Source organism: Salvelinus namaycush, chromosome 7, assembly GCF_016432855.1.
Source record: "Salvelinus namaycush isolate Seneca chromosome 7, SaNama_1.0, whole genome shotgun sequence".
Classification (NCBI taxonomy): Eukaryota; Metazoa; Chordata; class Actinopteri; order Salmoniformes; family Salmonidae; genus Salvelinus; species Salvelinus namaycush.
The window spans coordinates 55,654,114-55,772,190 of record NC_052313.1 but is presented as its reverse complement, the minus strand read 5'-3'; the positions used below and the strand labels follow the sequence as shown (position 1 = coordinate 55,772,190).

The window sequence follows — 118,077 nt, the reverse complement described above, 5'->3', positions numbered from 1 at the left end:
GTCCAAATAACCATTGACGTAAAACTTAAGCCCCGGAGGAACGATTACTGCTTTAAAAAGGGACAGACCACCGCATTTGGGGCCCAGCAGACTTCCTGCAATTCTACACATTTTACCATAGGGCAGAGAGAAGAATATGCTGTGTAGAATTGCAGGAAATTAGCTTTGAAAATCTCTTCGTATCTTTTCGCTCTTCGTAATAATAATTTTTGGGGGCCCCTTAAAGGCCGGGGGCCCGGGGCTTGTGCCCGGTTGGTAATCTGGCCATGCCCATAGTATAAAGACAGATATATGTACTACTCATGTTTATGTAAGTTGCCAACAAGATGAATCACCAGATAACACCGATCCTATCCCCAATCCAAAGCTTATGTTAGTTTGGTTGCCATATTCTGGTTGCCACTACAGCACCTGTTAATCTCTCTGCTAAGGCCAGCCTATTACCATTGCTTACAGCATCACTTAGGAAACAGCCATGAGCCTGAGTGTGTATGACTAATAAAACATTTCTTTGATTCCTATTGAACGCTTCCATCTGTGTTCCACTGCTGAGGATCTTAAAGAAAAAAGGCACTTTTCCTACTAGCTAACAAACACTTAGAGGGAAAATGCACTTGATACGATTGTGATGTGTTGTCGTCTCACCTAGCTATTTTAAAGATTGACGCACTCACTGGAAGTCGCTCTGGATAAGAGCCTCTGCTAAATGACTCAAATGTAAATGTGTTGTGCCAGAGTAGGTGAGAGAAGATACATAATATACACTTGAAGTTAGCACTGCATTTCCCTCCAGGCTCACACACACACATTACACAATATAATTATCATGGGCTCTCCTAGTTGTTATGAACAGGCTGAGTAGGGTAGTACATTGAAATGCACGGGCAAGGATGTGTGGGCGTCCCTCTTCTCGCTCTCTGAATGTAATTATGCATCACACTGATTTAGAAGCATCCAGCCTGCTGCTAACCGACAGTACATGCTAAATTATTATAGAGCATTGTCCTCCATCTTCAAGCATTACCTTTGCACTTGTAGGCCTTTTAGGTGTTCAGTATCTACCAGAGCTGTCCTCACATTCCCCTTACATATTAGTCATTAACTAGCCTGGTTAAAGCCTGGTTAGCATGCTTAGGATTAAGTCTGGTTTAATCAGGATAGTAATTTACCATTTCACAGTACAGTGTTGAGAACTAAACACCAGTATTGTTAGTGTTTAGGAGAAAGAGACTAGATTATTTACAACTAGATTTGATTATTTTCTCCTAACATTGTGATAACCGTAGTTCCTATGGTGATGCTGTTGAAATACACCTGGTAATGTATGGCTTTGATGCATTTTGTGATGAATAACTGAGTTGAAGCCGAACAGATATCTGGGCGGCTAACAAACTAACGGTCTCATATTGTTCTCTTCCTCAGATGTGTTTCTCCAACACAGACATCTTATTTTACGTCTCCGCTGACATCTAGTGAAACTCCAGGGGAAGTTACTCTACAATGTGTCACGCTGCTGTTACGACCACCCTGCAGGTACATGGTTCACCCAACGAGTTGCAAACAGAGAGACTCTCTCCCCAAACTCTCTCGGGTCTCTAATCATTTCAGTGGTCGTACGGATCAAACGTCTCAGAGTAGGGGTGCTGATCTAGGATCTTCTGTCCAGTAATCTTATTAATTCCTTATCAAAAAGGCGAAACTGATCTTAGATCAGGACTCTCTACTCTGAGACGCTTTATGGATACTGGCCCAGATCTACACCAGTGCCTAGGACGGTTGTGGTTTCTGGACAGGACCTTTGATACTCAAGAACATATTGACTTGACATAGGTCTGGTAACTATACATTTTTGGATTCATAAATATAGCATCACAATTAACACACAAGACAACTTCATTTTTCAGAAATATATTTTAGAGTTTATGTCTGAGACAAAATGTCAAAAGCATATAGGTCCCAACAAGATATCATTTGTAACAATGGAATGGAAAGAAAACAAAAATAACTTTTTCATTTACATATGTAAACCGAGAATAGCTCTTTTTAAACACAGTGGTTTTAAATACAACTGGCTTAAGTGGATAAGAGTCTGCAGAAAATTCCCTTCCCAATCAACCACATATGGAGTGTTTTAAAGGTCTGATGTTTTAGCCATTGTCTACTTTGTGTGTCTGTCCCCAACACCCTAGAAACACTCTTAGGGAGAGACAAGCAGTCTAGATGGGTGTAATGCCACGTTCATGTGGTATCGGAAGTTCCTATTTCCAACTGAGAAGTTTCACTTGAGCTACTCTCCAAGTGGGAAACTGTTGTTGCCCGAGTTGGCGAGTTGTGATGTTTCACCACTGACCAAAAAATAACAAATCAGTTTGACAACTACGACCTCATCAATATGGAGAAGGTAGTTTGACCATATTGTCAATGTTAAGCAAGCTAGCTAACTTTATTATTAGAAACCTTGATAAGCTAGCTAAAATCCTATTGGTTGAAGAATTTTTCAGACTTCAAAAGCACTTAAACACAATCATGTTGGACTTAATTGTTCCACTTCCCCATTTCCCATGAGCATGTGAAGCCAGCATAAATACACTCGGAGATTAGCCTAGCTAATCCATATTCCTCTTACACAGTCAAGTCTATTGTCCATCATCTTGTTTAAGTGCTGGGTAATTTCCCTACAAAAACTGAGCATTTAATTTAAAAAAAATCTAATGTGGAATTCATTTTGACAAGTTAAGTCCTTTGTATCCTTAGTACACCAAAGAAGAAGAGACATTCACGCTGGGGTTTCTGGGATGGGATTTGGTCCTCCAGTTTTCTTCTACTGTGCAAATACAGTGTTACACAGACGTACAGCCAGACAGGCATGCGGACAGACAAACCATGCAGAAAATTAGAGGCCGTGAAAGAAAAAAAACAGAAACGTTAAAGAAATGTTCTTTAAAGGAACATTCCAAACCCTGGGGCTCTGAAACAATTCATAGGAACGGTGAGTCTGAGAGCAAACATAAAGCAAAGCAAAAATAAATACAATGTTTACTAAATCATGAAAAGGAAACATGATACTACCAAAATGAGTGTAAGAACATTATTGACAACTAAAAGGAGTTATTTACTAGGGATGAGAATAGTTTAACTACAATGAGACCAAGCCTACCCACTAATATCATGACTCCGGTTTCTTGACAACACAACTAATGTAGCTACAATAGGAAGAAGTGATGTCACAACATTTTCTGAAGTCTGAGGTATGCTAATGTACAGTAACCATGGCAGCACAGCAGTAACCATGCTATCAATCAACAACAGTGTGTTATCGTGTCAAATGTAACCTCGGTATGTCATTTTGGTTGGTCCCAATGAAGTAAAACGCGAAAGCTAAGTGTCTTTAAAATGCCCCATGCTTGTCTTTAGAGTCGAGCTAGCTACAGAGCAGCCAGGAACAATACAGTACAAAAACAAATCAGTGTGTTCCCCTTTTTGTGTTCAGAGTGATGTGTGGAAAAGAGACCAAATACAGTGCTGCTGAGTGCAGGGCCTGCTCCAACCAGGGCCTGCTCCAACCAGGGCCTGCTCCAACCAGGGCAGTCAACCTCAACCCCCCACATAAGGTTTTTAGAGTTATTTACTGGAGTGATACCATCTTTGCCATAGCTATTCTCTTTCACAACGTCATAGCTCTCATGTATATAATATATTTCTAGGTTTTCCATGTAGAACTTCTCTGTAAACAGGATCATTCTGTAAGTAAATAGACAATTGCTGGAATCCTGGTATAAAGTAGAAAGGCTGTTCTCCATCCCAATGCATGATGAGGACACTAAGAGCAAGTGGCACATCAACTGTACAGAGTAACAACGCAAAATGACAAACACGCAAATATAAAAAGTATGTTCAAAATTAGAGATTTTCATACATGCCAAAAATAGAATTGTCACACACTTGAGATCATTGATTAAGAAAAAGTTGATGATGGTATAGTCAACTGACCAGCTTGATGTGGAAATGATAGTTTCAAAGATGGCAAATTAACACTTGGCTTTACAATATGTTCAATTCAATATACATGACAAGATGTTTATAGTAACTATTAACTAAGGTAGTTGCCAAACAATAGATTGGAATTGAATAATGATTTAACAAAAGGTTGAGATATACATGTTTGAGCCGTTACCTCCAGAACAGTGTGCTTGGTATCAAAAGCCTTGTTTGAGAAAGCCAGCAGCAACACTGTGTATGTCTGCTGTTACTAGTGGTACGAAAGAGCTGGATGCAAACACATGCTTTGGCTTTTTTTTGCTTCACTACTTATTTTTGGATGACCTTCTAACCTTGCAACCGACAGGTCTTTCTGGTGAGACATGCTTTTTCCCCGTTAGCGATTCGTTATGTGATAAAGGGAAGCTACATAAGGCTAAATGCTAACCTTCAACAGTGCTTTACGAATCAACTGGAAGTTGAACGTTTTAAATGTTTGCTTGCAACTACCTTTTTGAAGCATTTTTACAGAAAAATAGATCAATCCAAAAGTATAAGAACTCCTAAAAGAGGCTGTGAGAGACAAACGCGGTCTACATCACAATCCTGGTAAACATGCTGAAAGATCATTTCCCACCATCCCGTCCTCTTTCAAACAGGAACATGTATTTCTCTCTCTCCCCTGGTCAGGAACATCATTTAAGGCAATCTTCATTTCTGACACAATCCTGTAATCCATCAGAGCTTCACAAAGGCACTCTCTCATTGGTGGACCCTCCATCACAGAACTACCAGCTGCATCAATAAGGCAAAGATCCAATAGCCTCATCATCTAATAACGGCAAACGCCGCTTGCTCAACGGCCAACCACAGTCAAGTCTACTGTCCTCAGCCAATGACAGCCCGACAATTCTCCTAAGGGCTTTTTTGTCCGCCATCGCTCATCAGTAACCACCATCTCCATCAGTAGCATGTCCTCCATTTAGGGGGACAAAAGCAGGAGAGAAAATAAATGTCCAAGCTGTGTGTGACAGCCGGACTTGTCCTGTCCTCTGTCTCCATATTTGGCCACGGGGGAGCTCTGTAAAGCACCAGATCTTTCCCTTCAGGAGTAAGACTTCAATTTTCCGCCTCCACTCTGAGTACCCACGCCCTGCCTCGGTGCTAGGGTGTCTTCTGGGGGCGTCTTCTGGGGATGCCTCAGTCTGACTGGCAGAAACAAACGTCTCTTTAGAGTCACGGTGAGCTGACCACGCTGAGCTGCCTGGCTGCAGCGCTTTGTCACTTCCGTCCTTCATATCGTATCCCCATTGACTCCCTACTCTGAAGCCCATCCCTCTCCCTCATTGGCAGAGGATCTGCCAATCAAGGTGATAGGCACGGCGCGGAGGGACTAAATGAAAGGGACAGTCGAGACTCTCCAGAAGGTAGTCTTCCGAGCTGCAGAGGCCGACAGTCACGGTGCGACGCCCTTATGCTTCCCCCCCTATAATGGTGCTTCCTCCTCCATGGGTTCCTCCTCCGACCTGCTAAGGGGAACAAGAGAAGAGAAAGGTGCGTCAGCAAAATGGGTGCATCTCAATAGAACTGGGTGGTAGTAGCTATGGTGACCTACCTCTGTTTGTTGGCCACGGAGAGAGAGGCCATGGCGCTGACGGTCTCAGCCTCCTCCGAGTCTCCTCTCTGAGCCTCCAGCACAGACAGGCCCAGCCTGGGGGATCCACGCTGCATGGAGCGCCAGTACTTACCTGGAGAAAGAGGGAGGGGAGCGAGAGGGAGGGAGCAAGAGAGAGGGAGGGAGCGAGCGAGAGAGAGAGAGAGAGGGAGAGGGAGGGAGCGAGAGCGAGGGAGCGAGAGAGAGGGAGGGAGGGAGAGAGCGAGAGAGAGAGAGAGGGAGCGAGAGAGGGAGGGAGCGAGAGGGAGGGAGCGAGAGGGAGGGAGCGAGAGAGAGAGAGAGGGAGCGAGAGAGGGAGGGAGCGAGCGAGAGGGAGGGAGGGAGGGAGGGAGAGAGAGAGAGAGAGAGAGAGAGAGAGAGAGGGAGAGAGGGAGAGAGGGAGGGAGGGAGGGAGGGAGGGAGGGAGGGAGGGAGGGAGGGAGGGAGGGAGGGAGGGAGGGAGGGAGGGAGGGAGGGAGGGAGGGAGGGAGGGAGGGAGGGAGCGAGAGAGGGAGCGAGAGAGGGAGTGAGAGAGGGAGCGAGAGGGAGGGAGGGAGCGAGAGAGAGGGAGGGAGCGAGAGAGGGGGAGGGAGCGATAGGGAGGGAGGGAGCGAGAGGGAGGGAGGGAGCGAGAGGGGGGAGGGAGGGAGCGAGAGCGAGAGAGAGGGAGGGAGCGAGAGAGAGGGAGGGAGCGAGAGAGGGAGCGAGAGAGAGAGAGAGGGAGCGGGAGCGAGAGAGAGAGAGGGAGCGAGAGCGAGGGAGCGAGAGAGAGGGAGGGAGCGAGAGGGAGGGAGCGAGAGAGAGGGAGGGAGCGAGAGAGGGAGCGAGAGAGAGAGGGAGCGAGAGGGAGGGAGGGAGCGAGAGAGAGAGGGAGCGAGAGGGAGGGAGGGAGCGAGAGAGAGGGAGGGAGCGAGAGAGAGGGAGGGAGCGAGAGAGAGGGAGGGAGCGAGAGAGAGGGAGGGAGCGAGAGAGAGAGAGGGAGCGAGAGCGAGAGGGAGGGAGCGAGAGGGAGGGAGCGAGAGCGGGAGGGAGAGCGAGAGGGAGGGAGCGAGAGCGAGCGAGAGCGAGAGGGAGGGAGCGAGAGCGAGAGGGAGCGAGAGGGAGCGAGAGCGAGAGGGAGCGAGAGAGGGAGCGAGAGAGAGGGGAGCGAGGGAGCGAGAGAGGGAGCGAGAGAGAGGGAGGGAGCGAGAGAGAGGGTGGGAGCGAGAGAGAGAGCGAGAGGGAGCGAGAGAGAGAGGGAGCGAGAGAGAGAGAGGGAGCGAGAGCGAGAGAGGGAGCGAGAGCGAGAGCGAGAGGGAGCGAGAGCGAGAGGGAGCGAGAGCGAGAGGGAGCGAGAGCGAGAGGGAGGGAGGGAGCGAGAGAGGGAGGGAGGATAGAGAGAGAACAATGTTAAAGGACCAGTAAGTTAACTTCAGAAGCTAGCAGATTCATTACTTACCAGCAACAGCTGCAAATCCCAATAAAACTACATCACGCTTTGAAGTTCACATTCCTTGATTTGTCTAGCACTATTATGTTTTGTGGGTCAGAGTGTAGTATTTATTTAGTTTCATAGCATAAACATTTCTCACACTGGCTATAGCCCAGGCCCAGGAAGGGGCAGGCCTGCCCGGGCAAGCCCGGGGGTTGCCTAGCAACACGTGCCTCAGAAGAAAGAGAATGTCTGCATAGTGCAACAAAATTCCCATGATTCAATGCTAGGTTTGACCTGAACAGCTAGCGCGATAGCTAAAATTTGATTTCAGCTAATAGGGAGCAGTATCTAACAAAATAATTAAATTACCGCATTCACTAATCATAAACTATTTACAGTACATCTAAATAGAAATATGGGAACATTTGTGGACCAAAAAAAACAAATTTACTCAACCTTTAAGACAGGAATAAGTTGAGGGAGAACTTCCTGCCTCTTCAATCTCAGATAGGAACCTGTGCTTGGTACTCACTGTGTGTTTCTATAACCTTCTCTATGGAGGACACAGCATTCTGGTTGGGTCTCTGCTCCAGAAGCGCCTGAGGGAGAGGATCCAGCTGTGGACAACACATGCACACTGTCAAACTGTGCTATCTGATAACTCTGATAACTGGACACACACCATTCCACCTTCACCCTTCATCCATTCTCTCTCCATTTCAGTTCTTCACCAGACTACTATAAATGATCTAGTCTGATCATTACCCTTCCTGATTCCTGCCCACCCCTCCTTTCTCTCTCCTTCCCTCACCTGGTTGCCCAGCAGAGCAGAGACGCAGGCCTCAGAGGCGTCACAGATGGCCATGAGGTCGTGACCTCCCTCCAATGCCAGCACCACGCGACCCTCCGCCAGGGTCATCAGCTGACGCGTCAGGTACCCAAAACCTGCAGGGGAGGGCGTGTGTGAAGGGAGGGGCAGAGAGAGGGATCATCAATACAGTGCATTTGGAAAGTATTCAGACCTCTTGACTTTTTCCACATTGTTACGTTACAGCCTTATTATAAAATTGATTAAATAAATGTTTTTCCTCGTCAACCTACACACAATACCCCATAATGACAAAGCAAAAACAGTTTTTTTTTAAATTTTGCAAATGTATTAACAATAAAAACTGAAATATCACATTTACATAAGTATTCAGACCCTTTACTCAGTACTTTGTTGAAGCATCTTTGGCAGCGATTACAGCATTAAGTCTTCTTGGGTATGACGCTACAATCTTGGCACAACTGTATTTGAGGAGTTTCTCCCATTTTTCTCTGCAGATTCTCTCAAGCTCTGTCAGGTTGGATGGGGAGTGTTGCTGCACAGCTATTTTCAGGTCTCTCCAGAGATGTTCGATCGGGTACAATTCCAGGCTCTGGCTGGTCCACTCAAGGACATTCAGTCCCAAAGCTACTCCTACGTTGTCTTGGCTGTGTGCTTAAGGTCATTGTCCTGTTGGAAGGTGAACCTTCGCCCCAGTCTGAGGTCCTGAGCACTCTGGAGCAGGTTTTCATTAAGGATCTCTCTGTACTTTGCTCCGTTCATCTTTCCCTCGATCCTGACTAGTCTCCTTGTCCCTGCCGCTGAAAATCATCCCCACAGCATGATGCTGCCACCACCATGCTTCACCGTAGGGATGGTGCCAGGTTTCCTCCAGACGTGATGCTTGGCATTCAGGCCAAAGAGTTCAATCTTGGTTTCATCAGACCAGAGAATCTTGTTTCTTATGGTCAGAGTCTTTAGGTGCCGTTTGGCAAACTCCAAGAGGGCTGTCATGTGCCTTTTACTGAGGAGTGGCTTCCGTCTGGCCACTCTACCATAAAGGCCTGATTGGTGGAGTGCTGCAGAGATAGTTGTCCTTCTGGAAAGTTCTCCCATATCCACAGAGGAACTCTGGAGCTCTGTCAGCGTGACCATCGGGTTCTTGGTCACCTCCCTGACCAAGGCCCTTCTCCCCCGATTGCTCAGTTTGGCCGGGCGGCCAGCTCTAGGAAGATTCTTGGGGGCTTGTTTTTTGCTCTGACATGCACTGTCAACTGTGGGACCTTGTATAGACAGCTGTGTGCCTTTACAAATCAAGTCCAATCAATTGAATTTACCACAGGTAAAACATCTCAAGGATGATCAATGGAAACAGGATGCACCTGAGCAAAATGTTTTGTCTAATAGCAAAGGGTCTGAATACTTATGTAAATAAGGTATTTGTTAGTTTTTGTTGTATACATTTGCAAAATGTTTTTAAAAATCTGTTTTCGCTTTGTCATTATGGGGTATTGTGTGTAGATTGACGAGGAATATTTTTAATTTAATCAATTTTAGAATAAGGCTGTAACGCAACAAAATGTGGAAAAAGTCAAGGGTCTGAATACTTTCCGAATGCACTGTATACCACAGCAGCAAAGAATACAGCGCATGACATACACTAGTATGTGGACACCCCATTAAGTTAGTGGATTCCACAGGTGTCCACATACTTTTGTGTAAAAGTAGTGTATCATCTTCAGTCTGTCATGTTGTGTGTCTGGACCTCAGGCGTCAGCTGATAAAAGATCCAGACATCATCTCACCAGTGCTACTTTACACGTACATTTAGAGGTGAGGGTGTAACCGCCTAGCGGAGGAGGGTGACCCTCGACGGCGTCGAAGCCTGATGACACCAGCACCACGTCAGGAGCAAACTCATTAGCTATGGGCATCACCACAGACCTAGGGAGAGGGAAAGAGAGTTGGTCAGTTTTGCAACTTCAGTGCATGTGTGTTTTTTGATATTTGGTATTTTATTAGAATAATTAGCTGCTGTGAAAGCAGCAGCTACTCTTCCTGGGGTCCACACAGAACATGAAACATAACATAATACAGAACATGAATAGACAAGAACAGCACAAGGACAGAACTACATACATTTAAAACTGGCACACACAGCCTACACATCAATACATACACACAAACTATCTAGGTCAAGTAGGGGGGAGGATGGTGCCGTGAGGTGTTGCTTTATCTGTTTTTTGAAACCAGGTTTGCTGCTCATTTCAACAATATGAGATGGAATGGAGTTCCATGCAATAATGGCTCTATATAATACTGTACACTTTCTTTAAATTGTTCTGGACCTGGGGACTGTGAAAAGACCCCTGGTGGCATGTCTGGTGGGGTAAGTGTTGTGTGTTACCTGAAGGCTGCCAGGTACTCTGCATCTCCCATAGGTGGCTCCAGCCCCCCGGTGAAGGCCATGTTAACGTTAAAGCCTACTCCTGGACCACTACCCACCTGACAGAGAACGGATGGGAGGAATAGCCATGAGAACACACAAACACACACACACACACACAAACACACACACACACACAAACACACGTTTCCATGAGATTTGTCACCATTACCTCGTCGGGTGCTCCGCTGCCAGGGAAGAAGTTTCCATCGTCGTATCGATGGAGAGACAGGTACAGCACGTTGGGGTCGTCGTAAAATGCCTGCTGGGTCCCGTTGCCATGGTGAACATCCTGATGGACAGCACACATGGCCAATCAGATGACCATTGTCCAATTTTTTCTTCTTCTTACATCCGATGGTAATTCTACAGTCATTTACAAAACCCACTTTCTCTTTAAAAGGTCAGGTGAAGGACCAGCACAAACTCACCCAGTCTACTATGAGGATCTTGCAGACGTTGAGTCTCTGTTGGAGCAGTCGGGCTGCGATGGCTACTGAGTTAAAGTAGCAGAAGCCCATGGGAGTGCTCGCTTCTGCATGGTGTCCAGGGGGTCGAACCACAGCAAAGCCGTTCTGGGAGCCAGACGCAACAACTACATTACCCACAACTCCATCCATGAGGGGGAGAGATTGAGTGCATTTTTTGTGAAGGGGGGAAAAAAGCGTAGAGCGACCTAACCTTAATGGAGGGATAGAGGGATGAAAAGGAGAGGAGGGTGGAGAGGACGCACCTTCAGTTCACCAGTGGCCACTTTGAACACCAGCTCCACCACAGAACCCACAGCCAGACGAACTGCAGTAGAGGAATGGACCTCGTTCCAGATGGTGTCACTGTCCACCTGCAATCATCATCATCGTCACAGTTAAAGGGACACTTTGGGATGTTGGCAATGAAGCCCTTTATCTACTTCCCCAGAGTCAGACGAACTTGTGGATACCATTTTTATGTCTGCGTGCAGTTTGAAAGGAGTTGCTAACTAGCATAAGCACAATGACTGGACGTCTGTGGTAACAGCTTGCATGTTACCATAAGCTAGCATGATAGCTGTTACCATAAGCTAGCACGATAGCTGTTACCATAAGCTAGCATGATAGCTGTTACCATAAGCTAGCATGATAGCTGTTACCATAGACGTCCAGTCATTGTGCTAACGCCAGCTAGCATTGACTTGTGAAACTACCTCTAACTTCCTTCATACTAGACACAGAGACATACACATTGTATCCACGAGCCACGTGCTCATTTGACTTTGCTGAAGTAGATAAATGGGTTCATTGCCAAAATATAAAACGGGGTTAATGATTTGACCATTGAGGAAAACGAAGATGAGGAGGAGGAGAAATAGGAGGCAGAGGAGAAAGAGGAGATGAAAGAAGAGGAGGAGGACGACGAAGAGGAGGAAGACTCACCCCCACTCCTCCACATGGTAATCTGACTAACATGGGCGTGACTGAACAGTCCAGTTTCTGTCGGAGGGGGTTGGTTCCATACAGCAGGACGTGGGCTTCAGAGTGGACTGTCTGGAGCTCCTCCAGAGTGGCCTTCCTACCACGGATACACTACACACACACACACACACACACACACACACACACACACACACACACACACACACACACACACACACACACACACACACACACACAATGGAGACATGCAACATTTCCTTTATATTCATTAGTTTTATTTTCTCTCTGTTTAAGTGAATCACAAATGACAAAGTACATGGAAAGGATAAGCAATGATGTTTTTTTATGCATCAGTTGGTAACTCCTAGCAACAGAAATTAATTAAATTCACCCTTGTTTGAAGACTACAAATACAAATGATTCTATAACAGAGAATAGCAAAGAGAAGGATGGTTGAAGGAAGGCTTGAGAATGTACCTCACACTGTCCCCTAAGTCCTGTCTCCTGCAGTCTGGACCAGATGCTCTGGACGCGCCCGGCGTGCTCCGGATGGGTGTGTGTGTTCCCGCACATACACTGGTGCTTTTGCATCAGAGAGTCATACACCAACCCTGCAGGAATAACCCAGGACATTAGCACAAACACACGCATTGTAATGAACACACGCACACACACACATCCACTCACACAAGTGGAAACAACAAACTGACAGAGCAAAATAAGGAGGGAAAAAGGAGCGACAGACAAAGAGAAATATATAGAAAGGAATCTACATGTGCATTGCTTGCTGTTTTAGGTTTTAAGCTGGGCTTCTGTATAGCACTTTGTGACATCTGCTGATGGAAAAGGGCTTTTACAGATACATTTGATGGATATAAAAGAGAAGAGCATTACTACTAACCTGTGGTGAAGCGAGGTTTGGTGAGAGGCTCAGGGGGCGGGACAGAGATGGGGAAGGAGGAAGCGGAGGCCGGAGACGATTGGGCCCTGGAGAGGGGGCGGTGACCTGGGAAGGTGATTGACAGACCGGCTGCCTCCATGGAAGCCTGATAGTTTCTCAGCTGGTGGATTCTCTGCTGCTCCAACAACATGGCCTGCTGCTCAGAGAGAGGGAGGAGGGGAGGAGGAGAGGAGAGAGAGGAGGGGAAAGAAGGAGAGAGAGAAAGAGAGAAGGGGGAGGGGAAAGAGAAAGGAGGGATAGAGAACAACATTGCATGATAGCAACAGACACACAGCCACCGATGACTATTGTGACATCACCTGCTCTTTATAATGTGTTTACAACATTTGGCCACACGGTGGCAGTCAAGCTATGTGAGGTGAACCGAAACACATGACATCTACCTGCAGGAGAGTAAGTGGATTTGAAAGATGCATGGTTTCCTCTCATTAAAGAAGGACTCTGTGTCAGAAACATAGCATCCTGGGACAGGAAATAGCATATTATTGCCCAAGTGAATCATTCAATAAACACAACTACTGATAAACGAGATAATTGTGTGTGTGTGTGTGTGTGTGTGTGTGTGTGTGTGTGTGTGTGTGTGTGTGTGTGTGTGTGTGTGTGTGTGTGTGTGATCAAGTCAATATCGATATGAAAGTGCTCGTTTTGTACACTGAGAATGAGCCTCAAATTTGCATCGTCAAAGTCATGAAAATGCAGTCATTTAAGATATATATTAAAAAGGTATACTTGTTTGCGAGTGAATTTACTTACCATATGCCGGTTTTCAACATATTTGGGGGCCAAGAAGAAGCGGAAAGTTACCACCGTTTCATGAGAACTACAAGTTCTACCAGGTGTTCACTGAGTATACACAATATTGTTCTTTCCATGACAAAGACTGAGCAGGTGAATCCAGGTGTTTGGTGTGATCCCTTATTCATGTCACTTGTTAAATCCACTTCAATGTGTAGACGAAGTGGAAGAGAATAGTTAAATAAGGATTTTTAAGCCTGGGAGACAATTGAGACATGGATTGTGTATGTGTGCAAATGAGGGTGAATGGGCAAGACAAAAGATTCAAGTGCCTTTGAACGGGGTATGGTAGTAGATGCCAGGAGCACCGATTTGTGTCAAGAACTGCAACGCTGCTGGGTTTTTCACGCTCAACAGTTTCCCATGTGTATCAAGAATGGTTCACCACTCAAAGGACATCCAGACAACATGACACAACTGTGGGAAGCATTGGAGTCAACACGGGCCAGCCTCCCTGTGGAACGCTTGACACCTTGTAGAGTCCACACCCTGACGAACAGACAGTTCTGATGGGATGATAAATTGATGATGATCTTGAAACCTATTCAAAAGACATGACCCTGGAAGTATGACGTAGGATGACATCACTAGCACATCATATTGACCTGAGGTAGCGCCCTCTCTCACACTCACTCCTCCCCTCCTACCTGTCTGAACAGTTGTTCCTGCTGCATGTCCTCCTCCTGGTTCTCTTGGGGGTCTGGGGGCTCTTGTTTGATGGCGATCCCACACGGAAAGCCTCCGTCCTGGGGAGAGAGGGCCTGGTGCTCCCTCAGCTCTTCCTCCGTCTCCTCCGGGTGACTCTGGTGCTGCCGGCCCCCCGTGGGCTCACTGGGCTTGCCCATCATCTAAGGAGAAGGTATGGGTCAATCCATCGTCTAGTCATTGATGATATGCAGTACAGTAGTAATACAGTAGTAATACAGTAGTAATACAGTAGTTACTGCAGTTGTTACAACAGTAGTAGTATAGGAGTTCTATAGTGAAAGATGTCGCTTTACTAAGACGTGGCGGTCAACATTTTAACATTGAGGTGTGTGTGTGTGTGTGTCCTTAAGACTTTCGAAGTCAGTGGAAGCTGCTGGAAGCTGTCCACAAAGCAGTGCACTGAGCTCCACATCTCCTATCCACACATACTGGCCATGAATGGGAAACTAGATCACTATGTAATAACGGCTGTGAGTGGGATCAGGGGCCCACGGAGACAGGGGTCCATTGGCCCCGATCCTCTCTGTCTCCAGAGACTCCAGTGTGTAGGTTCTCATACACTGAATGGTCAATGGGAAACCTCTGAGAGCACGAGTTGAAAAACCAAATGAAGCTTGTTAAAGGGAAAGAAAAGGAGGGATGAAAGAAAGAGAGAGGGGAGACAGTGTGTGTGCCAGGGAAATGAATCAGTCATCCCACTCTGTACAGGGGAACATCTCTTGGCAGTGTTCCTGTGTGTATACAATGGGCAGACACAGTGATTTGTATTTTAAGCATTCATCAGTGTCGGTCACTTAGTAGGCCTACTTGGAAATGTCTAGTGTGCTACTTTGTTTTCATCCATATTAATAGTGTACAATTATCTAAGTCATTCAACACAAGTGCACTGCAAAATGTCTGCACTGCAAAATGTCTGCACTGCAAAATGTCTGCACTGCAAAATGTCTGCACTGCAAAATGTCTGCACTGCAAAGTGTCTGCACTGCAAAATGTCTGCACTGCAAAGTCTTCCAGATACAACTATTCAGGTGAAATTGAAACACAGCAATGTATTTTACTGCGGTCTAATATGTCTGTGTGTGTGTGTGTGCGTGCGTGCGTGTGTGTGCGTGGATGTGTTTAACAGAAGTCCCCACAAGAATAGTAAACATTTATTGGGTTCCACACAAAGTCAAATGATATTTCTCGGGGGTTTAGGGTTAAAGTTAGAATTAGGTTTAGGAGCTCAGCTTAGTTTTTCAGGTCAGGATTAGGGATAGGGTACAGGTTAGGATTAGGGATAGGGTACAGGTTAGGGTTAGGGATAGGGTACAGGTTAGGGAAAATAGGATTTTGAATGGGACTGAATGGTGTGTCCCCACAAGGTTAGTTGTACAAGACTGTGTGTGTGTGTGTATGTGTGTGTGTGTGTTATTGGCAGGCCTGTCAGCCCTCGGGGCCTGTGGCAGGGTGCCAGAGGAACAGCGTTGACGTCAGAACCCTCGCCAGCTACCTCATCCCCGTCCTCCTCCACAAACAAGCTGCTCTTTTTCACCCCCCCCTCCCTCTACCTTATTTTTCCTTCCCTGCTGAGTGATCGCTCTCCCCTCTCTCTCGCTCTCCCCTCTCTCTCGCTCTCCCCTCTCTCTCTCTCACTATCCCCTCTCTCTCGCTCTCCCCTCTCTCTCTCTCGCTCTCCCCTCTCTCTCTATCCCCTCTCTCTCGCTCTCCCTCCCTCTCGCGCTCTCCCCTCTCTCTCTCGCTCTCCTCTCTCTCTCTCTCCCCTCTCTCTCCCCCTCTCTCCCTCTCCCCCTCCCCTGTCCTTCCCTCTCCCGCTCTCACCTCTCTCTCTCGCGCTCTCCCCTCTCTCTCTCTCGCTCTCCCCTCTCTCTCTCTCGCTCTCCCCTCTCTCTCGCTCTCCCCTCTCTCTCTCCTCTCTCTCTCTCCGCGCTCTCTCTCTCGCTCTCCCCTCTCTCTCTCTCGCTCTCCCCTCTCTCTCTCGCTCTCCCCTCTCTCTCTCGCTCTCCCCTCTCTCTCGCTCTCCCCTCTCTCTCTCGCGCTCTCCCCTCTCTCTCTCGCGCTCTCCCCTCTCTCTCTCGCGCTCTCCCCTCTCTCTCTCGCGCTCTCCCCTCTCTCTACGGGAAGTACTGAAAGTTCCAACACATGAAATGTTTTGATTTTTCACTGGAATGAATGCAAAATTAATGCAGAGCCACAAACATTTCAAAACTTTGTTATAATTATTTCCCTGTTCATATTTTGTGCTCTTTCCTACTTGTGTGGCAGCACTCGGAAACCCCCCCTGACATCACATGCGTTACTAAGGGGAACGTTCCGTTTCATTGTAAACAGAACCCGTTGTTAAGGATGTACTATACATCTTCATTCTGAAATGGCCTTTTTCAGTAGCGATGAGAGAAATATACCTGAATCACAAGGTGGGCCCACTCCCTCTCTCCCCATTGACTACGGCGGCGCCCCCAAAGTGGCTCCCTATTCCCTATATAGTACGCTGAAAGTAGTGCACTACACTACATAGTGCATAGGTGCCATTTCAGAAAAGAGCCTATGACTGTGTGCTTTCTAGGTTGTTTTATTATTGATTTGTCTCCACAATTCCGTGGTTTCCAATTGGTAGTTACAGTCTTGTCTCATCGCTGCAACTCCCATATGGACTCAGGAGAGGCGAAGGTTGAGAGCCATGCGTCCTCCGAAACACGACCCAACCAAGCCGCACTGCTTCTTGACACAATGCCCGCTTAACCCGGAAGCCAGCCACACCAACGTGTCGGAGGAATCAGCGTGCACTGCACCCGGCCCGCCACAGGAGTCGCTAGAGCGCGATGGAACAAGGACATCCCTGCCGGCCAAACGCTCACCTAACCCGGACAACGCTGGGCCAATTGTGCGCCGCCCCATGGGTCTCCCGGTCGCGGCCGGCTGCGACAGAGCCTGGACTCGAACCAGGATCTCTAGTGGCACAGCGATGCAGTGCACCACTCGGGAGGGTGTGCTTTCTGTAACAATAGATGAATAATGCACCCTGTACAGACTACACCACCTAATACCCTGTGATCAAGTCATACTGATAGACTTTTCCCATCTGGCCCTTCAAAGCCCATCTGCTCTGACAGATTACTTTCATATACAGTATTAGATCTACTCTGGTCAAAGATAAAACACTAAGGAAAACTAAGAGGAACATTTGATTGAATGTTGAGAAACGTTGTAAATTAGTTGAACGGTGATCCTCTTACTGTTTGTCAGTGGGGATGTCACCTAAGGGCATGAAAACTGATGAATACCAAAGAGAATCCCTTGTTTCATCGAGACAGAGAGAGACAGAGAGACAGAGAGACAGAGAGACAGAGACAGAGACAGAGACAGAGACAGAGACAGAGAGAGAGAGAGAGAGAGAGAGAGAGAGAGAGAGAGAGAGAGACAGAGAGAGACAGACAGACAGACAGACAGACAGACAGACAGACAGACAGACAGACAGACAGACAGACAGACAGACAGACAGACAGACAGACAGAGAGAGAGAGAGAGAGAGAGAGAGAGAGAGAGAGAGAGAGAGAGAGAGAGAGAGAGAGAGAGAGAGAACCAAACGGCGCTCAGCAAAGCACAGCTACCTAGTTCCTGAATGACCATATCTGGCAGTGGGTTCCGCTTTGTTTCCATGGCGGTGTGGAGTTAGCTACAGTCTGCCCTTAGCAACTGTCACACACATGGACATTGCTTCCTGTCCCTAATGTACCTGTGGGAGGATTATTAACAAACACACATACATACCCTCCAGCTATACCCCGTCCTCTTCCCTCCCTCCCCACCGTGCCCCCCCCCCCCCCACTGTTCCTCGCCATCCTCCCCTCACCGCTCCCTCCCCACTGTTCCTGGCCACCCCCCCCCCCCCCCCCTCACCGCTCCTCCCCACTGTTCCTCCCCCTCCCCCTCACCGCTCCTCCCCACTGTTCCTCGCCACCCCCCCTCACCGCTCCTCCCCTCTGTTCCTCGCCGCCCCCCTCCCTCACCGCTCCTCCCCCCCCCCCCCCTCACCGCTCCCTCCCCACTGTCCCCCCCCCCCCCCCCCCCCCCCTCACCCCTCTACCTTGTTGATGTGTAGCTGCTGGAACTGCTGTTTGTGTTTCTCCAGGAACTGTTGGTGTTGCTGTTGGACCACCAGCTGCTGCAGGGCCTGGGCCTGGGCGTTCTGCTGGGGCAGTGGGGCTGACTGGGTCCGACCCAGGGGACGGTGCTGCCCACGCAGCTTGTGGATGGAGGGAGACTGGAGGGCGTCCACACCTGGGTTGGGAATACACACGCGAGGGTATGGTTATAGGCATGGATACACATGCCTGAATCCACACAAACAACTGGTCCCAGGACAATAAATATCCGCAGTAGAACTGGCTCTGTTAATCACACACAGAACAGTGGAATGGAGCTTAATAGGAGCACAGTACTACAAGCCTGGCAGAAGAACCTTCTCTTGTCTGCCAAAAAAGGAGCCCCCATTCACTTCCAAGGCTGTGCGTGTCACCAGTCATTTACTCCACTGTCAGCTGAAAATAGCACTGGAAAAGTGAGTCAATGGATGTGTTCCTTCAACACCGGTGGGCACAATTTTCTGTCTCTCTCATTGACCCTGCTTAATAGAAGTTGATGAAAGGAAGTCTGTCAATAGAAGGAAGGGGGGGGTTATCTGTTAGGAAAGCACACAGTGTACTGGGACACTGTGTGTGTGTTCTCCACCAAAGTACCATTCTACCGCTGTACCCACCTGCCAGTAGGGGCCCGTGCGCGCCAGTCTGTTCCAGCAGGACCAAGTGCTGCAGTAGTGGGCCGTGCCCCCCCGCGCCCCCTCCGTCAGCCAGGTAGGTGACTAGGGGGCCACCGCCTAGGTAGGGGGGGCTGAGGGAGAGGGCCGAATGTTGACCCCCATCCTGCTGGGCTGAGGTCACCTGGAGAACGGGGTCAGTATAGAAGTGTTTTAGATAGAACTGTTGGGATACATCTATATGTTAAACTGACATTGGTTTGATGCTTCTATTGTCTTCACTGGTTTCCTACCACTAGCTTTTGGAAAACTGAGGTACTCATTACAAGCCTGTCATTGCTATTGTAAACTGATGTATTTTGGCAATATTGTGATTTGTGAATTCATCTTTAAGGGGTGGTTCCCCCCCAAAAACACAATGTCACATGAGATGAGACAGACAGGGAGAAAAAGAGAGAAATAAAGAGAGAAAGAGCATTAGATAAACAAATATCCCGTTCATACGAAGACGAAAGTACGGCAACTTTTCTTGATCTGTGTAAGGTGTTGCAGGTAAGAACACCTGTACTTATATTTCTGCCAACCGACCTAGTAATGATTGTGGTATTATGTTTAAAAGTCCCGCCACCCCCTCAGTATAAAACATCACCTTTCATTAAACCGGCTTTGGCACGCATTAAAGGATTCTATTGTTGCCTGACATCAAACTTGCCCTTGTCGATCACAAAGCTTCACAGAAATTATTGTAAAGCATTTAATTTCTCCATTAAAAAAATATGCAATTCTGTTGTTGAGCCGTCCTTCTATTGTCACAGAAGTGCTTTGGCATTTAGCCTGGGAGAACCCCCCCCCCGCCATTTAGCCCGGGAGAACACACACACACTGCTATTTAGCCTGGGAGAACACACACACCGCCATTTAGCCTGGGAGAAAACACACACTGCCATTTAGCCCGGGAGAACACACACACACACACTGCCATTTAGCCCAGAAGAACACACACACACACACCGCCATTTAGCCCAGAAGAACACACAAACACACACCGCCATTTAGCCCGGGAAAACACACACACACACTACCATTTAGCCCAGAAGAACACACACCGCCATTTAGCCCGGGAAAACACACACTGCCATTTAGCCCGGGAGAACACACACCACCATTTAGCCCGGGAGAACACACACACACACACCACCATTTAGCCCAGAAGAACACACACACACACTGCCATTTAGCCCGGGAGAACACACACACACACCACCATTTAGCCCAGAAGAACACAAACACACACTGCCATTTAGCCCGGGAGAACACACACACACACTGCCATTTAGCCCGGGAGAACACACACACACACCGCCATTTAGCCCAGAAGAACACACACACACACTGCCATTTAGCCCGGGAGAACACACACACACACCACCATTTAGCCCAGAAGAACACAAACACACACTGCCATTTAGCCCGGGAGAACACACACACACACTGCCATTTAGCCCGGGAGAACACACACACACACCGCCATTTAGCCCAGAAGAACACACACACACACACACCGCCATTTAGCCCAGAAGAACACACACACACCGCCATTTAGCCCAGAAGAACACACACACACACACCGCCATTTAGCCCGGGAAAACACACACTGCCATTTAGCCCGGGAGAACACACACACACACTACCATTTAGCCCAGAAGAACACACACCGCCATTTAGCCCGGGAGAACACACACACACACCACCATTTAGCCCGGGAGAACACACACACACACCACCATTTAGCCCGGGAGAACACACACACACACCACCATTTAGCCCAGAAGAACACACACACACACTGCCATTTAGCCCGGGAGAACACACACACACACCACCATTTAGCCCAGAAGAACACAAACACACACTGCCATTTAGCCCGGGAGAACACACACACACACTGCCATTTAGCCCGGGAGAACACACACACACACCGCCATTTAGCCCAGAAGAACACACACACACACTGCCATTTAGCCCGGGAGAACACACACACACACTGCCATTTAGCCCGTGAGAACACACACACACACTGCCATTTAGCCCGGGAGAACACACACACACACACTGCCATTTAGCCCGGGAGAACACACACACACACACTGCCATTTAGCCCGGGAGAACACACACACACTGCCATTTAGCCCGGGAGAACACACACACACACACTGCCATTTAGCCCGGGAGAACACACACACACACTGCCATTTAGCCCGGGAGAACACACACACTGCCATTTAGCCCGGGAGAACACACACACACACTGCCATTTAGCCCGGGAGAACACACACACTGCCATTTAGCCCGGGAGAACACACACACACACTGCCATTTAGCCCGGGAGAACACACACACATACACACACACACACACACACACTGCCATTTAGCCCGGGAGAACACACACACACACTGCCATTTAGCCCGGGAGAACACACACACACACTGCCATTTAGCCCGGGAGAACACACACACACACACTGCCATTTAGCCCGGGAGAACACACACACACACGCCACCATTTAGCCCGGGAGAACACACACACGCCGCCATTTAGCCCGGGAGAACACACACACGCCGCCATTTAGCCCGGGAGAACACACACACGCCGCCATTTAGCCCGGGAGAGCACACACACGCCGCCATTTAGCCCGGGAGAACATACACACACACCGCCATTTAGCCCGGGAGAACATACACACACACACTGCCATTTAGCCCGGGAGAACATACACACACACACTGCCATTTAGCCCGGGAGAACACACACACACACACACACTGCCATTTAGCCCGGGAGAACACACACACACACACTGCCATTTAGCCCGGGAGAACACACACACACGCTGCCATTTAGCCCGAGAGAACACACACACACGCCGCCATTTAGCCCGGGAAAACACACACACACGCCGCCATTTAGCCCGGGAAAACACACACACCGCCATTTAGCCCGGGAGAACACACACACACACACACACACACCGCCATTTAGCCCGGGAGAACACACACACACACACGCCGCCATTTAGCCCGGGAGAACACACACACACACCGCCATTTAGCCCGGGAGAACACACACACACACTGCCATTTAGCCCGGGAGAACATACACACACACACTGCCATTTAGCCCGGGAGAACACACACACACACTGCCATTTAGCCCGGGAGAACACACACACACACACTGCCATTTAGCCCGGGAGAACACACACACACACACTGCCATTTAGCCCGGGAGAACACACACACACGCTGCCATTTAGCCCGAGAGAACACACACACGCCGCCATTTAGCCCGGGAAAACACACACACACGCCGCCATTTAGCCCGGGAAAACACACACACCGCCATTTAGCCCGGGAGAACACACACACACACACACCGCCATTTAGCCCGGGAGAACACACACACACACCACCATTTAGCCCGGGAGAACACACACACACACCACCATTTAGCCCGGGAGAACACACACACACACACTGCCATTTAGCCCGGGAGAACACACACACACTGCCATTTAGCCCGGGAGAACACACACCGCCATTTAGCCTGGGAGAACACACACCGACATTTAGCCTGGGAGAACACACCGCCATTTAACCTGGGAGAACACACCGCCATTTAACCTGGGAGAACACACACCGACATTTAGCCTGGGAGAACACACACCGACATTTAGCCTGGGAGAACACACACCGACATTTAGCCTGGGAGAACACACACCGACATTTAGCCTGGGAGAACACACACCGACAGTTCTATTTTGACAACTGTCTGCTGCTACTATTAAAAAAGCAGTTGGCGAGGATGTTTGCTAGCAAGCTACCAATGTGCGTGATATCTAACAAAGCATTTTTTCAAATCATCCTTCAGGTCCGACTTTGTATTTCTATACACGATCGGAAAGAGCAGTTTGTAAAGCACATACAACTATTTGGACATGGTCTCTACACTACGCCGCCAGGGACTCAAATCCTATAGTGCCAGACGTGTTCCCCTGCTTAAGCCAGTACATGTCCAGGCCCGTCTGAAGTTTGCTAGAGAGCATTTGGATGATCCAGAAGAAGATTGGGAGAATGTCATATGGTCAGATGAAACCAAAATATAACTTTTTGGTAAAAACTCAACTCGTCGTGTTTGGAGGACAAAGAATGCTGAGTTGCATCCAAAGAACACCATACCTACTGTGAAGCATGGGGGTGGAAACATCATGCTTTGGGGCTGTTTTTCTGCAAAGGGATCAGGACGACTGATCCGTGTAAAGGAAAGAATGAATGGGGCCATGTATCGTGAGATTTTGAGTGAAAACCTCCTTCCATCAGCAAGGGCATTGAAGATGAAACATGGCTGGGTCTTTCAGCATGACAATGATCCCAAACACACCGCCCGGGCAATGAAGGAGTTGCTTCGTAAGAAGCATTTCAAGGTCCTGGAGTGGCCTAGCCAGTCTCCAGATCTCAACCCCATAGAAAATCTTTGGAGGGAGTTGAAAGTCTGTGTTGCCCAGCAACAGCCCCAAAACATCACTGCTCTAGAGGAGATCTGCATGGAGGAATGGGCCAAAATACCAGCAACAGTGTGTGAAAACCTTGTGAAGACTTACAGAAAACGTTTGACCTCTGTCATTGCCAACAAAGGGTATATAACAAAGTATTGAGATTATTTTCCTTATTTTCCACCATAATTTGCAAATAAATTCATTAAAAATCCTACAATGTGATTTTCTGGATTTTTTCCCCTCATTTTGTCTGTCATAGTTGAAGTGTACCTATGATGGAAATTACAGGCCTCTCTTAAGTGGGAGAACTTGCACAATTGGTGGCTGACTAAATACTTTTTTGCCCCACTGTATATATAGATAGAGTGAGAGATACAGAGAGAGAGAAGAAAAGAAACAATATATCAACAGAGAGTCTTACATTGGAAGCAGAGGTGGCCGTGGCGGGCAGACCTAGGGTGATGTTGGGGAGGGAGGGGGACGTGTACAGAGACAGCTGGCTGAGTTCACCACCACACAACCGCTGAGCCAGGGACATGTCAATGCTGTTGGAGACTGCCACAGTGACGCCGTTCTCATTGGGGATGTTGCTGATGCTGTTGTTGTTAGGAGAGCTGGGGCCGGATCCAGGAGCGCTGTTACACGCTGAATCTAGAGAATGTATTCATATCTTAACTCCGTCATGACTGTTACACACCAAGTCTACAGCTACAGTACAACATGACCCTAATACAACCAGTCAGTTAGTCATCTCTTCCATGTTAAATCTACTACACAGCTCTGTTGTGTGCGAGGTGTGAACCTCCTGGCCGTTCCTCTCCACAGCGTTGAGTGTGTGTCCTACCTGCCATATCCAGTGAGCGTTTCTTGGCGGTTGTGATCGGGCTGTCTTTACGCCTCAGTAGGGGGCTGCTCCGTCGCTCGCTCACCTTCTGCTTCAGACGAGAACGCAGCTTCAGGTTGGGCTCAGAGGCTACAAGACAGACACACACAGAAAGAGAGAGAAAGAGCACAAGAGAAGAGCACAGATACGGTTATCTGACTATGACCGGAACAACCCAGGCTTGTAACAGAGGCTAAGACTCAACAGAGGTCTATGGTTCTGATATGGCTCTGTCATACCTTATCCCTGCAACTTGAACCGCAGAAACCATGGTTTTGTTGAGGCAAACAATAGTTCTTGAGGTTAAACCTGTCGATCAAACAGGGTCCATTTTATCTAACCATCAACGACTAAGTTACACAACCTGTGCTGCTGTACACCAACATGGAGGTGGATGAGGTACGTTTCCTCCCCATTACAATGTACAGAGCGTTGAGCGTTGGGAAAATCTGCGGCAGCCACATCAACAAGGAAATGAGAGTGTAGAGGGGAATGAACTGATTTCTGGGAGCGACGTTGCCAATTACAGCGGGCTTTGTCAGTGTGCATTCAAATGGAGCGAATTTAGAAAGACAAGGACGGAGAGAGGGAATGCAATGTCATGACTACCATGTTCTGCAATGATGCTAATGTTCTGTTTACACGGCACGGACAATCAGGGCCCTCTGTAGGGACACTGCTAACCAATAGAAGTCCAGTACTAATTATCCAGCCAGGGCGCTATTTCAGGCCTTATGGAAAAACAAAGGACACAAAGCAGGAGTGGAACAACAAGAGCCTTCTCTCTCTCCACTGCTCCCTCCATCCTTGTTTTTATCCACACGTTTGTTTCTCTCCGTTTAACAAGTGACAGACTAATGATGCAGGCGCTAGTTTCATAATTCAAAGGTGGCCGCGGACTGCGCCACTACGGGAGAAAGTCTGGGGGGGTCAAACAATCATGTAAGGCACTACTGAATGGATGGCATGACACACGTTTGGTCAAATGTAATGGTCTCCCATCTGAGAACAGACAAAAGAGGAACATGGATTGATTCATACAGAACCCCCCTTTTAAACCTATTAAGCCTTTACACAGGTGGGAATTGGCCTATATGAATAGGGGCAAATTGAAATGTTTCTAACAGAAGAAATACTGCATGTGCATAACCATGGCAGCGATTGAAAGGGAATACTTTTCGCAGCATTTTTCGGGAAAGAAAATCAAAAAATCTGGATACATTCAGTAACAAGAATACTGCTGGAAAATGTGGGGTAGGTGGATAAAACAAACAAATGACAAGGGTTGAAGTGAGAGGACTAACCGGTGTCTCCAAGTGTCCACACAGCTCTCTAAAATGTGCAGTCATTTCAATGTCCTATTATGACTCAAGGAAAAAGCCTTCAGCTATTAGCTACATTTCTGAGCTCTCCTAACTGTTTTGTTTGAAACACAGCCCTGCATCCGCGGTTCTTCACCATCACACAATTATTACTGTTGTTGACGCAATCCAAAAATGCTACATTATAAATCGCAATCAGGATCAGATGAGCATCATTTGAAAGCTTTTCCCATTGCCAACATGACTAGCTAAGTTATAAAATACCATCTTACAGTGTTAGGCTTTCACAAGGCACGTCAGAGAAACAGATAGTCATTTTGGAGTTATGAGCGTGTGAAGACAACGAGCAGCGGAAACAATACGACTAACATCGGCTCATTCTTTTCAGATGTCATCGTTGGAACTGCACATCAGACAGTGATCATAAACGTTGACACAGGAAATGACATACGTTTTATGATATGGAAATGTGAAGCGGGTGTGTGGTTTGCTTGTATGACATTTAAGCGGTAATTATCTCACATCTTTCAGAACACATCAAGTCCCTTTTCATTTACAACATTGGCCCCACTCAGACAACAGAAGGAACTGTGGGGAAACGTGCAGCCTTTCTCATTGCTAGAGATGATTAAACCCCCATGTTGGCTGAATGGACATAGACAGGGATGGGGACAGGGGTTCATGTACTTGTTAACAGTGAGGTCTGTGTCCCATTGATCTCATAAATGTTCATCAATCTGGCTTCAGGCCAGGTCACAGCACAATATACAGTGGTGGTGCGGAATTATTGGCTCCTTGACAAAGATTAGCAAAAAAGACGATATAAAATAACAGAAATACAGAGCTATATTGTATGCTCCAAAAAAATTCAACAATTATATTATTTTATACTAATAAAATCTCTTTCTCTGAGCAATTGTGTTTAACAAGTAATAACAACAAATCTCTAAAAGATGGGGGTCAGAATTATTACTGGTTTCAATCCCGTTTAGCAAACCCCAGGCGGTGCTATGGTCACATGACACGAAGAGAGAGGTCTTTGGCCACGCACACCAGCCGTGAGTTTGGATTCGAAAGAACAGTGCTTATGCAGAAAATAGCTCATCATTAATGTAAAGTATGGTGGTGGATGTTGTGGGGCTATTTTGCTTTCCACTGGTCCTGTTGGCGCTTGTTAAGGTCAACGGCATCATGAACTTTAACAAGTACCCGGACATTTGTGTCGACAAGCTTTTTTTAAATAATAAAGTACTTCGTTTGAAACACAGTCCTGCATCTCCACCATTACAGTTATTTAAGCAATCAAAAAAATGGCCCATTATAAGTTACAATCTGGACCAGATGGGCATCATTTGAAAGCTCTTTCTATTGTCAAAATGACTAGCTAAGTTGTAAAATACAAATCTTAGAGACACAGATAGTAAATGTGGTGAGCATAGAATGGAGTCACGAGCGTGTTCCACAGCTAACTTCCTTCACAATACGACCAGCATCTGTTGAAAACAACCCAGGGTATGATGCCATGTCATTGTTGGAACAGCATCTGTTGAAAACAACCCAGGGTATGATGCCATGTCATTGTTGGAACAGCATCTGTTGAAAACAACCCAGGGTATGATGCCATGTCATTGTTGGAACAGCACATCAAAACATGTGATCAGAAACGTTGATACTGTAAATGACAGAACTTCTATAATATGGACATGTGAAGTGCACATTAGCATGTGGTTTGCTTGTATGACATCAAAGCGGTATTTATTAAAATCTTCCATGTCTCATCTTTCAGAACAGAGTCCCTCTCTTCATTTACAACATTCCCCTCACTCAGACAACAAAACATTAGCGAAAGAAGTTGGGGGATGGGGGCATCTTCTTGTCGCCCCTGGTACTCCCGTTTAGAAGGCAAGTCAGCTGAATCCCATACAGCGCTAGAAAGCAGAGACCCTGCGCTCTGATGTCATCTATAGCAGTTTACTGTACAGCCGCAGTGACCAAATCTGCTATTTTCATACCGTATAGGGCAGGGGTATTCAACTCTTAACCTGCGAGGTCCGGAACCTGCTGGTTTTCTGGTCAACCTGATCATTTAAAAAACGCAGTGGAACAGGCTTCGAGGTCCAGAGTTGAGTTTGAAGGGTATAGGGGCTGTGAGCTTGAAGGGTTACCTAGCAAACCACACAGTGTGAAGGGTTACCTAGCTACCATACAGTGTGAAGGGTTACCTAGCAAACCACACAGTGTGAAGGGTTACCTAGCAAACCACACAGTGTGAAGGGTTACCTAGCAAACTACACAGTGTGAAGGGTTACCTAGCTACCATACAGTGTGAAGGGTTACCTAGCAAACCACACAGTGTGAAGGGTTACCTAGCAAACTACACAGTGTGAAGGGTTACCTAGCAAACCACACAGTGTGAAGGGTTACCTAACAAACCACACAGTGTGAAGAATTACCTAGCTACCATACAGTGTGAAGGGTTACCTAGCAAACCACACAGTGTGAAGGGTTACCTAGCTACCATACAGTGTGAAGGGTTACCAACCCAACGTCATGACACTAGCTACCATGTTTGGGTCATCATGTGGGGTCCCGGCCCGCATATCAACTAGCCTCTGTATGCTTCCATGTAAAGGCTGGCCTAGATAACCGGATGAACTTACAGCCTTGCTAATTGCTAGAGATGGTTTTAAACACCATGTTGGCTGAATGGACAGGGGTTAATGTACTTGTTAACAGTGAGTGTCCCATTGATGGAATCACATTGTGATATAAAGCCTGTCTACAAACCCCTAGAAATGCCAGACAGCGGGAGACTAAGTGTTATGCATGTCAAATCTTTGGGGTGAGGGGTGTGCGGAGATGTAGGGTCATAATCAAATCTGCAATTCGCAGTTTACCGGCGTCTGAATCACACACACAAAAATTGCGTAGCTAGAATGGACACTTAGATGAACTCAACCAAACAATATTTACAATGAAAAAGAAAAAAGAAAAGCAAACACTGATTCAAAAGCTCATTATCAGCCCCCACATTTATGTAGAAGCAATGAAATAAGCAGCTCTTCTAACGGTGCCCAACCTAGAATTAACATACGTAAACCCCACAAAACGGACAATATCTCCCTGCATCGCTTCACCAACCTCCATGTTATTAAGAAAGGCATGTTCTGTGGAGAGTTGGTTCAGTTTGAGGTACACTAGCTAGAGTAAATGTTTTTTTAATCCAAAGTCTCTAATGGCGAAATTGCTAGCTACATAGCTAGCACAGCATGCATGTAGCTAACACAGCATGCATGTAGCTAACACAGCATGCATGTAGCTAACACAGCATGCATGTAGCTAACACAGCATGTATGTAGCTAACACAGCATGTATGTAGCTAACACAGCATGTATGTAGCTAACACAGCATGTATGTAGCTAACACAGCATGTATGTAGCTAACACAGCATGTATGTAGCTAACACAGCATGTATGTAGCTAACACAGCATGTATGTAGCTAACACAGCATGTATGTAGCTAACACAGCATGTAGGCCTCAATGTTCTTAACTTCTCTAGGGTAGGGGGCAGCATTCGGAATTTTGGATGAAATGCATACCCAAATTAAACCGCCTGCTTCTCGGGCCCAGAAGATATGATATGCATATAACTGGTAGATTTGGATAGAAAACACTCTAAAGTTTCCAAAACTGTTAAAATTGTGTCTGTGAGTATAACAGAACTGATTTGGCAGGTGAAAACCTGAGAAAAATCCATTCAGGAAGTAGTTTTTTTTGTTGGTTTTGTAGTTTTCTATCCATGCCATTACAGTATCCATTGACTTAGGACTCAAATTGTAGTTTTGACTGCGTTTGAGCCTGTGGATTACTGAAGAAAACGCGCAAACAAAACAGAGGTTTTTGGATATAAAGAGACTTTATCGAACAAAAGGAACATTTATTGAGTAAATGAATGTCTGCTGAGTGCAACCACATGAAGATCATCAAAGGTAAGGGATTAATTTTATCTCTATTTCTGACTTGTGTAACTGTTCTACTTGGCTGGTTACTGTTTGTAATGATTTGTCTAGTGGGCTATGTTCTCAAATAATCGTAAGGTATGCTTTCGCCGTAAAGCATTTTTTAAATCTGACACCGTGGTTGGATTCACAAGAAGTTACTCTTTAAACCTATGTAAAATATGTTTTGTTTTCTGAATTTTTATAATGAGTATTTCTGTATTTGAATTTGGCGCCCAGCAGTTTCAATGGCTGTTGAAGAGGTGGGACGCTAACGTCTCACGCACCCAAGAGAGGTTCAGAGGCTTCTGCTCCTTGTCTAATTTTCCTTAATGCCCACCACTGTTAAAGAACTGCAGGTAAAGGTAAAAGTAATTCCCTAAGCTCTCCTCCTCCCTCCCTCATCTGTCCTATTCTTCAACCTTCTCTTTTCTAAAATCTCTCTCCTCCTGTGGAATGTGGCCAGTGTCAACTGTGGTCTATGTGCAGCCTTGAGGCTTTTCTCCTCTTCCACCTTCCTCTTTCCCCACACTCCCCCTGTTCTACTCCCCTCGCACTCTCTCCTCCCGTCTCGTCTCTTTCAGTCTGGGTGGAATGTGGTCTCAGTGGCCAGTGTCAACTGCGGTGTATCTGCAGCTTGAGTCAGCCTTGGGGCTAGAGTCAACATGGCCGTGCTCTGTTCATACAGGCCCAGCCCGCTAAGTGAATAATTATAGTGGAAGACCACCGCTTCACAGCCCGGCACGGCCGCACCATGTTAGTTTCCACTTCGTCTACTGTCAGTAGAGTACACCTCTCTAAACTATAGAAAGGTGTTTTTTTGTTCACTCTGGGACTTTTCATGATGTATGATTTAGAAATGATGAAAACTTGGCAGGGTGATAAAAGGTCCATCACATATTACAGTACCTTTCAATCCCCCCTGTCGGTACAGTAGGACATGCCAGAATAGCAATGGATGTTTGGAACGTTTTAGGTGGTAAAGATAATCAATATTAATATCAGCAGTTCATCTAGAACTCAAAAAAAGTATAGCTTCTCAGTGCTGCTTTGCTGAAGTGAACCTCATAACCCCCCCTCACATCTTTACAGTACCTCTCAGAGCCCTGGGGATTCCATTGAGGGGGCAGCAGAACCCCTGACAGCCTAATTTGGGTTTGATTAATGGTGGGAGGCTCTAATACTATCTAAATGAGGGGAGGTGTGAGCCCACCGAGAGCCTACTGGACAGTCCTCTAGCAGAGCAAGGTGTGAGCCTGCAGAGAGCCTACTGGACAGTCCTCTAGCAGAGCAAGGTGTGAGCCTGCAGAGAGCCTACTGGACAGTCCTCTAGCAGAGCAAGGTGTGAGCCTGCAGAGAGCCTACTGGACAGTCCTCTAACAGAGCAAGGTGTGAGCCTGCAGAGAGCCTACTGGACAGTCCTCTAGCAGAGCAAGGTGTGAGCCCGCAGAGAGCCTACTGGACAGTCCTCTAGCAGAGCAAGGTGTGAGCCCGCAGAGAGCCTACTGGACAGTCCTCTAGCAGAGCAAGGTGTGAGCCTGCAGAGAGCCTACTGGACAGTCCTCTAGCAGAGCAAGGTGTGAGCCCGCAGAGAGCCTACTGGACAGTCCTCTAGCAGAGCAAGGTGTGAGCCCGCAGAGAGCCTACTGGACAGTCCTCTAGCAGAGCAAGGTGTGAGCCCGCAGAGAGCTTACTGGACAGTCCTCTAGCAGAGCAAGGTGTGAGCCTGCAGAGAGCCTACTGGACAGTCCTCTAGCAGAGCAAGGTGTGAGCCTGCAGAGAGCCTACTGGACAGTCCTCTAGCAGAGCAAGGTGTGAGCCTGCAGAGAGCCTACTGGACAGTCCTCTAGCAGAGCAAGGTGTGAGCCCGCAGAGAGCTTACTGGACAGTCCTCTAGCAGAGCAAGGTGTGAGCCCACAGAGAGCCTACTGGACAGTCCTCTAGCAGAGCAAGGTGTGAGCCCGCAGAGAGCCTACTGGACAGTCCTCTAGCAGAGCAATGTGTGAGCCTGCAGAGAGCCTACTGGACAGTCCTCTAGCAGAGCAAGGTGTGAGCCTGCAGAGAGCCTACTGGACAGTCCTCTAGCAGAGCAAGGTGTGAGTCCGCAGAGAGCCTACTGGACAGTCCTCTAGCAGAGCAATGTGTGAGCCTGCAGAGAGCTTACTGGACAGTCCTCTAGCAGAGCAAGGTGTGAGCCTGCAGAGAGCCTACTGGACAGTCCTCTAGCAGAGTACGGTGTGTGTGTGTTTAGTACCTGTCTTGCGGAGGGGGAAGTCGTCTCTAGCGTTGTAGATGCCCAGGACAGGGTGGTTGTAGGTACCCATACCAGTCTGAGGAGGAGAGCTCTGGTCCAGGGAAGTGTGCTGAGTTTTCCTGCAACACACACACACACACACACACACACACACACACACACACACACACACACACACACACACACACACACACACACACACACACACACACACACACACACACACACACACACACATACAGAGAAACCATCAGATCCTTCATTTTTTTAAAAACCTTTATTTAACTAGGCAAGTCAGTTATGAACAAATTCTTATTTACAATGACGGCCTACCGGGGAACAGTGGGTTAAACTGCCTTGCTCAGGGGCAGAACAACAGATTTGTACCTCGGCAGCTCTGGGATTCGATCTTGCAACCTTTCGGTTACTAGTCCAACACCCTAACCACTAAGCTACCTCATCACACAACACTGCGGTGGAGGGTGTCTCAATAGTCTAAAGCCACGACCTCACTCCTCACACAGGATACAGGATAGGGTGTGTCTCAATAGTCTAAAACTGTGCCTCAGTAGTGGGTAGGGCAGCCTGAGGTACAACCTGAGTTACAGCCTGAGGTACAGGCTGAGGTACAGCCTGAGGTACAGCCTGAGGTACAGCCTGAGGTACAGCCTGAGGTACAGCCTGAGGTACAGCCTGAGGTACAGCCTGAGGTACAGCCTGAGGTACAGCCTGAGGTACAGCCTGAGGTACAGCCTGAGGTACAGCCTGAGGTACAGCCTGAGGTACAGCCTGAGGTACAGGCTGAGGTACAGGCTGAGGTACAGGCTGAGGTACAGGCTGAGGAGATTGGTTTCCAGTCAGCCTGGGCTGGAAGATGGGCAGAGCAGAGCTGATGTCTGTCTTGTGAGGTTAGCTACTGCTACAGAGCAAGACTGATCTCAGGCAGTAAGGTAAGCTGTGCTGGCCCAGGCCCAAACCCATGTTCTGGTCTAGTGAACACACTCTGTGGTTCATATACCTCCCCTCTCTACCTCTCTTCAGGTCTGAACGACTGGCAACTTTAAAGTGCTGAGAGACTCTTTACATTGAGAGAGAGAGAGGGAGGGAGGGGAGAGACAGTCCTGATAATACTGACTCTATACTCCACTGGGTCAGTATGGTAGTAGTGGAGAAGTGGTTTACTGTGTGTGGTGAGTGCTGGATGATTTTACTAAGACAATAGCAAAACAGTGATCACACAGTTCCTACTAACGACTTCTATAAACGCGTTATAAAACAGGAACACACGTGGGTTCACACAGCACCTAATACTGAACACACAGGCCACAGCTGGACGTGGGTTCACACAGCACCTAATACTGAACACACAGGCCACAGCTGGACGTGGGTTCACACAGCACCTAATACTGAACACACAGGCCACAGCTGGACGTGGGTTCACACAGCACCTAATACTGAACACACAGGCCACAGCTGGACGTGGGTTCACACAGCACCTAATACTGAACACACAGGCCAGAGCTGGGCGTGGGTTCACACAGCACCTAATACTGAACACACAGGCCACAGCTGGACGTGGGTTCACACAGCACCTAATACTGAACACACAGGCCACAGCTGGACGTGGGTTCACACAGCACCTAATACTGAACACACAGACCACAGCTGGACGTGGGTTCACACAGCACCTAATACTGAACACACAGACCACAGCTGGACGTGGGTTCACACAGCACCTAATACTGAACACACAGGCCAGAGCTGGACGTGGGTTCACACAGCACCTAATACTGAACACACAGGCCATAGCTGGACGTGGGTTCACACAGCACCTAATACTGAACACACAGGCCAGAGCTGGGCGTGGGTTCACACAGCACCTAATACTGAACACACAGACCACAGCTGGACGTGGGTTCACACAGCACCTAATACTGAACACACAGACCACAGCTGGACGTGGGTTCACACAGCACCTAATACTGAACACACGGGCCACAGCTGGGCGTGGGTTCCACGGCTCGATAATAAACACTCAAGGCTGAGGAGGGAGAGGTCCTCTCAACAGGACCAAATAGTCTGGTGCGTGCGTGCGAGCGAGCGAGCGAGCGAGAGAGAGAGAGAGAGAGAGAGAGCGAGAGCGAGAGCGAGAGCGAGAGCGAGAGCGAGAGCGAGAGCGAGAGGGAGAGGGAGAGGGAGAGGGAGAGGGAGAGGGAGAGGGAGAGGGAGAGGGAGAGGGAGAGGGAGAGGGAGAGGGAGAGGGAGAGGGAGAGGGAGAGGGAGAGGGAGAGGGAGAGGGAGAGGGAGAGCGAGAGAGAGAGAGAGAGAGAGAGAGAGAGAGAGAGAGAGAGAGAGAGAGAGAGAGAGGGCGACAGTACTCACCCGTACCAGTAGCGGGGGTCGTTGGGCAACCCCCCGTGGTTGAGACTCCTCTGGGCCAGAGCCTTCTTCTTGTTCAGCACAAACTCCTGCAGTCGCATCTTCACCTCCGTACTGGCCACTGCACCTGAGAGGGGTACATGGTACCAGGGTAAGAAGACACTCCAGCCTCCGGCACTGCAGATGGAACAGATCACTCACACCCAATTCCTGGCCTTAAGGCCCTTCACATAGATCAAGAAGGAAAGGATAGACTTGAGCAATATGCCAGCAGAGTGAGGGAGAGGTTAAAGTTATATCTATCACAGACTCCCATTGATATGATGGGCTATTCAAACGGTCACATTTCCAATTCCCAAAGCTGTGCAAAACACTGCCCTCTGTAATTATTGAGGCAGTGAAGCATTTTCTCTTATTTTGTCTCTATACTCCAAAAGTTTGTATTTGAAATCAAACAATGACTACGAGGTTAAAGTGCAAACTGTCAACTTTAATTTGAGGGTATTTTCATCCATATCGCGTGAACCGTTGTCATTATAATTGGTGATTGTGCAGAGAGAGAAGATGAGGATCTAGACAAACAGAATCAGAGAGACAGAAAGACAGAGACACAGAGAGAACCCTCAGCTCTAGACTAATGAGGGTTGTATCAGACCAAACTCCTCCAGGGTAGCTGCCGTTTCCATCCATCCTGTCTGGTGACCCTGTGTGTGTGTGTTTAGCCCATCCATACCACTAGATGATTAATGAGCCAGTGGCCTTGTGGTGGCGAGGCCAGCCCTCTACCTGTAGCCTGCTGCCTGTCTCTCTCAACACCTCTCCACTGACAGAGCAGGCAGCAGGGCAACACCAGACAAGCACATCCACTCTAGAATAGAGGGATGACCGGAATGGAGGTTGGTTGGGTGTGAGAGAGAGATATACACTGCCCTCCGTAATTACTGTTTCTTCTTTTGGCTCTATACTTCAAAAGTTTGGATTTGAAATCAGCCAATGACAATAGAGCTTAAAGTGCAGAGAGTCAGCTTTAATTTGAGGGTATTTTCGTCCACATCAGGTGAACCGTTTAAAAATCACAGCACATTTTGTACATAGTCGCCCCATTTTAGTTCTACTAGTAATATTATAATGTATTGTTCCAGCTGCTTACTCTCCTGTCCTCTCTCTTTGTTCTTGAGCAGCAGTAGTTTCTGTTCTCTCTGGTGTTTGTCCAGTTCCTGCTCCAGACGGTGCTTCTCCATCTTCCTCTGGTGCTCCAACAGCTCCTGCTGATGTTTCAGGGCCAGGAGCTCCTGCTGGTGCTGCATGGAGGGGAACACAACGTTACTGCAACGTTAATATAACATCCTGGGCCAGGAGCTCCTGCTGGTGCTACATGGAGGGGAACGCAACGTTAATATAACATCCTGGGCCAGGAGCTCCTGCTGGTGCTGCATGGAGGGGAACACAACATTACTACAACGTTAATACAACATCCTGGGCCAGGAGCTCCTGCTGCATGGAGGGGACCACAACGTTACTGCAACGTTAATACAACATCCTGGGCCAGGAGCTCCTGCTGGTGCTGCATGGAGGGGAACACAACGTTAATATAACATCCTGGGCCAGGAGCTCCTGCTGGTGCTGCATGGAGGGGAACACAACGTTACTGCAACGTTAATATAACATCCTGGGCCAGGAGCTCCTGCTGGTGCTGCATGAGGGGAACACAACGTTACTGCAACGTTAATATAACATCCTGGGCCAGGAGCTCCTGCTGCATGGAGGGGAACACAACTTTACTGCAACGTTAATATAACATCCTGGGCCAGGAGCTCCTGCTGCATGGAGGGGAACACAACTTTACTGCAACGTTAATATAACATCCTGGGCCAGGAGCTCCTGCTGCATGGAGGGGAACACAACTTTACTGCAACGTTAATATAACATCCTGGGCCAGGAGCTCCTGCGATAACAACGTTATGTTACTACAATGTTGGTACAACATCCTGCTGTTGGTTCTGGGGCCAGGAGCCAATGCTGATTTCTCCCTCGCTCCCTCCCTTCTCTCTCCTTGCCCTGCAGGTCTTGTCTCTCGCAGCTATCCCCCATTCCTGACACGTTCACCCAAGACCCAAGTGAACATGCTAGCCTGGTCACCTCACGCTATCACAACACATCTATTCAGCCTCAGCCCAATCACTGTCCATGCAAATGTTCCCGGCATGTTTACAGGAACCAGACCACTCCAGTCAATACGTGAATAACCTTTCCTCTCTGTACGCACCATGGACCCTCTACATCACGACCAAACTCAACCATTAGATACACACACACACACACACACACACACACACACACACACACACACACACACACACACACACACACACACACACACACACACACACACACACACACACACACACACACACACACACACACACACACACACGACCCCATGCTCTCTCCTTAGTAGAGTGCCCAACTCCAATATTTGATTGGACGTAATTTGGCGGGGATGTTTGTTATTGCCTTGGATGGTTTAGTTTGTTTTAAATAAGCGCCTGCTAGCGAGGACATGCAGCCGTGTTTACCGTCAAGGGAAAGTGACTGGAATAAGAGTCCTGCGGATAGATACATTCATATGGGAGGTGAGGAGGTGCGTGACAGAAGGGCAGCAGGCAGGCACGGTATGGTTTTGGATAGGTCCCAAACTTTTTTTTTTTTTTTAAAGGGGCGGATCAGCTTAATATTGCGGAAAGAATGTTGCTTCCAATGTAATTGTCTGCATCATTTCCAATCCCCCATATTTTTTTGGGTAAATATATATATCCATTCACGTATGCATACATATACACATATATACATACACATACCTACATAGACATACATACTTTTTTTAAAGAGTATACCTTTATTATTATTCCCCGCAAACCCTACCACCGATCCCCCAATTGGAGTAAACTGATAAACATTTCTGTTTTTACCTTCAATTTATACATCTTATACACATTTTACAGACACAGTCTACTTTATAATAGTTCTCTCTTGTTTGTTCTTAGTCCTTCCTCTATTTCTGTTGTCCATCCAGTTTGATTTCCACTTGTAACTGTGCTATTTCACAATAGCTCCGCACCTATACACATTTCACAGATCCCGTATGCCCTACATTGTTTATCTTGTTATTAGTCCCACCCTTCAGCTCCACTCAACCTTTCCCATCTATCTTCCAACATCATCCATTTCGGATTTTTATTTGCCATATATTTTTCAACTGTGCTGTGATGCTTCACAAAAGATTTGAATCTTCCTATTCTCATAGCTTCCACGGATTGTAAATTAAAAATAAACATTTTTGCTAAAATAATTATTATATTATTGATTGATTGACTATGGCTTTTCAAATCCCCCAGTATTGCTATCTGTAGCGTTAGTTCTACGCAAATGTTGCAATTCTTCAACCATTCCTGGACCTGTGACCAAAAACGAGCTACATGCGGACAATACCAAAATAAATGGTCTAATGACTCTGCCTCCTCACAGCAGAATCTACAGAGCTGGGAAGATTGTATCCCCCATATATATAACATTCTATTAGTTGCAAGAATTTTGTACAATAATTTAAATTGAAAAATTCGAAGTTTTGAATCCGGCGTTGTTTTGCGTATCAATTCATAAACCATGTGCCATGGAATGGGTACATCGAAAATCTCTTCCCAACTATTTTGCAATTTATATGGCACAGCTGTAAGTTTTTTGGTCCTTAAATGAAATTGGTATATGTTTTTATTTATCACACTTTTTTTTAACCATTTATGTTCTTTAATATAAGGCCGACATACAAGTTCCTTACTTTTATCCCCTTCCACCTGCCTCTTCCATTTTTGTGGTAATGCTGCAATTAATTGGTTGTAATTTTGGGTAGAGCAGACCTTTCCATATGTCTGTGTTAGCTGCATGTGTGACATTACTCCACCAGTCCTATTTATGATATCATTCACAAAAATTATACCTTTTTTAAACATTTCTTCGATAAATACAGTTTTTTTATCAATTACTATATTTGAATTTAACCACAAGATTTGTTGTACTATTTGTTCCGTCCTTTCAGGTGGATTAAACTGAAATTGCAACCAACTTTCTAAGGCTTGTTTAAAAAATAAAGATATTTTGGAGATTATTTCCTTTTCAAGCAACCGAAAGTGAGCAGGTGTAATCTGAATAAAGGGAAAAAGGCCCTTCTTGAACATAGGATGAGACATTCGTACCAATCTACTAGAGAACCAGTTTGGATTTAAGTATAACTTTTGTATGACTGATGCCTTTAGTGAGAGGTCTAATGCTTTAATATTTTATAATTTCTGCCCTCCGAATTCATATTCGTTATATAAATAGGCCCTTTTAATTTTATCTGGCTTGCCGTTCCAAATAAAATTGAATATTTTTTGTTCATATAATTTAAAAAGCAGGTCACTAGGTGTAGGCAAAACCATAAGCAAATAGGTAAACTGTGATATGATTAAAGAGTTAATCAGGGTGATTTTCCCACAAATAGACAGGTATTTTCCTTTCCATGGTAGCAAGATCTTATCTATTTTTGCTAACTTTCTATAAAAATGTATTGGAGTGAGATCATTTCTTTCTTTTGGGATTTGTATACCGAGTATGTCCACATCACCGTCAGACCATTTAATTGGTAAACTACATGGCAATGTAAAATGTGTATTTTTTAGTGATCCAATACGTAATATGGTACATTTATCATAATTTGGTTTTAATCCAGAGAGGATAGCAAATGTATCTAGATCCTCTAAGAGGCCGTGGAGAGATTCTAGTTGTGGTTTTAAAAGAAAACATGAATCATCAGCGTACAATGACACCTTAGTTTTTAGGCCCTGGATTTCTAATCCCTTAATATTAATGTTTGATCTAATTTTAACAGCTAACATTTCGATGGCAATAATAAATAGATATGCCGATAGTGGACAACCTTGTTTTACTCCTCTAGATAGTTTAAAACTTTCTGAGATGTAGCCATTATTTACTATTTTACACCTAGGGTTACTATACATAATTTTTACCCATTTTATAAGAGATTCCCCAAAATTGAAATATTCTAGGCATTTATATATAAACTCCAGTCGTACTTTATCAAAAGCCTTTTCAAAATCAGCTATGAAAACCAGGCCTGGTGTCCCCGATATTTCATAGTGTTCTATTGTTTCCAGTACTTGCCTTATATTATCTCCAATGTATCGTCCATGTAAAAAACCTGTCTGATTAGGATGAATAATATCTGACAAAACTTTTTTTATTCTATGCGCCAAGCATTTTGCTAGGATTTTTGCATCACAACACTGAAGTGTAAGAGGTCTCCAATTTTTTAAATGGACTGGATCTTTATATATACCACTTGGGTCCTGTTTCAGTAATAATGATATCACACCTTCTTGTTGCGTGTCTGATAATCTATCATTTATATAGGAGTGGTTAAAACAAGCTAATAATGGTCCTTTGAGTATATCAAAAAAATGTTTGTATACTTCCACTGGTATGCCATCCAGTCCTGGAGTTTTCCCATCCTTAAAGGCCCCAATTGCATCAAGTAGTTCCTCCTCTGTAATTAGGCCTTCACATGAGTCTTTCTGTACAGATGTTAATTTTACATTATTATTAGGGAAAAAATCCATACAATTAGTTTCAGTTAGTGGAGATGGAGGAGCCTGAAACGAAAATATATTCTTAAAGTACTTTACTTCCTCTTTCAAAATATCATTTGGTGAATCATGCGTGACTCCATCATTTGTAACAAGTTTTAATAAGTTTTTTTTGGTAGCATTTCTATATTGAAGATTGAAAAAGAATTTGGTGCATTTTTCCCCATATTCCATCCAGTTCGCTTTATTTTTATAATATATTACACTGGATCTTTCTTGAATAAGTTCCTCCATTTCTTTTTGTTTTTCCTCTAACTTATTCTGTGCCTCTATGGTACCGTTTTTATTGTTATCTAACTGTACTGTTAGTCCTTCAATTTCCTTTGTTAATATGGACTCTTTTGATCGAAATTGCTTTTGTTTTATAGATGAGTACTGAATTGCATGGCCTCTAAAGCCACACTTAAAAGTGTCCCATACAATATGGGGATCTGCTGTACCTATGTTATGTCTAAAAAAGTCAGTTATAAATTCTTCTGTCCTAGTTCTAAACAATTTATCATCTAGTAGGCTTTGATTAAATTTCCAATATCCTCGCCCACGTGGAAATTCTGTAAGAGTAATATATATGCCAATTATGTGATGGTCCGACCGCATTCTGTCCCCTATCAAACACTTTTTAACTTTTGGTGCCAGAGAGAATGATATAAGAAAGTAGTCAAGGCGACTAGCTTGATTAAGCCTCCGCCATGTATATCTCACTAGGTCAGGGTATTTAAGTCTCCATATATCCACTAATTCCAATATATCCATGACATTCCTGATTTCCTTAAGTGCCTGAGGGTGATAGTTTGTAGTGTGATTTCCTTTCCGGTCCATAGAGGTATTTAAGACCGTATTAAAATCTCCCACTATAATAATAGAGTCTAGTGTTGCTTGTAGAGTTGATACATTCTTATATATATTGTCAAAGAAGCTTGGATCATCATTATTCGGACCGTATAGGTTAATAAGCCATATATGTTTATTGTCCAATAACATATTTAAAATAATCCATCTACCTTGAGGATCTGTTTGGACAAGTTGCACATTTGGATCAAAGTTATTATTAATTAAAACCATCACCCCTTTTGAATTTCTTTGCCCATGGGAGAAATATATTTCGCCCCCCCAGTTCTTTTTCCACAAAACTTCATCTAAAACTGTCGAATGGGTTTCCTGTAAACAGTAGATATTATAATCCTTCTCTTTTAGCCAGGTAAATACTGATCGTCTTTTCTTATTATCTGCTAAGCCATTACAATTGTAACTGGCTATACTTATTTCACCACTTACCATAATGAGACACACCTTTCAATTATTTTTATCAAAATATATGTTTGTAAACGTCCTATTAAAAAGTAACATAATGATTGAGTTTCTATATAGTTGTACCATGACATTTGCATCTCCACTAAGCAAACCTCCAATTGGTCCCCACTATTCCACCCGCCAAAAGCCCCCATCTCGAGTTGGGTTGTCATCCCAATGCCCGGCAGACCACCCCCGACCCCCCGCATCGCACAGCCCCGGACCGACTGGGATCCATCCTTCGAAAAGTGCACACAGCGCCATCCACCGAACCGAAGCAGATCCATTGCCAAATGCATTTCCATCGCCCTCACCTCTATTTTTATTACATATTGCTGTGAATCATCCTCTATAGTCCCTAACATCTTTTACTTCTTCCTTCGCAACAGTTGTGGGATACACACATACACCCACACACATTCAGCCCTTACCCCCACACAACCATAAGCTCACCCTCTCAACAATTGCACCATCCCAGAGCCCAACTCAAGATGGGTCATGATTTACAAATGTACTTGCAGTTGCAGCTGCATGAGAAGGCCTGCAAGACCGCGCAAAAAATGAGCATAAATGTAGAGATTTATTTACCATTGTCACATCCTAGATGATGGAGGTCAAATGTACACCTTCTTCCTGAAACACCCACAATACGGTCATCCATTTTGACCATGTTCCCAAGCATCTCCATGCAGTCCGATTGGTTTCGTGCCACCAGGGCCACAATAATATACCCCCTCTCTGAATGTCCGAGTGTGACCCCCTCCCCATGGGTTACTGCAGCTAGTGTTGCCAGCACTGCCACTGCCTGGGTGGGGGCACCCCACCGGAATCCCCACCGGCTAGGTACAAGGTCGTCAAGGTTCTCATTAGCAGCTTTGAGAATTTCCTTGTTTATTATGCTCTCCCTTTAGGGGGCTTTGGCTTTGCAGGACCAACCCTGCCAAGCAGGCTCAGAATCTTGAGGGGGCAGTGCTGCTCTTGGTCCCTGACCTCATTTTGGCCGCATACAGACCGCTTACAGCATGCACATAAAACAGTTAGGGACTTCTCCTTAGTATCTGGGCCATTCATGTGGGTGTCTAGGGTATAGGGCCATGGACCGTACCATTAAAATAGGATAATAAATAATTAGATATAATTTATTTTAAAAATGTAGTTCCCCATGATAGGACAATAAATAAATAAGACGTATAATTCATTATAAAAGTATATCCATTATCTGAACAACATTGAAAGCCCTCTCATACCCGGCCCACAGCAATACACTGGCTCTGGGATATGCAACTATTTCATTACTCACTCACTCAACTTTCCAAACATAACAAATAAAAATAAACACACACCACACCATCCACACATACTGTGCCTTCTGTTTACTTAGTTTTTATCTTCACTATGTAGAAATAGTGCTTGTGTTCAATTAGTTATATGTGAAGATTTATAGAAAAGCTATATTTTGTATTGTATTGTTACAATCAGTAACCGGGCTTGAATTGTGTTTATTTTCCTCATCTATGAGAACTTTGTAATTTTTAAAATAACCATGGAGTAATCTTTGTGTCTCTGAACAACTGGTTATCAATATATAGTTTATCAACGACGAGAGCTACTCGTTTCGCTTTTAATCTATTTTCTTTGAAAATTGGATACAGAACTTTGCGCCGTTCTGCAATTTCTTTCGGAAACTGATCATTCATGCCAATTTTGGTCCCAGCAAGTCTTTTACCCAGGCTTTTAACCATTATTTTATCTTTAAATGAAGCAAATTTGGCAACGATTGGGCGTTCGTACCTCTGCCCTCTCTGTCCGAGGCGGTGTACACGTTCAAGTTGGATCTTATCGATAACTTCGCGTGGAATCTGAAGCGCTGCAAAAAGGAACTCTCTAACTACAGATTCAGGAACCTCTCCTTCTTTCTCTTGGATACCTGTAAGTACCAAATTCTCTCTCATGGATCTAGTTAGTATGTCCAGTAAGCATTCCTTCAGAACGTTGTTCTCCTTTTTAAATTCATTCATTTCGGTTTCAATCTTATTGACTGTCCCTTTTAGCGCGTGTGTTTCCTTCTCCAAAGCCGCAGCTTTTTCATCACTCATCTCTAGGCTTGCCTTCAACTCTTTTATATCTTTACTAACTAATTCAAGTATACCCAGTTGGTCATTTATTGATTTTAACAGATCGGTTTCGACCTTTACCATTGCCGGTGGTGAGAATATTAGATCATCAGTGTCGGTTGAGGAGTCACGTTTTCGTTTTTGAATCGGTTCCCCTGTCTTACTCTCCGTCATGTTTGGGTGTTGCTTGTTTTCGTAATATTTGTCGATAAATGTCTCTAGTCTTAGGATTTGTTTTGTGTTATTATCCAGATTGAAGGTTATCACCCACCAGATTATTTAGTGCTAATATTTTAGTCTAATTTAGCAGATATTTCGAATATTATGTTTTATCTTGAGGTGCTCTACATAACTTCGTTCAGTCCGCCATTACCTTTACGTTACCTTTACGTCCGCCGTCTACGTCCCAAACTTTCCCCCTTTCAATATTCAAGGGCAAATGGAAGGGAGTGCTTTAAGTTTGGAATCCAGCCTTTGGTGCATTTAAGGGGAGACACCTTAACCTAAAGAGTTCCATAGAGGTATACAGGAAAACAAGACGATTCCATGACTTTCTCTTTCCAATCCACCAGTGTCTGTCTCCTACTTTCTTTTCCACTCCTTGACCTGTCTTGGTAATTGGTGATAGGCAGAGGTGTGTGCTGCAGCTCTCGGTGTGTGAGCTGCAGGTCTCGGTGTGTGTTTGTGTGTGTACAGGCTCTGAATGGGGCTGATTGAGCCTGGGCCTCCCTGCCTTGGCTTTGCGTCACTCTCTGCTACCTGAGTGGTCTTCCAGCCCCACCACAGGCCAAAGGAGCCCTTGTGCTGTTAGCACTGTACTGGGATCAGCCCTCAGCCCTTCAATATGCAGAATCTAGGTCACTTACAGGCCCAAACACTGACCCAAGAGCAGGGCTAATATCATAGGGCTGAAAGGCTTCTGCTGCACTGAGAGAGATCTAGTTTAGACATGTATGAGAGGGAAATGACCATCTTTCTTGACATGCTTCTGGAGCGGAGCCTTACACCCTCCCGCCTCCCTACCTCTCCCCCTCTCCCCACCTTAACATGTTCCTGTAGCTGGGCTTCATGTTGGCGGTTGAGCTGCTCATGTTGCCTCTGGAACTCAGCGATGAGATGCTGTCTCTGAATCTGTTGTTTCTGTTTCAGGGACAGGAGCTCCTGCTGAAGCTGCTGCTCTCTGGCCTGGGCTGCAGACGCCTGGGCTGCAGACACCTGGGCTGCAGAAGGAGACATGGACAGCTGCTGCTGCTGCTGGTGATGGTCAATGCGTAGGTCCATGGGGATGGCAGCCGGGGGCAGACGCAGGGGCAGGGCAGAGTTAATGTCCACTAGAGAGAGGAACAGAGAGAGAATGTTGGTCCACGCATATTGAATAATGAAAAAAGACTAAATAAAAGAAAATAAATAAAAGAAAAGAATAAAAGAAAAAAGACTAAATATCTACCCAGGTAGATAATAACATAAAACAGTCATCACATTCGGTGCGCGCGCACACACACACACACACACACACACACACACACACACACACACACACACACACACACACACACACACACACACACACACACACACACACACACACACACACACACACACACACACACACACACAGCATCCTTATCAGCACAGAGAGCCCCTTCACAGTACTGTCCATCTGGCCCTGATAAGTCCAACATGAAGTCTAGCACTTCTCTCACAAAGACTGCATTGAACTGTGGCGTGGTGGTGGAGACCTCGGCCCTGGCCAACCACCCCCAGAACGCACTGCTACAGGAAGGCCTCCAATCGCACGGCTTCCTCCCCATTAAATCTGAATAAATAGTCGCGATTGGACGATTATTTATCTACAAGTTTTCCCAACAGCGTGCCAGACAGCCAGATATGTTTGCTTGAAACTTTGTCTAAATCGTGTTAGGCTAACACCCACACTAGGTGCAGCACACACAGTCACACACAAACACAGTCACACACACACAGTCCTAAAGACTCATACACACAACACACTAAAGGCAGACACAGTCACTGGGTTTATCAGATGAATGAGTACGGTTACATGCACACAATAATAGTGAATAGTCAGATCACGTTGACATGCTTTGCAAGAAGAACAATTTCCATAGCAATCCTGTTGACATGGACACATCTGAAATCAGGCTGCCTGATGGGACTTGGCTATACGCAGAACAACCCTGTTGACATGGACACATCTGAAATCAGGCTGCCTGATGGGACTTGGCTATATGCAGAATAATCCTGTTGACATGGACACATCTGAAATCAGGCTGCCTGATGGGACTTGGCTATACGCAGAACAACCCTGTTGACATGGACACATCTGAAATCAGGCTGCCTGATGGGACTTGGCTATACGCAGAACAACCCTGTTGACATGGACACATCTGAAATCAGGCTGCCTGATGGGACTTGGCTATATGCAGAACAACCCTGTTGACATGGACACATCTGAAATCAGGCTGCCTGATGGGACTTGGCTATATGCAGAATAATCCTGTTGACATGGACACATCTGAAATCAGGCTGCCTGATGGGACTTGGCTATACGCAGAACAACCCTGTTGACATGGACACATCTGAAATCAGGCTGCCTGATGGGACTTGGCTATATGCAGAACAACCCTGTTGACATGGACACATCTGAAATCAGGCTGCCTGATGGGACTTGGCTATATGCAGAATAATCCTGTTGACATGGACACATCTGAAATCAGGCTGCCTGATGGGACTTGGCTATATGCAGAATAATCCTGTTGACATGGACACATCTGAAATCAGGCTGCCTGATGGGACTTGGCTATATGCAGAACAACCCTGTTGACATGGACACATCTGAAATCAGGCTGCCTGATGGGACTTGGCTATATGCAGAATAATCCTGTTGACATGGACACATCTGAAATCAGGCTGCCTGATGGGACTTGGCTATATGCAGAATAATCCTGTTGACATGGACACATCTGAAATCAGGCTGCCTGATGGGACTTGGCTATACGCAGAACAACCCTGTTGACATGGACACATCTGAAATCAGGCTGCCTGATGGGACTTGGCTATATGCAGAACAACCCTGTTGACATGGACACATCTGAAATCAGGCTGCCTGATGGGACTTGGCTATATGCAGAATAATCCTGTTGACATGGACACATCTGAAATCAGGCTGCCTGATGGGACTTGGCTATATGCAGAACAACCCTGTTGACATGGACACATCTGAAATCAGGCTGCCTGATGGGACTTGGCTATACGCAGAATAATCCTGTTGACATGGACACATCTGAAATCAGGCTGCCTGATGGGACTTGGCTATATGCAGAACAACCCTGTTGACATGGACACATCTGAAATCAGGCTGCCTGATGGGACTTGGCTATACGCAGAACAATCCTGTTGACATGGACACATCTGAAATCAGGCTGCCTGATGGGACTTGGCTATACGCAGAACGACCACCAATCAAAACAAACGTTTTACCACAGCGATCATGTTCTTTTTGGGAAGCATTTGAGTTGGGACATATACAGTTTGTATGTGAAAACTATTTTGAAGATGCATACTGTCAGTCTTTCCCTAACTCACTTCCCTTTGTGCTGCTGGTGCTAGGTGGGACACACGCATATCAAATACACCGCTGAAACTCCAACCAGGGTGTTAACATGTCCTCGCTTTCTGAAAGATGGCTCAGAAAACCAGATGTTTTAATCGCCGTATGCTTACTTCCATTTTGACCTGACGCCCATTAAGATAAGCAGAATAAGGGGTTTACATGACTAATCCCATACTTAGCCTTCTAATCAGTTTAATATTGAATTATAAATGTTCATGTAAACGTACTTTGTGATGCTGCACAAACCAATATGTATATTTTCTCTCTCCCCTGATTCTTGGCCCCCCTCCCTAAGGACCCTGCCCCTCCCACACACAGTCAAGCACAGCATTCCAAGACCAACGACCCGCGCTTCTGTCCCGTGCACAGACACACACAAACACACTCACTCGATACAAACACACAACCATAATGTCCTAGCTCTGAAACACATGCTGCAGCCACTGACTGGTACTGCCTGTGTGTGATCATCTCATTGACTATACCACGCCGTGTACACAACACTAACCAACAAGCAGAGAGAAAGAGAACGTAACAGAGAGGAATAGTTTAAAAGAGAGAGAGAGGAGAGAAGGAGAGAAAGAGAAAGAAAGAAAGAAAGAGAGGAGAGAGGAGAAAGAGGAGGAAGAGAGAAGGAGAGAGAGACAGAGAGAGAGAGACACAGAGAGAGAAACAGAGAGACAGAGAGAAACAGAGAGAGAGAGAGAAACAGAGAGAGGAACTACTTTCAGAGAAGCAATGTGTAATAGAACATATATAATTGACATACCCATCAGTGCTGTAGTGATCATGGCGATAAACTCTCCTCTCTTTCCCTCCTCCTATCGTTTCCTCCTCTTCAGCTCGTCTCTGCCGTGCGTAAGGATCTATTTAGCTGTAGTGGTGCTACTCTTTATATTTCTGTCAGTCTCTGTCCTCCTCTCCTTTCCTCAGATTTCTGTTCTGCTTTCTCAACACTCCTGCTCCCTCGCTAACTACCTCTCTCTGTGTCCCTCCTCTGTCTTTACCCGTCTGTGTCCCTACCCTCTCCCGCTTCCCTCTTTTTACCAGTCTCTGTGTCCCTCCCCTCTCCCTCTTTTTACCACTCTCTGTGCCCTCCTCCCTCTCTCTGTGTGGTGACATCACAGGGCAGTCGTAGGCCTGCTGTCTGTTTATTCTGCTGCTCCTCCATTTCCTGGAACTGACGGCAGATACACAGGAGATAGATAGCAGTGGACGGAGGGAAAAAACTATTCTCTGTGTCTTCCTCTGTTGACACTGCATCCCCCCTCGTCCCTCTGAGTACAGAGAACTAGTTCCCTCTAGAAATAGACCCACAGTGTTGGACATTGCTCTGGCGTCACACACACACTACTCTCTATTCTTCAGATCACGGTTCTGTGAAATATATGTCTATAGCCTCAAGTGAACTAATTAAGGCTATAAGGGCTCTTTATGGTTGCTAGGAGACTCCCCGTCAACACCCCCCCCCCCCCCTTTGTGTTATATGCTCTGACGTAAGAGCGTAAGAGAAACTTCACAGTTGTGTTCTACATTACAGAGCACTGATTTATGGGACAGTGGAAGGACATGGGGGAAGGCCTACAGTAGAAGGGTTCAGTCTAGCCGGGCAACAGGTAGGCCGTACACAACTGTAAGCATGCCAGCTGCTATAGGCACCACTCTCCAGTTGTTTTAAACCACGGTGCACAAGCTCTGCACAAGCTCGGATTCCATTTCAGCAACGACCTGACTATGTGACGTCTCTCACGGGAGCCACTTATTTTGGCAAGATAAACGTTGATATCTGCCCATCTCCCCCGGCACGCGGTGACGTCAACGCTTGCATCAAGTTTACGGAGATAACCACGACTGTATCCCACTTTCCTCTCACCAAAACAAGGGCCAACGTGCACTCTGGCGCAGACACACTTGGCTTGCAGTAAAGCCCTCCAAAAGTAGCTCTTACACAACACACTACCTGCATCAGAAGACGGCTGGCAGGAAAACAGGCTTTTTCCCTCCATCTAAACGGCTTTGAAAGCCTCTCAACTGTGTCTTGTGTAAAATCCTACCGTCTTACACAGGAATTCCACTCAGTTTTTTTTTATAATAAGAGGAATTATTTCTGACGCAAATACATTTAGTTAACACCCATTATCAGCTACCTGTTTATAATGGATGATATTAAATCATTTATAGTTCATTCTATCAATGCATTATATAACCTGTAATAAACATTGATAACAGCTCACGGCTCCTTGTGTAATACAGCACGTGCAACAGTACCTCAAATGAAGAGAGAAAAACCTTACAAATAGATGGAGATGTAGAGAGAGATGGCTGAGACCTTTCACTGTTTTCCCCCTGTCCTCTCTTTCTCTTTTCAGCTTCCACGGGGGAAAGCTCCCCACCATGTGAGTCATAGATTATTCAGTAGTGACTTGGCTTATTCATTACACCAAACAGACTCCCTTCAACACTCCATATAAACAACCACTACTCTGCTTTCTCTCTCTCTCTTCTGTCTCTTCTTCTTTCTCGCTCCGTCCCCCTCTCTTTCAGCCTCTTTCGCCCACTCTCTCCGTCTCTCTTTCCACACACATCTCTATCAAGCTTTTCTATCCATCTATTTATATCTCTCCCGTTTCTTTCCCTCTTCCTCACCCTTCTCTTCTCTCCTCAGATAAACAATGTGTTTACCACCCCTGGGGGGCCTCCCTGCTCCCTCCCTCTGCCGGCTCCCATTACAGAATACAGATAGAAATAGATCTACCAGACAGTACAGCCGCTCGCTCTGCAGCGCAGCTCTGATTTAAAGCCTGTTGTCTGAGGATGTCCCTCAGTCTGATTACAAAGGCTCTACACTCCGCTCATTAGGTCTAATAGATGTCGAGCTCAACCCAGGCCGAGCCCTGCCTATCGCCGGTCAGAATGGGCTGGGGAGATATTATTTACCACGTTTAGAGATGTGAATGGTGAGAAGTTTGTCACAGGGCCTGGCGGGTGGCGAAACAAGGAGAGGGAGAGACGGCATGACAGAAACAGGTTGTGTATTTTATGAGGACGCAGCTTGCTGCGATGGGAAACTGAGTGGTCTGTATGGGGACTGGAAGGTCAAAGGTTGGAAGGGTCTGCTTTCACCTTTCAGGTGGTTCAAGATCAATGATTATGAAGGAAACCAGAGATTTTGCAAAACAGTGACAATAAGTGCAGGTTCATGTACACCAGGCTTTCATATTAATACCTAGAGGGACAGAGGACGAGCGCCAACTCGTCCAAGCCAACACCCCACAGGAAACCACGAGGAACTCTATCAGAGATCAGCCACTCAAATGGCCGGTCTGTCTGTCAGTCAGTGTCTTGCCGCCGCCCTCTGGCAGCTCATCTTACAGACAGAGACAGTGGAGTTCCTCCACACGTCTGTGTTCCTCTAGCGACAGAGAGACAAGGAGAGAGGTGGGGTGTCTGTGTGCAGCAAGCCCGACTCATCCCAACATGCTCCGGCCTGTCCCGGGCCTCCGGCTGACGTCAGCGTTCCAGTCTGCAGCGCGGCAGCCGGGGGAGGGACGGGGGAGAGAAAGGGGGACGTGAGGAACAGAAGGGTGAGACGTGAGGATATGAGGGTGCCCATACATACGTGCCCATGCACATACGCTATTTAACCCAGACTAATCTATGGACGACGGCGCACGTCACGGTCATACAGGAGAGAGGGCGCTCTGTCCTCCATGTCTGTGGGAGAAGACAGGTTCAAGCAGAGGTGGATCTCCAGAAGAGCTCATTCTCACCCGTATAACAGAAATCTGTGTCAAGGCTGGGGGAGCAGTGTTTCCCCTAGCTCTATTCAGGCTAAAGCAACGGTAACGGAGACCCTGTATCAGGGGAAGTTGGGACCCCCGTTCTGAGTTGGGTCATCAGGTATTAACATGGTTCAGTATCAAACTCAACAGAGATGAAAACCAACACTAGACAGGCAAAACAGCTCGACCACTGTGGTCAAATCTAATTTCCTTTCTCAGATTACAAACAAGCCGTTTAAGCGAGAGGTGTTTTCTTTGCCATGCATCACGACTCGAGAGCTCGATGTGTATCAACCACATGGATTTACATCTGAGCGAGGGGAGGACGGGGGCGGCCTGTCGTGTGTTATGGGAGACGTTTTCCACACGCCAAAGCATTATCCTGGGGTCATGGCATCAGATGACGGCTGGGTCACACTGGGTATTACACACAGACAAAGGTCTGGAACTGGACACCAGCGGCTGGATGTGTCAAGCGTCTCACAGTAGGAACTGATCTAGGATCAGTTTAGCCTTTTAGATAATAATGAATGGACAGATGGGGGGATCTGAGCCAAGATTACCACTCCTACCCTAGATCTAATGCATCCGATTCTAGAAGCTGTATCAACAGCCTTGGAGAGACTGACATCATCCACATATACCGTGCTTCAATGAGTGGGCTAAACAATGCTAACCAGGGACATGACTGTGGTTAAAATGAGGCAGCTGCACCATTCAGGCTAGTCACACCGCCGGGTGTATACTCTTACTGCCTTGTTATTCTGGAACGCAAAGAAATGCATGTAGAAAAGTGCACATAGAGCATATGAGAGGAGGTCCATTGAGTCAGACTATTGAATGGGGTTCTCCGTATCGGTCTGTGGGCGGCAGTACAAGACGTATACGGTTTCCATGACAACCAGCCCCAGAAATCTATGATGTCAGTAAGGGATATTTCAATATTTAATGGTGTCACTGCAGCTGAATAAAGAACAACACATGGTGGAAAGAGAGACAGAGAGAGACAGACAGACAGACAGACAGACAGACAGACAGACAGACAGACAGACAGACAGACGAGACAGACGAGACAGACGAGACAGACGAGACAGACGAGACAGACGAGACAGACAGAAAGAGAGAGACAGACAGAAAGAGAGAGACAGACAGAGAGAGACAGACAGAGAGAGAGAGAGAGAGAGAGACAGACAGACAGACAGACAGACAGAGGAGACAGGGAGAAAGAGAGAGAGAGAGAGAGAGAGAGAGAGAGAGAGAGAGAGAGAGAGAGAGAGAGAGAGAGAGAGAGAGAGAGAGACAGGGAGAAAGAGATGGTTCCGTACGGGAGGAAAGGAGAGAAATGTTTTTTTGCCCGGCAACAGGGTGAAGAAGTGGTAGATGGCTTATTTATGTGTTAAATACCAAGACTGCCAAAATAAAGGAAACACTTGAGTAAATTATATAAAGTATATTGAATATTCCTGAGTTAATTAAGCAATTAACATGCCATCATACGTAGGGTCATGTATAAAAAGGCCCAGTTGCCCATTATTTTGGCTACCATGGATAGAAGAAGAGATCTCAGTGACTTGGAAGTTAAGACTTATGGGAGATTCTGGAGAGGGACGTGACAGTGTTTTCCACCAACATCAACAAAACAACAAATGATGGAATTTCTTGTGGAAGTACGGTGTTGCATCCCTCAGATTTCCAGCCACTTGTAGAATCTATGCCAAGGTGCACTGAAGCTGTTCTAGCCCAACGCCCTATTAAAAGGTAGGAAGCAACAACAGTGTGGTCAAAGACTTAGTAGCTTAGTTGTAGCCACGATCTGGTTACCTATAACTACAAACATAGTTATGTTTTAGCGTTTTTACATATTCATTTCCGAATATCTTCAGAACTACCCACAAAGCACTATTTCTCACCGTCATATGGAGAACCGGTACTACCTATCTAGTTCCAGCTGGCTAACGTTAGCTACTAGCCATGCTAACATGGTATTACATTCCAAACCAAGTGTTGGCAAGCTACTATGTACATCCATGAAGAAGAAACTATAGAAATCCTCGTCTCCTGTGCGTTTGGTAGTCGAGCGAGTATTTCGTCATTTGTCGAGCGAATTTTCCGTCATTTGTAGCTAGTGCAGTAATACACGCGTAGTGCAGTAATACACGCGTAGTGCAGTAATACACGCGTAGTGCAGTAATACACGCGTAGTGCAGTAATACACGCGTAGTGCAGTAATACACGCGTAGTGCAGTAATACCCACAAGGATGGGTTTACGACTCATTTGTGGCCCAAAAATGAGAAGCAACATTTTAAGTTGGAACAGTGTGTGTGGTTGACGTGAACGGATTGGAGTATGGGAACTGTGTGTGTGGTTGACGTGAACGGATTGGAGTATGGGAACTGTGTGTGTGGTTGACGTGAACGGATTGGAGTATGGGAACTGTGTGTGTGGTTGACGTGAACGGATTGGAGTATGGGAACTGTGTGTGTGGTTGACGTGAACGGATTGGAGTATGGGAACTGTGTGTGTGTGGTTGACGTGAACGGATTGGAGTATGGGAACAGTGGGCACCTCTACTGTATCCAGTGCTCATTTCTCCCCGGAGGACTTCGATGGCAGGATTCGATTTGAGACTGACTGAAACCAGGTGCTGTGCCGAGCGTGAATGTGAAGCCTGCAACATCTATTTCCTACCAACCTTCTGGTACATTGCGAGTGTCAGCAGTGCTGGAGATAAACCGGGTAAATTCTATATGGATTTACCTCACTATATCACTATTGGATTAGCTACACTACATGACTAAAAGTATATGGACACCTGCTTGTCGAACATCTCATTCCAAAATCATTGGCATTAATATGGAGTTTGCCCCCCCTGCTATAACAGCCTCCACTCTTCTAGGAAGGCTTTCCACTAGATGCTGGAACATTGCTGCAGGGACTTGTTTCCATTCAGACACAAGAGCATTAGTGAAGTCGGGCACTGATGTTGGGCGATTAGGCCTGGCTCACAGTCTGCGTTCCAATTCATCCCAAAGGTTTTCGATGGGGTTAAGGTCGGGGCTCTGTGCAGGCCAGTCAAGTTCTTCCACACCGATCAACAAACCATTTCCGTACGGACCTCGCTTTGTGCACGGGGGAATTGTCATACTGAAACAGGAAAGGGCCTTCCACAAAATGTTGCCATAAAGTTGGAAGCACAGAAACGTCTAGAACGTCATTGTATGCTGTAGTGTTAAGATTTCCCTTTACTGGAACTAAGGGGCCTAGCCGAACAATGAAAAACAGCCCCAGGTCATTATTCCTCCTCCACCAAACTTTACAGTAGACACTATGCAGTCGGGCAGGTAGCGTTGTCCTGGTGTCCCCCAAACCCAGATTTCTCCGTCGGACTGCCAGATGGTGAAGCGTGATTCATCACTCCAGAGAACACGTTTCCATTGCTCCAGAATCCAATGGCAGCGAGCTTTACACCACTCCAGCTGAAGCTTGGCATTGTGCATGGTGATCTTTGGCTTGTGTGCGGCTGCTCGGCCATGGAAACCCATTTCCTGAAACTTCCGACAAACAGTTCCTGTGCTGATGTTGCTTCCAGAGGCAATTTGGAACTCGGTAGTGAGTGTTGCAACTGAAGACAGACTATTTCTACACCTGTCAGGAATAGTGTGGCTAAAATAGCCGAATTCACTAATTTGAAGGGGTGTCCACTAAAGGTCGACCGATTAATCGGAATGGCCGATTAGTTAAGTCCTATTTCAATTTTTCATAACAATCGGTAATCGGTATTTTGACACCGATTTGCCATTTTTTTTTACACCTTTATTTAACTAGGCAAGTTAATGACGGCCTAGGAACGGTGGGTTAACTGCCTTGTTCAGAGGCAGAACGACAGACTTTTACCTTGTCAGCTCAGGGATTCGTTTTTGCAATCTTCCGGTTACTAGTCCAACGCTCTAACCACCTGCCTTACATTGCACTCCACGAGGAGCCTACATCGCAGGCTGACTACCTGTTACGCGAGGGCAGCAAGAAGCCAAGGTAAGTTGCTAGCTAGCATTAAACTTATCTTATAAAAAACAATCAATCTTAACATAATCACTAGTTAACTACACATGGGTGATAATATTGCTAGTTTATCTAGCGTGTCCTGCGTTGCATATAATCGATGCGCCTACTTCGACAAACGGTGATGATTTAACAAGCGCATTTGCGAAAAAAGCACTGTCGTTGCACCAATGTACCTAACCATAAACATCAATGCCTTTCTTAAAATCAATACACAAGTATATATTTCTAAACCTGCATATTTAGTTAATATTGCCTGCCAGAATTGTACATCATTATGACATAACATTGAAGGTTGTACAATGTAACAGCAATATTTAGACTTAGGGATGCCACCCGTTAGATAAATACGTAACGGTTCCATATTTCACTGAAACAATAAGCGTTTTGTTTTCGAAATTATAGTTTCCGGATTCAACCATTTTAATGACCTAAGGCTCGTATTTCTGTGTGTTATTATGTTATAATTAAGTGTATGATTTGATAGAGCAGTCTGATTGAGCGATGGTAGGCACCAGCAGGCTCGTAAGCATTCATTCAAACAGCACTTTCGTGCGTTTGCCAGCAGCTATTGCGCTGTTTATGACTTCAAGCCTATCAACTCCCGAGATTAGGCTGGTGTAACCGATGTGAAATGGCTAGCTCGTTAGCGGGGTGCGCGCTAATAGCGTTTCAAACGTTACTCGCTCTGAGACTTGGAGTAGTTGTTCCCCTTGCTCTGCATGGGTAATGATGCTTCGAGGGTGGCTGTTGTCGATGTGTTCCTGGTTCGAGCCCAGGTAGGGGCAAGGAGAGGGACGGAAGCTATACTGTTACACTGGCAATACTAAAGTGCCTATAAGAACATCCAATAGTCAAAGGTATATGAAATACAAATCGTAGAGAGAAATAGTCCTATAATTCCTATAATAACTACAACCTAAAACTTCTTACCTGGGAATATTGAAGACTCATGTTAAAAGGAACCACCAGCTTTCATATGTTCTCATGTTCTGAGCAAGGAACTATATTATATTAATATATATTATATTAAGTTGAAATAAGTGTTCATTCAGTATTGTTGTAATTGTCATTACTACAAAGAAAAACAATATTTTAAAATCGGCCGATTAATCGATATCGGCTTTTTTTAGTCCTCCAATAATCGGTATCGGTATTGGCGTTGAAAAATCATAATCGGTCGACCTCTAGTGTCCACATACGTTTGTACAGTACCCGTCAAAAGTTTGGACACACCTAATCATTCAAAAGTTTTTTTTTTTTTAAATTTCTACTATTTTCTATATTGTAGAATAATAGTGAAGACATCAAATCGATGAAATAACACATATGGAATCATGTAGTAACCATAAACGTATATACTTTATATTTGAGATTCTTCAAAGTAGCCACCCTTTGCCTTGATGACAGCTTTGCACACTCTTGGCATTCTCTCAACCAGCTTCATGCACCTGGAATGTATTTCAATTAACAGGTGTGCCTTGTTAAAAGTTCATTTGTGGAATTTCTTTCCTTCTTAATGCATTTGTGCCAATCAGTTGTGTTGCGACAAGGTAGCATTGGTATACAGAAGATAGCCCTATTTGGTAAAAGACCAAGCCCATATTATGGCAAGAACAGCTCAAATAAGCAAAGAGAAAAGATAGTTCATCATTACTTTAAAACATGAAGGTCAGTCAATACAGAACATTTCAAGAACCATGAACGTTTCTTCAAGTGCAGTTGTAAAAACCATCAAGCACTATGATGAAACTGGCTCTCATGAGGACCACCACAGGAAAGGAAGACCCAGAGTTTCCTCTGCTGCAGAGGATAAGTTCATTAGAGTTACCAGCGTCAGAAATTGCAGCCCAGATAAATTCTTCAGAGTTCATGTAACAGACACATCAACATCAACTGTTCAGAGGAGACTGTGTGAATCAGGCATTCATGCTCAAATTGCTGCAAAGAAACCACTACTAAAGGAAACCAATAAGAAGAGACTTGCTTGGGCCAAGAAACATGAGCAATGGACATAAGACCGGTGGAAATCTGTCCTTAGGTCTGATGAGTCCAAATGTGAGATTTTTGGTTCCAACAGCCGTGTCTTTGTGAGACGCTGAGTAGGTGAACGGAGGATCTCCGCATGTGTGGTTCCCACCGTGAAGCATGGAGGAGGAGGTGTGATAGTGTGGGGGTGCTTTGCTGGTGACACTGATTTATTTATAATTCAAGGCACACTTAACCAGCATGTCTACCACAGCATTCTGCAGCGATACACCATCCCACCTGGTTTGGGCTTAATGGGACTATCATTTGTTTTTCAACAGGACAATTACCCAACACACCTCCAGGCTGTGTAAGGGCTATTTGACCAAAATGGAGAGTGAAGAAGTACTGCATCAGATGACCTGGCCTCCATAATCACCTGACATCAACCCAATTGAGATGAGTTGGACCGCAGAGTGAAGAAAAAACAGCCAACAAGTGCTCAGCATATGTGGGAACTCCTTCAAGACTGTTGGAAAAGCATTCCAGGTGAAGCTGGTTGAGAGAACGCCAAGAGTGTGAAAAGCTGTCATCAAGGCAAAGGGTGGCTACTATCAAGGCAAAGGGTGGCTACTATATATATACAGTACCAGTCAAAAGTTTGGACACACCTATCATTCAAGTGTTTTATTTTATTTGGACTATTTTTCTACATTGTAGAATAATAGTGAAGATATCAAAACTATGAAATAACACATATGGAATCATGTAGTAACCAAAAAAGTGTTAAATCAAAATATATTTTAGATTCTTTTTGGTAATAGATACACTATATATATAAAAAAAATAGTAAAAATAAAATAACACACTTGAATGATAGGTGTGTCCAAACTTTTGACTGGTACTGTATATATATATATATATTGCATCAGATGATATATATATACAGTACCAGTCAAAAGTTTGGACACACCTATCATTCAAGTGTTTTATTTTATTTGGACAATTTTTATATATATATATATATATATATATATATATATATATATATATATATATATATATATATATATATATATATATAGTGTATCTGACTATCCCTCTGAAGGCATCTCCTTGGTTCTTCTTTGACTATTGTAGCTAACTCAGCCGTCAATCGGTATGTCTCCGCTGTTGTGTTCTGTGGGTTCCTGCCTGTGACTAGTTGTTCTCTGGCTTACTCCTTAGCTATGTCAACCGTGGTGGTTGGCTAGCTAGGCTAGTAGGCTAAAATAATTAACTTTAGTTGGCTGGCTTAGATAACTGCATATACCGGTAACATTATTTGGTAACTGGTTAAATGGCGTTATGTATTTCCAAAACGTTGCTTTACTTTAATGTAGCTGTAAGCTAGGTGATTATAGCAACTGTCTGACTTACCCAGTACTAATGTAACATTAGCAAGCTAGTAGGGCTAACGTTAGCAGGCTAGTTGGCTAGCAACCTTGCAAGCTGATTTGTTACAATAAATTCATAAAGTATTTGCTGCAAATTAAATTGAAAACAGTAGTCATGACTGTAAACGATTTGGTTTAATTTGAAGTTATACGTCACACCCCGCAAATGTTCTTTTGTGAAATGACTTCAGCATTCTTATCAGTTTTAGTACACATAACGTTTCTCCTCCAAGAAAGCCGGATTGCTTTCATCTTAGCTTTGGGTGACAGACAGACCTTAAAAAACACACATTCTAAAGACAACGATCGACATTCAGTCACAGAAAGAAAGACAGACAGGTAATGTGTTGGTCTCCTACCTGTGGGGATGTGGTTGAGGGCAGATGTCTTCAGGACATCCAGCTGCTGCTCCTTGCCCAGGAGTCCCTCTGTGGGAGAGGGAGAGAACTCCGCTTCAAATATGGTCCGCAACATTGAGACAACCCTCCCGCAATCAACCGACAACCGACCGAACTACACCTCTCTGAGAGGGAGCCACCGCGGCATCAGCCTAACGGAGCAACCGTCGCTTCGCTATGGACCCAGAGAGCCTGAATCGCCTGGAAACAGCAGAGAATCTACGCTGGGAACTCATGCTGAGATGCCAGGGGTTCTCTGCCCTGAAGGAAGCTTAGTGGAATGGCACCGTTCATTCATCAGACAGTGTGTGTGTGTGTGTGTGTGTGTGTGTGTGTGTGTGTGTGTGTGTGTGTGTGTGTGTGTGTGTGTGTGTGTGTGTAGGCTGGTTGTTGGGCTCGGCTGAAACTGGCTGTGCTCAGCATAGCAAGTGTGGGAGAAAGGGATGGAGAGAGAAGGGGAGAGGGTGGGAGAGAAAAGGAGGAGGGGAAAGGTAAAAATAACACTCCCTTTGGGTACAGCGCGCGCACACACACACACACACACACCTAGCTGTGTGCCCATGCCTCTCTCCCGTCTGTGTACGTAGGCACCGAGGCTGAAATTATAGTGGCAACATGAAAAGGCTTTTGTACCAGCCGAGCCCTGGGAAGACAGGGCTATAAATAGACCAACCACAGAGGAGAGGAGGGGGGAGAGAGGAGGGGGGAGACGGAAGGGAAACTGGGTAGGGGCTGAGATGAAGAGAAAAGGAGGGGGAGGGAACAGGGGCTATAGAGAAAATGATCAACAAGAAAAAAGGAGGGAAAGGAAAGAATCAGGGAAACGAGAGGCTACGATATTAGAGAGATCAGAGAGCATAATGACATGGCCAGCCGCAACAAAACACCTCAGAAAAGGGCATGGCCTACAGATGCAAAAACGAAAAACAAATCTCCCCTCTCTCTCACACAAACACACAGGTTTGCTGTCCAGATAAGCACACTTGGCAGTGGCGTACATAATGTTGCATCAAGCCATGAAGATGCTTTGCTTTCTTTAACTTCTTTAAAAACAGATAGGCGTGGAAAACAACATGTGGGGTCCCTTCGGGGGAAAGAAACAGGAAAACAGGCTAGCGTCTTGCTGTGTTTGGTCTATTTCTGGAGCTCTCCCTGGACCAGACACACACAGAGGTTTAATTAGCTACGGGCCTTGGGCTATACCATGCAGTACTAACTCAATCTGCTGTGTGTGTGTGTGTGGGGGGGGGTATATTCTCAGTTCTAGCTTTAGGAGCCGTCTGTATGTCTGCTTCACCTTGCAGATCAGGGAGGATGAGGCAAAACATGGTGCAAAAGAGGCCATTTATGACAAATAGCAATGTGTGATCAAAGCCTTGTTGAGTATTTTATCTTCAGAGTTACAGTGAGCAGTCCAGGTGTGGCCAGTGAGAATGAGAGTGAGAGAAAGAGAGTGAGAGAGTGAGAGTGAGAGAGTGAGTGTGAGAGAGTGACAGAGAGGACAGATGGCAGACCCACACGTTACCTCTCAGATGACCCAGATTGACGTCCACTGTTTATAGGACTACACACAGACACACACTGTTAATATACACAAACACACACCGTTAATACACACAGACACACGCTGTTAATATACACAAACACACACCGTTAATACACACAGACACACTACTAACACACACAGACACACAATGTTAACATACACAGACACTCACCGTTAATATACACAAACACACACCGTTAATACACACAGACACACTACTAACACACACAGACACACAATGTTAACATACACAGACACACACCGTTAATACACACAGACACACTACTAACACACACAGACACTCACCGCTAATACACACAAACACTCACCGTTAATACACACAGACACACTACTAACACACACAGACACACAATGTTAACATACACAGACACACACCGTTAATACACACAGACACACTACTAACACACACAGACACTCACCGCTAATACACACAAACACTCACCGTTAATACACACAGACACACTACTAACACACACAGACACACAATGTTAACATACACAGACACTCACCGCTAATACACACAAACACTCACCGTTAATACACACAGACACACTACTAACACACACAGACACACAATGTTAACATACACAGACACTCACCGTTAATATACACAAACACACTGCTAACACACACAGACACACACTGTTAACATACACAGACACACACTGTTAACATAGACAGACACACTGCTAACACACACAGACACACAATGTTAACATACACAGACACACACCGTTAATACACACAGACACACTACTAACACACACAGACACTCACCGCTAATACACACAAACACTCACCGTTAATACACACAGACACACTACTAACACACACAGACACACAATGTTAACATACACAGACACTCACCGCTAATACACACAAACACTCACCGTTAATACACACAGACACACTACTAACACACACAGACACACAATGTTAACATACACAGACACTCACCGCTAATACACACAGACACACTGCTAACACACACAGACACACAATGTTAACACACACAAACACTCACCGTTAATACACACAGACACACTGCTAACACACACAGACACACAATGTTAACATACACAAACACTCACCGCTAATACACACAAACACTCACCGTTAATACACACAGACACACTACTAACACACACAGACACACAATGTTAACATACACAAACACACACCGTTAATACACACAGACACACTACTAACACACACAGACACACAATGTTAACATACACAAACACTCACCGTTAATACACACAGACACACTACTAACACACAGACACACAATGTTAACATACACAGACACTCACCGTTAATACACACAAACACTCACCGTTAATACACACAGACACACTACTAACACACACAGACACACAATGTTAACATACACAGACACTCACCGCTAATACACACAGACACACTGCTAACACACACAGACACACACTGTTAACATACACAGACACACACTGTTAACATAGACAGACACACTGCTAACACACACAGACACACACTGTGAATACACACAGACACACACTGTGAATACACACAGACACACACTGTGAATACACACAGACACACACCGTGAATACACACAGACACACACCGTGAATACACACAGACACACACCGTTAATACACACAGACACACACCGTTAATACACACAGACACACGCCGTTAATACACACAGACACACTGCTAACACACACAGACACACACCGTTAATACACACAGACACACACCGTTAATACACACAGACACACTGTTAACACACACAGACACACACCGTTAATACACAAACACACACCATTAATACACACACGCCGTTAATACACACACGCCGTTAATACACACACGCCGTTAATACACACACGCCGTTAACACACACAGACACACTGCTAATACACACACCGTAATACACACAGACACACTGCTAACACACACAGACACACACACACCGTTAATACATACACTGCTAATACACACAGACACACTGCTAATACACAGAGACACACACTGCTAATACACACACGCCGTTAATACACACAGACACACACCGCTAATACAGACACACTGCTAACACACATAGACACACTGCTAATACACACAGACACACACTGTTAATATTCACAGACACACACCGTAATACACATAGACACACTACTATTACACAGACACGCTGTTAATATACACAGACACTGTTAATATACACAGACAGAAACACTTAATACACACTACTAATACACAGACAAACACTAACACACACAGCTAATACACAGACACATGCAAACCAATGTCAGATGATATCTCCGCAAATCACACCCAAATGATCCAGCTCCCTGCAGCCGGACTTTACTATGGAAATTAGGTGTGTGTGTGTGTGTCTGTGTGTGTGTGTGTGTGTGTGTGCGACTATGTTACAGGTCGACCATGTAGAATTGTTAGCATCACTACTAGAGTGGCCAAACTGGTAGTACTGTAGTCCAACTAGACCAAACTGTTAGTACTGTAGTCTCCAACTAGACCAAACTGTTAGTACTGTAGTCTCTAACTAGACCAAACTGTTAGTACTGTAGTCTCTAACTAGACCAAACTGTTAGTACTGTAGTCTCTAACTAGACCAAACTGTTAGTACTGTAGTCTCTAACTAGACCAAACTGTTAGTACTGTAGTCTCTAACTAGACCAAACTGTTAGTACTGTAGTCTCTAACTAGACCAAACTGTTAGTACTGTAGTCTCTAACTAGACCAAACTGTTAGTACTGTAGTCTCTAACTAGACCAAACTGTTAGTACTGTAGTCTCTAACTAGACCAAACTGTTAGTACTGTAGTCTCTAACTAGACCAAACTGTTAGTACTGTAGTCTCTAACTAGACCAAACTGTTAGTACTGTAGTCTCTAACTAGACCAAACTGTTAGTACTGTAGTCTCTAACTAGACCAAACTGTTAGTACTGTAGTCTCCAACTAGACCAAACTGTTAGTACTGTAGTCTCCAACTAGACCAAACTGTTAGTACTGTAGTCTCTAACTAGACCAAACTGTTAGTACTGTAGTCTCTAACTAGACCAAACTGTTAGTACTGTAGTCTCTAACTAGACCAAACTGTTAGTACTGTAGTCTCTAACTAGACCAAACTGTTAGTACTGTAGTCTCTAACTAGACCAAACTGTTAGTACTGTAGTCTCTAACTAGACCAAACTGTTAGTACTGTAGTCTCTAACTAGACCAAACTGTTAGTACTGTAGTCTCTAACTAGACCAAACTGTTAGTACTGTAGTCTCTAACTAGACCAAACTGTTAGTACTGTAGTCTCTAACTAGACCAAACTGTTAGTACTGTAGTCTCTAACTAGACCAAACTGTTAGTACTGTAGTCTCTAACTAGACCAAACTGTTAGTACTGTAGTCTCTAACTAGACCAAACTGTTAGTACTGTAGTCTCCAACTAGACCAAACTGTTAGTACTGTAGTCTCCAACTAGACCAAACTGTTAGTACTGTAGTCTCTAACTAGACCAAACTGTTAGTACTGTAGTCTAACTAGACCAAACTGTTAGTACTGTAGTCTCTAACTAGACCAAACTGTTAGTACTGTAGTCTCTAACTAAACCAAACTGTTAGTACTGTAGTCTAACTAGACCAAACTGTTAGTACTGTAGTCTCTAACTAGACCAAACTGTTAGTACTGTAGTCTCTAACTAGACCAAACTGTTAGTACTGTAGTCTCTAACTAGACCAAACTGTTAGTACTGTAGTCTCCAACTAGACCAAACTGTTAGTACTGTAGTCTCTAACTAGACCAAACTGTTAGTACTGTAGTCTCTAACTAGACCAAACTGTTAGTACTGTAGTCTAACTAGACCAAACTGTTAGTACTGTAGTCTCTAACTAGACCAAACTGTTAGTACTGTAGTCTCTAACTAGACCAAACTGTTAGTACTGTAGTCTCTAACTAGACCAAACTGTTAGTACTGTAGTCTCTAACTAGACCAAACTGTTAGTACTGTAGTCTCTAACTAGACCAAACTGTTAGTACTGTAGTCTCTAACTAGACCAAACTGTTAGTACTGTAGTCTCTAACTAGACCAAACTGTTAGTACTGTAGTCTCTAACTAGACCAAACTGTTCTCTAACTAGACCAAACAGCTCACACATGGAAGGAGGCCACAGCCACACTGTCCACTGTTGTGTTTCTTCCCATGGGAAAATAGACTGCTATGGGATGTGTGTTTTACAATAAATTGGTACTCATTAGGGCCAGGACGGTACCAGTATCGCGATACTCTGTAGTATCGTGGCAAGGACACAAAACACAAAGTGGATTTAACTTCTTTAGAAAAACAGCCCTAATGTTGGAAACAAACATTATGTTGTCATCAAAAGTCATATTTATTTTCCTAGCGATAGCACACGTTTTACATACAGCAGTTATTAAAAGACCAAAGAGTTTGATCTGTTCACAATACTGGTATCATCACAGCCCTAGTCCTCATGTACCCATTTGCAGTCCACGTTCATGCACTCCACGCTCATTAGTAAATCACTCTCTCTCACACACACACACACACACACACACACACACACACACACACACACACACACACACACACACACACACAGAGTCAGGAAGGATGCTCCTGTCTCATTACACTTATTGCACTTCCCCTCCCCGCTGTGTGTACCATGGAGAGATCACACACAGAGGAACAATACCATCAACCAGACAGGCCTCTCCTTAGGAGACACTTCCTCTAGGGCCACCCCATTCACTTCCTGGGGTCAGCATCTGACGTCATAGCAACATGCCCACAATCAGCGACCCCTGACTTCTGGGGCAGGCTCTGACGTCCTGTCATAAAGAGACCCGTTCTGTGAACAGAGTCGACCTTTAGGTTCCCGTTCACACTGGGAGGAAGAGCAGAGAAACATTGGGAGGGTAATGAGTGGAGGAGTAGGCATGTATCTCTGTTTCCCAGCATCACAGACGCCATTTGACATGGCATAGCATGGTTAGATAACATGTGACCTATATGCAATGCATATGAATGATTTAAGGAAGTTGGGCAATATTAATTGAGGAGAAAAGTGAACAAATGTCATTGAAGTGTGGCCTTGGAAGACTGGCTCTAACTCTACACGCTGGGCTTGGTTTGAAAAGACCAACTTTGGTTTGACGATCAGAGAAGGGAAGTTGCCTAGTAAATAAGCCCATCATTAACCTCACACTTTCAGAACCACCAGAACTCAAGAGGCACGAGCGTTGCAATGCCACTAAGAACCTCCTAGCTTCATGTCAGCCTGGCTTATAAGAGATACCCGACAATGAACAAAGAAAACATCAATAAAAAAGTTAGCACTTCAACCAATCGCGCATCCATCCAGCCATCCAGCCATCCAGCCATCCATCCATCCATCCATCCATCCATCCATCCAGCCAGCCAGCCAGCTATTCCACTCACATACCAGACTTTAACTTGATATCGTTGTCCTCCTCCCCTTGCCTGTCCCTCGGAGACAAACAATGACAGGCCGTGTCAAAAGCCAGAATAGGTTTGCTTTCGTCTGTGTAAACTGTAATTGCGGCTGGCAGTACACCCTGTATCCAGTTTCTCTCTGTGTGGAGTTAGGGACATAAAGGCCTCGGGCGGCTCGGGCACACAAAGAGACTCTTTCCTCTCATTATCTCCTTTACCCAGCCGCTGTCTCTAGCCTAATGCCAATTAAAAACAGAGCTGAGGAACAGGCAGAGGGACAAGGCCCCAGTATGGAGCCCATAATGGGGTGTTTGTTTAAGGGGGACGGGACGCTCAGTGGAGCCTTACTCTGGACAGTCAGGTTGGATGGTAGGGTCCAGGGCGGTTTCACCCAGGCAGGACATAACCCCTGGTCCTGGATGTGTTGGGCTGGTGGAGGCTAGAGTGGACCAGGCCAAAGCAGGCCTAAGCCAATTCTTGGTGAGGGAGAGGACAAACTGTCAGGCTGGAAGGTCTGTCAGAAGTTATTGTCAATGGTCATTGGGTGCAATGAGGACATTTGTCAAGAGAAGCTGAAGATGCGCATTTTGACAGAAAGAAATCTGGTTGGACACTTACCAGTACGTACAAAATGCACACGCACGCACACAATGTAACAATGGCCCGGCCATTCCTCAGCTACATCCCAAACTATACCACCTGTCCGAGTACAGCAGGGCCCTCTGTCTGTCCCAACCCACACCCCTCTCCCGGGACTGAATGACCTCACCCAACCACATCACCCTGTCAACAGTGTAACATGTTTATGTTATTCTACGTGTACATATTCTCTGTCTTCACCTGTCTCAAGGTGCCATCAGCACTAGACATCCATCAACACACCTGGGCTCACACTGATAAGAAAGAGATGTGTGTCTACAGGTGTTTGACAGAGAGACAACCATCCCTCCCCTACATGCTATTGAGTTGCATTGACAACAGTTGCTAACAGAAGAGGAGTGTTTTTGCCATGAAGCCTTGTGTTCAGTGTTCTTGTTGTTCTATTTATAGGTCTGCTCTGCAGCACATGACAGCAGCCACTGACAACTGCTCCATCATGCAGAAAATACACACACACACACACACACACAAAGAAACCAGCAACAATGGTTGTTTGTTCACCATGCATTCACTCACGTGTGTTGCTATAAATAGCCCATGGATAAGTGAACGGCTCTCTCATGTGCAGTGGGAGTGATTTTAAACCACACACTATCCAATCCTACTAGAGGTGAAGGGGTTAAACCACACACTATCCAATCCAACTAGAGGTGAAGGGGTTAAACCACACACTATCCAATCCAACTAGAGATGGAGTTAAACCACACACTATCCAATCCAACTAGAGGTGAAGGGGTTAAACCACACACTATCCAATCCAATTAGAGGTGAAGGGGTTAAACCACACACTATCCAATCCAATTAGAGGTGGAGTTAAACCACACACTATCCAATCCAACTAGAGATGGAGTTAAACCACACACTATCCAATCCAACTAGAGGTGAAGGGGTTAAACCACACACTATCCAATCCAACTAGAGGTGAAGGGGTTAAACCACACACTATCCAATCCAATTAGAGGTGGAGTTAAACCACACACTATCCAATCCAACTAGAGATGGAGTTAAACCACACACTATCCAATCCAACTAGAGGTGAAGGGGTTAACCCCTTCACCTCTAGTTGGATTGGATAGTGTGTGGTGGGAGGAGAGAGATCTTCATAATGGACGGAGAGGGGATGACAGGAGGGTAAGGAGACAAAAACAGTGTTCCGCCGTCACACATGCACACTCGCTCTCGTGAACACACACACACACAAACTCAAATTGACACACACACACATACATGCGTACATTTAGACACACACGGTCAGTCTACTAGTTTCACCACTTATTCTCTGAGGAAGAAGATAACATGAAGATCAAACCCTCTGTAGCCAAGATCAGTCTACTCTGATCTGAAGCAGTAAACCACAACCAGGTGTGCTGCTGTTCACCATATGCCTTATATCAGAGAGCCAATCAGCACCTTAAAGTTGTATAATACTACAAACCATTTCCTCTTCGAACCCACATCAACAGGAGCCTTGTATTGGAGGACAAGGAGCAGCATGTTGAGTTCACTGGTTCAACCACATAAAACCCCCATAGAAACAGAGATAGGAGAGGATTGAATTACAGTAGGTTAAAGTCCTTTGTCAATGTGAATAGACTGGACCAGCTTCACTTGTCATCTGCTGGGCCAAAGATGTATTGGCTCAAAAAACGACATCTTTCCCAGGAAAAGATCAAGCTCAAAAAAAGCCACCGCCCAATCACTTACCGAGCGTGCCTCTGCTCTGAATGGAACAGTGTGTGTGTCATGACTCAGTGCCGGGCCAGCTCTAGCTATGGTAAACATGTTTGCGGTGGTTCCAGGAAACCCTTAGAATCACTGAGTGGGACAACGTAAAACCTTGCCGGCTAGAGCCCACTGCTATCATTTCCCAACACTATCAATGTGCTGCTTCCTACGCTGCTGAAATATTAAGCCTATTTATGAGGCCCGGTGGGATACTCGTTCAATATCTCTTCACCACCGCAAAAACAACGTTAGTCTGTGTGCTTAGACATTACGTTCAGTAGATGGTTAAGCAACCTCTGCACTGCAGGCATCCAACTGTTCCACGAGGAAGCTCTAAAACCTAGCAACAACACAGGATGTAAGGGCTAGGGCAGGGGTATAAATCGGTACCAGATTAGAGGGAAACAATGACAATATGCAGTGGAACTAGCTTCGAGGTCCAGAGTTGAGTTTGAAAGGCTTAGGGCCTATGTTTTCCGAATGCGCGTGCATGCTTGCTTTGTGTATGACGAGCATTCAGACTTTTGTCAAAGTAAATCATTAGAAGACAAAAATCTCCGATATGTTCTTCCTAACAAAGGGAAGAATGGAGGAAGAGAAAACTAATGGGACAGCTACAGAGCTAAGGGAGTGACACACCCACACAGTGCTGTGATTGTGGGCAGGCAGGTCTCTTATCTACCGCAGCTAAACTGACAGGCACTGCACAGGGCAGCCCGGGCAGTCACTGCATCGCCATGGGAACTGATGATAAGCGTGCCTGTCTGACCAGTGACCACAACCACAGAGGGGCCGCCGCGGAGGATCATGGGAAAACCACAGGGGCGTGACGGAGAAGACTGACAGGTCCTGGCAGAGAACCACTGGGCTGTTTTTTTGTGTGGGAAAAACTGCAGCAACAGTCTGAAATACCTGGTAACCCCACTGTTTACACTAGGCCTGTAGATCCATTTCAGAGGCCTGCAGATCCATTTCAGAGGCCTACAGATCCATTTCAGAGGCCTACAGATCCATTTCAGAGGCCTGCAGATCCATTTCAGAGGCCTACAGATCTATTTCAGAGGCCTCCAGATCCATTTCAGAGGCCTACAGATCCATTTCAGAGGCCTGCAGATCCATTTCAGAGGCCTGCAGATCCATTTCAGAGGCCTACAGATCCATTTCAGAGGCCTGCAGATCCATTTCAGAGGCCTGCAGATCCATTTCAGAGGCCTACAGATCCATTTCAGAGGCCTACAGATCCATTTCAGAGGCCTACAGATCCATTTCAGAGGCCTACAGATCCATTTCAGAGGCCTACATGTCATATTCAGCTGTGTGAAGAAGGTGTGCTCACCATGTGTATTAGTAGCTCTAGTCTAGCGAGGATCTACAAATCACGTTGTTGAATGGGTATGGACTGACTTTTAATGTGTGAGGACACACAAATGGATCTCTGTGTCACTGGTCACCGTCTGCATCAGCTGATGGTCACCAGGCCTGGCTAAGTAGCTGTGGATATTGTTAACAATGTTTTTTTCCGAATGTAGCACTAAGCATCTTTCAATGAAACTAGGCTACTGTAGCCTGTGTGTGTTAGTGCAAGCGCAATGTTGAGCAGATGTCAACGGCTAATATGCTAAGCTCGCCGAGCAGACAATCACTTCTACGCAAACAGTCATATTTGTTCTCAGATATACGCTCATACAGACTGCACAGTGAACCTGCTGATCCTATTCCTGAGAACTAGCCTATAGCCCAACTTGTAGAGAGATGGGGGGGAGTTTCTTAGAAAAGATTTAGAGGAAGTATAATATTTAAACTGAAGAGCCTGCAATTCCACAAATGATCGACAAAAAGGAGCAAATCAAATCAAAATGTTATTTGTCACAAGAGCCGAATACAACAGGTGAAATGCTTACTTACAAGCCCTTTAACTAACAATGCAGTTAAGAAAAAAAGTGTTAAGAAAGTATTAACTAAAATAAACTGAAGTTAAAAAAAAGCAGCTGGAAGTAAGCTCATAATGGACTCATAATGCCCATGCAGATCATAGACATGGGAACAATCACACACAGGCGCACACACATCTACAGTAGCTCAGTTTAAAGTGAAAGAAGAATGGAGAGAGAAAAAGAAAGGGTTGGTATCACACTATACTCACAGAGAAAAGGATGGAGAATCTCCAACAAGCATTAGACTGGATTTAAAACTCTAAGTGTTGAGGCTAACTAATCCAGGCATCAACTAACGATGTAATGTGCTTACTTTGGCTTGAGCTCGGCTGGGGAGTGAGGACTACCTAGTATGGTGTAGACCTACCTCTAAGGTTTCTCACAACTTAGGACAATCCTATATGGCACCCTATTCCTTATATAGTGACTGTCAAAAGCTAGTACACTAGGCAATTGGGTGCCACTTAGTACGCAGAGCAGTATGTATTCAAGTCAAATTTAAACATCATGGCCGCCACATGAATTAAGTCCAACTATCAAGACTCTTGAAATAAAATGGCCGATATCATAATATTTGAAGTACTCCAGGTACTGTAAGCCTGCCTTGGGCTCCTAGCGGATGTGGTATAGGTGTGATTCCTATATGAAACATTATGGAGTCTTAAAAGGAAGCCTGGGTAAGGCAAAAATGTCATAAATATGCCAACTTTGATAAATTATTTCACAATTATGCTTTTATATACAAATGTCAAATATATGTCAGCCATCCTTCCTCCAAAGGACCATCCTATGAATATAATTTTGAGAAAATCATGATATTTTCTTGTCCTGGTATCGTCAGGAATCATTCATAATATATACTTTATGGCTGGAGGGGTTACCTCTGAGCCTTTTCAGGGGCACTCCAGTTGTTACCTGGGCGATGATATTTATAGTGCACACATCCCCCAGTGTGTTAGGTAAACACGGCAAATCGCACCATCCACAACAGTAGAGACCTTTAGTTAGCCTAACTCTTTAACGTGGACGCAATTTGAAGAACACAGGCGGAACAGTAGGACACTTCACATCATCATACTGTATATTCAATCATGTGCACAAATGACATTTTCTACAGAACAAGCCAAAGAAACAGAAAATACCCTAAATATTATTTTGAGTGAGTCCACGTCATCGTTTCTTATTGACCTCAATAAGATTTGACAGGGAGGTATTCTGAGATGGTACAGCTACACAAAGCACAACATTAGGCCTACGTGAGATGGATCCAGTGAGCATGGTAAATGGCTTACCTTGGTGACTGTGTGATGTCATTGTTGACAGGATGGTCCTTGGAGAATCCACAGTGAAGTTTAAAATATACGGCCTGGAGAGGAGGAGGACGGGACAGGTGGAGTGTGTGTAGGTCGGGGGGGTTAGTGTGTGTGTGGGTCGGGGGGGGTTAGTGTGTGTGTGTGGGTCGGGGGGGTTAGTGTGTGTGTGGGTCGGGGGGGGTTAGTGTGTGTGTAGGGTCGGGGGGGTTAGTGTGTGTGTGTAGGTCGGGGGGGTTAGTGTGTGTGTGGGTTGGGGGGGTTAGTGTGTGTGTGGGTCGGGGGGTTAGTGTGTATGTGGGTCGGGGGGGTTAGTGTGTATGTGGGTCGGGGGGGTTAGTGTGTGTGTGGGTCGGGGGGGTTAGTGTGTGTGTGAGTCGGGGGGGTTAGTGTGTGTGTAGGTCGGGGGGGTTAGTATGTGTGTGGGTCGGGGGGGTTAGTGTGTATGTGTGTGTAGGGAAGGGGGCTGGTCTGATGTGTACCAAGATCAGGGCCACAGTACTCCTCAGCAGGAAACACAATCACCCACAGGTCTCTTCACTGGTCAGCAACAGGAAACACAATCACCCGCAAGTGTCTTCACTGGTCAGCAACAGGAAACAGTCCTCCACCAGACAACCTACTGTTCAGGTAATCCAATCAGAGACACCCGCTCACTTGTACCAGCCTTTCAAAGAGAGATAGAGATAGAGAGAGAGATAGATAGAGAGAGATAGAGAGATAGAGAGAGAGAGATAGATAGAGAGAGATAGAGAGGGGCAGTAAGTCAGGATGATGCATCAGCAACATAAATCTGAGCTGGATTCAGAAACAATCATTATTCATTCTGAATCCCCCTACACTAACACATCATTAAGTGTACAGATGGAATGAATACCCACAACAAACACAGACTACTAGACCACTCATCATGTGTAGGGCTAAGCTAATGGCCTGGAGGGAGGGAGGACGTGTGTTGAGAGAGGTGGGGTGGGGGGTTGTGGTGAGGGCTTCTCAAGACAGAGGGGCAGAGAGTGGAGCTGCGGGACAAACCTCCAAAAGTCGGTCACGGCTGGCACACATTCACGCTTTGTGATGGAAAGGGGTTTGTGTGCGTGTGTGTCTGTGTCTGTGTAGAGGAGGGGGTAAACCCCTGGGGCGCTATGCCCCTGCACCCTCTGTCTATGGGCTTTGCTTGGTGTGTGTGTGTGTGTGTCCACGCTTGTCTGGCCCCATTGTCCCCAAACTGGTTGTGTGATACAGGGTGACAGATTTGGAGAGACAGTCCCTCTAGCTCAGAGAAAGAGACCCAGGGCGTATAGCTCTATGACCAATGTACAATATAATTTTGTTACTTATCTTCAGTACCTGGTAGATTTTTAACACGCTACATACACATCTACACATTCTTTAATTATGTATACATTTGTCATGAATGTAAAAAAAACTGCTTCCTGATGAATAAATAAAACGTAGGCATACTAAAATATTCAGTAGGATGTTGTACTAAAACACAATAGCTAAAATGCAGTCCGTCTTTCGCTCTCTCTGACCACAATTTCACCAGCACGTCCCCCATTCACAAAAAAAGGTTGACGCATACAGCTACTTCACCACCGCCCATTGACAGACACAGCTGACTTTCCCAGTCATTTCTCATTTAACATTGCGTAACATTACGATCTAGAACGCCAAAAAAAAATGCTGATACACTATCCCTATCAACATTTATGTCTATAGCACTATCCACCGCCATGTTCTAAAAATAGAACACAGGAACAAATCAAGGCACGTCAGAGACCGTGCGTAGCTAAATATGTCGCGCGCCAGATAGGCATTTAGCGATCTAACATACATATTCTTCCCGCATGCAGCACGTCGGACAATAATAATAAACACTCTTTCTATATCCAACATATTGTGCTAATTCAATTTATTTTTGTAAGAATAAGTGTATTATTAGCGCGAGCAGCTCAACTGGAAACTTCAGGCAGCAGACATTGTTTTGATAGGATTGTCCCCGCGCCCGTAATCGATGCATTATTGCCTAAGAAACATCCTGAATATTTTCGCACTTCAACAAGCTAAATTCGTCGAAAAGATAAACGATATGCTCACCTAGAAGCTCCAAGAGGTGGCCCTGTCCCGAGAAAGATGCAGAATAAATATATTGACTTTATCACTAGGGAAGTCTACTGGCGAAATAATCATTTTCTGACAGATTCCGCCATACTTGATTTTGGTTACAGAGTCACGTGTCGCGTCCCTGCATTTATCCAAGTATTGAGAGGCGTGGTTTGCTATCAATATCAAGTTGTTACAACGTTGCAACTGTGAAAGCAATAGTGAGCATTTAGAACTGTTCTAATGATATTATATTTAATTTGTTTATATCTTTAATGTTATGGATTCACTACTTAGTGAGTCTACTTACCATAATAGCCTACTTGTGTTATGGGTTGATACGAGAAAGGGCGTGTCGTGTGCCATTGACTACGTATTGTAATGGTGCCAAAATAGCTAGGCCCCTACATATCATCTATTGATCTATGGAATTGTAGCCTTTCTCTACAATTACGTTTATTCATACTTTGTCACTAGATTCACATAATCGATATATATTCAATATGCCGACTAAACCAGTAGCATAACGACGTTTGTATGACAGCATTGTTTAACAATATTAGGCTATAACAGCTGGCTAACGGGAAAGTCTAGTACATCCCCCCTTCCTCTAATATATAGAACTGTTCTAATGATATTATATATAATACGGGAGTTTTTTTTATCGCAATAAAGGTTCCATAACCTACATGGAACCTTACTCTTGACGCTAACACATCTCTCTGTCTACCTCTGGGATATTGTGTACAACAACATTGTGCCGCATTTGACAGCATGAGCAATATGAGTTGGATGATTTATCCAATTCTGGCTCATTGCCAGATGAAACCTCTTTCTCTCTGCAGCCGTGTAATCTAATAGTGTTTATTTCCATTACTTAATTCTATTCTGCGTCTCATCCACCCACAGACAAAACACAAGGAGCGGTCAGCAGAGTTAACCACATTGCTGTTTGACTGTTAAGGCCGCTGCAACTGAAACTGCCAACTGGAATTGGTCTATTACCCATCATCAGAAAATTGAGATATAGGACTGCTCAATCAGTATCTGTTTCCAGGTCAGTTTTTCTGAGATAGGGAATAACATCCTAAAATCCTTATTTTCCAGATTAGTTTATTTTGTGTAACCATTTAGGTGCAGTCCATAAAATGTTCACATTTAAATAACCCGTGTCTACGAAATAGTTACAGTTGTTGGGCTCACTAACATGATTATATCATATTCTTCAAAATAATCAAAGGTTGGGCATATTATAACTAATTACAATACACTATCAACAATCAGCAGAAGGAAATCGAACAGATTGTACCTTTAAAAAAATTATCCGAACCATATCCATTCTTTCATGAAGACCCATTGTGTTATTCCATCTTTAACCCCACATTTCCGAACACCAGTGACTGAATAGAATAGGACCCCTTTAGTTCAAGTAATTTCTCCCGCCCAGCACAAATGAAGGCCTGTTGGGACTGCTGTATCCATAGTAACGGAGGATTATAATTTCTCTGGATGAGCTACAGTGCATCAGTTATGTAACTGAGCGGTCTTGAAGACATGTCTCATGTTGGCCAGCCTGAGAAAGATAAGCTCTTTAGGGGAAAGCCACAGGGATATTTTCCCCAGCCTGAGAAAGTAGATATACCGAAAGGGTTCTCCTTGGAACCAACAAGGGTTCTTCTATGGGGACAGTTTATGAATCCTTTTTGAATCCTCTTTTCTAAGAGTGTATGCTAGTCAATACTAGCCATCTGGTGGCATTTTACTCACAATTTGCAAGGCTTGAGTACTATTAGCAGGCCTAATAAAAATAGATTCTTCATGCACCTATAATTGTTTATCGGTCATCGATGGCTGCACTGGGTAAGGTTCATCATTGTCCTGCTACTGAACTACAGTTAGGCTTACCTCAACATCGTTCACATATCTATGCTATGCATTCTCTACATGGTAAATCAGGTATTTCAAGCAAATCAAGACCTACCTGTGAGAACATTTACGATAATGCTGAAAGATAATGCTATCTCTGTGAGATGTATGGAGGCTAGCTGTACTGTATCCAACCCATGTGACAGTGTTTTCCCTATCTGATCATGAGCTCAATCTTATCCTTTCAGAGCACTGGCATTAACATGACTTGCAGTAGTAGCCCTGCTCAGTCTCCCCTGTTTCCTCAAGAAGAATGAAGTGTGTGGAATTAAGTGTGTTTGTGTATATATGTGTGTGTGCCTGTGGAACTGCCTGTGGAACTACCTATACATGTGTGCTGGTGTGTAAGTGAGTGAGTGCATGCATGCAGTATGTGTGTGCACGTGTGTGTGTGTGTCTGGGGTAATGACTCCCAGGTGTGTTGGAGACGTACAGATTGAGAGCAATGACGTCAAAGGAGCATCAAGATTGGTGTATACTATCTGGGGCTCCCTAAACTCAATGAACATCTGATTAGCATTTTGGTTATTAGCGCATTAGCGCATTAGCTGCTGTAACTGGGACTGCATGGACGTCTCCAGCTCTCACCTGGGAGTTGATTGTCTACAATCTTCTTGTTCAGTGGTCCCTTAATAAAAAGAGATCAGCTGTGCACGTTATTCATATAGATTGTGTAAATGCCTTGGAGGAAGATGCGTGGACTCATTTGCAAGTTCAGTGACATGCTAGAATTATTATAACATATTCTTACACAAAGTCTGTCAATATGAGAATATTTGTTAATACGAATCTTTTTATAACAAGCTTTCCATTGTTTTATCCAACGTCAACTTTGACATCTCTCTTTACACTGACACACACATACATTTGAAGGATCTTAATTTGAGCCAGTTTGCTACAACAGGAAAATAGTCCTGCAGCAACAGGACATGGGAATTATTATGTGGATTATAATTAATTAAAACATTTTGTAGGGGTTGATCAATTTTTCGTTAGGCAAATCAAGTCCGACATTTTAAAGTGGAAATTGCTAACTTTAGAAACCTTTTTCTAACCTCGAATAGACTACAAGATTGCATTCCCTGCTGTGCAGCAACAAAAGAGTGATCAAATGAAGATACTACATCTGTAAATAACCTCCATTTAGACAACAGTGTAAAAGAATCTGCCATTTCTTCTGACAGCTAAATTACTGCATGACACACAAAAAACAGGCAGAGAGACACTCCCCAACATGTTCTCTGGCCCTGGAAACTAGGCACTCAGGAAAGCTTTAATGTTTACACATGTGTGGGAGCCGAGGTTATAATAGTAAACTGAAACTAAAACTAACCATGAAAAAACAATAATTAACAAACCCATTCGAAAAAATAAAACTACACTGAATCTATTATCTTTGACTTCAAAACGAACAGAAATAAAATAAAAATCATCATGAATTATGTTCAGTTTTAGTTGTTTTTTTCTCAACTTTGGGCAACAATTGAAGGGGGTTTTCCCGCTTTTTGTGTGTTTTCAAGCTACTGAATCTGTCGGGTAGAGCCAGCAAGGAGATGGCGATGTTTCAAATAGGCTTAGCTTGTGCATCACTAGCTATCACCAAAGACAGTACAGTATGACGATAGGCAGAAACTGCTTCTCCAATAAAAATCCCAGGTCACACTTGTAGGCGATGTCATGCTAGCTATGATCATGCGCAGAACCACACGGTCTAACGGTCATCTCGCGCCGAACTGTGCATATGCAGGCCGTCAAATCAAAGGCACTCCTTCAATATAAAGTAGTTTTTTGACGAAAATGAAAACGTTTCAGTTTATCACTTTCATAAGGTCTGAGTCACAACATGTTTAACTACTTATGACATTGGCTCGAATCTAGGCTGTGCCTTTAGATTTTGATATAATCAACAACTAAGGAAGATTTTTTTTCACTTTCCTCATTGACTTCTGAAACCCCAAACCCATGCCTGTTCTGTTTGGTCTGTTTCACAATCATTCCCGGAAGTATCAGGATGTTGCGCCTCTGGGCTTAGAGAGACTCTGTGCTTTTTATTGTAATGAGATTTGTCCTAGAGACAGAACTGAGCGATTTCCCCTTAGGCCAGCTGCTAAGTAAAAATTGTCTATATTGTAAAACATTTATAAAAACAGAAATTCGTTTTTTGGTCTTCATTTAAGGTTAGGTTTAGGCATTCGGGTTAGTAGTGTGGTTAAGGTTAGGTTTAAAATCAGGTGTTTTAACTGGGTGGCTTTGCTAGCTAGTGACCACTACAGAGCTGCATCCAGAACAAGATTCATGACGAAAAACGCTAACCTGTGAAAAACACGGCTCAGTAGCTAACTTGATTCTTCTTACATACTGTACATGTACTACTTAAGTTAAAAGCATTGGACTGGTGGCAGGTAGCCTAGCGGTTAAGAGTGTTGGGCCAGAGCGACTAGGTGAAAAATCTGCCGATGTTCCCTTGAGCAAGGCACTTAACCCTATTTGGTCCTCTAAGTAGCTCTGGATAACAGCGTCTGCCAAATGACTAAAATGTGTAAACATGGGCGAGAGAGTTTCCTCCCATCATATTTATTGCATCAGTCTCTGCACTATTCCTTTTAATTCCAAGTCACAAAACAACTGTACAACACAAATGGCTCCTAGCCTCTCCCACACTTGCTTTCTGCCCATAACACTAAAACTGAAACTGAAACTAAATAATATTAAAACGAAATAAAATATTTTTATACAACTTAAACTAGAAAAAAACAAGGAAATCAAGTCTGAAAACGAACTGAAATTAAACAGAATTTAAAATAATTGAAAAACAACTAGAAAAATTCTAACTAATATAAAAACACAAAACTATAATAACCTTGGTGGGAGCTATAGAATTAGTTATCAAAGTTAAGAACGACCAGCGCTGGTACAGTGGTAGATACATTTCAACTTGGCTGTTTCTGTCATGGGGGGTGAGGCCATACTTCTATTCAGTTAAATGTTGATTTTACAGACACGACCGTAGGCTCTTTGAAAAGTTGTGGAGACCTTTGTATTTGGAAGAAAACGCGTTCTAAATGCATTAGAAACTCTCAGCTCTTATTAAATATAACAACTGACTAGGGATCAGTTCTTCCCACCACAGCTACGGCCAAACCACACTGAGTGAATAGACCCACAGTGTTCCTGGACCTGTGGTTATGGCTTTAGCAGTTAACCGCAGCACTGAGAGCAGAGTGTATGGAGAACACAAGGCCCCGTTTTAGTCTAACTGGCTATAAGTGGTTGCAAAGGGAAGTCTGTTCCTCACCCAACATCAGCCACAAATCACTGTCCCACAGCACACAGACCTCACTGACACTACAAAGGAGTTTACAGCTGAAAAAATACCTGTTTACATACCCTGTTAATATGTCAACTTGTCTTGTTTTACAGAGTATGTTTGGCCCAGGAAATGAATATTGAATGAGTATAGTGGATCTCCTAAATACCTATGTCTAGCATTGATGGACCGGTCAGCGTCATATAGACCCATATACACTATGTAAGACTGGTGTGAATATGTTTCACACCAACTAAGACAAGGGTTCTAAATTCCACCAACAATTCTCAACACCAGCTTCTGGCTTGTTCACACGTTACTGGCAAAATGTATTCTGTCCAGACATCAACTTGGCTATGACAGCAGTGAAGCAAAGAAGCCAGTTTGTGAACTAGGCCATGCTCATTATTTGTAGCATGTGTCATACAGAACATCATGTGAGTGAAAAAAGGTGCCCTACATCAATGGTTGTCAAACCTCTCCTCAGGGACCCCCAGCCGTTCCATGTATTTGATCTATTCCAGAGCTAGCACACCTGATTCAACTTGTCAACTAATCATCAAATCCTTCATTAGATGAATCAGGTGAGCTAATACGGGGCTAAAACCAAATACGTCTGTTGGTCCCCAAGGAGAGGGTTGAGAACCACTGCCCTACATAACAAGAGAAAATGAAAGAAATCACCTATATGTTTGCAAATGGAAACTAGGTTTAGGGAGAATGAAAGGGAAATGGGGGGCTGTAATGTGTTGAAACGGCCATAAAGTGTTCTCATTAAACGAAAGCAGAGCAAGGCTTTTACAGTAGAGCCAACTAGTCCACAAGTTTCCACCAAAGTGTCCCAGACCTGCATACTCATTATGTTTCCCTCCCTCTCTAACAGCTTCCAGGCCCTAGAAAATGAGCCTGGAATTACAGTGTGTGTGTGTGTGTGTGCGCGCGCTAGCTTATGTGCATTTGTGTCAGTGTGTAAGTACACTACTGGTCAAAAGTTTTAGAACACCTACTCATTCAAGGGTTTTTCTTTATTTTTACTATTTTCTACATTGTAGAATAGTGAAGACATCAACACTATGAAATAACACATGTGGAATCATGTAGTAACCATAAAAGTGTTAAACAAATCCAAATATATTTTATATTTGAAATTCTTCAAATAGCCACGCTTTGCCTTGATGACAGCTTTACACACTCTTGGCATTCTCTCAACCAGCTTCATGAGGTAGTCACCTGGAATGCATTTCAATTAACAGGTGTGCCTTGTTAAAAGTTCATTCGTGGAATTTCTTACCTTCTTAATGCGTTTTAACAAATCAGTTGTGTTGTGACAAGGTAGGGGGGTATACATTAGATAAGACATGAAGGTCAGTCAATACGGAAAGTTTCAAGAACTTTGAAAGTTTCTTCAAGTGCATTCGCAAAAACCATCAAGCGCTATGATGAAATTGGCTCTCATGAGGACCGCCACAGGAAAGGAAGGCCCAGAGTTACCTTTGCTGCAGAGGATACGTTCATTAGAGTTACCAGCCTTAGAAATTGCAGCCTAAATAAATGCTTCACAGAGTTCAAGTAACAGACATATCTCAACATCAACTGTTCAGAGGAGACTGTGTGAATCAGGCTTTCATGGTCGAATTGCTGCAAAGAAACGACTACTAAAGGACCCCAATAAGAGGAAGAGACTTGTTTGGGCCAAGAAACATGAGCAATGGACATTAGACCGGTGGAAATTTGTCCTTTGTTCTGGAGTCCAAATTGGCAATTTTTGGTTCCAACCGCCGTGTCTTTGTGAGACGCGGTGTGGGTGAGCGGATGATCTCCGCATGTGTATTTCCCACCGTAAAGCATGGAGGAGGTGTGGGGGTGCTTTGCTGGTGACACTGTTTGTGATTTATTTAGAATTCAAGACAAACTTAACCAGCATGGCTACCACAGCATTCTGCAGCGATACGCCATCCCATCTGGTTTGGGCTTAGTGTGACTATCATTTGTTTTTCAACAGGACAATGACCCAACACACCTCCAGGCTGTGTAAGAGCTATTTGCCCAAGAAAGAGAGTAATGGAGTGCTACATCAGATGACCTGGCCTCCACAATTCCCCGACCTCAACCAAATTGAGATGGTTTGGGATGAGTCGGACCGCAGAGTAAAGGAAAAGCAGGCAACAAGTGCTCAGCATATGTGGGAACTCCTTCAAGACTGTTGGAAAAGCATTCCAGGTGAAGCAGGTTTGAGAGAATGCAAAGAGTGTGCCAAGCTGTCATCAAGGCAAAGGATGGCCAGTTGAAGAATCTCAAATCTCAAATATATTTTGATTTATTTAACACCTTTTTGGTTACTACATGATTCCATGTGTTATTTCATAGTTTTGATGTCTTCACTATTATTCTACAATGTAGAAAATAGCAAAAATAAAGAAAAACCCTTAAATGAGTAGTTGTTCTAAAACTTTTTACCGGTAGTGTATGTGTGCGCACTTTCTTATGTGCATGTACAGTATGTGTGTGTGTGTGTGTTGGTACAGCATCCCAGTGTCAATATTAAACAGGCTCATTTTTGTGATAAACTGACGTCAATTATGACTGATTCTGTTGTCTGACTGTTATGTCATCCCTATGACAGTTTAAAGAAGCCCACCCACAGTTCAGTCATCTCATATGTCTGAGCAAGTAGGACAAAAGTAGAGACCTGAAAAACATTGTTTCATGTGACTTCTAGACAAATTGGGAATTTAGATGGATTGAGAAAGAGGAAGGAGAAACCATGGAAACAATACATGTCATGTTGACTATATTTCTTTTGCTATAGGAAATCCTTTCATTATCATACACAAACATATTGCATCTGACATATAATTATTGATAAACATTTTGCACTAATAGTACAATTCAAGCACGGGCGCAACTTTCACTGGGGACGGGGGGACATGTCCGTCCCCCCACCACATTCTGAAAGTGCATTTTTGTCCCCCTCAGTTTTATTGGAATGTGATGCAAAACAAGGAAATGGTGTGCTTTAGGACCATTCGGTTGCCTCCGAGCGGTCGGGTAGGCTGCTGGAGTGAAAAATATGTCCCACCCACTTCTTAAACCAAAGTTGCGCCCCTGATTTCAAGTAACATCAAGCCATAGGAAAATACAAAATATGCCTCCTCACAGGTGCTTCATCACTTGGTATAGCATTTACCTTATGTAGCGATAACCATTCTACCCAGGTTACCTTATCATGGTGCAGTACTGTAGTGTTTGTCCACGCTGAGGGTCTGCCCATCAGTGAAACCGTCCCGGGCACAATGCCCGCAGGCAGCCCCATGCCAGGCCTGCCCCCTAGGATCAAAGACTCATGAGCACAGGGCCTCCCGGGTGGCGCAGTGGTCTAGAGCACTGCATCGCAGTGCTAGCTGCGCCACCAGAGTCTCTGGGTTCGCGCCCAGGCTCTGTCGCAGCCGGCCGCGAGGTCCGTGGGGCGACGCACAATTGGGCTAGCGTCGTCCGGGTTAGGGAGTGTTTGGCCGGTAGGGATATCCTTGTCTCATCGCTCTCCAGCGACTCCTGTGGCGGGCCGGGCGCAGTACGCGCTAACCAAGGGGGCCAGGTGCACGGTGTTTCCTCCGACACATTGGTGCGGCTGGCTTCCGGGTTGGAGGCGCGCTGTGTTAAGTTAAGAAGCAGTGCGGCTTGGTTGGGTTGTGCTTCGGAGGACGCGTGGCTTTCGACCTTCGTCTCTCCCGAGCCCGTACGGGAGTTGTAGCGATGAGACAAGATAGTAATTACTAGCGATTGGATACCACGAAAATTGGGGAGAAAAGGGGATAAAAAAGAAAAAAAAAGAAAAGACTCATGAGCACAGAGAAGTAAGCCCAGACAAAGTACCCTGACACAGCCCTGAACAGTGAACAGACAATGCTTTAATTTATAATAGTCAATGGCAGCCACTCTTAGATATGAAAAGGAGCTCAATATAAACTTTAAAAGGTCTGGCTAGCATGCACAGGGAGAGAATCAAGCCAGGGCCAGTTACTCAATATTGATGCAAATTTCTCCCAGGTAATTCTAAATTCTGTTTCCCCCCCATCCTGGTGTAACAGGGGTCAGTGTGCTGCTGAGGTTTCTCCATTGTCTGACTGGCCCATACTGGGCTCGAACCAGTGGTCCTCTGCATCACAACCCCTCTAACAGTCCAAATAGGTTGAGCCACACAAAGGATACTAAATTGGATGGCTCCAACCACATTTCAAGCTAGCTGAGGGGTGCGCTCAAGTTACTTTAAAAAGCTGTCACACTGGCTTTTGGATGGAAAATAAACCATTAAGATTCAGTTCTGCAATGCCCTAGTTTTTAAACTCAGTCACTAGAACCCAGTTCTGCACATGTGTTGGAGCAGTCAGACACCCACACAATCCCAGGGTATTGGTTTTAGCTCATGAAACCAATAGGCCTACCTCATTCCTTGGAGGGTTGGGGTCAATTCAAATTGAAGTCAGTCAATTCAGGAAGTAAATTGAAATTCATATTCCAGTGAACTGGCATTATTTCTGTAACAACTTCTCAAACTGAGAAGCATTTTTTTGGCAAAAGTGTCAATGATTGAATTGAAAGCACTTCCTGAATTGAATTGACCCAGCCCTGACCTATGAGGTTTGAATTTCAATTAATGAAATATTCAAATAAAGCTTAACATAGGCCATGTCTGGACATTGCAGTGCATCAGCTGGCCAACACTAAATACATTCTTTAAATGTGTTATTTTATTAAGGAAAACGGTGAAAATTTGCGGTAAAAGCTTGTAAGGTACATTTTAAAACTCTTGAGACTGGACGTCTTTGGCATTGCTGCCGTCGTCTTTAGGTAGCTTGGTCTTCTTGGGGAGTAACATGGCTTGGATGTTTGGAAGAACACCACCCTCCGATATGGTGACCGCACCCAGCAGCGTGTTCAGCTCCTCATCGTTCCGCACAGCTAGTTGGATGTGCCGTGGAGCAATGCGCGACTTCTTATTGTCACGGGCCGCGTTGCCCGACAGCTCCAGGACTTCAGCGCAGAGATACTCCAGTATGGCAGCGAGGTAGACTGCAGCTCCTGTACCAATGCGAGTAGCGTAATGTCCCTTCTTCAGCAGACGGTGAATTCGGCCTACAGGAAACTGGAGACCTGCCCTGACTGAGCGACTTGTGGGAGTCTTCGATTTGGAGACAGCTTTCTTCCCACGACCAGACATCTTGCAGTTTCTGTGGTACAAATGACATGTTTTAGTGGCTGTTGAAATTATTCAAACATTGACTCAAGTGCATCGCCAATATGCAAGCCCTCCTGGGAAGAGTGTGGATGCTAAGAAGCTAATGCACCTGCCCTTCAGCTGGTGTCCACTCAATCACTTCAATTCCACAGGCACACTACTTACACAATTAACATAACTACCAGAACACTTGCACTTTAAATCAAAATATAGAAAGTTAAGAGGACAAGACATTACACACAAAGGAGAAATTAGGAAAAAACGAAACATGTCTAAACTCACGGCGACAGGCTGTTTGCAAGAACTAGAAAAAGCCTAAACTGGAAATTACAGCAGCCATAGAGCCTTTTTTATGAAGGGAATAACAAGTTGCATTGTTGAGGGGACCCGTTTTCCTAAAGTCACATGTCGTAAATACTTATGTCTGATTGGATAGCCAATTAGATTAGAGGAAATTAATATGGGGCCCAATTCCAAAACGAGCCCTAGGCCCTACTCCTTACTACTCTGGATATATACAGTACGTTAGCAGATCCGATAGGGTAGGTGGAAGTTGTGCCATCTATCTTTCACCTATTCTGTGTTCAGATAATTCACATTAGTCTAACAGAAAATATTATATTAGAACAGTGTTTCTCAACTCCGGTCCTGAGTACCACAACAGTACATAAAAAAAGCCAGCATGATGATAATGGTGTTATTTTGCCATCTAGTGAACAAGGTAGGATGTTACACTCCGATGAAGTAGTCATGTTGAAGAAGTCCCGCCCACTTTGGCATGGATTGGTTAATACTATGAAGGGGGCGTGTCAAACTTCAGGGCGAAACACCAATCGTATCAAATGTTTAATTGACGTCATCACGGAGTGCCAGAGAATTCCGGAGACTTTCCACATGTGAAAAAAACATGGGGACACAATTTAGATGTTTTTCTCTCTAGCTAGTATTTGTTCTTCGGTCAGCACCAAGAAATAACAATCTTTAGCGTTTTCTGTGATTGACTTAACATATTATCTTAACCTGAATTCAACATTTGTCGCGCTAGCAAACTTTTCAGCTCTCAATTTAGGCAGCTAATTTAAATTAGCCACCTTGGTAACATCTAGCTAGCTAGGTAAGTTAGCTATCTATCATGGATAACTCGGACGAAAATTCGGTACAATTCCACGGGGATGAAGAGATTATAGAAGTCATCGACCTTAACGAAACAGAGCAAAACCCAGGTAATGATGGTTGCATGCTTAGCTAGATAAAGTTAGTTGGTCAGAATCAGATGCTTCAAGGGGTGTAGTTTAGTTAATGTCCTTATAACTGTATGAGGACTTGCCACATGGACTGTCATTGATTGAGCAAAATAAGTTGTCTCTTGGACGCTGGTGGCATTGTCTTGGTTAGACCTTATATGAGTTAATGTCGTGGTATAAAACTACGAGAGGTACATGTGTCAAGTACAGTAATACCTCACTCTGACGGACAGATGATTTGGCGGATGAGTTCGAGGACGTGGACGTCGGAGAGACTGAGGACGGAGACGATAAACAGGAAGACTGGGATACCGACGACGAGATGGAGCAGGAAAAGGAACAAGATGACAGCGAACTCACCTTTTCCAAACACACGGGTACTAGCTAGCTAACTATATCAACTGACTAGTGCTTTTCTTCAGTCTCTTCACAACTCAGTGGCAGTTGGCAGTAGTAGGTCCATCTCATTATCTTGTCCATCACCACCACCACTATGTTGATAGGATTTGACAGTAAAGGGTGGATGACTTTAAGTCATTTCATGTATTCCAGGTATTGAAGGGAAGGAGACAGGGTGGAAGCTACTGGATAGGCCAGGGACATGTATGGGTCTCTTTTTTTCTGTTGTCACATTGACTTATGTTTTCCAGGCTCCGTGTTCTGTGTGAGTCTGGACCCAGCCACAAACAGCTTGGCTGTGACCGGAGGAGAGGACGACAAGGCCTATGTCTGGAGAGTGAGTGACGGGGAAGTGCTGTTTGAATGTACAGGTGAGTCTCCAAGCTGTCATCAATTAGTTGTTGTGGTTTTAATTTAGCTTTGACATCCCAATAGAACATTTCTTTATGCTACAGGATAGTTGAGCTCAGAATAAACAAATATTTGTGTTGCTCCCAATATTAAACCCCAGTCCTTCTTTTTCCACAACCGTAGGCCATAAGGACTCCGTGACGAGTGTTTTATTCAGCCATGATTCTTCCCTGGTGGCCACGGGGGACATGAGCGGGCTGATCAAGGTCTGGAAGGTGGAGACCAAGCAGGAGGTGTGGTCCTTCGAGGTGGGAGACCTGGAGGTGAGGAAGAACGCAGCCCGGCCCAAAACAGGGTGCGCATATTTGTTGTAGACCAGCAGGAACACACTGCCACACCTGATTCAGCCTGATTAAGCTAGGTAGTTAAATCAAGTTTTGGCATCTGAAGTTGCTGTGTGTGTGTGTGTGTGTGTGTGTGTGTGTGTTAGTGGATGGAGTGGCACCCCTGCGCCCCGGTGCTGCTGGCGGGCATGGCGGACGGTAACGTTTGGATGTGGAAGATCCCAGGGGGTGACTGTAAGACCCTGCAGGGCCCCGGCTGCCAGTCGACCAGTGGAAAGGTCCTGCCAGACGGTGAGACTGTCTCCCCAGCCAAAAATAAAGGACAATTCAGCACAGAACACTCTACCATGATCTGTGCTGCCAGGTTGAACATGTAACAACTTTGTCTTTTCTCCACAGGGAAGAGAGCTGTGGTTGGCTATGAAGATGGGAACGTACGACTTTGGGACCTCAAGCAGGGAAACGCCACCCATGTGATTAAAGGTGAGTTTGGCCAAGTTGTCGCACGCCTGAACAGAGTATGTGACAATCCCCACTACTGCCAGACGGCAGGATATGTGTCATAGTCACTGGGATTAAGTGTCGAATACCTCATGAAAATCGGTGTGGAATGTGTTTATTAGTGTGCATAGCTTACTTTATATCTAGAGCAGATGACCAAACCCCAAATCCTAATCTTGACTTTTCTGAGGATAAAAGAATAACTGCCACTGGACCAGCGGTAATGGACAACTTCTATCCCCACTCAACTGTCTCCTCGCTTCTCTGGCCACCTCAGGTCATGATGGGCACCAGGGGGCGCTGACGTGCCTGGCCTGTAACAAGGACGGCTCTCTGGTGCTGACGGGCTCCGTGGACGGCCGTGCCAAGCTCATCAACACTGCCACTGGCAAGGTGGGCAGCGGGCACTACTGCATGATGGAGAACACATAACTACTGTATTATAGAGAACACATAACTACTGTATTATAGAGAACACATAACTACTGTATTATAGAGAACACATAACTACTGTATTATAGAGAACACATCACTACTGTATTATAGGGAACACATTACATACTGTATTATAGAGAACACATTACATACTGTAGGATAGAGAACACATAACTACTGTATTATAGAGAACACACAACTACTGTATTATAGAGAACACATCACATACCTTATTATAGAGAACACATCACATACCTTATTATAGAGAACACATCACTACTGTATTATAGAGAACACATAACTACTGTATTATAGAGAACACATCACATACCGTATTATAGAGAACACATCACATACCGTATTATAGAGAACACATCACATACCGTATTATAGAGAACACATCACATACCGTATTATAGAGAACACACCACATACCGTATTATAGAGAACACATCACATACCGTATTATAGAGAACACATCACATACCGTATTATAGAGAACACATCACATACCGTATTATAGAGAACACATCACATACCGTATTATAGAGAACACACACCGTATTATAGAGAACACATCACATACCGTATTATAGAGAACACATCACATACCGTATTATAGAGAACACATCACATACCGTATTATAGAGAACACATCACATACCGTATTATAGAGAACACATCACATACCGTATTATAGAGAACACATCACACACCGTATTATAGAGAACACATCACACACCGTATTATAGAGAACACATCACATACCGTATTATAGAGAACACATCACATACCGTATTATAGAGAACACATCACATACCGTACTATAGCGAACACATCACATACCGTATTATAGATGACACGTAACTACTGTAGGATAGAGGACACGTAACTACTGTAGGATAGAGGACACGTAACTACTGTAGGATAGAGGACACGTAACTACTGTAGGATAGAGGACACGTAACTACTGTAGGATAGAGGACACGTAACTACTGTAGGATAGAGGACACGTAGGATAGAGGACACGTAACTACTGTAGGATAGAGGACACGTAACTACTGTAGGATAGAGGACACGTAACTACTGTAGGATAGAGGACACGTAGGATAGAGGACACGTAACTACTGTAGGATAGAGGACACGTAACTACTGTAGGATAGAGGACACGTAGGATAGAGGACACGTAACTACTGTAGGATAGAGGACACGTAACTACTGTAGGATAGAGGACACGTAACTACTGTAGGATAGAGGACACGTAGGATAGAGGACACGTAACTACTGTAGGATAGAGGACACGTAACTACTGTAGGATAGAGGACACGTAACTACTGTAGGATAGAGGACACGTAACTACTGTAGGATAGAGGACACGTAACTACTGTAGGATAGAGGACACGTAACTACTGTAGGATAGAGGACACGTAACTACTGGAGCTACGGTAGAGGACACGTACAGAGGATAGTGGGAATGAAAACAGTACTTCTGGGTTTACGTGGTGGGACAGATGACGTGATGACATGGGGAGATTGACATGCATTATTCACAAGAAAAGGTTCTGTCATGTGTTCAATGGACCAACATGTAATGGGTTTTAGAGATGTGCTGTCCTGCTACTTGTCAGTTGGTATATGCTGTATAACTGGAATGTATCTAATGGTGCGTGTAGGTGTTGGGCGTGTTCTCTGTGGACGGGGGCAAAGCCTCTCAGGAGGATGCTGAGGAGACCAACTCGGTGGAGTCAGTGGGGTTCTGCAATGTGTAAGACTTCATGTTTTTAACATAAGACCAGAATCACAAGTTAACCTTAAATGAACTACATGGCATAAGGTGTGTAACAGTTGCCATGGTTTGAACGATGCCGTGTTCTCTGTTGTCCAGGTTGCCCCTGATAGCGGTGGCGTATCTGTATGGGACCCTGGCTATCTATGACCTCTCCTCACAGGTCCTCAGGCACAAGTGTCAGCACCAGGTAAGAAACCAGCCATCCAACAGGCTCACAACTCCCAACCAAACCCCCAATAATCCTCTGATCGTGGATTGTAGAGACGTGTTGCTCTGCTGTTTTCATATACCTTGTTATATGCTCTATAACCGACTGTGTGTGTGTGTCAGGCTGGCATTGTTAAACTGCAGTGGGAGGAGTCATCCTCTGTGGTGTCCACTTGTTGTCTGGACGGGGCGGTGAGGCTGTGGGATGCCCGCTCGGGAACCATGGTGTCAGAGTACCGCGGCCACCAGGCGGAGATCCTCGACTTCACACTCAACAGGTACACACACACCTAAGTTTCCGCTAATCACAGTTCCTAACCTTTTCAATTAGGCTCATGAACAAAACGTCTGACCCTGTATCAGTGGTTATGGGGAAGTTGTATTCTACGTACTTGAGGAAGAAAGGCTCCTGTTCTCATCTCTGACTCTCTCTCCTCCTCCCTCACAGAGAAGCCTCTATGGCGGTCACTGCCTCTGGAGACCACCAGGCCAAAGTCTTCTGCCTCCAACGACCAGACCGTTAATCAGAGGGAGAAAGAGTGAGAGAAATGTGGATGGACTCAACCCCGATCGCGCTTTGTCCACAATGCACCTTAAAGGCAATGTTCCCGTTTTTGTGGAGAACGTTTTAACGGTGGACACTGCATATAACGGCTCAATCCAAAGTTGTCCTTTAAATGGCGCATTGTCAACAAGCGCGATCGGATTGAATCCCAGCCTTTCATTGGGTTTTCTCACAACTGAGGGTTTTTGAACTGTCTTGTATCGATTGTGGTCTGTCTGATCTATAGTAGACCTGCAGTGTTCTAGAAAGTTCTAGAACTGCCAGCCATTGTACTCAGGTTTCTCAAGTAGAACCCACACAAAATATATGCATTCTACGTGGTGTGGTAGTGTAGTTGTTGGAACAGGTCAACCACGAGGCAATGAAGCGTCTAACAGTCGACCAATGGGATCCGTCGTGTGGTCTGTGATTTATCACTAAATACACTTACATCTACACCTTGCTGTTCACTGCGATTTGGTTTGATGACAATTATGAATACACAATAAGGTAATAGAGCTACGTAGAGATGGAGATCTCGATGTCCCCATCATTTCTGGTGAGTTGTGGAGTGTAATCCTCACTTTCCCCCTAAATCACCCCAAATTATGTAAACTCAACCTTATGTAAATACACTGCTCAAAAAAATAAAGGGAACACTAAAATAACACATCCTAGATCTGAATGAATGAAATATTCTTATTAAATACTTTTTTCTTTACATAGTTGAATGTGCTGACAACAAAATCACACAAAAATGATCAATGTAAATCAAATTTATCAACCCATGGAGGTCTGGATTTGGACACAGCAAACCTTCTTGCCATAGCTCGCATTGATGTGTCATCCTGGATGAGCTGCACTACCTGAGCCACTTGTGTGGGTTGTAGACTCCGTCTCATGCTACCACTAGAGTGAGAGCACCGCCAGCATTCAAAAGTGACCAAAACATCAGCCAGGAAGCATAGGAACTGAGAAGTGGTCTGTGGTCACCACCTGCAGAATCACTCCTTTATTGGGGGTGTCTTGCTAATTGCCTATAATTTCCACCTTTTGTCTATTCCATTTCCACAACAGCATGTGAAATTTATTGTCAATCAGTGTTGCTTCCTAAGTGGACAGTTTGATTTCACAGAAGTGTGATTGACTTGGAGTTACATTGTGTTGTTTAAGAGTTCCCTTTATTTTTTTGAGCAGTGTATATTGGGCCCTGTTGAAATGCTTTAGAAATGCATCTGTCCGTCCTTTTCTGAAGTAATCACGAATCTGAGTTAGTTGGATTGGTGGAAGTAATGTGATAACTTTGCTTTCCCCTACCCCATCACTGACCTTAAGGAAACATGGAAGGAAGGGTCCATCTCTGAAGTATTGGGAAAGAGCCATGGGCTTTGTTCTGCTGTTTGTTGGAACCATTAAAGACATTTTCAACCCAAGTCTCTAGGTTGCATCAGCTCTGCCTGAGAAGGCTTTGTGCAGACTGTCATTGAGTCACATATTGTCTCTCAAATGGCACTCTATTCTCTATAGTGGCCTTCTTTTGACTAGGGCTGTGGTCAAAAGTAGTGCACTATATAGGGAATAGGGTGTGATTTGTTACACAATGTAGGGACCAGAACACTGCTGTGATTAGAGTATGATAAGCATACTACAAAGTCAACTGCATCATCAGGAGATGCCCTAATTTGTTGTTGTAAGCTTGGATCTGTGTGCTTGATCTAATGCATTCAGCCACGCTACAGGGTGGCCGAGCCAAAATAGCTTCTAGGCTAATCTAACATTATACAGATATGACTCAGATACAGTGCATCTGGAAAGTATTCAGACCCCTTCCCCTTTTCCACATTTTGTTACGTTACAGCCCTTATTCAAAAATGTATTAAATAAAAAATGTTCCTCAATCTACACACAATACCCCATAATGACAAAGCGAAAACAGGGTTTTTAGTTTTTTTGTGCAAATGTATTAAAATAAAAACTGATACCGTATTTACATAACTATTCAGACCCTTTGCTATGAGACTCGTAATTGAGCTCAGGTGCATCCTGTTTCCATTGATCATCCTTGATGTTTCTACAACTTGATTGAAGTCCACCTGTGGTAAAATCAATTGATTGGACATGATTTAGAAAGGTACACACCTGTCTATATAAGGTCCCACAGTTGACAGTGTATGTTAGAATTAAAATCAAGCCATGAGGTTGAAGGAATTGTCTGTAGAGCGCCGAGACGACAGGATTGTGGCGAGCCACAGATCTGGGGAAGGGTACCAAAGAATGTATGCAGTATTGAAGGTACCCAAGAGATGCTAAGCTACAGGACTGTTTTGAGTCTGTAATACCAACATGTTTCAAGCAGACCACCATAGTCCCTGTGCCCAAGAACACTAAGGTAACCTGCTTAAATGACTATCGACCTGAGGCACTCACGTCTGTAGCCATGACGTGCTTTGAAAGGCTGGTCATGGCTCACATCAACACCATTATCCCAGAAACCCTAGACCCACTCCAATTTGCATACCGCCCCAACAGATCCACAGATGATGCAATCTCTATTGCACTACACACTGCCCTTTCCCACCTTGACAAAAGGAACACCTATGTGAGTGCTGTTCGTTGACTGCAGCTCAGTGTTCAACACCATAGTGCCCTCAAAGCTCATAAATAAGCTAAGGACCCTGGGACTAAACACCTCCCTCTGCAACTGGAAACTGGACTTCCTGATGGGCCCCCCCCCCAGGTGGTAAGGGTAGGTAACAACACATCCGCCACGCTGATCTTCAACACGGGGGCCTCTCAGGGGTGCATGCTCAGTCCCCTCCTGTACTCCCTGTTCACTCATGACTGCACGGCCAGACACGACTCCAATACCATCATTAAGTTTGCCGATGACATAACAGTGGTAGGCCTGATCCCCGACAACGACGAGACAGCCTATAGGGAGGAGGTCAGAGACCTGGCTGTGTGGTACCAGGACAATAACTTCTCCCTCAACATGATCAAGACAAAGGAGATGATTGTGGACTTCAGGAAATGGAGGACCGAGCACACCCCCATTCTCATCGACGGGGCTGTAGTGGAGCAGGTTGAGAGCTTCAAGTTCCTTGTTGTCCACATCACCAACAAACTAACATGGTCCAAGCACACCAAGACAGTCGGAAGAGAGCACGACAAAACCTATTCCCCCCTCAGAAGACTGAAAAGATTTGGCATTGTTCCTCAGATCCCAAAAGGTTCTACAGCTGCACCATCGAGAGCATCCTGACTGGTTGCATCACTGCCTGGTATGGCAACTGCTCGGCCTCCGACCGCAAGGCACTACAGAGGGTAGTGCGTACGGCCAAGTAAAGCACTTGGGCCAAGCTTCCTGCCATCCAGGACCTCTATACCAGGTGGTGTCAGAGGATGGCCCTAGAAATGGTCAAATACTCCAGCCACCCTAGTCATAGACCGTTCTCTCTGCTACCACACGGCAAGTGGTACAAGAGCGCCAAGTCTAGGTCCAAGAGGCTTCTAAACAGCTTCTACCCCCAAGCCATAAGACTCCTGAATATCTAATCAAATGGCTACCCAGAATAGTTGCATTGCCCCCCCCCCCCCCCCCTCATTTTACGCTGCTGTTACTCTCTGTTATTATCTATGCATAGTCACTTTAATAACTCTACCTACATGTACATATTACCTCAATTACCTCGACAAACCGGTGCCCCCGCACATTGACTCTGTACCGATACCTCCTGTGTATTGTCTTGCTATTGTTATTTTACTGCTGCTCTTTAATTACTTGTTACTTCTTTTTTTTTTTTACTGCATTGTCGGTAAGTAAGCATTTCACTGTAAGGTCTACCTACACCTGTTGTATTTGGCGCATGTGATAAATACAATTTGATTTGAACACAGTGGCCTCCATCATTCTTAAATGGAAGAAGTTTGGGAACCATCAAGACACTTCCTAGAGCTGGCCACCCGGCAAAACTGAGCAATCAGGGGAGAAGGGCCTTGGTCAGGTAGGTGACCAAGAACCCGATGGTCACTCTGACAGAGCTCCAGAGTTCTTCTGTGGAGATTGAAGAACCTTCCAGAAGGACAACCATCTCTGCAGCACTCCACCAATCAGGCCTTTATGGTAGTGGCCAGATGGAAGCCACTAAAAGGCACATGACAGCCCGCTTGGAGTTTGCCAAATGGCACCTAAAGGACAGAAACAAGATTCTCTGGCCTGAATGCCAATTGCCATGTCTGGAGGAAACCAGGCATCGCTCATCACCTGGCCAACACCATCCCTACGGTGAAGCATGGTGGTTGCAGCATCATGCTGTGGGGATGGCAGGGACTGGCAGGGACTGGGAGTCAGTGGCAGGGACTGGGAGACTAGTCAGCATCGAAGGAATGATGATCAGAGGAAAGTACAGCAAGATCTTTGATGAAAACCTGCTCCAGAACGCTCAGGACCACCGACTGGGGCGACGGTTCACCCTCCAACAGGACAACGACCCTAAGCACACAGCCAAGACAACCCAGGAATGGCTTCGGGACAAGTCTCTGAATGTCCTTGAGTGGCCCAGCCAGAGCCCAGACTTGAACCCGATCGAACATCTCTGGAGAGACCTGATAATGTGTGCAGTGACGCTCCCCATCCAACCTTACAGAGCTTGAGAGGATCTGAAGAGAAGAAGGGGAGTAAAACATGTTTATGTTTTGGGTTCTAATGGGGTTACGACAGTAGAACTAAGCTAATGGGGCATTTAAAGTTATATTTTTTAAGAATCAGTGGCTATATATCTTGATTTTATTCGTCAAATGTATTCTAGCTTTAAAAGGGGAAAGCACATACATAAAGTGTAGGAAAATCTAGGTGAGGATACCCTCCAGTGTTTCCCAACTCCATTCCTCCAGTACCCTCAAGTAACAGTATACATTTTTGTTGTAGTACACCTCATTCAACTTGTCAACTAATCATAAAGCTCTTAATGAGTTGAATCAGGTGAGATTTTTTTGTTTTGAGGGGGGGGGGGGGCTACTACAAAAATGTGTGCTGCTGGGGGTTCTGGAGGACTGGAGTTGAGAAAGTTAGGTTACCATATTTCCTGTGAACCCGAGGGGCTAAAATGATCTCCTGTGTCATGACAAGCCCTTTCCTCTAGGAAAAGCCTCATAAGCAGATGTTTATGTCCCGTAAGAATGTAATGATATTGCTGTTTTATTGCAGTGGCCTATATATTCTACCCAGCAGGAAATGCATTAGCCAAGTAGCTACTGTTTTGTTGCTATGCCAATGCTTGTGAAATGTCTACCTCTTTACCAAACTGGTCTTTAGAGAGAGTGTGTGGGAGGGACAGAGCTAGTATATCAGAAAGACCAAGGCATTATCACATTTTATAGGTGTGTTTAGTAGTTGTTTGTCAGGATTTGCAAAGGCCCAAGTACAGTAACACTAACTATCCTCATCTAATTCCTATTTCATCATGTGTGGGTTTTAATATAGCTGAAGGATAGTGATTTATCCTCTGTTGTAGTTAGTTGCCAGGCTCCATTGAGACTGTGTATGATTGGTCACGGATATGGTGATGAAACCCAGACAGGGACGATACAGGTCTGGAGAACTCTACAGTCAGATGCACAGGAAGCTACTGGGTATAACGTATGGTTTCCACCGCCATCACTCTTCTCCTCTCATCCCTCTATATATACTATATCCTCCTACATCATTCCACTCTCCTCTCAATCCTCCCATTTTATATGTCTATTCCTCGCTATTGCTGCCATCACTCCCTCCTCTTCTCATGTCGGAATTCTCTCCCTCCTTCCATCAATCCATTCCATCCATAGCCCTCCTCCTCCCCAATCCCTCCTTTTACCACTCACCTGCTTTCTTATCTCTCTATTCCATCCATCACCTTCCTCCTCTCCTTCCTCTATTCCCCCCTCTTCCACACCTCTGTTACTCATCTCCATCAGAGGGGAAACAAAACAACTGTCTCCCAGGACAGTGTGCCCAAGCGCTTATTTCCTACATCTGGATTTCTCAAACCATCCCAACTGTGATGCTGTTGACACACTCGTTCTGTGTGCACCTGCACGCGCCGTGTGCCAATGTGCTTTAAATACCTAGTGTGGCATGACCTTCATATTTCATGTCAGTCATACAACAGAGACCCCTTTTGCTACATACATACAAACGTCCACACAACATCCTCTCAACGTTACCTCAGCTTATGGGCATGGCTGGGGTAGGTTGGAGCTGGCCTGGTGACCTGGCAAAAGTAACACCTGCGATGCGTGTAATTGGTCTTAGAGCGATATGAGGATTTTATGTTTGTCTGTCGCAGTGCCACTGCTAACGTTAGTGTTTTTGGCCTCAAAGGTTAATGTGTGTGTGTGTTTATCACAAAAGGAGCTGCCCAGGGATTTAGCACCAGCCTGTCTCTAAGGATTTACAGCCTGTGAGAGGTACCGGTAGTTAGTGGAATTCAATAGGGATCGACCACAAAGAGAGTATAGGCTACTGTAGCAAACCGATACAGTGAGAAAGAGGTGGTTATATTACATGTAAAAGTCAACACATTTATTATTACAGCTATGTTTATTACCCTTTACTAAGTTGACTGAGAACACAATGATTCGTGGGAGATATGGGGAGAGTTGTGGCTGAGATTCTCCAAATAGCTTTGGAGAACCATATTATTTATAGAAGTTTCTAGAGAACTAGATAAAATGAGAATCATTTCAATTGTCTTTTTGCTGTTCTCTATAAATAGGTTTGGAGAACCATATCATTTATAGAAGTTTCTAGAGAACTAGATAAAAGGAGAATCATTTCTACTATTTTAGTTTTTTTGCTCTTGTATTTCCTAGAAGACAGAAATCCTAAAAGTGAGGAGCCTTTTGGTTTATGTCTGAGTGTTCTCTGTCATCTTCCTCTTTCAACTGACTGATAACCCTCCATATTGTATTATATGTGTGTGTGTGTGTGTGTGTGTGTGTGTGTGTGTGTGTGTGTGTGTGTGTGTGTGTGTGTGTGTGTGTGTGTGTGTGTGTGTGTGTGTGTGTGTGTGTGTGTGTGTTTGTATTGTGTGTGTGTGTGTGTGTGTCGTCCCTGCACAATGTCTCGTTAGCTAGCAGGCTTTGGAGAAGAGTTGTGTTTAAAAGCGTTATCACATTGGAAGCTACGGGCCCCCAGTGCTACGGACCAATCCGTCTCATTGCCAAGTCCAAACTATTGCTGAGGGAGTCTGTGTTTATACAGCATAACTGGCCGACTGGAAGCCCGGCCGTCCAACTACAGACATGTTTAAAGATGACGCATATTTGACCAGCTCTATGGATTAATATACTGTATATACCGTTAGGTGTAAATGTTTGCAAAGGACATACATTCATAGGAATCTTGTGTTGCATACAGGAGCATCTGGGGTTGTGTATAGAGAAGTAAGGCATGTGTGCGTTGGGGGCCCGGTGGAAAAGGAACATATCGAAGAGGATAGTTGTAGACATGTAGTTCATCACATGATCTTCATTCATAATGGCCAATCATTTCTTCATTTAAGATGGCCAATAAGGCATCATTTCATATACACATCCGCAGTCCACCCATTTCCCAAATGTGAATACTCCCTTTAGCTCTGTTGTGGCACCTGACTCTGACAGCAACTCACTGCTTACAGGCACTGCTCCCACTTCCCCTCTCTGAGTGTACTTCCCCTTTAAGACCCAGCATCTGTTAGGAAGCCCCTGCACTCAGCTCCTCTCTGCCTCACCACAAGGGCTTTCTGAGGGGCAGCAGGACAGTTCTCTGTAGCGTTGGCTAGATTCACCACAGGGAGGGTGTGTAGTGTGGAAAGTCACAGAGGAGAAAGGGTGTTATTTGGGATCTATAGGGTATTGATATAAGCTATACCTGTCTGTGGCATACACCTGTTCTCTAATCAAATGATGATAAGGCGTTTCTCCTTCACAGGGAACCGACGACTGAATCTCTTGTCCTACAAAGGTGAGCTTTGTCTTCAACACCATTTTCTTGTAATGGACATATGAATCAAGACATATGAATCACATGAGCATTTAGGGTTCTTCAACCTCTGAGGCGTTGGAGCTCCGTTAAAAAGTAGACTTGACTAAACCCTAATTATAATGATCAAATTACTGTAAAATGAAAATGTACATTTGCCTTTTTTACTGTAAAATGATCAAAAGTAAATGAGTATTTTGTTATAGGAGGATTTTCTAACAGGAGAAACACAGTTACATCCGGCTGTAACCCAGTGTTTGGTAATACTGGTCCTGTTTTAGCACTACACACCTGATTCAAATGATCAACTCATCATCAAGCTTTGATGATTTTAATCAGGTGTGTTAGTACTAAGGCAAACACTAAAATGTGCACTCCTTTGGTTCCACAGGACCAGGATTAAGAAACACTCCTCTCTAACCTACCATTTCTCTGAGCAATGCATCTTATTCAGGGATGGGCAACTCCAGTCCTCGGGGGTCGGAGTAGTGTCACACTTTATCCACATCCCTAGCAAACACAGCTGATTTAAACTAATTGAATTCTAAACTGAAGATCATGATTAGTTGATTATTGGAGTCAGATGTGTTAGATGGGGCTGGGGCAAAAGTGTGACACCAATCAGGCCCCCGAGGACTGGAGTTGCCCATCCCTGATCTAAATGAACACTCCATTTTGAAAGAATGGAAGCCATTCATTTAACCCCTTTGTATAGGGTTGACAAGATGTAATGGGTTGACAAGGGAGCACAGGTTATGCGTTAGTCCATGGGAGGATCCTGTATGTTACAGTTCAGCCATAACATCACATTAACCCACTGTCAAGGACATCTGTTACCACGCCACTGTCAAACTGCAAGGAGTCTTTTCTCTGTATGTTTTCTAAAGCAGTTTTTCACTGGTTCCTTTAAGCAAAGGAGTCAAAAGGTTGGCTTTGTACAAATCAAATTGTATTGGTCACATACACATGGTTAGCAGATGTTATTGCGAGTGTAGCGAAATGCTTCTAGATCCGACAGTGCAGCAATATATAACAGGTAATATCTAACAATTCCACAACAACACCTAATATCTAACAAATTCCACAACAAAACGTAATACACATAATCTAGTGAAGGAATGGGATGAGATTATATAAGTATAAAATAGCAGTGACAGAGCAGCTAAGATGCAATAGATAGTAAAGAATAGATAGTGAAGGATACAGTATATACATGTGAGATGAGTAATGTGAGATATGTAAACAAAGGGGCGTTATTAAAGTGACTAGTAGTAATGATAATAGTATATGCCATGAAGCAGATGCTTTTATCCAAAGCGACTTAGAGTCATGTGTGGTCCCGGGAATCAACATGTATTCTGGCGTGTTGGTTTATTACCTTTAGGCACATTACAACACATCATTAAGAACAGCTTCAACTTGTAAAATAGGGCTACAGATGTAGGATCTTAATCTGAGCCAAATTTCTACAGCAGGAGGATAATCCTGCATCAACAGGAAATGTGAATTATGTGGACTATAATTTAATGAAAAAATAAAATAATTGTAGAGGTTAGTACGTTTTTCGTTAGTATTTTATTAGGGTCCATGTTAGCTACAGCCAAAGCTGCAGCTACTCTTCCTGGGGTCCACACAAAACATAAAACAGAACATAATACAGAACATGAATAGACAATTACAGCTGAAGGACAGAGCTACATAAAATGACAATACATAGCATTAATACAGGTACAGAGCTACATTTTTAAAATAAGAATACACACATGTTATTATGCCTTAGCAATCCATGTACACACAATAGCATCTACACTGCAGTCATCCATTTTGTTACAGTTGCTTAATGTTACAATTGCAGCTCCTGATCCTAATCTCTCAGAACCAGTTGTTCTGTAAACACTAGCGAGAATCTCACAACATTAGAAACCACCCGTATACAATATGATTCATAGATGCTACTGAATGCAAGTGCAACGAAAAAACAACAATGGAAAAGCAACGGTTCTTCCAGCTAAGACTTCAACCACTGTTTTCACCATAGCAGCCGGGCCATTCAGCTCATAAATGAGCTACAAATTAAGTTGTCTCCCCGCTAAGGCTTCAATTTAATCCTTCACTTCAGCAATCGTGTTGGAGTTTTCTCCAGCTAAAGTTTCAATTTAGTCCTTCACTTCAGCTACATACGTGGTCTTTTTAGAGAGCCATCTGTTCAAATCTGTTCAAATCAAGTCTGGCATTTTAAAGTGGAAATTACATACTTTAGAAGCCTTTTTAAACCTTGAATACACTACAGGTTTGCATTTCTTGCTTTGCAAGAAAATCCTCTGCTACAAATGCGTGATCAAATTAAGACCCTACATCTGTACATGAGGGTGTTACTGTATGTGAGACAATGTATCTCACATAGAAATGTGTCTAGGAACGCTTAGCTTTTTCCAGTGTGGTGTCACTCTCTACAACCCTGCATTAGTTGTGCTAGTCTACCCTCAGCCAGCTGGGTCCAGAAATTACAGAAGCATAAAAGAAGGTGTATAATAACTAACCACAAAGTCTGACCTGATGGGGTCTGTTCAGTACACTCTTGGAAAAAAGGGTTCCAAAAGGGTTCTTTGGTTGTCCTCATAGGAGAACCCTTTTTGGTTCCAGGGAGAAACCTTTTTAGTTCCACGTAGAACCCTTTTGGGTTCCATGTAGAACCCTCTGTGGAAAGGGTCCTACCTGGAACTCAAAAGGGTTCTACCTGGAAGCAAAAGGGTTCTTCAAAGGGTTCGCCTTTGGGGACAGTCCAATAACACTTTTAGGTTCTAGTCAGCAATTCTTTTTCTAAGAGTGAAGTGTGCAAGCTTACAAAACAAATACATTTAGATATTCTATATGACAAGCAATCGTATATAATATCCATTATATTTCTATCAAAACATTCAGATAGAAATGTATATATATTGCTTATAAAATGTAATATATTGCTTTCATTTTGTCAACTCTACCCCCCCCCCCCCTAAATATGATTGCCTGTCATATACAGTAATATATTGCTTTCATTTTGTCAACTCTACCCCCCCCCCCCTAAATATGATTGCCTGTCATATACAGTAATATAGGGCTTTCATTTTGTCAACTCTACCCCCCCTAAATATGATTGCCTGTCATATACAGTAATATATTGCTTTCATTTTGTCAACTCTACCCCCCCCCCTAAATATGATTGCCTGTCATATACAGTAATATATTGCTTTCATTTTGTCAACTCTACCCCCCCCCCCCCCTAATATGATTGCCTGTCATATACAGTAATATATGGGCTTTCATTTTGTCAACTCTACCCCCCCCCTAAATATGATTGCCTGTCATATACAGTAATATAGTGGTTCATTGTCAACTCTACCCCCCCTAAATATGATTGCCTGATCATATACAGTAATATATTGCTTCATTTTGTCAACTCTACCCCCCCCCCCTAAAATATGATTGCCTGTCATATACAGTAATATATGCTTTCATTGTATCAACTCTACCCCCCCCCTAAATATGATTGCCTGTCATATACAGTAATATATTGCTTCATTTTGTCAACTCTACCCCCCCCCCCCCCCCCCCCCCCCCCCCCCCCCCCCCCTAAATATGATTGCCTGTAATATAGGGCTTTCATTGTGTCACCTCTACCCCCCCCCCCCTAAATATGATTGCCTGTCATATACAGTAATATAGGGCTTTCATTGTGTCAACTCTACCCCCCCCAGTTGTTGTCCCTCTCTCTTCCTGCCTATTCAGACCAAAGGCTTGATATTACATTTCCTTTGGGATCAATCTCCGTGGACCGCAGCAGTCTGCAGGAAGAAAACAAAGACACTCGTCTTTTAAACATTCCTCTCTCTTACGCTGGGGCAATGGAGAGGAAACAGCAATCCTGCGGCGGCCATGATGACTGTTGTAATTGTGTTTAAAGAGATAACATCTACGTACATCTATCTACAAGTGGAGAGACAGAACACGAAGACACTGTTTCACCTAAATAGGCCATTTAACCAATAAACTAGGGTTATTTAATTACAGACCCTCAAGCCCTGATGTACTGCTGGGAACCTTTTCTGCCTGATTTGTTGATCAATTAATACCATTGATACGTGATGCTAGAGATAGAGGCTATTTCAGGGGTCCAAGCCTGTCTTGCTTGACACACTGGGTTTACAGCATCATATGGTCTCTAGACTCTCTAGTTTGCGTTTACATTTACATGTCGGTCATTTAGCCAACATTCTTATCCAGAGCCACTAACAGGCAGTTTGTTTTTGAGCTCTGAAAATATCATGCTCCATGACCTCTGGTCTCACTGTATTCTGTCTGTCTGTCTTCACCCAGGCTTCCTGCAGTTTAATGGGAGCTGTGGAAGTCTCCGTAGCAGTGGGGGCAAAGGTCTGGCACACTAAGGACAACTGTGGAGGAACACGACCACCGCAACCGCAGCCATGGATGACCTGGCCAATGACTCTGCTGTGCGGCCGCTGCTGTCGGAGGCACGTCTCATCTACGCCATCACCGTGCCCCTGTCCACCGCCATCATCCTGGCCAACCTGGTCATCATCCTGGGCATCTCCTGTAACCGTCAGCTCTACAACACCCCAAACTACTTCTTCCTGAGCCTGCTAGTGGCTGACCTGTGTACGGGCGTGGCCCTGCCGTTCATCCCCTGGATGGGACTCAACCGCCCGCTGAGTTTTAGCTCCTGTCTCCTGGTTCATATTTTCCCTAATTTCTTGTTCCTGGCGTTCCTGTTTAACCTGGTGATAGTTCATTATGAGAGGTACATGTGCATCGTGAGTCCGTTACATTATAGTAGCTTCTGGGTTCACCGCCGCTTCCCGCTGGTGCTGCTCGCCGTGTGGGCGCCGCCACTGCTCTACGCCTCCCTGCCCGCCTTCGGCTGGAACAACCGGGCCGGCCCAGGGTGGAACGGCTGCTGCTCGTTTAACGACACGGGCGCACCGGGTGCGCCGGTGAACTGTTCGACAATGGTGGCAGCGGTAGCGGCGCCGGGAGGCTCCGAGTGCTGCTCTTACAGACGGGTCTTCCCCAATGCCTTCATCTACCTCGAGGTGTACGGGCTGCTGGCGCCTGCCATCCTGTCCATCGCGGGCATGACGGGACGTGTGCTGTGGATCACCCGGGGCCAGATGAAGGACATCTGCCGGCTGCACCGCTCCGTGACGACAAGGGGGGGCGGTCAGGCCTCGGAACGGGAGCAGCGGCTCAACCTCCGCTACACGCGCTGCGTGGCCGCCGTGTCGCTGACCTTCCTGGCCTGCTGGGTGCCCTACATCATCTACATACACGTCTGCGTGGCGTTTCTGCTCAGCAAGGAGACGCGCGGGAACTCCACCACACACATCGTGCTGTCGTGCACGGGGATCGGGAGCATGGCAGTGATGCCGCTGGTTCTGGGGCTGGCCAACAGGCAGTACACGGACCCGGTGAGGAAACTCCTCCATAAACTCCGAGACAGATGGAGACGGAGACAGGACTCTGAGGATATGGCTCTTTGAGTAGCCAGGACAGGACTGCTCTCACTTTGGGGATGGACGTGTAGGATTATAAATGGGGATTATAGCATATGGATGATGAAGCATCCTCTACTCCTGGATGATGTTTGAGTGCAGTGGCGCTCCGAGTCTATGGACTCTAGCTGTAAGGGAGAAGTTGCAGAAAGACCCCATTCGATGTGCAGGACTGGTAGGGTTGCCCCACCTCTCCCATGTCTGTCAACTTATAGTCACAGCATTGAAAGCATGTGTGACTCTTGCCATTGGGGCCATTGAGTGTGTTATGTTTAAAGCCATCATGTGTACACTATTTGGGTAGTCATAATAAATTCAAAACAATCCCTGTAAAAGTCACCAATCTTTTATTTTTCAAGTCAAGTTGATTCAATCCATTAGAGATAAACATAATGTTATGAATTATCAACAGAGGCCTGTATTATGATCAACTGGGCTCATTTGGATATAAAAGAGCAGATGGGTCGAATTAAGATGGATCTAATTGACTACTCCATCAATCACTACAGCATCTCATCTCCTCCCCCTCTCTTTCTCTCTCTCCCTCTTTCTCTCTCCCTCTCTCCCTCTATCTCTCTCTCTCTCTCTCCCTCTCTCTCTCTCTCTCTCGCTCTCTCTCTTTCCCATCTCTATCTCTCCCTCTCTCTCTCTCTCTCCTTCCCTCCCTCTACCTATCTTTCTCTTTCCCATCTCTCTCTCTCTCTCACACACTTTCTCTCCCTCCATAGTCTTTATCTGGTGCTGGTATGTGCTCTGAACAGGAGAGAGGGGTGTGCTCTGTGCTCCTCCGCAGTCCAAAATACATCTGGAACACAGGGGAGTGATTAGAACTCTGAGATTCTAACATTTAGATCACATTTGAAAAGAGCCAGACAGGAAGTGAAGTTCTTTAGGTTACACCATATCTGGGAAGATAATCATCTTGCCAAAATTTAAATGATCTTTCCAAAATTGAAGTGAAAACAAGAATGGTTCTTTCATTGTCTGCCTATTTGTAAGTCTGTATCAGTGTGCTAAGAATCCTTGAAGCAAGACTGTTTTATCTACTGATTTCTAATAGCCCTCAAACAGGGTTGGTCATATTCACAGTTTAATGTGCAAAGTTTATAACGCTACTTTATTGCCTACTCGGCAAATCAAGTATACATTTTCTATGTCTTTGTTGAAACTATAACTCGTGCATATGGGGAAAATAAGAGAACTTTAGTGTGACTATTCACACTAACTATTTGACATGTAAACATATTTTCAAATAGACTAGAGAGTGAGAGAGAGTTGAGTCCGGGTAAGAACCAGCCATGTGTAACTATAAAAGGTCTGAATTTTTACATGACGTTGTGAGAGACAGATTATTAACATGGGGTCAGAATTTTTTACGTACAATACTGTGTGTGTGTGTGTATGCCTTTTTGTTAGTGTGTGTGTGTTGCATTTGTCTGAGTGTGTGTGCGAGAGAGGGAGGAGTGATGGAGTGAAATATGGTAAGAGACCGGGCAGTCTCCCAGACATCCTACTATCCATCATATCCCTATCTCATCATCAGCTGGTGTTCCCAACAAGCCTCTCTTTCTTTCTGTGTCTCTCTCTATCTCTCTGTGTCTCTGTCTCTGTCTGTCTCTGTCTCTCTCTCTGTCTCTGTCTCTCTCTCTCTCTCATTCTGTTTCTCTCTCTATCTCTCTGTCTCTGTCTGTCTCTGTCTCTGTCTCGCTGTCGCTCTCTCTCTGTCTCTCTCTCTCTCTCTCATTCTGTTTCTCTCTCTATCTCTCTGTGTCTCTGTCTCTGTCTGTCTCTGTCTCTGTCTCTGTCTCGCTGTCGCTCTCTCTCTGTCTCTGTCTCTGTCTCTCTCTCTCTCTCATTCTGTTTCTCTCTATCTCTCTGTGTCTCTGTCTCTGTCTCTCTCTCTGTCTCGCTGTCGCTCTCTCTCTGTCTCTGTCTCTCTCTCTCTCTCATTCTGTTTCTCTCTCTATCTCTCTGTGTCTCTGTCTCTGTCTGTCTCTGTCTCTGTCTCTCAAATTCAAATTCAAGCTGCTTTATTGGCATGAAAAACATTGTGTCAATATTGCCAAAGCAACAATGTATACAATATACATTGTAATAGAATTATAAACAATGACAAATAATAATATAGAATGGCAGTAAATAATAATACAAAATTAAATATAAAAATAGTAACAATAAAATGGTAATAGTCAATAATCGAATGTAATGTAATAAAAAAATGAAACTATAACTAACTTATAACTAAATAACGGTCATCTTCACCATTACATTGGTACTACAACTACTATCATCATTACCACTACTACCACCACCATCATTAAACTGCTATCATTACCATTACCACCCATACCATTACTACTTGGAATGATAAACAACAATAATAATAGTAATAACAATAACAGTAATAACAATAACAGTCATAATAAGTAACAGTCATAATACTGCTTACTATGCAGATGTTATTATTCAGTGTCCCTCAGGCTATGGCAGGCAAATACATATTTGGCTGCAAGAGGAGCCATTGCTCCTTCGCCCATGAGTATTTTTAGTTTTTTAAATGTAGACATTTCTGTGAATAATGAATCTCTTGGTGAGGAATATTTATCACAGTAAAGGAGAAAGTGCATCTCTGTTTCTACATCCCCTGTCGTGCAGTGACCACATACACGCTCCTCTTTGGGTAGCCATGTCTTTTTATGTCTGCCGGTTTCTATTGCCAATCGGTGGTCACTCAGCCTGTACTTGGTAAGGATTTGTCTCTGCTTCGTATCTCTGACAGAGTAGAGATATTCAGCCAATTCATATTCTCTGTTTAGGGTCAGATAGCAATTTAGTCGGCTTTGGGATTTTGTTTCGTTTTTCCAATGTTGTAAATATGAGTCCTTTGATTGGTTCAGGATTTTGTTTATTGGAATTCTTTCTTTTGAAGCAGTGCTGGTGTCAGCTTGGTTGGTGAGGTCCAACACCAGCTGACTGAGAGGGCTCGTTTCTGGGCTCAGCTCTTGGGTTTGAAGTGCTTTAAATTGCAGACTCGAATTTGGACTTGAATTTAGATGTAGCCAAAATTTTAATGATCTTTTCTGTATTTTCATTATTACTGGAAAGCAGCCCAATTCTGCCCTACATGCATTAGTTGGTGTATTTCTCTGGACTTGTAGGATTTTCCGACAGAATTCTGCATGTAGGGCTTCAATTGGATGTTTGTCCCACATTTTAAAGTCCAGTTTATTGAGTGGCCCCCAAACCTCACTTCCGTAAAGAGCTATTGGTAGGATTACACTGTCAAATATTTTGGTCCAAATCCTAATTGGGATGTTGATTTTGAATAATTTCATTTTTATTGCATACAATGCTCTGCGGGCTTTTTCTTTGAGTGCATTCACTGCCCTATTAAAGTTTCCCGATGCAGATATGGTCAGACCAAGGTAGGTGTAATTTTTTGTGTGTTCAATGATGGTGTTGTTCAGGGTGAATTTATATTTGTGTTTCTGACATCTTGTTTTGTTTTTGGAAAATCATGATTTTAGTTTTTGGGAAATTTACTGCCAGGGCCCAATTATGGCAATATTGCTCTAGAATATTAATGTTCTGTTGAAGACCTTCTTTGGTTGGTGATAGAAGTACCAAGTCATCAGCATATAGCAGGTATTTCACCTCTGTGTCAAATAGTGTGAGTCCTGGGGCTGGAGAATTGTCCAACATGTCTGCTAATTCATTGATATAAATGTTGAAAAGATTTGGACTCAAACTACAGCCTTGTCTCACACCTCGACATTGTGAAAAGAATTCTGTTCTTTGGTTTTTGATTTTTATTGCACACTTGTTTTCTGTGTACATACATTTCAAGTCATACACCTTACCACCAAGCCCACTTTGGAGAATTTTGTAGAATAGCCCTTCGTGCCAAATAGAATCAAATGCTTTTTTAAAGTCAATAAAGCAAGCAAAGATTTTGCCCTCTTTTTTTTGGTGGACGTGTTTATTAATTAGTGTGTGTAAGATATGGTCAGTAGTGCGATGGTTAGGGAGAAAGCCAATTTGACATTTAGTTATTACATTTTTTTCTTGAAGAAAGGTTTGAATTCTTGAATTCAAAATGCTACAGAAAACCTTTCCCAAGTTATTGTTTACACAAATTCCCCTGTAATTATTGGGGTCTGATTTGTCTCCACTTTTGTGGATAGGGGAGATGAGCTCCTGGTTCCAGACATCAGGGAAGCAGCCAGAAGTTAAAACCATGTTGAACAATTTAAGCACAGCATTTTGCAACTCAGGTGTGCTGTTTTTCAGCATTTAATTTCTGATGTTGTCTAGACCACAAGCCTTCTTTGATTTAATAGATTTGAGCTTTTCATTTAGTTCTTGTTGGGTTATTGGGTAATCTAATGGATTTTGGTTGTTTTTAATGACTGATTCAAGGATGTTCAATTTTTCTTTAATTTCTAATTGGTTCTGTTTTAAGTCTTTTTGTGGGATGTTTTTGTATAGATTATCAAAATAAGTTTTCCAAATTCCTACATCTTGTATGGCTAAATCTTGTGGCTTTGTTGTGCTTAAATTGTTCCACATGTCCCAGAACTGATTTTGGTCAATTGCGTTTTCAATTTCATCAAGTGTCTTGTTGGTATAATTCAGTTTCTTGCGTTTCAGTGTATGTTTATACTGTTTCAGAGTTTCAAAGTATTCATATCGTAGCTCTGGGTTGTTTTGCTGCTTATGTTTTTTGTTTGACATTTGTCTTAGGTGTTTTCTAATTGTTTTACATTCATTATCAAACCATTTGTCAGAAACATTTTGTTTTTTGTTTCTGATGTTGCATTTCTTTGGTTTTCTCAAATTTGCTTTCGATGCTGCTTTTTGGAATATGCAGTTGATGTTTAGAGTAGCCGAATTGACACCATCTTTATTGTTTTGGTATTGTGAGTTATTGAAAAACTGTATAGAGTTCATCATTTCATTTGAGTTCAATGTTTCAATGAATCTCTCTGCACTGTTTGGAGCCCATCTGTACGATTGGTTTATGTTGTAGAGTTTATTGGGCAGTTTTTTTGAATGAATATTGCAGGTTAATTTCTTCAAAAACACGTTGATCTGACTGTGATCTGACAATGGTGTCTGTGGTCTGACAGTGAATGCACTAATGGAGGAGGGGTCAATGTCCGTGATGGCATAATCGACTACACTTGTCCCAAGAGCTGAGCAGTAAGTAAACTGACCTAAAGAGTCCCCTCTGATTCTACCATGAAGCATGTACAGGCCTAAGGCTCGACAGAGATTGTCACGTTCCTGACCTGTTTTCTGTTAGTTTTTGTATGTGTTAGTTGGTCAGGACGTGAGTTTGGGTGGGCAGTCTATGTTTTCTGTTTCTGTGTTGGTTTAAGGGTGACCTGATATGGCTCTCAATTAGAGGCAGGTGTTTTTCATTTCCTCTGATTGAGAGTCATATTAAGGTAGGTGTTTTCACACTGTTTGTTGTGGGTGGTTGTCTCCTGTGTCAGTGTTTGTTGCACCATACGGGACTGTTTCGTTCGTTCATCGTTTTATGTAGTCATTTTTCCTGTTGTGCGTTCTTAGTGTTTTTGTAAGTTCGTATGTTCAGGTTTGTCTACATTAGTTTTGTTATTTTGTTTATTATCAAGTAAGTTCGTGTTTTCGTGTTTTCTTTAAATAAATCATGTCAACTCAAGAAGCTGCATTTTGGTTCAATCCCTGCTCCTCCTCTTCGGATGAAGAGGAGGAGGAACGCCGTTACAGAACCACCCACCAATCCAGAACCAAGCAGCGCAAGTTCGAGCAGCGGCCAAGAGATCAGGACTCATGGACTTGGGAGGAAGTATTAGCGGGAAAAGGACACTGGGCTCACATTGGGGAATATCGCCGCGCTCGTGAGGAGATGGAGGCAGCGAGAGCCCAAGAGCGGTGGTATGAGGAGGCAGCAAGGAGACGTGGCTGGAAGCCCGAGAAGAGACCCCAAAAATTTCTTGGGGGGGGGGGCTAAGAGGTAGTGGGCCGAGGGCAGGTAGGAAACCTGCGCCCACTTCCCAGGCTTACCGTGGAGAGCGGGAGTACGGGCAGACATCGTGTTACGCAGTAGAGCGCATGGTGTCTCCTGTACGTGTGCATAGCCCGGTGCGGGTTATTCCACCTCCCCGCACTGGTAGGGCTAGATTGGGCATTGAGCCAGGTGTCATGAGGCCGGCTCAACGCGTCTGGTCTCCAGTGCGTCTCCTCGGGCCGGCTTACATGGCACCAGCCTTACGCATGGTGTCCCCGGTTCGCCTACATAGCCCGGTGCGGGTTATTCCACCTCCCCGCACTGGTCTGGCGACGGTGAGCATTCAACCAGGTAAGGTTGGGCAGGCTCAATGCTCAAGGGAGCCAGTACGCTTGCACGGTCCGGTATTTCCGGCGCTACCTCCCCGCCCCAGCCCAGTACCACCAGTGCCTACACCACGCACCAGGCTTCCAGTGCGTTTTCAGAGCCCTGTTCCTCCTCCACGCACTCTTCCTATGGTGCGTGTCTCCAGCCCAGTGCCTCCAGTTCCGGCACCACGCACTAAGCCACCTGTGCGTCTCCAGAGTCCTGTACGCACTGTTCCTTCTCCCCGCACTCATTCTGAGGTGCGTGCTCTCAGCCCGGTACCACCAGTCCCGGTACCACGCACCAGTCCTATAGTGCGCTTTGAGAACTCAGTGTGTCATGTTACCGCTCCCCGCACTAGCCTTGAGGTGCGTGTCTCCAGTCCGGTACCACCAGTTCCGGTACCACGCACCAGGCCTACAGTGCGTCTCAGCCGGTCAGAACTGCCCGTCTGCCAAGCGGCGCCTGAACTGCCCGTCTGCCAAGCGGCGCCTGAACTGTCCGTCTGCCAAGCAGCGCCTGAACTGTCCGTCTGCCAAGCAGCGCCTGAACTGCCCGTCTGCCAAGCGGCGCCTGAACTGCCCGTCTGCCAAGCGGCGCCTGAACTGCCCGTCTGCCAAGCGGCGCCTGAACTGCCCGTCTGTCAAGCGGCGCCTGAACTGCCCGTCTGTATTGAGCCTTCAAAGCCGCCCGTCTGCCATGAGCCTGCAAAGCCGCCCGTCTGCCATGAGCCTACAGAGCCGTCCGCCAGACAGGAGCCGCTAGAGCCGTCCGCCAGACAGGAGCCGCTAGAGCCGTCCGCCAGACAGGAGCCGCTAGAGCCGTCCGCCAGACAGGAGCCGCCAGAGCCTTCCGCCAGACCGGATCAGCCAGAGCCTTCCGCCAGACCGGATCAGCCAGAGCCTTCCGCCAGACCGGATCAGCCAGAGCCTTCCGCCAGACCGGATCAGCCAGAGCCTTCCGCCAGACCGGATCAGCCAGAGCCTTCCGCCAGACCGGATCAGCCAGAGCCGTCAGCGAGCCATGAGCGTCCAGAGCCGTCAGCGAGCCATGAGCGTCCAGAGCCGTCAGCGAGCCATGAGCGTCCAGAGCCGTCAGCGAGCCATGAGCGTCCAGAGCCGTCAGCCAGCCATGAGCGTCCAGAGCCGTCAGCCAGCCATGAGCGTCCAGAGCCGTCAGCCAGCCATGAGCGTCCAGAGCCGTCAGCCAGCCATGAGCGTCCAGAACCGTCAGCTAGCCATGAGCGTCCAGAGCCGTCAGCCAACCATGAGCTGTCCCTCAGTCCAGAGCTGCCATGTATCCAGAACTGCCCCTCAGTCCAGAGCTGTCTCTCTGTCCGGAGCTGCCCTTCAGTCCGGAGTTGCCCCTCTATCCTGAGCTACCTCTCTATCCTGAGCTACCTCTCTATCCTGACCTACCTATCTGTCCTGAGCTACCTTGTCCCGGAGCTGTCCCTTATTTTGATGTTACCCGGTATATTAGGTGGGTGGAGTAAGAGGGTGGTCATTCTGAGGGAGAGACGTAAGCTGGGATTGACTATGGTGGGGTGGGGACCTCGCCCAGAGCCTGAGCCACCACCGTGGTCAGATGCCCACCCTGACCCTCCCCTAGACTTTGTGCTGGTGCGCCCGGAGTTCGCACCTTAAGGGGGGGGTTATGTCACGTTCCTGACCTGTTTTCTGTTAGTTTTTGTATGTGTTAGTTGGTCAGGACGTGAGTTTGGGTGGGCAGTCTATGTTTTCTGTTTCTATGTTGGTTTAAGGGTGACCTGATATGGCTCTCAATTAGAGGCAGGTGTTTTTCATTTCCTCTGATTGAGAGTCATATTAAGGTAGGTGTTTTCACACTGTTTGTTGTGGGTGGTTGTCTCCTGTGTCAGTGTTTGTTGCACCATACGGGACTGTTTCGTTCGTTCATCGTTTTATGTAGTCATTTTTCCTGTTGTGCGTTCTTAGTGTTTTTGTAAGTTCGTATGTTCAGGTTTGTCTACATTAGTTTTGTTATTTTGTTTATTATCAAGTAAGTTCGTGTTTTCGTCTTTTCTTTAAATAAATCATGTCAACTCAAGAAGCTGCATTTTGGTTCAATCCCTGCTCCTCCTCTTCGGATGAAGAGGAGGAGGAACGCCGTTACAGAGATGCACTAACTCCTTCCCATTTTTGTTCAGTATTTGGTCAGGACTGTTTCTATTATTTATAATAGGGCTACTGTACAAGGAGGGGTGACCAAATATGTGGTGGTTACCTCCCGCATCAGTGTAGTCAGGCTCAGACCCTGTTCTTGCATTGAAATCTCCACAAAGAAGCACTTTACCCTCTGCCTGAAATGTAATGATTTCTGTATGGAGATTGTCAAAAAACTGATCATCATAATATGGTGAATCTGAAGGAGGAGCATAAGCTGCACATATGTACACGTCATTATCACAATAGATTGTACCTTTGTTAAGTTTTAGCCAAATGTGACTGGTACCTTTTTTCATTTCATTCAGTGCCAAGTCCTGCTTATGCCAAATGATGATTCCACCTGAGTCTCGGCCCCGTTTAAATTTTTTATGTTTGATTGATGGTAGTAAACTTTCTCTATAGCCTGAGGGACACTGAGTATCTATGTCTCCACGACACCATGTTTCCAGTAGGATTATGATGTCCTGTCCCTGGATGTTTTTAATAAATTCTGGATTTGTTGTTTTATAACCAAAATGTGAAGAGTAAAGGCCCTGGATATTCCAAGAGCTGATAGTTAATGATCTCATTTATAATAAGTGATATTCACTGGTTTGAGTAAAGTACATTGAAAAAAAAAGAAGAAGAAAAAAAGTATATATATATATATACACACACACACACACACATACATACACACACCACTATATATAATTATTATTATTATACCGGTGCCAATAAAATTAAGAATAGTTGTAAACAAATTAATAGGAATGGAATAAGACTGCACAAAAAATAAGTACAATGCAATCTGCAACCCTGTGTGTGTGTGTGTGTGCGCGTGCGTGTGTGTGTGTGCCCGTCTAGCTCAGTAGTCTGCATATTAGTTGCAGTAGTTGGCGCACCTCTCCTATCTCTGACTGTTCTAGGTGTCTTTTGCCAGAGGTTACCTCAGCATATGTAGGCTGATGATCTGAATGATACATGGTGTGGACTGCATCATGTGGTGTACTTCTCTGAAGGACAGTGTTCTGTCCGACCCTGGAGTAGTGGTCAGAGCTGTGTTGTGATGGGCCAGGTCCAGTAGAGATGTGTTGTGACGGGCCAGGTCCAGTAGAGCTGTGTTGTGATGGGCCAGGTCTAGTAGAGCTGTGTTGTGATGGGCCTGGTCTAGTAGAGCTGTGTTGTGACGGGCCAGGTCCAGTAGAGCTGTGTTGTGATGGGCCTGGTCCAGCAGAGCCGTGTTGTGATGGGCCTGGTCTAGTAGAGCTGTGTTGTGAAGGCCCTGGTCTAGTAGAGCTGTGTTGTGATGGGCCGGGTCTAGTCGTGCTGTCCTGAGGCGGGTCTGGTCTCGTAAATCTGTGTTGTGTTGGGCCTGGTCTAGTAGAGCTGTGCTGTAATAAGCCGTGTCTGGCTCTTTTCTCCTGGGGATGGTGGAGGTATTGTTGTTTCAGAAGGTGGGGCGGGGGACCTCTGTTGCTGGGGTGATGGGTGTGTGGGTCCCTGCCAAGTGTTGCATCTTTTAGGTCCTTGGCAAAGGTTCTGATACTGTCCTGATCAAGATGTACATTATCGTATAAGTGTTGACATGTCAGAGTGGGGTGGTGAGCCGTTCTGACGTTGAGTAGTGAGGCACAGTCCACAGTGATCTGTTGATTTATTTTGTCGATCAACTTTCCTGGGAAGTCTTTTCTTGGTAGGAGGGTGGACACAACTATATTGGTTGTTGGGAACACAGCCTGTGCCCGTTCTGTCACTCTTCTCACTGCCCCAGATACATCTTCACCTTTGGCATGAAGGTCGTTTGTGCCAGTGTGGATGATGATGTTGTCGAGGGTGTCAATCCTGGTCTGACTGAGTAGCTGCATTGCACTGTCAGTTGTAGGACACCAGAACTTATACACCTGGTGTCTAGGGAATAATCTTTCCTGGACTAAGAACTTCCCATTTGAATCAATAAGGATTGCAGTTGTGGGTGACTGTCTGGCTGGAGCAGACTGGGAGACTGGTATTCTGACCTGGGCTGGAGCAGACTGGGAGACTGGTATTCTGACCTGGGCTGGAGCAGACTGGGAGGCTGGTGTTCTGACCTGGGCTGGAGCAGACTGGGAGGCTGGTATTCTGACCTGGGCTGGAGCAGACTGGGAGACTGGTATTCTGACCTGGGCTGGAGCAGACTGAGAGGCTGGTAGGTTGACCTGGGCTGGAGCACACTGTGTTGGAGCAGACTGAGAGGCTGGTTGGCTGACCTGGGCTGGAGCAGACTGAGAGGCTGGTAGGTTGACCTGGGCTGGAGCACACTGTGCTGGAGCAGACTGGGAGACTGGTATTCTGACCTGTGCTGGAGCAGACTGGGAGACTGGTATTCTGACCTGTGCTGGAGCAGACTGGGAGACTGGTATTCTGACCTGGGCTGGAGCAGACTGGGTGGCTGGTGCAGTGTCATCAGGCTGTGTGGTGGAGGCCAGGCCTCTCTCTCTCTCTCTGTCTCGCTGTCGCTCTCTCTCTGTCTCTGTCTCTGTCTCTCTCTCTCTCTCTCATTCTGTTTCTCTCTATCTCTCTGTGTCTCTTTCTTTCTGTGTCTCTCTCTATCTCTCTGTGTCTCTGTCTCTGTCTGTCTCTGTCTCTCTCTCTGTCTCGCTGTCGCTCTCTCTCTCTCTGTCTCTCTCTCTGTCTCTGTCTCGCTGTCGCTCTCTCTCTGTCTCTGTCTCTCTCTCTCTCTCATTCTGTTTCTCTCTCTCTGTCTTTCTTTCTGTGTCTCTCTCTATCTCTCTGTGTCTCTGTCTCTGTCTGTCTCTGTCTCTCTCTCTGTCTCTGTCTCGCTGTCGCTCTCTCTCTCTCTGTCTCTCTCTCTGTCAATTCAATTCAATTCAATTCAAGGGGCTTTATTGGCATGGGAAACATGTGTTAACATTGCCAAAGCAAGTGAGGTAGACAATACACAAATGTGAAACAAACAATACAAATTAACAGTAAACATTACACATACAGAAGTTTCAAAACAATAAAGACATTACAAATGTCATATTATATATATACAGTGTTGTAACAATGTACAAATGGTTAAAGCACACAAGTTAAGATAAATAAGCATAAATATGGGTTGTATTTACAATGGTGTTTGTTCTTCACTGGTTGCCCTTTTCTTGTGACAACAGGTCACAAATCTTGCTGCTGTGATGGCACACTGTGGAATTTCACCCAGTAGATATGGGAGTTTATCAAAATTGGATTTGTTTTCGAATTCTTTGTGGATCTGTGTAATCTGAGGGAAATATGTGTCTCTAATATGGTCATACATTGGGCAGGAGGTTAGGAAGTGCAGCTCAGTTTCCACCTCATTTTGTGGGCAGTGAGCACATAGCCTGTCTTCTCTTGAGAGCCATGTCTGCCTACGGCGGCCTTTCTCAATAGCAAGGCTATGCTCACTGAGTCTGTACATAGTCAAAGCTTTCCTTAAGTTTGGGTCAGTCACAGTGGTCAGGTATTCTGCCACTGTGTACTCTCTGTTTAGGGCCAAATAGCATTCTAGTTTGCTCTGTTTTTTTGTTAATTCTTTCCAATGTGTCAAGTAATTATCTTTTTGTTTTCTCATGATTTGGTTGGGTCTAATTGTGCTGTTGTCCTGGGGCTCTGTGGGGTGTGTTTGTGTTTGTGAACAGAGCCCTAGGACCAGCTTGCTTAGGGGACTCTTCTCCAGGTTCATCTCTCTGTAGGTGATGGCTTTGTTATGGAAGGTTTGGGAATCGCTTCCTTTTAGGTGGTTGTAGAATTTAACGGCTCTTTTCTGGATTTTGATAATTAGTGGGTATCGGCCTAATTCTGCTCTGCATGCATTATTTGGTGTTCTACGTTGTACACGGAGGATATTTTTGCAGAATTCTGCATGCAGAGTCTCAATTTGGTGTTTGTCCCATTTTGTGAAATCTTGGTTGGTGAGCGGACCCCAGACCTCACAACCATAAAGGGCAATGGGCTCTATGACTGATTCAAGTATTTTTAGCCAGATCCTAATTGGTATGTTGAAATTTATGTTCCTTTTGATGGCATAGAATGCCCTTCTTGCCTTGTCTCTCAGATCGTTCACAGCTTTGTGGAAGTTACCTGTGGCGCTGATGTTTAGGCCGAGGTATGTATAGTTTTTTGTGTGCTCTAGGGCAACGGTGTCTAGATGGAATTTGTGGTCCTGGCGACTGGACCTTTTTTGGAACACCATTATTTTGGTCTTACTGAGATTTACTGTCAGGGCCCAGGTCTGACAGAATCTGTGCAGAAGATCTAGGTGCTGCTGTAGGCCCTCCTTGGTTGGTGACAGAAGCACCAGATCATCAGCAAACAGTAGACATTTGACTTCAGAGTCTAGTAGGGTGAGACCGGGTGCTGCAGACTGTTCTAGTGCCCGCGCCAATTCGTTGATATATATGTTGAAGAGGGTGGGGCTTAAGCTGCATCCCTGTCTCACCCCACGACCCTGTGTGAAGAAATGTGTGTGTTTTTTGCCAATTTTAACCGCACACTTGTTGTTTGTGTACATGGATTTTATAATGTCGTATGTTTTACCCCCAACACCACTTTCCATCAATTTGTATAGCAGACCCTCATGCCAAATTGAGTCGAAGGCTTTTTTGAAATCAACAAAGCATGAGAAGACTTTGCCTTTGTTTTGGTTTGTTTGGTTGTCAATTAGGGTGTGTAGGGTGAATACATGGTCTGTTGTACGGTAATTTGGTAAAAAGCCAATTTGACATTTGCTCAGTACATTGTTTTCATTGAGGAAATGTACGAGTCTGCTGTTAATGATAATGCAGAGTATTTTCCCAAGGTTACTGTTGACGCATATTCCACGGTAGTTATTGGGGTCAAATTTGTCTCCACTTTTGTGGATTGGGGTGATCAGTCCTTGGTTCCAAATATTGGGGAAGATGCCAGAGCTAAGGACGATGTTAAAGAGTTTTAGTATAGCCAATTGGAATTTGTTGTCTGTATATTTGATCATTTCATTAAGGATACCATCAACACCACAGGCCTTTTTGGGTTGGAGGGTTTTTATTTTGTCCTGTAACTCGTTCAAGGTAATTGGAGAATCCAGTGGGTTCTGGTAGTCTTTAATAGTTGATTCTAGGATTTGTATTTGATCATGTATATGTTTTTGCTCTTTATTCTTTGTTATAGAGCCAAAAAGATTGGAGAAGTGGTTTACCCATACATCTCCATTTTGGATAGATAATTCTTCGTGTTGTTGTTTGTTTAGTGTTTTCCAATTTTCCCAGAAGTGGTTAGAGTCTATGGATTCTTCAATTACATTGAGCTGATTTCTGACGTGCTGTTCCTTCTTTTTCCGTAGTGTATTTCTGTATTGTTTTAGTGATTCACCATAGTGAAGGCGTAGACTCAGGTTTTCCGGGTCTCTATGTTTTTGGTTGGACAGATTTCTCAATTTATTTCTTAGATTTTTGCATTCTTCATCAAACCATTTGTCATTGTTGTTCATTTTCTTCGGTTTTCTATTTGAGATTTTTAGATTTGATAGGGAAGCTGAGAGGTCAAATATACTGTTAAGATTTTCTACTGCCAAGTTTACACCTTCACTATTGCAGTGGAACGTTTTACCCAGGAAGTTGTCTAAAAGGGATTGAATTTGCTGTTGTCTAATTGTTTTTTGGTAGGTTTCCAAACTGCATTCCTTCCATCTATAGCATTTCTTAATGTTACTCAGTTCCTTTGGCTTTGATGCCTCATGATTGAGTATTGCTCTGTTCAAGTAGACTGTGATTTTGCTGTGGTCTGATAGGGGTGTCAGTGGGCTGACTGTGAACGCTCTGAGAGACTCTGGGTTGAGGTCAGTGATAATGTAGTCTACAGTGCTACTGCCAAGAGATGAGCTATAGGTGAACCTACCATAGGAGTCCCCTCGAAGCCTACCATTGACTATGTACATACCCAGCGTGCGACAGAGCTGCAGGAGTTGTGACCCGTTTTTGTTGGTTATGTTGTCATAGTTGTGCCTAGGGGGGCATATGGGGGAGGGAATGCTGTCACCTGCAGGAAGGTGTTTGTCCCCCTGTGTGCTGAGGGTGTCAGGTTCTTGTCCAGTTCTGGCATTTAGGTCGCCACAGACTAAAACATGTCCCTGGGCCTGGAAATTATTGATTTCCTCCTTCAGGATGGAGAAGCTGTCTTCATTAAAGTATGGGGATTCTAGTGGGGGGATATAGGTAGCACACAGGAGGACATTTT

At 45.0% G+C, this 118,077-nt stretch overlaps 4 protein-coding genes across 7 annotated transcripts; 2 read left to right on the top strand and 2 right to left on the bottom strand.

Annotated features, from left to right (window-relative positions):
- Nucleotides 1-1,892: 1,892 nt before the first annotated feature.
- LOC120051480 (histone deacetylase 4-like) lies at nt 1,893-71,509 on the bottom strand. Of its 4 annotated transcripts, none has more exons than XM_038998363.1 (23): nt 71,357-71,509; nt 58,665-58,733; nt 44,469-44,758; nt 35,475-35,625; nt 34,328-34,451; nt 31,946-32,064; nt 24,332-24,460; nt 23,909-24,138; nt 18,936-19,116; nt 18,264-18,457; nt 14,116-14,316; nt 12,614-12,809; nt 12,190-12,323; nt 11,713-11,862; nt 11,034-11,141; nt 10,732-10,875; nt 10,473-10,592; nt 10,262-10,359; nt 9,680-9,798; nt 7,858-7,991; nt 7,579-7,663; nt 5,594-5,726; nt 1,893-5,507 (listed from the first exon to the last, which is right to left on the bottom strand). In XM_038998363.1, exons 1-23 carry the CDS (start codon nt 71,376-71,378, stop codon nt 5,465-5,467), a joined length of 3,174 nt encoding a protein of 1,057 aa, XP_038854291.1. In that variant the 5' UTR covers nt 71,379-71,509; the 3' UTR covers nt 1,893-5,464. The 4 variants fall into 4 exon arrangements, with proteins under 4 accessions (XP_038854291.1, XP_038854292.1, XP_038854295.1 ...); XM_038998364.1 differs by having other exon boundaries at nt 1,893-5,504; XM_038998367.1 differs by lacking the exon at nt 58,665-58,733.
- An 11,565-nt stretch (nt 71,510-83,074) lies between these two features.
- Nucleotides 83,075-83,929, bottom strand: LOC120050546 (late histone H2A.2.2). The gene has a single exon (XM_038997133.1). It carries the CDS (start codon nt 83,926-83,928, stop codon nt 83,509-83,511), a length of 420 nt encoding a protein of 139 aa, XP_038853061.1. The 5' UTR covers nt 83,929; the 3' UTR covers nt 83,075-83,508.
- Nucleotides 83,930-84,811: 882 nt separating this feature from the next.
- On the top strand, nt 84,812-90,489 carry LOC120051479 (angio-associated, migratory cell protein). Its single transcript, XM_038998362.1, has 11 exons — nt 84,812-85,169; nt 85,424-85,567; nt 85,841-85,960; nt 86,124-86,263; nt 86,431-86,575; nt 86,684-86,767; nt 87,063-87,178; nt 88,894-88,985; nt 89,106-89,196; nt 89,340-89,494; nt 89,665-90,489. The coding sequence occupies exons 1-11, from the start codon at nt 85,079-85,081 to the stop codon at nt 89,738-89,740; spliced, it is 1,254 nt and encodes a 417-aa protein (XP_038854290.1). The 5' UTR covers nt 84,812-85,078; the 3' UTR covers nt 89,741-90,489.
- A 7,052-nt stretch (nt 90,490-97,541) lies between these two features.
- LOC120050545 (G-protein coupled bile acid receptor 1-like) lies at nt 97,542-103,633 on the top strand. The gene is made up of 2 exons (XM_038997132.1): nt 97,542-97,747; nt 102,122-103,633. Exon 2 carries the CDS (start codon nt 102,229-102,231, stop codon nt 103,300-103,302), a length of 1,074 nt encoding a protein of 357 aa, XP_038853060.1. The 5' UTR covers nt 97,542-97,747; nt 102,122-102,228; the 3' UTR covers nt 103,303-103,633.
- The last annotated feature ends 14,444 nt before the right edge of the window (nt 103,634-118,077 follow it).

What these genes read in the sequence shown, in the direction of transcription:
- LOC120051480 (XM_038998363.1), bottom strand. Translation starts at nt 71,378, where the DNA reads ATGACATCACACAGTCACCAAG. An exon ending in CAAACCTCGCTTCACCACAG is followed by an intron (nt 12,324 to 12,613) that starts GTTAGTAGTAAT and finishes TTATTCCTGCAG; the next exon opens with GGTTGGTGTATGACTCTCTG. An exon ending in TGGCCACTGGTGAACTGAAG is followed by an intron (nt 10,876 to 11,033) that starts GTGCGTCCTCTC and finishes TCTGGCTCCCAG; the next exon opens with AACGGCTTTGCTGTGGTTCG.
- LOC120050545 (XM_038997132.1), top strand. Translation starts at nt 102,229, where the DNA reads ATGGATGACCTGGCCAATGACTCTGCTGTGCGGCCGCTGCTGTCGGAG.
- LOC120050546 (XM_038997133.1), bottom strand. Translation starts at nt 83,928, where the DNA reads ATGTCTGGTCGTGGGAAGAAAGCTGTCTCCAAATCGAAGACTCCCACA.
- LOC120051479 (XM_038998362.1), top strand. Translation starts at nt 85,079, where the DNA reads ATGGATAACTCGGACGAAAATTCGGTACAATTCCACGGGGATGAAGAG. An exon ending in TGGAAAGGTCCTGCCAGACG is followed by an intron (nt 86,576 to 86,683) that starts GTGAGACTGTCT and finishes TTTTCTCCACAG; the next exon opens with GGAAGAGAGCTGTGGTTGGC. An exon ending in CTCGACTTCACACTCAACAG is followed by an intron (nt 89,495 to 89,664) that starts GTACACACACAC and finishes CCTCCCTCACAG; the next exon opens with AGAAGCCTCTATGGCGGTCA.